The sequence below is a fragment of the Anguilla rostrata genome, chromosome 1 (genome assembly GCF_018555375.3).
Source record: "Anguilla rostrata isolate EN2019 chromosome 1, ASM1855537v3, whole genome shotgun sequence".
Taxonomy (NCBI): domain Eukaryota; kingdom Metazoa; phylum Chordata; class Actinopteri; order Anguilliformes; family Anguillidae; genus Anguilla; species Anguilla rostrata.
The window spans coordinates 15,717,629-15,860,889 of NC_057933.1; the positions used below are offsets into that span (position 1 = coordinate 15,717,629).

Genomic DNA, 143,261 nt, shown 5'->3' on the forward strand with positions numbered 1-143,261 from the left:
TCCAACAAGCACAAAATAAAACTGGCAGTTAAATTCTGAGACGGACGATAATTCACGCGCTAGTTTTTAATAAAATGGACGATGCCATATGTAGATCCTTTTATGCGCAGTGAATGTGGAATGATGCTCTCATTTACTAATGGAAGTGTGTTTCAATGTGATGGGTGTCTTCTGTAGATGAAGTCAGTGCCAGCTATCTCCCGGTGCTTGTCAATCATTGTATGACGTCATTGTCGTTGACGGTGTTTCCGGTGTCGGTGGGCGGGGCTCCATGATCCCGGTCTGGATGCACAGCGAGCAGGAGAGACAGGGCTGGACAGGACTTCAGCCATATTCCAGACTACTATAACCGGCCAGTGGGAGCTGGTTTAATTGGAGAAGCCACATACAAAGCCAAACAACAATCCTTCAATTCAATTTCAAATTAAGCTACCAATATATTTGGATAGTCATGGGAACACCATAGTTAGCATTCCAAACTACTGCGAATGGACGACGCATGAGGCTGAGCCTTGATCGACGGAAAAACACCCTGAGACAACCCATTTTTTAAAGTGGAAAGTGGAGATTTGTTTAGGATTAGAGCAAATGGGACCAGCTGGATCTCGAATCTGAGGGAAAGTAACATGGTGGCTTCGGGAACAACCCAAATAACGCACCAGGACCATAAAATAGCATTTTAACAAAATGTCGGGTTTGTAGCTGTTAGTTGAAGAAGTCCGGGAGTTCAGCTCTCCACCTCGACCAGATAAACCCTCTGTTTTTTGTTTGCGCGAGGAGGGGGAGGCAGGGTCACCCCGTCGGCTCGACAGGAATTTTTGGGGTGCTCGTTCTGGGGGAGGGAGTGGTAACTTGGATAGAAGAAAATGTCAGCGAAGGTGAGACTGAAGAAGTTGGAGCAGTTGCTCCTGGATGGCCACCAGAAGAATGAAAGTTCACTGAGCGTCGAAACGCTTCTGGATATTTTAATATGTTTATACAACGAATGCAGCAACTCGCCTCTAAGAAGGGAGAAAAATGTGTCAGAATTTCTGGAATGGGGTAAGTATGTCCCAGACTGTAGCTAGCAATTCATCACTTCGACCTACTAGCTAAGCTAGTTAGCTAGCTTGCTACATAGTTTCTTCCGCCCGTCGACATTGGCAGACCATTTCAAGCTGGCTAGTAGCATTTGTCGCCTTTATTCCCCGATGCTCATTGATTCGACTCTGATGTTGCGAGCTAGCCAGCCAAAAACCGCAACTAATATATAGTTAGCTGCTAACGTTGCAATAAAAATAGAGTTAAGCTAAATACCATAGCTTTCAAGGATAAGTGGATTCATCTTAAGTGTGAAAATTCCCAACGAATGGCATGGATCAGTTACAATAGGTAACACACATTGACGCCGTGTTAGTATGTATCAATTCATCTTACAACGACAATTAAATGTGGCAGTGTTTATGTGGTCATTGGTAGGTCTACCCCTTTCTTTTAGGTTAATTAATTTGGCTACCTTTTGTTTTTGGATGTATTTTGGTGCTGCCAATGCCAGCATGGGTTGTCACATTCTGACATGTCTGCCCTTGCTTCCCACCTTGGACTTTACAGAAACATTCTGAACCATGATTTAGATATTCTGAGAAATGTTCCAGGAAACATGAGGCACACCCTGTCCACTATCACGGTGCTCTTGCCTGTTCGTTGTAACGGCAATAAACTGGTCGTGCATACTGTTCAAAGCGATGTAAAACGTGGGGTTCAGGTTACAGGCAGTTTTCACTTCTGGAGATTATGTCGGTCATAGAAATTGCTCATATTCCTCGTACAACAATGAGATGGTTTGAGACAGGTAGTTGAACAGTTGCATGGCACAGAAAGAATAGTGAGGAAAAAAATAGCTTTGAGGCAATGGTCTGAGATTCTTCAGGTTTACATTTTCTGGGTCAAAAAAGATGGATGAAAGCAGTGGCTGCTTGTTAAAGCTAGTGTTGTCTTTCAACTTTAGAAACTTGAGAGAAATATTTTTGGTGAAACCCCCTTTCACTTTTCAAAAGGCTTTTTTTTTTTCCCGTCCACTTTTTTAAACATTGGCTTAGGACTTTGCCTGTCTACATAGGGCAGTTGACATGAGTACGATGTTGCCCATTTGTTAGTCCCATCCTGCCTTCATCCAATACCATCTTCCTCCCAGCCCTGATGGGGTGTCTGGCTGTGTCTGAGCAGGCCTCTGGACCCTAGTTGCACATTAACTAGAGGATTCGCTTCCTGTAGTGTTACTGACGTCAGTAACAAGATTACAACCTGGGTAGCTAACTATTGAATCACATCTGGTCCTTGCAGTGTTAGTGTCCTCCCAAGACCTGTCCATTCTCGTATGGCTGGGAATTGCTCTGAAAGGGCCAGTCTACGGGGTTGCTTAAGCTGTGTGTGGAGAGAATTGTTTTCCATGTTACTTAGGCCAGGGCTTCGGTCTACATCAAAATATGGTGTAAACATTCTGATATACACGCTTCAATGCAGTCTATGTAAGGTTTGTGTTCATTCTTACATTTCTCCAAACTGGAGGGTGTTGGATACCTGTTTGGGGGAGACTGAGGCAGGGCAAATTGCATCATGAGTTGAAAGCTTTCAGTGGATCTGATTGCTTTGCTCTGTGTCTCTCTAATCCCCTTTCTAGGTATACTACGTATGTTTATGGACAATTTGGACTGTGTGGTAAGGACAGGTGAGCATGATGGAACTGTGTGTTTCTCAGAGACTGCTTCTAGCCTGACCACTCCTAGATTTTTTCTAGCTGACGGCCACAGTAGAAGTCAAACCATGATTGATGTAATCTCTTTAATGTCCCTGGTGAAGATGAAAGTGGCCACACATATTTCCCCTGTGAAGTAGAGCATGAGAACATATGAAAAGTTAGGGAAGATTAGGCTGTGATATGTCCCTCCTCTCATTCTGCCATTTTGCTCCCTGGGTTGGAAATAGGCCTTGGATTCTCTCAGGATTGTCAGTAGATGTAGAGCTGTGGAATATAATTTACCATATGCCCCTACTCAGTCTACAGTGGACAACTGAAGAGAGTCATTTTTCTAAAGTACTCTTTGTACCTGTTTGAGCACATGGCTGAAGGAAGTGTGTTCAGGGCTGTACACTTTGGATAAAAGCATCTGCCGAATAAATGTCATGTAATGTAATTCTTACCGACTACCTTTTATGGTCAGTTTCTGCTAAGATGCTGTAAGATCACAATCATTTACCCTGCAGTTTTCCCCATCCTATTTATATTTCATCCATTCTGTGATACTAGTGTTGTTCCATGTCATTCATAATTCAGTCCCAGGGAAGAGCTTACTGAAGTCTGAAATGGGTGTGGGCAGTGCTGGAGGTAGAGTCAATTCTGTAACTAGAGCTTTGACTTTGGTTTTTTGAATCCAGTGTGTGAGTACTGGGGAGCTGTAGGCCTACTTGTAGTGGCTGATCTATACCATTTTTCAGTGGTAGTGAATGCTAGCTAGTCCTTCATCAAACTGTACCATTGTTGAGTACGGTGTATAGGCAGTGCTCCCCAGATGGAGTGATGTCATGAAAGCATGTTTCTGCCTGCTTTTAATTGGAAAATGAGGTGGTTTGCTTAATGGATAATAATTCTTTCATTTCATGCTGCCCTCCAAATACATTTGGCTTACTATTTAGCCAGACACTCATTTAACTAATGCATTAAAGTTTCAACAGTATTCAAAATCTTATCAGGTCTGTCACTGTCTTGTAGACTTTAGTCTATAGAAGCTTGCTACTTTTCTAAGGTGTGTTGTTTTATGCTCTATAAAATGTACTTTGAAAAGTATGCAAGCACACATGATTGCATCTAAAGAGCAAACAATCTAAAATGAAACTTTTTTGTGGTGGCAATATTTAGCCTAAATCCCAACCTATTTTAGACCACTACATAAAAAGCTCATATTGCTTCAGCTAAAGAAATCTATCACTTGCAATCCATATGATGTTTTAAATATTACCTTTCAACATCATTATGCAATGTATTATGTGCATGTATTTTTATTTGTTGTTAAATGCTGTTACAACCAAAGTTTCAATTTTGTGTTTTATTCAAACGAGCCAAAATGGCAAGCTTTTCTGGTCCCATGAATTTGTCTTTAGGCCAATTGGTGAAATTGTTGTAGCCAGCATTTCTTGTTTTGCAGTACTCAGCTGGTAAGATCCCTCCTGTCCTGGATGTTTCCAGGTCTGTGTTCTTTGAACTGTTTGTTTCTTCATTGTGGATCTGACCTTATCAGGTGCCACAGTTTTGTATGTCAAAAGGACATCGAGATCATACAGATCCCTGTCCATATAGGGACTGCTGGTTTTCCAGTAGTCCTATATGGACTGACCATAAAGTTAATAGTGGTGCTGTGGATGAAAGAAATTAGCATAAATGTGTTTCCCTGTTTATGGATAACGGGTAACTGTACCAGTGTAACAGTTCTGTAATAATGGCTGCTGATGTCAACCAGTAGTGACTGGACTGTGGTTCTTTAACAATCGAAGAATTGAAGGGAGAGATAAATTCAGACTGTGATCGCAGAAGAACATAAGTTACCCACTGAATTTGTACTCAGGAACGGTCCTTGTTATCTTTGCTAGTTTAACTCGGCCAAGATGAACATGGTTCATATACCAGCCTAGCTGTTGTGGAAATTTCAGTACAGGGAGACACCCCCTCCGTTGGCTTTGCCTCAAGAATTGAGATCAGGTTTCGAACTGAAAAAGAGTTAATATTACATGTCAGCATGGTATTTATTCCTGCGTTAATGTATGCAGCTGTTAGACACAGTAACAGGGCCTTTAGAAAAAAAAAATTTAATTCCTGAAAAAGCAATAAATTTATGGGCAGTGTCACGTAGCGTTAGGGTCTGTGTCTTCGTCCGCAGTTCCTCTGTCTGTTGGGCAGATGTTTTCTGCTTCCTGTTCTCTGAGGCAGGAGAGCCAGGGGAGTCCATTTCTGTTCCCTCAATGCCTCCGAGCAATGTGCTAAATATATGTTTTAATATTCATATGTACATCTGTCCGGCTGTTTCAGGTTCTTTACAAAGCTTAAAGTATTGGCCCCGTGTTATTACATCATTGCAGTATTTGCGATTCCAGATGTTGTTATCCGCATTGGTAATGTTATTGCCTTTATAACGACAGTAAACTCTCTAAATTGTTTTCAGAGCCTGATTGTGGTGGGCTTTTCTAGTGAGATCAACATTTATTACGTTTTTTTTCATACAAAGATTATTTTTGTAATGCTTTTTTACGGATGAACTGACCTTGTTTACCACTGTGGGTGACTGTGCTGGTGTGGCGTAGAGTATGTAATTCCTTTCACTGCTTACCTTTCAGAGTGCAATCTTAAACACTGTGCTTAATTTGGCAGGCAGTACAGCAAGAATCCATCACGGTCCCAGCAACAAAAATGCAGTTTGGCTTCAGACACACTCTACTCTGTAGCAGGGAGTAGATGGTTCAGTTCAATTTAACTGTCATGCATCAAAGAAGCCCCCCTCCCCCCCTTGAAATCTCAGCAAAATTCTTCCACGCACACAAAAAATGATACGCTCACTAGGAAATGCTAAGTTATGAAGTTGGAACGCCGATAGGGAAAATATATTCTGCTTGCGAAGATTACGTTTCTTGGCTCCCTGTTGACATTCAGCGAAAAGAGTGAATGGATTTGGCTGCCCCCTCGCTGCCTGTTCCTCAGATTTCACAACAGTCAAAGCTGATAGCCACTCCTTCCCAGCGTTCCTGCCTCGCGGAAAGGAAGTGCACTAATCAAAATGGGGCTTGCGGGCTCCTATCTCCTCGAATGTATCGTGTGTCCCTTTGCCCTGCGTGTAGTGCGCGAGGCTTCAGATTACTAAAATATTGTGTTTTCCCCGCGCTTCGGGTCTCTCGCACAGCCTGAATTGTTGTAGCTGAAGGTGCGGCTGACAGGCCTCTGAATCATTTCCACAATATGGCAGTGCATCACAGGCAAGGAGAGATGAAGAGCAGGATAGAGCTTGTCAGGAATGCCCATTAAGAAAGGGGGGGGGGGGTGGGGGTGGAAGCCATACAACAGAAGGGGAGTGTAAAAGCCGCTCTCTCTTTGCCCTGCTGGTTTTTCCCCCCCCGTCCGTCTTTTCCTTTTTGGGTGGACGTTGCTAAGTTTGAAATGGATAGGCCTGTGATCCAGGGCTATAGTTCCTGTGTTCCTTCGGGAACGGGAGTCACCTGACTGCACTGCGATAGCATGACCAAATAAAATTCCATTCATTCCAGCTAATTTCCTCCCTAAACACCGGACCTGTGTTGTTTCTCCACCCCCCCCCTGTTGCCGGAGTGTTGGGCCACAGGCGTGACACAGATTAGTGGCACAATGCGCTGGCCCAATCGCAAAGCGCTGTAAACCGGCCGGCTGACGCGGGGTCGCCTCGGTGGAGAAACGGCTGGCGCCCGCTTGGTTTGTCTCAGCGGTGCGTGCGTGTGTGTGCGTGCGCGCGTACGTGCGTGTGTGTGTGCGTGTGTGTGCGCGTGCGTGTGCGTGTGTGTGCGCGTGCGCGTGTGTGTGCGTGTGTGCGTGCGTGTGTGCGTGCGTGTGTGCGCGCGCGCGTGTGTGTGTGTGTGTGTGTGTGTGCGCGTGTGTGTGTGTGTGCGTGCGTGCGTGCGTGTGTGCGTGCGTGTGTGCGTGCGTGTGTGTGTGCGTGCGTGCGTGCGTGCGTGCGTGTGTGTATTATTAGGCCCGCGGGCCCGAGTGGGCCGGGCTGTTTCTCTCTGCTTGTGTCCCGGTTGCCAGGGTGCCCGGGCGAGGCCTCGTCTGTTCCCTCCCAAGGTCACCGGCAGCAGCGCGGTGTCGGGTCGCCCCTCTCCCTTCTCCGCCCGACCTTTGCTCAGCTGTTCGTCCCGCGCGCCGCGCGTCCAAGCGGGCCCCCCCGTGCGCGTGGCGGTCCGTAGCCGGAGAGAGGGGGCCGGTGCGGTTGCCGTGGCGGTGGCGGTCTCGTTTTTTGGCACGCCCTGTCGAGATTTTCGCTGCAGCCCCGCTCCCCTGACGCACACGCGCTCTCAGGAAGCAGCTGGCGCTGAGCGTGCGTGGAATCGCTGGCAGCGCTGGCGTCTGGCCTGGCGCAGATACCGCGGCCGCGCCGGCGCAGATACTTTGTTCCTTTATCATTCGCATCCGGCTTCCTTTAATCGCTCGAGTGTCTCTTTCAGTGGCGCACTCCTCAGAAGTAAAAACGAAGGGGGCTGCAGTCGATCATCGTTAACCTCTGTTGGAGACGGAAAGGATGAAAGTAGAAGATTCAGTGAAACGTAACAGGCCTTTTAAAGTCTTTTAAGAAGCCTTAAAATCGAGGGAAGGGAGAGAAAAAAATGAAATGGGCTCACTCAGATTTCCATCACAGCCCAGTTTCTGTTGGACTGCACAAAAAGCTTGTTTTACTATTCCTTATCACCAGACCTGGGTCAAATACGTATTTGTTTTGGATTCAAATACTTTTCTGTGCTCTGTTGGTCTTGTCTGGTGTAATTGAGCCTGGCAATACGACCAGAAGGTGGGGTTTGCACTTTTTTTTCATTGGTTCAAATACACCGGACAAGATCAGTAAAACAGGACAGTATTTGAAAACAAATACGTATTTGACCCAGGTCTGCTTATAACTGACGAGCAACTCCCGCAAAGACAGTGTGACTTTGTTAGCACGAGGGCTAGCCTGCAGATTCCGTTGAGCGAAATCCCTTGTGCACCCTGTGCCTCATTTGACTCCTTTGGGAGCCCCGCCCTCCCCTCCTGTCTGCAGCTCCCTGCTTGGTCACAGGTTCTCTTCCTGTGTTCCAGTGAGAGCAGGAAGTGGCAGCTGCATTTTAGACGCGCTCACAGGAAGGGACCAGTCACCACAGAGCTGCCCAGGCCAAAGCCGTGCCTGACAGACGGACGCATAATGAATCCCAGATAATGCACTGCACTGCATGCACCTCCTAAAGAAACCGCCATGACCTTATTTTTTGTGGTCCGGAGGAGGAGGGGGGAGAAACCCATGGCTGCTCAGTGTTTGTTTCAGGCCATGCGCATCCAGAATGAGATGATGAATGTCTGCCTTTGTCATGCCGCACGTCTTAATTTTGCGGTCGTCCCACGCCGGTCTCGAAAATTGCTGACTCGGCGCAGTGTAAACAGCACTTGATGTAATTGGCGCTTATTGCAGTTGCTTTGTTGATGACGTACGCAATTTAGGTGTACCCCTCCGCTACCGGCCCAGCTCCCAGCCTCTGGATCGAGATGAAGGGGGAGATAGCGCTCCGGTCGCCGCGACTGCTCGTCACGCCCTGAGAAAAACGCCCGTTTGGAATGGCTCTGTTTACACGACTGTAGTGTGTATTTACAGAGCGCTTTCCTCTAGATTATTACACTTGTCGTGGTGAATTTCCATAGCTGATGTTGAAAGGAAGCATCAAAGGATTTGGTTTCTGCTGACTTTAACTAGATGTACCAGCCATATTAATCACTGTTTTCAGCCCTGGTTTACTCTACAGGATATTTACATTTTGTTCCATTCCCTCAGCCTGTTTTCAGAAAGAGGAATGCTGCTGACCTGTACTGAGTCATCCTCAAATATGGCCGGCTCGTGTGAGGGAGATAAAGAGCGGCGTGCCCTCACCCCCACTTTCACTCTGCGTCAGGGAACCCGAGCGGTGCGACCGGGGTTCGAAAGCGCTGCGGTCACCGCAGAGGTTTCCTCCGTGCTTTTGATTATGAACTCTCGCTTCTGGCTCTGTGCACCAGGCCAGACCACAGAAAGGGAAGTGCTGATGTTCGGGGGCGGCTCTGTGGGTCCCGCCGCTCTCACAAAGGAGAAACAAAGAAAGGCTCGCGCGCGCTAACCGCCGGCTAAAGACCCGCGTGCCGTTAACTGGCTTTCAGGGTCGCTCGGGCCCGGCCGGCGGCGTGCTTCTGTGCGGCCGCGAGTGCTGGGGGGGGTCAGCGGTAACGGTGTAGGCGGTTGCCATGACGCGGCCATTGTAAAATGCCGGGAAGTGAAACCGTGGTGACCTTTCTGAATGCGGCTGGATTGTGCTTCTCACCGCGCTGGCGTTTCCTCTAACCTGCAGTCACCGGGCTCCCATCCACTTGGCTGTCTGTGTCCTGCCACTCGAGAGGAGGAGGAGGAGGAGGAGGAAGTGGCTTAATGAAGGTTTACAGGCAGTAACGTGGGTAGAACGCCCACAGTGCCCACGCCTCTGCCACTGTGCCGCAGTCTCTGAGGGGATTATGGGCTGAGGTGGCTGTACCTGCTGGAGCAATGCCTGGTTTACATTGTCTTTGTTAGCACGCCTCCCGGAGCCTCCGTCTCAGAAACGGATTACCTGCGGTTTCACCTTAATCAACAAGGCCCAGTACAGGGCTCTGCTCCCATTTTAGGACCTTTCAGGACCATTTTCTCTTTAGCATTGATGTGTGCTAAATGAAAAAATAATTTATAGAGCGCATCTGCTAAGTGGAATATGCTGTGCTCCTAAATTTTTTCGACTTACGAGCACATGTGCTCCTTGGAAAAAAATGTTAGTGGAGAGCGCTGCAGTAACTCTTGATACTGTCATTTGGTAGTAGGGAAAAAAATAGAAACTTAAAGAAAGCTTAAAATTGTTTTTTTTGTTTTTTTCTTAATTTTTTTCTAACATTCCTCACATGGAGTTGACTGTCTGAGACGGCGCCTCTTGGGAATTGTGCGGAATTACCCTTGTTTTGATGCCAGTTTCCTGAAATTCTGATCCCTTTTGGCGCTCGGGAGCCTCGCTGTCTCGTCGCATATCTGAAATGTGAACGCTCACATCCTCCTGCAGGGAACCTGCAGCCAGCCACTTCCTTGGAGCCGAGTGCCTGTCCAATCAGGGCCACCCGGCTTTAGCCCATGTGACGGGCTGCGCGAAACCTGATGGGCGGGCTGTGGAGAGGAGGAGCGCCCGACCGGGGAAGCACAAATGGAGCTCGGTGCAGAGGGGGGTGGGGTGGGGGTGGGGGTTACCGGTGCGCTGCGAGCCCAGCAGGAAGCTGCTAAATGACTGGCTGGGTGGGGGCTGGGGGATGCATATGGCAGCTGGTGCGGGATAATAGATTAACCCCGGGCGAGAGGATTGGGCCGCGGCCGCTTTTAAAACTCCAGCCAGCCAGCCGTCCCTTCTGCTTAAGTGTGCGGCGAGCCCCGTTCCCCGCACCCTCCGCGCAAACTCACGTCTCCATCAATGTTTAATAAGCCATTTGTGTCATCCAGACGCCACCGAGCGGGGAAAGGAGCCGGTTATTTACGACTGCGCGTCGTTCGCCGCGCGGACGCGAGTCCGGCCTCTCGCCGACGGGCGCTGACGGCCGCCGCCGACTCGCGGAGGTCAGGGTTCACGTATCAACGAGTTTGGAGCGCTTTAAAAAGGGTTTTTCGGTTGTGACGGGGTAAAACAGAAGAGTCTTGTTTCGGCTCTTTGCTTCCCCCCCCCCCCCCTCCTCCTGGATAAAAGGATCAAAGATAGGAAGTGTCGTATACCCATCGGTGTAATGGCTCCCAGTTACATCAGGGCCTTGGCTGCATTGAACAGCACTTCAGATTCAGAGCCCCTGTCAATCGCTGCAGGCAGCCTGGGAAGATAAACATTCATCTTTGCTTGTGTCGTGCCTTTGCCGTTTGCGCTGCAGTTGGTGCGCATCTGCTGCATTTTTGTTTTTGAAAGCCACCGTGGTGGCCCTCGCAGCCATGTCCCCCCCCCCCCCCCCCCCCCTCAGCCATGTCCCAGTCCCAGGGTGTGGTCGTCGTAAGGTGCAGTTGTTCTCTCCGTGACCACGGGACTTTTTCTCACTGGTGAGAACAGGCATGCTAGGAGGCTGTGGTCGGATGGGAGGCCTGCGGTAACTTTAGCTGGGCTAAAATCAAAGACCTTTACAGCTGGATTTGTCAGCAATGACTGGAATTCAGCGACAAGGAGTGTCCTTTCTCCCGTGGGATATAGCTACATTTGTGGGTACCGCGCGTCTATATAACTACGGCAGATTATGTTCCTCTCAAAAACAACTACAGGACTAATATATATATATATATGTATAAATCTGTGCGTAATAGTGAAAGTTACAATGCTAAAAGTGTTGTTCTGCCTAATGTGGATAAATGTGAATCATGAATACATACAGTACACAAGATAGTGATGTGGTCGTTGTGTGATTTCCTTGACGTTGCTGACTGTTTCGCAGAAATGGTAAGATTCTATGAAAAATAGTCTGGAACTGTGACATGCACCATCAGCCCACCCTTCCTGTTTAATAACTGGCGTTTAAACTCGACCTGCATGTCTGAAAGCCAGGGACTGAGGAGTTGTGTGCTGGCATTGAATGATCAGGAGTAAAATCATACTTTAAGGTAACAAAAACAAATCAAAGCAAAAGCCTGTATGCAAAAAAAAAAAAAGGCCTGGCTGCAGCTTACCGAGTCCTTTATACTCTAGGAATGAGTGCAGTGAGGTCTTCTTTACACCACATGTTTATGACCCTTTCCATTTGGTGAATGTATTGATGGATTCCACCGCCCCCTCCCTTACTGCCCCATCATCTATCAAAAGGCTCACCTATCATGACTGTTCTGAAGGTCAAGGTTTCCTCCGCAGAAAATTGGCTAATGCTGAATGCTGAAACGAGTAAAAGTTTCAGAAGTGTATCCAAGTCTTTTCAACGGAAAGGTCTCAAAGTTCCCACCTGTGCTGCTGAAGTCATGCATTTTAGGTGTGGAACAAAAACAACCCCAAAAGGAACAGTGTAACACTCAACCCTGGTTCAGAAGATAATATTGCTGTATCGGCAGGGTTTATCTCAACTGCAGCCAAAACATGCATGGCAGCGTGATGCTTTGAAGCCTAGCGCTATCCTTGATAAACTAGACTTACGATGAGAAATGGAGATCATAGTTAATATTTCCTAGGGATTGTCAATGGATTGGAACTTTTTAAGCACAGGTGTTGTTTTAAAACACTCTGAACTCCACTGGCCCGCATAAGTGCAGTTTCCCCACCCCCACCCCCACCCCCACCAGGCAATGGCTGTAAGATTCTTCAATTCTGCATCTACTCCTCTGCATGTTATGCACAGACCCTAGAATAATTTCCCCTACTGTTCTCCCACCATGGGTGGGCGCCAGGCAAGATATTATAGAGCCTCATCTTTCTGGAAGGCAGAAACTATCGTGATTTGGCAGTGTAACGTTTCAGTAACGATTTAGCTTTTTTCCCTCAAAACTATTTGTCATCAAAACGGGACAGGCTCTAGGACCATGCAGAGCCTCCACCCAAGGAAGCCTCGAGCCAGCAGCAGCTGCTGCCACCTCCATCTGCTCTGGTTACTGGGTATTTTAATTCAGCCTTGTGGCCACACACATGCAAAATAAAATAACTGCCATTCTGGGAGTAGCTGTTGGAAGTTTGATATGTCCTTTTTGATGTTGTTGCTGTTTTGCCTTTATACAGAAATTTTAATAGTTTAAATAGTTAATCAGTGATTTAGGCTATTTTATTGTAAAAAGCCATTAGTCTTACTGAGTATAAAGGTATTGGAGCCTCTTTACTGATATTTGTTCCTTAAACTACCATGTATTCAACCCACTTTCCTCTGACTCTCTTACCACCCAAACAATAATAAATTCAGTTTGCCTGACAGTTACTGTCAGCCATTATGAGGTAATCTAGATGGGTTTAAAGTCTGAGGTGTATCTAATTGAATAGCTTATTCATCATCAATGTTGACAAAGTGGGCAGTCAATAGGTGTAGTTTACTTTCTGTTGCAGCTGGATAACCTAGATGCTGAAGACGTAATTCATGTTAAACACCTTGCTGAAGGGCACCCATGGCATTGCCCAACTTAGAATATGGGCATTGGCCAATATTCTGGTTACACACCCAGTTCTATAACCACTAGACTCGCTCACAATACCATATACACGATTAGACCTGGCTCTACAATGTTCCTGTACTAAATGGAACAATAATTTATGAGCACAGCTACTAATTGGGATGCATTAGTTTGTGCCTAAAATATTCCATTTGGAAGCACATGTGCTCCTTGGAAAGAATGTTATCTTAGAGTCCTGTGGATTTAAACCAATTTGATGAAGTTGGTTGCGGGATCCATAGGGGGTTACAGACCTTCATGCAATGTAAAAACTCACTGTAACCTGTAACAGTTTCAATAAACTTTACATACTCATAACCTATGAATGTTTATCAGCTTGTATGGGAATTAGGCCTAATCAGTCAGGAAAAATGGCCAGCCTTCGATTCAGGTTTACCGTACCGGATATATGTTTTAGATGTATGAAGTTTGAAGCCTGCTTCATCTTTGAGTTTAGTCAACTAATAGGGTGGAAAAGCAAATATGACTCTCTGATGTGAACTATTTTTTTAGGTGGATTTGCTTTTACAAATGTTTTAGTGATGACATTGTTCACTGACCACAATAGCTGGCCAAACCGTGCATCATTCTCTGTTAGCATAATCTGATTACGTTAGCTGTTCATTCTCAAAATATTTTGTTTACATGTTAGCTTAAGGGCATCTTCGGTTTCTGCTAAATAGCCTAGCTATAACACTGCTGAATTGTAGCTAATGAATTAGCTAATGATATTCATTAGTTAGCTTGTTGGTGCTTTAGTGCAGACCCAGCTGGCTGGCATAATGTCTTTTATAAGTCTGCTTCCTGCTGGAAAGGAAGAAATGAATATATCATTTTTATCTATTGACATTTGTGAGCTGAGAAGTCAGTTTTACCTCTGAATTATGCCTACAGCATGTGGTATGTTGTCCATAGTGGTTTGTCATGTAAAGGTCTGTACTCATGAAGTTATGGCTGCATTTCTGCTCTCAAATGAGTGGAGCTCAGTTTCCCTGTCTGTGCTCACCTCCTCCTCCCCCCCTCATGCCCCAGCATTCCACTGCATGCTCAGCAGGAATCTCCATTCCCAGCCAATCAGCTGGATGTTCAGGGAATTCTAATGGTGCCTCTGTTTCTGTAACCTCCAGGTACTTGTTTTGGAATACCTGACTGTTTAAAAACAAAAATATTTAAGCAGTTGTATTATTAATCTTTCCCTCTTTGAAGCATGCGGCCTGTATTTGCATGAACGTGACATTTAGCATTTTTTCATGTGACAAGCTTATACTTGTGAAAACGCAGACTACAGGGGGGAAAACGTGCGTGAACACCTACCCTGTAACTAAGTGAGTGGTTGCCTCGGTAATCAGAGGTGTGTTGCTCAAGCCTACCTGAAACGCCTCAGCTGAGCGACACTAAGGAAGAGCCAGTCCAACAGTAAAAACACGCTTATTACCCTCAAAGTAGGACCTTTATCTTCTGTAAAAAGTTTAAGTCAAGTCGCTTTTATTTGTATAGCACATTTAAAAACAACAGGAGTTGCGCTAAAGTTTAGCGAGATGGTTATGTCAAAGAACTGCCACATTAGAAGCTGGAAGACCACTAAACTAAGTGTTGTTAAATAATTGTTTTTATCTGATTAGATCATAGGTAATGAGCTCTGAACTCTATTATTGGTATTGTGAAGCCAGCTAAAGACCTAGAGATACCAGAACACATAAGAGCAGTTGTGTTTTGGCCCTTAATGTTAGCCTAATCTTAGAAGCTCCTGAGTGTAACTGGAAAAGGAGAGCCTGGTAAATGTCTGCTGTAGCTTCAAACTGTCATTCATCATTCCTGGTCTTCACTGGTAATAAAGCTTTGGAAAAGCTCCTACTGATGATTGGATGTGGATCAGATAGCACTGGAGCGGTCAAGCTCTCCTGTGCCGTAATGAATGGTCTGTACGAAGTGTGAATCGCTCTGTAATGAAAGTTTGGTTCCACTGCAGAAAGCAGTAGCAGCGGCTAAGCAGCGGCGTTTAGCTGTGAGCTCTGTGCTTGTCCAGCTGTGGCCTGTAGCCGGCGGGATCCATTACAGACGGGGCGGGTGCTTTATATTGTCCTTTCTACTTCTCGCACTTTGAACTGATAGCCCAGACTGGCCTGAGAAGGGCTCATATCTTTGACTGCTAAATATTGTTCCGATTCAATGCAGCTCATAATGCCCTCTTCCTCTCCAGAATTCTGAACCATTGACCCAATGAAAGGGCAGAACAGTGGAGGCAGTGTTGGCGTAGTATAACTGGGAGCGCGGGCCTTAACCCCCTGCACACACAAGACAACAAGGGGCCCCTCTCATGTCTTCAGTAGTAGTTGTGATTCATCCGCTCGCAGTTATGAATGAGGTTTGGTTTGAGCCGTTTGTTTTTTAACAGGAAGCGTCATATTTATGGTCGCGGCCGGGGAACAACGAGCCCCATTCTCCCCTGGTCACCTTGGGCGCCGCGGCCGTCTGTCACGGGGCGTTCGCTTCGGGGAGCAGAGACACGGCCGCTTTCAGGGCCGCGCGTATTTTTATCGCCTGAATCAGGGGGCATTAATGCGGTTTGATTTTAATTTAATATTGCATGGGCTCAGAGAGGAGGGAGCTTTGTGTCAGCTGCGCTGTTGCCCTTCTGTATCTGGAAACTGCTGAGGTTAGGCTGTGCCATTAACCACAGTGTAACAAAAGGCACCTTCATTAATGTTGAAAAAAAAAAAAGTGATACGTTTTGCATTTGGTTGTTGGATCGGAGTACATGACATTACATTAATTTAACAGACTCTCTTATAGCAACTTACAATGCAAAGAGTTACATGTAAGTTGAGACTTAGAGTGAAGCTTTGCTCCCGTGCTATTGGGCACAGTCTTATCCTGTTGGCATAAAGCTTTACCCTGATTGGTTTAGCAGGACCTCAGCTGTGCAGGCTCACCGGTAGACCAGTTGTCCTGAGTTCCCTGTAGTGTTGGGCAAAGAGCAGGCGGGCACAGAGAGGGAGAATAAAGGAGGAGCCATTAGAGATGCGATGATGGCTCCTGCTATTTTGGGACCGTAACCCGAGCCCAAAAAGATCATCTGACGAGCGTATTGTATGAAAATGATTAGGGTAAAAATAGCGTGTCTGCCGCGGCTGTGTCTCGGCTGCCACTTGGATTGATGAAACGCGCGTCTGTCCACGCATCAGTCAGGTCGTTAGCCGGCGCTACCCCAGTGGCTTCCATTGTTGACGCTCCCACCCTAAGCGATAGCACAACAACGGCCCTCTATTCGTGCGTCATCCTTCTGGCCGGCGTTGAAAGGCTGAATCAAACGCTGATGACTGGATGTCCAGGTCTTTCACACAGACCACAGCGATCAGTGTGAAAATGAAATACGTTATTAAAAGCCAATGAGTTTTCACAGGAGGGAAAAGGGCACAATCCCCTTTTTTGCTCTGATTCATGCTGAATTGGGGATACTCTGGCACTTCTCTCAGCCGTGGCTCCTTACAGCCCTCTTGTGCTTTTGTGGGATTAGGTTTTGCGCAAAATGTAATTGTTAAAATGTGACAGAAAACAAGAACCGAATGAAATGTTTAGACCGCTTAGCTAAACATAACACGTTGACACTGAAACCTCTTGAGACAAAAAGCCTAAAAGCAAATTGGTTTCTGAGTGGCTCGATTGGTAAAGGTGTTTCGCACTACTGTGGCCTAGACTGCTGTGCTGGATTGCCTGTAAGATTGCTGTTTTGCTTGTATAGAGAGTATGTAAGATTGCTCATGCTTCTATATGGGTGTCGTAGTGATGGTACAAGCATAAATATAACGAATGGCTGGTTGATGGAAGAAATACTAGGGCAAAAGAGCCTTAAAAATGAATGTGTTTCATGGGAACCTTTTGTTATGGCATCAACTTAATTCACAAGAGGCGCTGGAGTGTTATTCAAATGCTGTGCTAGTCATTTTGTGTCTCTCTTCAGTGCTTATTGTGTAAACAATATTTGATAACAGTAGTGCTGTTAGAAAAAGTCGGTATGCTTGAGTTGGTGGATATCCGGGTCTGATTGGTTGTTCAGGCAGTAACGTTTATAAAACATTGGCCAGTGTTTGAATGTAATGTAAAATAGTCATAACGGGCGGGTCTCACTTTGGGGTGGCAAGTTCCTGTTTGAAGATGATGTAATACAAAAACAAAATTGGCTTGACTCCCTTTTTTGGGTTACCTTTGTAGTGCTAATGATTTGGCTTTGTTTGAGCGTGCCTGCCTGCTCTGTGCCCAGGTTCACACAGAATAAGGTTACACTGTTTTTGTTATTTTTAAGAACTAATCAAGAAATTCGCTCTAAATCCAAAAACACATAGAAAACCATTATAACAGCATTTGAAGGAGGGTAACATGGCTTCTTTTTTATCCTCAGTCTAGTGGCTGCATTTTAGACAACAGGTGTTGTTTATCCTGTGGAATGACTGTCAGGCCCAGGGAGAGGAGTTCATTGTAGAAGCCCAGTCTAGATTTGCTTGTGTTATTGGGTAATGAAAATTGCATATGTAAAGAAGATGCATTCATTATTCATTTTCATTTAGTTAGCACATGCTCTCATCCAGTGAAAATCGCATAAATATTGCATATCCATTTTTTTAGTGCTGGATATTTACTGACACAATTCAGGTCAAGTAGCTTACTCGGTGCTACAACAGCAAACAGGTTTTGAAGATCATATTTTCGGTTCCCTGAGCACTACTCTACATCACGCTTTATTTTGCAGTGTAAGGCAACAGGGGAACTCTGCTCAAAATGTTTTGAATTCCACTTCCTCTCGAAACCCCTGCTCTGATTCTAGCAGGACTTGGAACATTTTTGAAATGCCAGCAACAGCAGCAGTCCGCTTCTTGGTGTTATTGCGATTCTGAAATGGCGTTGACTTTATTGAAGTCGATGTAAGCCATATGGTTCAGGACACTCACCAAAGGTGAAGGCTGTCCTTTTTAATAGAAAATGTACTTTTTCGTTTCTCAGCCAGAACAGTATCAGTGAAGCTCTGCCTTTGTTCAGTTAAAATGTAGTGTAAAAGGGAGACCATGTGGCTGGGATTCTGTGTGCAAATCCCTCTGTGTGGTCACAGGCTCAATTCCCCCGCACTGCAGTGATCCCGTCTGCGTTTCAGCGTGTTATCCGTCTACAGTGACAGTGATGATGTGTAATTCCAGTGCAGTTTATTTGGTTTGAACAGATTATTTTGGAGAGTTTTTAAAAAGGCATATCTCACTTGGATATGAGCGGAGTTGGCAGTCTGATGGAAAACACCCTGCAAATGGTCTTGGGCGGGGTGCTGTGTCTCACACTTGTTTTCGGTCATGTCTGTCAAGTGCCGAAGTTCATACCCTTGGATAATTTAAAAATAAACAAAAAAGACATTACAAAAGAGATTGTGTAATAGCACATGCTTTTGCAATAAACAAAAGATTTTTTAAATAGAATTTTAGTTTTTTTTTTTTTAGTTTAGTTTGTTTATTTGACGATTCACTTTAAAAGGACAATTACATGGTTGCAAACACCACTGTAAATGTACAATTAAAAGAACATCAAGGATAACACAAAAAAGTCACAAGACTTATTTCCATTGTGGTCCTTGCTGCAGCTAGAAGTTTTAAAGTTATACCTGCCACAAAAAAGTGTCTCCGTAGATTAGGACACATGGGGTTCAGAAAAAATATATTGCCGTTAGACTATAATTTAACAGCATGCACAATGGTCGTGCTAGCCCATGGAATACTGTGTCTTTGGAATGTATACAGGGCATTTTACAGTAATTCACTTGTGTTCTGATAAAAATAATTTTTGCCATAATATGCCAACTGACAATAATACTAAGTAAATGTATGCCGTTCATAGCTTTATTATGACACTTGTAACAGAAGCAGAATTGAACAATGGGAATAGCAGGATGAAATAAAATACAAATAATGTCTTGCCGTTCTGGTAAACATTAATTTTTGCCACACAGACTAATAATCTTTAAAAACCCCAGGAGTGATATGTGTTTTAAATTACTCATTTTGAGCATGGTAGCTAGAGCATGACATCCCGTTTTCAACTTTTCATTCAAATTAAGCGCTTTCTCTTTCAAGCTCTCAATGCAACCTACAGCTGGGTAAATATTATTGTTCTGTTGTTGTCTATCAATAATCAACAGAAATGTTAGACACCAAAAGACAATTGGCTCAAAGAAACAGGAGTCATTATTTTATGGTTCAAGTCTGGGACATCGCCCATTGTAATCTTTAAAAAAAAAAAAAAAGAGAATCTCGGAATATCTGCGTTTACAGAATGTAGGTATTATTTTTGTAAATTGCTATTTTTTCCTGTGACCAGGTGAGTCTCTCCGAGATTGAGAATCTCGCAAGAGAGACCTGGCCAAGATAGCAGCTTTAAGATAAGCATAACAAGTTAAACACACTACAGATGTTGAGATCCAATCACACCCAGCACAAAAACATCTGAAATATACAAGTAAAATGCATATTTAATTGCATGCTAGAAGTACGTTTTAGCACGCTTTTTGAAAAGGTAGGCCTAATTCTGTGGAAATATTAATGCCCTTTAAATGCTGTATCTAATAAATTTCTCAGATGAAAGAAGCATTGAGTGGGTGGGCCTACATAGATCAGATGTTCATTTTATTTGCAGACTATTCACTGGAAAAGCATAGTAGCTGTCATGCTGCAGTACAAAGCATTTTCTTTTGTGTTTGTTCGTTCGTTCTGTTTGTTTTTGGTTTATTTTTGTGCCTAACAGGTTGTTCCTGTTAATGTCACCGGCAGACTCTCCGCGCTCATCAGAGAACGCAGTCTCATGTCGCCTGGGCCTCTGCCAGCGCATTTCCCATCTCTAATTCGCTGGGCTTCCTCCGCTGCCAAGCTCTCGCTGAACCTGCAGCGAGGACGTAAAGCCGGCGGAAAAGCCGCAGCTCGTTAAAGCAGCGGGCACGCTCCGCTGCGGCGCGCGGTCCGAGATGTAGGTCTTCGCTTTTGGGCCAACGGCTCAGGGATTTCGAGACTCTCGGTTGCGACACGCAGCGTTTTTCCGAGAAGGACGGAGCTGGTCCAGAACAGTCGTGTTTTTTCGCGGCTCGAAGGAACAGGGAGCTCAGGAGACCGGGCGCGAGCATTTGAAAGGGCGGCACTAACAAGTTTTCAGAGACGTTTAAACAATTGAAATCCCCTCCAGTGTAGCTGTGGCATTTTCTCTCGTCTGCACCAGCGGATTTACATCCACCGGGCTCTGTTGGTGTAGCCTATTTGGTGTTTTTATTTTTTCTTTAGCCGTAAAATAAATCGCTAGGAGAGCTCAAAAAGAAGAGCTACGGCTGGCGTATTTCCCCCAAATATTCATTGCAATATAAACCAGAAAAACACAGGATGACTTTCAACAATATTTGATATTGAAAATGAAGTTCACACCCCAGGAATCTTAATGTATTTGAGGACTGTGCTTCATTAACAGCTTTTTCATTTACTAGGCTACATTTCATTTTGAGGAAGTTGTTAAAAAACATATAGTTTTGTAATGTAATATTTTGAAAGTTTATGTCTTGCCGAAGGAACAAATTAAACTTAAAAGAGAACCAATTTTTGCTTGATAATTTGCTTGAGTGTTCAACAGAAATAAAGTTAAATTATTTGCTTTTATTTCAAAAGTTTATATCTCTTCGGAGACATGCATCATCTAAAAAATGAGCTGTTTTTTCATAATTAGGCTTAACTAGCCAAAAAAACTCATCTCACTGCAGTTAGTCTCTGTCTGATCATTGCTTGTTTTCTGTACTGCATACCAACTTGTTTTTGTTGCAATTAGATCTACCAGCTCATCTTCAAAATATAAATTGTAAGAAATCTATGAACTTCTGTCAGAGGGAATGTCTGAATTTGTATTAGTTTCCATAAATGGAAATCTGAGAGGAAGCTTGTCTCTTCCTGCTTAATGTAAAGTGACTTGCCCAGCTTTCTAAATCATCCCTAACTGGGGAGGGGGAGGGGAGGGGAGGGGGGGGGGGGGAAACTGCATCTCTTTCTGAGACACTTTCTGATCAACTGGAATCACAGCATTCATCTTCCAAACTGCTCAAGTGTACATTTTCACTGTCATCCAACAAGAATTTTTCTTCGCTATCACATTGCATGTTGGAAGGGATGAATTATGATTATGTAACAAAAAAAATCTTCCCTGGGGACATAGCGTGCCACTACAGCTTACAGCAGGCGATAGTGTACTAAATGTTTAGCCCGTACCATAATAGCTGGTACCATAAGTCAGGCTGATGGGCAGGGCTAGAGCTAAAAGAGCAAATTCAGACAAATTTTCTTGAGCCTCACTTTGAATCCCGGCTTTAAACTCTGGGACATTGGTTAAGTGGTTAGTCGGTGGTTTGATTTGCCCACAGCTTGGTTTTATCGACCTATCCAGATGACGTTAAGTGTGTAGAGGAGCACTGTTGGTGTGTTGTGGCTGTGGCAGGTGGTGAGCTGCTCTATGTGTGGCCCTGCACCCACCTCCCTCCCTCCCTCCCTCCCTCCCTCCCCATCCCCCGCTCCGTGACCACGGGCGCCTCTGGGAGCTCTGGCCCCCTGCTACATCCCAATCTGAGGTAGAAACAAGAGGTTCGTAATCCACAGGGTGACCCCTGACCCCTCGGCATCTCGGCCCATTGATACAGAGGCTTACTGATAACACCTCTTGCTCCCACGGGACTGCGCTGTGATTGTGGCTTTAACTGTGTAACGTGAACACACTTTTATCTGAAGGGGAAGCTCTTCCTTTAGCCTGCCTGGGCGTTCACTCCCCCTCTGTGCTTTCGCAGATTAAGTCATTCCCAAGCCTCCTGTCAGGACATCTGTAACCATGACACCTTGAATTTTCCAGGCAAAAAACTGGGGTTATTTTTAAAGGAGTCACTGTGTATTCTCTCAGTAATATGCCAGTATTACTCTTACCGGAGCTTTTGAAGCCCACTGTCCAGAGAACTTGGTGCCACGCAGTTTTTGTTTCCTGGTGCGAGGCACCACCTGACTCTCACAAGCTGCACTGCCTGCATTCTGCGCGCTTCCGTGCGATTGGTCAGCGCTGAGTGACGGACGCGAGGGCGGCGCATTGCGGGACGTGGCTGCGCTGGGCGGGACTTAGCTCCTCGGGGATAGCTGCGGTGTGGGCGGAGGCCCCCGCGAGGGGGTCGGCGCGGTGTTTGTGTTATTCGTGTGTGGTCCCTGCCTGACGATTCCCTGCTCTTCCTCGCTTTACAGCGCGGCCCCTCACGCCTCACTCCAGCCGGGCCCAGCGCCCGCCCGCCGCCCGCCCCTATGTTCACAGGGAGAACTCAGACAAGCATCTATGGCGAGTCAGAACGGGTGGCTGATGAAGCCTCTTGCTTTATGTGTGGGGCCGGTACAGGCAGTGTTTGCGGTGCACACCCCTGGCTCCTGGCCCAGGCCAGATTAAGCTCAGAGATAGTGCTGCTGAACACGGGGCGTTCAGGCACAGCCCGTTGGAAGAGCCTGAGCCCGTCAGCTGACGCACGGACGTTGCGTGGGGCCCGGGCGAGATGTTTTAGTAGCCAGCACCCGAGACGAGCTGTTTATTCGGAAGCGCCTCTCTTCCGTTTAGTTTTTCTCTTTTCGGCGGGGACGGGGCGGCAGGCGCGCTGTGCCTGCGTGCGAGCGCGGGGCCGGTGTTTAAAGTAAACCTGCCCTGTGATAAACGCCCCGCGTAGCGCAGGGCCCCGCGCAGTCTGCATGCCCTCATATGGTAAAGCACAGGGCTCTGCTCACGCACAGGCTGCCTGCTGAGCGTCTGCCAGCCCCCACCCACCGCGCCCCCCACGGGCCTCTCACCTGAGCCGGGGGGGCCGGGGGCCGGGGGCCGGGGGCCGGGTGGCGGGGTTTACAGGATATGTGGGTCTGGGACACGGGGATGAGGGCACAGTGTTTTTACAGTTCAGCTGAACCAAGCTGAGCGACTCCCTTTTTTTAACCTGTTTTGTCAGAGGGGGAAACTTATCATCTAGATTTTACTGTATAGTGGTGTACAGGTCTAATTTTGGGTCTCATAAAGGGAGCAAAATTATGGGAGTGTGACCTGAACACCTGTATGTAACTCATTTCTTTCTGACACGGCCTTATATAAACTAGTGCGGACCCTCGGTTTGATGAGATGGCAAAAGTTCAAATGTTGCTTGTAAGCGATTTTGTTGTACCATGACGCGTCCTTGATGTGTCGCCTGGCTTTTTCCCTTTCTCTGCACCAATAAGTCATCTGACCCAAAATAGATCTGCGCAGCATATGCGAGGTACTGCAGAGAAACAAGATATTCTGGTTTCATGCTACTGCATCCTGTCTGCGGACAGAGGTTAAGCCATTTCTCTCTCTCTCCCCCCTCACATTCTCTCTCTCTCTCTCTTTCCCCCCTCTCTCTCTCTCTCCTGCATACAGTGAAGCCGTTCACCACCACGGTGAAGGAGATGCGCCTGCACAGAGACGACTTTGAGATGCTCAAGGTGATCGGGCGGGGAGCGTTTGGAGAGGTAAGAGCTCGCTGAGAGGCAGCACTGTGTGGCCCGTGACCAGGTCAGCAGTCCTTCACAGCCTGACCGTTATATACCAAAAGTCAAGTTCAAGCCCCTGTCACCTTACACACAACCACAGGCGGCCCGCTTGAGTGGGGGCATTGCACCAGTCCCTCGGGCCTTATCAGTACTCCTGGGTGCTTCACATGGCAGAAATGAGCACTGGCAGCGCTGTCAGTCCCGGAGCCCCGCCCACTCCTCACATGGCCACGCCCAGTCAGCCTCCACAGTGTACCAGTCTCTCCTGGAATGCACACCTGACAGCCTTAGTGTGCGTGTTGGGTTTAATGCCGCCTTGTGCACATTCACCTCTGCGTTAATGAACAGTGTGTTGCCTCCCCCTGCAGAACGTCTATCGAAGTGTAAGGAATGCAGCTCGCAAGCCCGGCTTTCTAGAGTGGGATGAAAAGATATCCCTTCATCCATCTCTTCCTCAATCCCTCGTTTCTTTGCTTTCTCGTCATCCCACATTGTCAGTTCTCATTATAGTGCCCCATTCCTCAGCCACAACTCTCCTTTTCTTCTTCCGAGTGCCAACACTCTCCCTCTTTCTCTCTCTCTCTCTGTCACTCTCCCTCCCTCTCTCGGCCTGGTTTCAGTCCTGTTGCACTTCCTGTGATTTGTATGCAAGTGACAGGTCTCCCAGTTGGTAGGGTGTTGTTATATTTTTCTACATAACGGATTGCAAAAGTCCTCTCATGGCACATCTGAAGTGTCCACAGCAAAGGTTAAGCAATTGAATCTTTCAGAGTTGGCCCAGAAAGTGTTTGTACAAGCCTCTGCCTCGTAGCCTCTCTGGAAAAAGACACATTGTGCTTGGCAGTACTTTTCTTGAGCCGCGTTTCGTGTTTCATCTTGTTTTTAAAGTGGTGCTCTCGATGAGTGGCCCTGTCTATAAAAGTCTCCCACCTTGAGCAAAGACCAGGTCCTTCAGATTAGACCTTGCGGGCTTGAGTCCAGTCTATGCCTATAGCCGACTGTCTTGCAGTCCACAGCAGCAGGACAGAATTGACTTGGTCTCACCAGTGCTAGAGTGGGTTCTTCAGGGTTTCCACTACATTATCTCCTCTCAGCGACCGGCCCGGTGCCTGGGGTCTGTAGTAAGGTGCCTTTCATTCTTCCGGCGACAGCTCTGTTGTAGCATCATCTGCCTTCTTGAGAGGGCGCACCAGATCATTGTTGGAGCTGTGTGGCTGACAGCTGATTGGCTAAGAGAGGGCACAGGTTGGCTGGCTGTTGACTGGGGCTTACAGAATCAGAGGGGAGCAGGGTGCAGGCCTGAGGGATTACCATGGTAATACCACAGAGCTGTCTGTGGCCCCACTGCATGGGTATGCCAGATAAGCGCTAGGTGTTGATTTCAGTCTTCAAGTTTGTGGGTGCACAAGCACACCTGTGTAAATGACACTGACACTCTTAGGACTGGATGTGCTCTTTCCAGGTTCTTCTCGAAGCATTGAAGCTTCTCTGTTGATTTTGGTAGCTCCAGTTTTCTGGGTTTTGTTGTGCTTTCTGGTAGCTGATCTGTTGGGGGAACTCGAGGGGTGTATGTCGTCCTCATCACTGAGAGCCCTGTAGTGCTGCCCCTTGTGGGCACTACGGCAAAGCACTATAGTTATGGATTTGGGTGAGGGTGGCAGAGGGGAGACATACAGCACTTCTTCCAGGTGCAGGAAAGGGATATTGTACTTGAGAGGGAAATGACAGAATTGTATTTCCCTTCACAGATGATGTGGGTTCTCATACGCAAGGGAGAACCTTGCCCTGTCATATGTTTCTTTTAGACGGGTGAAAAAAACACCACTCTGTGACAACAGTGGGGAAAGTTATTTTTAAGTTCCACTCATTGTGTGGTTTGGCTGAGACTTTGCTGTGAAAAACAGAGCTGTGCAGTTTGTGCCCTTGACAGTGGAAGCTACTGTACACATCATTCAATCAGTTTGTTTATAATTCACTCTGCTTTATTTTCATATTTTATTCCAATTATGTGCATAAATAGATTTTTAGATAGAAATTCCTAACTTAAATGCCACTGGAGTATTTGAGCATGTGTGAAAAACACAATAAAAAATATAATATTTGATTTAGAAACATCTTAATCAGGCCTGTTCGCTCACTAAATGGAAGAAACCATTTTGTAGGTGAAAGGGGCCTGCACATTTTTATTTTTTATAGCCTTTTTATTTTTTATTCTTGGGGTTGGGTTTCCTCCTGGTCCCGCCCATCTGATTCGGGAGTAGGCTGTGTGCGCTGAGCCCGTCGGCTCCACCCCCTCTGAGTTCCTGTGGCTTTGGGTTACAGGATAAATATCCCAGATAAGCGCTCAGTCCAAATATCCTGTTTGTGACTGATGTTGTCTTCCTGCTGAAAGCATGCGGAGCAGGAAGGCGGGAGAGGAAGGGGGACAGAGGAGCGTTGTGTCTTATTGTTGCGTGGAGTCGGAAATGCCGCCAACCCTCGTGGACGAGGCGTGGCGCGTTTGGACCCCCTCCCGCTACACCGAGCACAGCAAAGCTGGACGCCGGTGTTGGTGTGTGCCACTTCAGAACACAGCAGAGCTGAACTCCGGTGTTGATTTGTGGCACTTCTGTACACAGCAGAGATGACCAGCTGTTGTGGCACTCTGAACAGCGGATAGAGCTGTATACTTGCACAGCGAGCTGAAGCCTTTGGTGTTGGCACTTCTGAACACAGCAGAGCTGAACACCAGTGTTGGTGTGTGGCACTTCTGTACACAGCAGAGCTGAACGCCAGCGTTAGTGTGTGGCACTTCTGAACACAGCAGAGCTGAACGCCAGTGTTGGTGTATGGCACTTCTGAACACAGCAGAGCTGAACGCCAGTGTTGGTGTGTGGCACTTTTGAACACAGCGAAGCTGAACGCCGGGTGTACTGAGCCAGTGCGATGCCCAGGCTCTCCTCACACAGCCCGGGTTAGGGGGTGCACGGGGGTCCTCTCTGAGCGGGGGAGGGGGCTGACTGATTTAGGGGTTCGGTTGGGGTCTCAGTTCCTTCCCCCCTCCCCCCCTCAGGCCCTGAGAGGCGGGCTTCCTTACGGCCCTCCTGTGGGCCGCGCCGGCTCTGCGGAGGGCCCGGTCCCAGGCCCAGGCCGCCGCTCCGCCGCTCCAGATCCACATCCTGACATTGTGCAGAGTCCAGCATGCCGCACTGCTTCCTCCTGCCCTTGCCCTTCCACACAGAAAAACACCCCGTGTAATTTATTACGCCCTTTCTTACCTACGCTGGCCGGTATCCGTTCCAGCGCGCCGTGAATCCGCTCTCCCAGCGCTCCGGCCGAACCGAGCGGGGGCTGCGGGTTCGAGTTTAACACAACGCCGCTCACTTCCCCCCCGGCGGTGTTTGTACGGAGTGGCCGATAGTGGCTTTCCTGACCCGGCTCGTTTTGTTGGCGGATGGGGAACTGCATTGTCCCGCGTGCTTTATTGCGCATGAAGCGCTGAGCCAGATTCTGCGCTGCGCCCTGTCATGCAGAGTTTACCAGCGCTCGTATTGGCCTCTGAATTTAAGCACTTTTCATGGATGTTCAACTGCTGTGTTGTTTTCGACTCAACCGTGCAAGAGATAAAAGCCTGTCATGTTTCGGTTGAAATTCCCCAGTTGCTCAATGCTTGTTTTTTATTATGCGTATTTGATGTCTGTTTTCTTGTCCTCTTCGTGCGCCGTTTTCAGATTTTATGAATTCGACAGTGTGCCTTTCTGACTGTTTACTCCAGATGTAACCCTGCCGCTTTACGTGCCCAGGCACTTCACTGCTAACGCTGCTCTCTCGCTTGCTGAACGCTAGCCTTCCTCTGAATGTTAAACAGCCCCATTTGAACACAGCGCACGGATGGCATTGGCTTGTATGGCTCTGGTGGATGTGCCCTTTGACCCCGTGTGCGCTGCTGGAACACGTGAGCGGTGTCTCCTGGCGCTTCGGGCCTCTGACGGACCCCTCTGACTGGCTCTGGGCTGAGAACCAGGACGGGCTGACCCCGTCTTGGTCTGTGTCTAAAAAAGGAAAGGAGGAAAAAGAGAGGGGGAAAAAAAAGTGATTCACAGCAGAAGCAGCGTTCAGCTTGTTTTTGTAATGAGGTCAGTTATCTGGTGTGGGGAGGTACTGCACTGATAGTTGATTTTACGCATGCTTGTGAGCGTGTTTCTTCATGCACGGATGAAGAGCCTGATTGCGTAACATCTTCAAGTCTGAAGCCTGATGCTGTGTTGCTGCTGACTCTGGCCCGTTTTTTCAGGTGAACTGACCCTAAACCCTAGTAGCAGTCCTTAACTAATAGGTGATATCACTCAACAAGTGTGCTGTGCTTCAGTGGTGTATGTTGTGGGCTGAAACCCTAATGCTAGTACTTTCATTGTTTTAACCTTCATAAAATAATGTTAAAGATTGAGTGTACATGAAGAAATGTTTAACTTTCTTGTGTCAACTATCATTTTAATATGCACATGACTGTTCTGCTTGGCTAGGAGTCAGAATGAGTATTATTAGACTTTTTATAGCTGTGTTATTGTGCTAAGGGCAAACAGGCCTACTTTGGCTGGCTTTGCCAGCACTCATGGCACGCCTGGTATGTTAATAGTTGACTAACAGACTGGTGACCGGTTTTCTGTAGAATCTCCTGCTGATTGAAACTGAACCTTAATGAGTAGGAATGCCACAAAGTAGAGTGTTAATGCAGTCTCCTGTTGAGCAGTAAGTCAGGCAATGGGGGGGTGCCTTAATGTCCAGTGACAGTAGAGACACTCTGGCCCTCCACAAACCCCAGCTAGACTCAAACAGATTAAGGAAAGTGCACTCAGAATCATTATTCAGCGGTGACATGAGCTGATAGCTGCTACCACTTAAAAGAAGAGGTGCCTGCTGGTGATGAGAGTCGGATGACATCACCTAAATGGACGTTGTTCTCAGAGCATTACAGCCAGCTGCTGGGATGCAGGTAACACGGGCATTTGGGAGAGCAGAGCCGGGGGAACTGGCCAATGGGGATAGGTGGCTGAGGACTGATCCTCTCACAGTACCAGGCCTCTGTCTGTCCTATCGAACCCGTGCTGTGTGGGATGGTTGTGTCCCTGGCTGGATGGACCCGGTGAGGAGTGGGCAGTTTGTGCGAGGCTGTGCTCTTCTGCTGAGGATTCCTCCCTGCACAGCTGGGCCCCTCAGCACTGCGTTTGAATGGGGTCCTTAACCCCGCACCGGCCGCCTCCAGCAATTTCAGAGTCGTAAAGATGACAAAAGCCACTTGGTCTCCAAGCCTCACGCAAAAGCAGTCTCGCGTGAGTTAGTGGAAACACCGCAGAGTCCCGGAGAACTCCTCCCTGTGCCTAATCGGTCTGCCTTGGTGGTGGCTGGTCAAGTCCCTGGCCTTTTGTGGTCATAAGGATTCTTTTCACATTTTTGGGTTCTGGGTTCACTGGCTTTCACTGTTGGTGATAACGTGGTAGCCATGTGTCCATTCTTTTGCTGTGAGTGCCGGGCAGTAAGGTTGTCTGTCATGTATTCTGTTTGTAGTGGAAGGGTTTGCCCATTTTCACGGTAATGGAAGCTGTGTGCAGTGATTGTGGATATGACGATGGAGAAATGGGACTGTAGTTCTGTGAGCTTGAGAGGCTAAGAGACCCCTGCCCTCGGTCCTTATGACGAGCTCAGAACAGGCAGAACTCAGACGGCCTCGTCTCTCTCTAGGTGTGTCAGTCTGAGCAAACTGAAATCAACCCTTCACGGGTGTGGGCCCTGTGCACGGGACGGGGGGGGGGGGGGCGGAGCTGTTGACTGTTGTGGGAGCTTTAGCCCCTCCTCCTCTGGCTCTGTCCTTAGACTGTGATCCCCCTCCTGTATTTCCATGAGTCACAGTGCAGTTTCTGTCATAATACTACTTCTCTTACACAATGAAGAGAGCTATTGCTCTGTCACTGAAAAGTTGTTTGTAAAAGTTATTGCTGTGGGCAATTTAGCAGTAAAAGTGTAATTTGCATGACATTGACCCTGGTGCTTTTAGTTCAGCAGAGATTTATTAGCTGTGTTAGCACATGATGAATACTACATCTCTCTGGATCCTCTTATTGGCCAGCCATTGTCAGTGGTCTTTAGAGAACCATTGAGAAAAAAAAACACACACGAACCAGAGGAAACGAGGCTGAAATAAGCTGGGATAAAAATAAAATGAAGCTCAAATCCTTTGCATCTTAATCTAAAGCCCTGAAATGGCAGGCCACTGATCATTTATGCATCATGTGACCTGAGCCTTTCGCTTCTTCCTCCCCTCCCCCTCCTCCCTTTCTTTCCTTTTTAGGTTGCCGTGGTGAAAATGAAAAACACAGAACGAGTGTATGCTATGAAGATCCTGAACAAATGGGAGATGCTGAAGAGAGCTGAAGTAAGGGAGTGAGATTACCCCCGTCCTGTAGCTGATAAGCAGAATAGGAACCCAACCAGGCAGAGGGAGAAATAATATTATAATATTTTCTTTCTCCCTCTGCCTGCCTGGGTTCCTAGGCCCACATTCGGCTGCTTGTAGAATGTTTTTTTTTACGCTGGTCATTATCGCGGTCATGTGGTTTAGCCCCAGGGTTTCAGAAAACATTATATTATATGGTTATGCTATGAATGTCTATTTAAATTTAACTAAGTACATGATTGATGCAGTTAAACACATTGTGAATATGAATCATATTTTCTGTTTTAGTATATGCTTATTTTCCATTCAGCCGAAGTGGTACATTTGCACATAAGTGCTTTATGGGGGTAATAAACAGCAAATATAAATCTCGGAATGGTACTTGCATTAAAGCAAAAACAGTCATATGAATGAAAGTCTTAAGATCAAATTTCAAATGTTTCTGAATATTTACCTTTATATTTTATATTGAACCTTTGTTTTAAGGTAAGATGTGATGTTCGTACATGAGTCTATGACTCTGTAGCTGTGCTGCTGTGCACTGGTAAAACCCCTTGCCAGAGACGGAAGTTCTTATTTTATTTTCCTCGACTCGACCTAGTTTCCCCGCAGTCAGGGCTGTCGGTGTGACAGGCGCTCGCAGGCATCCAGTGCTGCGCCACCGCAATGTCAGGAGACCTTTTGTCAACAGCGAGTTGATCATTAATCCCTCAATCCTCCAGCGTTGCCGTTGCACAACTCAGAGCCGCTCCAGCGTTAGTCATCCCGTCACTGTTTTTGATCTGCTCGCCTCTGTATATTGCAGCTGAATAATGCGATCCAGCTTTTCGTGTTATCAGTTAAGGGATGACGGTGATCGAGTGGTGGGCTATACTTCTATGTGTGTGTTGGTGGGTGCTCTAACACAGCTAATGCAGTGGTGGATTAAGCGTATAGGGGGTCTGGATGGAGAGTTAACTAAAGCCAGTTTTCGGGATGAGGCGAGGGCGGACGCGCAGAGCAGTGGATGTGGAACTGAGCTTATAAACAGAAGGGTGCAGATTAACTTTGAGCAAGGGTCTCCACGTATGAATTTACTGCTGAAAAATACACACTGCAGTATGTATGAATAAATACCACTCCATGTGAGCTGTTCTCAGGCATGGTATCTGGCAAGTGTACCGAAAGTGTCACAGTACTCTCAAAGAGGTTAACACTGGACCTTTTCTATGTGTGCGACTGGTTTGCATGATGTGGGGGTGGGAGTCACCCTCCCTGCCACCAGGGTTTGCGTCTTCGCTTGATCTGATCGGCGATAATGGGCTCCTCGGGCCTGCGGTGGCGGGTGACGTGGGTGACGGGTCAGGAAAGCGAGAGGCGGTGGAAACGCGGTTGAGGAGACCCGGCGGACGCGTAGCGACGGCGCTGTTCGAGAGCGCGCGCACACCCGTGTGTGCATGTGACGTGACCCGCTGCTGTTCCCCTCCAGACGGCCTGCTTTCGGGAGGAGAGGAACGTTCTGGTGAACGGGGACTGCCAGTGGATCACCACGCTGCACTACGCCTTCCAGGACGACAACTTCCTGGTAAGGGCCGGGGCGCAGTGACCGCTGCCCTTCCGTAATGTTCAGCTCTCATCCTTATTTTACAGTGCCCAGGTTGGACATCCCTCTGCTTAGTCATGTGACATCATTTGTCTTACTTAAGAAGAAAATCTGATACTGCATAACAATAAAAGTGTTTGGTCTGCTCAGTCCTATGAATTTATCATTTTAATTTCTGCAACCACGCATTGACTTGACCACAAAGCCAGAAAGACTATCCCTTGGCTTTTTTTTCCTCAGTCTTTATTGAGACTGATTATTGTACAGTTCTGAAAACTGGTCTTGCTGTTCACTGTCATGGCGGGCAGTCCCAGCTTGTTGTGACAGGGAGCCCTTCCTGATAAATGGCGAGGCTACGCTAATGCCTTTTCAGCTTCGTGTCTTCAGATTGAAGTTTTTGTTTCTAGCTTTCCCTCACACTAAAACACAGTCCAGCAATGTTTACTGTGTGCTGGCTCCACAGTAAATTACAATACTGTATCTGAGAGTTCAGCAGAATTAGACTATCCTACCCCCCCGCTTCCCCCCCTATTCTGTGGCGGGGGGATGGTGTGTGGAGATGACCTTGTGCCCTGTGTTTCTGGTCCACAAGGTGCCTGTGATGGGGGCTTATGTTCCTGGGTGGCGTTATTATTGGGGGTGTGTCCAGTTCCTATAGGGGAACACCGGCTAATAATAGAGCTTCCTCTGTTCTGTCACTGCGCTCCAGGGCAGCTCGGACCCATGACTGCTGTGTCCTGTCCAGCAATTAAGTATTAACACCACTGCCACAGTGACTGCAGCCTTCTCTCTGTCATGCTCAGATGCTTATGTGATGGATGGCTTTGGTCATGTCATTTGTGTCCCAAAAATCTCCCAAGTTGTCCTCCGCCAGGGCTGTCAGACTGTCCAGCTGAAACGCTTTTTGTCTACATTCGGTATCCAATTATAACCATGCTAGAAACCGCTAACTAGAAAAATAATTTAGGCACACCTCTAATTGGGGTGCATTAGTGTGCTCCTAAGTTTTTCAGCTTCTGAGCACATTTTCTCTTTGGAAAAAAATGTTCACTGGTGCTCCACTTTTGTTTGCCTTTAAGGGTATTGCCTCAACCAGCTGTAGTGTAAAAATATGATTACACTTTGATAATGAAGTCTTAATATCGTCACAGATGCAAATCATTTGAAAATGAATAGGTGCTTTGTTTAAATGTTTTTTAGACTGGAAATGTATTATTCTCTGTTTTCTTTTGCAGTACCTAGTTATGGACTACTATGTTGGAGGGGACCTGCTGACGTTGCTCAGCAAGTTTGAAGACAGGCTTCCGGAAGACATGGCAAAGTTCTATGTGGCAGAGATGGTTCTGGCCATCCATTCCATCCATCAACAACACTATGTGCACAGGTGAGGCGCTCTACAGAGGAGTCTGAGTTGTGGTTTGGGGGGGTGGGGTGTGTAGGCTAAATTAGGGTCTGGTGACGGATGTTGTCATGATAGCAGAGGGGTTGACGAGGTCACAGAGGCCTCTTCCTTGAAGCACTTACAGTGGAAGAGTTGTCCTTGGCATCTGTGTAAACCAGATGATCCTCACTTCCTCCTACCTGCGGAGAGCGGAAGGAAGCACATCCTGAAGCCGCAGGAAGAGCAGCCAGCTTACTGCCCCCCCCGCCATATTGTCGCACGCCGGCTCAGGGGCAGACTGAGCATGCTCAAAGACAACATGCAGTCACCCCCGAGGATAATGACACCCCTCCTCTCTAGCTGTTAGAGCTGGTTTGTGTGTAATGGCTGAATGTGGTGCAGCAGGTCCCTCTGCCTGGGTCCGGCTCCAGCTCCTGTAGCGTGGCGTGTTTGTTTCCGCCCTGTCGCTGTGCACTGTGCCAGCGGTACTGTACTGAAGGGAATGTGTGTGGCCTCCAGCCAGGACACCCTCCCCTACTGACCCCCCCCCTAACCGGGGTGTGTGAGGACGGGAGAGCACAACAATGGCGGGCTGTCCGAGCGCGGGCCCGGCCGGTGTGGAATCTGTCCCTCCCGGCGCGGGTCGTGGGCAGGGGGAGAGATGGCGGGGCCTGCTTTTTCTCCAACAAAAAATAAAAGGAGCGGCAGGCTAGCGATCGTGCAGCTAGTTAGTTCTGCGCGGTTCAGAGATGTTTTTTGAAAAGTAGGTCAGAGTTCCTCTTCATGATAACTGATAGGTGCTGCGGCATGCGTACAGTGATGGTATAACGCTGCTCAGTGACAACTCCCGAGGTTCACATTCCTGTGAAAATAACCAACCCTGGAACTGCGAGTTAAGGTTTATTTGTAATTTTGGTTTCTCTTAAAGAGTGTGTTCATTTGCTGATGGGCTGGTGTCTGTCTGCTTTCAGAGACATCAAGCCAGACAACGTTTTGCTGGACATGAACGGCCACATCCGCCTGGCTGACTTTGGGTCCTGTCTGAAGATGATGGACGATGGAACAGTAAGTATCTCCGGGGTTCCACTGTGAGAGGGCGGGAAGAGTTCACCTTTGACGACTGGCAAACTGGAGCCTTTAGCTCTGTTTACAAAAACCCAAGTAGACAAGAGTTTCAGATATGACACTATTCCATCGTGTATAAACCCCATACAAGTAAAAGCAGTTATTTCTTTCATTTCTGTGACAGTGAGAAAGTCCAGGCTCAGTTTGAGTCCGCTCCATTAGACCTGCACATCATTAATGTATAAGGCAGTTGTTGTTGTAAGCAGCTGTGAGTCAGCAGGGAGGACTGATAGTGTGGAATGGAGTGGGTGAAAGTCGCCTCCCTCTTTAGAATGTGTAGCTGGTCAGTTAGAGATACGGGCCGAGCCAGCAGGGCATTTACACTGAGCCCAGTACAGAGAGCTGATTTTCATGCTGAGGAGTTCATGATGGTCCACGTTCACATTTGGACCACAGATGGGCTCCAAATGCTAAAATAATTAAGTGTTACAACCAAACTATGTAGTAATGTCCAGCTGTGACACGTTAGAGGTCTGTGCTGTTCACAGCACCTGTACCGTGTCAGTTACAGTTGTACTCGTATTTGCTTTGAACCTTGAGAACATGACAACACAAAGCGGAGACTGGAGACTTCCTCCTGATGTGAAAGGGCAGGAGAGGCACAAGAGAGTCATGTGACCACGGCACATTGCAGGTCTTGACCCTTCGGGCCGATGCAGGGCTTTAAAGGGGGTATTGTTATGGGGTTTATGACTGTGTTACACCACGGCAGGAAGTAAAGATTATAACAAGGGCTGATGGGAAAAGCTGTGGTTTAGAGCTCTATTTCATGAGAGTTTCCCCACTCCGTGCCGGAGCTGCCTGAGTTTATTTGACATATGGGAGGGTGTGCTGTTCTTGATCTTTCTCTGCGAACTTTGGAAGGATTTTCTGGTGGCGAACGTCACCACAAACCCTGCAGCAGTCTTTATTTTTGTTCATCCAGTGGCTTGAATTTTAAAAGGATGTCTTGCCAAGGCAAAAAAAAAAAAAATTTAAACCGGTTAGCTAGAGAGGAGGATAAAGCTGTCCCCTTGATGAAGTGCGTGAATTTGTATTCAGGCCCTGATTTCGGGGCCGTTTTTACGAGGGCGAGAGGGGAGCGTGTCGGAGCTCGGGCATTGTCTCCTGGCTGACCCGGGCCTCGGCCGCCCACACTTGAGCGGTACTAGCTGTCAACCCCGACCTTTCCCTGATTTAGCACCCCGACCACACAAACAGCCCGTTCCTACCTGCTGGGACTTCCCAGGAGAGTGACGGAGCGGCCGTCTCCCAGGAGCTACACCCCGGACCTTGCAATGGGAGGAACTGCTGGAGTAAAATGCTCTGGGCGTGGATATAGTCATCCTACTGCGCTGCTCTATTTCCAAGGCTGCGTGTCAACATCGGTTGCGCTTTTTGGCGAAGGATTCGTAATTGAATTTGAGCATCGCAGTTTAAGAAGCACTGACCTCGTCATAGTCGGCGCCTGGAAATTGTCAGCGTAATGCTTTTAATTGAATTAAATTGACCGTATCATTTTCTTACTCATCGCAATAACAGTGTAGGATTCTGTGATCACGTCCTTTCTCAGCTTGTCCTGGCTGATGAACAGCACTCGAAGGCACATTTTTTATAGCATATGTTTGGAATCCCATTCATAATTTAATGACTGTAATCTGCATGGAAGGGAACAGCATTCTCTGTTGTACTAATATAATGTGGACATCAAAGGCTCTGCAGAACTGTCGGGGGGGGGGGGGGGTGGTTTAATGTTGTATGGTGCCCTACATTCAATAGAGCTGAGCTGCGCAGTCATTGTGTAGAAGGACTGCATTGCCTGCGCAGCTGGTGACAGAACCCTTCCCTGTCTGTGTCACGCTTGTTGTGCCTGTTGTGCACTCAGTAGCTTAGGGGGTTTTGTCAGTGTGGTCAGGGTATTGTTGAGGAAAAGTGCTGCGCTTGTAGCCAAAAGACAAGCCATTTTAGTGCTGTAATTATATTTGAATCAGGGCTCCTCAACCATGGTCAGTGTCAGCCATGGGACATGCAGATTTTCATTGTTACTGGGTCCTTCATTTATCAGTTAAAGGAGACCACAGTCAGCTTCACTTGGTTTCATGAGACTATTGTTTGTTGATTTTAAGGTGAAAACAAAAACCATCTGACCCTGTTGTTCTCCAGGACTAGGATTACGAACCTCCGCTTTAAAATATTACATCTACCGCATCTGGCCACATTTATGTCCTCTAAAAATACCCTGTTTATACTGAAACATTGTTTTTAAGCCAGATGACATCATTGCGAGTGACATATTTAAAGACCAGCCCGCAGGCTCTCAAATTAGCTGCCGCTGGTGTTCTGTAGTGGTCACAGTGGCGGACAGACCCACCGGCATCCTCGGCATCTGAGCCGCAGAAAAGGAATTTGTCACCGCTGGTCCAAAGTAATAAAAGACAATTAGACAGAGCACGCGCAAAGACTGCATCAACACCTGTGTGCCTTTCCCAAGATGGTGCGAACTGAGGGAGATAACTAAAGGGAATGAATGGCCGTGCGTCTTCATGAGGGATGAATGACTGCTCATTCTGTTTGCCTCAGTTTTATGGTTGGATGGGTAGAGACTTTTTTGAGCCTGTTTTTTTAATGGAGCAACTGTCCTATTCACTTAATGATGATTATGATGATGATGAAATTTGATATTTGTTGCTGGCTGGCTAGGCAGCTAGCTTGCTAGTTAGGTATCAGTTCACACGTGAATGGATATATGCATATTCCACCTATCCATATATCCCCTTCCATGCTAATTTTCTCAAGTAGCAGTAGAAATCATAAGATGTCCAGCTTTTTAATAATGTGCATAATATTGACCTTGGAGACAAATTGGCAACGCCAGCAGTTTCCATCTCGTGTAACATTGTGCAAAATGTCAAAACATAACATTGTCAGATAAAAAGTAGATTCAGTCTAACATGTTACCTGGATGGCAAGCAATTATTTTCTGTATTGCAAAACAAAAGATTTGGTACCAGTTAAATCCATGGACTGCTATCCATCATTTCAGACTTAAGGAAAATACAAGCTGTCAGGTGTCTGAGCTTGTGTAACAATCACTCTCTCCCCAAAGTGGGACCTTCTATCTCTGCATTTTCCCAAGATGTCAGTCACATCAAATTTAGATTTTCATTTGCTGCTGGGATGGAATCTTGATAAGGAAATCCTAGAGGATTTGTGTTTAATATTTCACCTGTTCTTAGACTCCTTGTCTAGACTGAATTGAAGTTGCCTGAGAGGTGTGTGTGTGTGTGGAAGAGCGGCTTTGCAGTTTCGTTCCTCCTCTCGCCGCGCGCAGGTGCAGTCTTCGGTCGCCGTGGGCACGCCGGACTACATCTCCCCGGAGATCCTGCAGGCCATGGAGGACGGCATGGGGAAGTACGGGCCCGAGTGCGACTGGTGGTCCCTGGGGGTGTGCATGTACGAGATGCTGTACGGGGAGACGCCCTTCTACGCCGAGTCGCTGGTGGAGACCTACGGCAAGATCATGAACCACGAAGTACGTCTTGTGGCGGCTGCCTTCCTCAGCCCGCTCGTGACGCAGGCCGCGCCGCTGGCCTGTTGTGTTTACTCTTCTTTCTGTAGTCTTTCTGATAAACTATACTCTCAGTAACCATACCAACCAGGACTGGTTTATTTTGTGGTTTAGCCTCTGTGCTTTTGGGATACCGTCCATATTTGCGTCCACTCTAAGCCTCTCGAGGATAGTTTGATGGAAACATAAATATTATTTTTGTTTGATTGTGCCAGCAAACCTTGTAGAAAGAACTGCCTCACCACCACTGAACTATAGCAGTGCGAGCTGGTTCTCGTAGAAGTTATTGGCCGATAACGGAGAATTTATCTAGCCTTTTTATTTGCGAAAATGGAATGTACTAAAGCGGAGAAACGCATCAAAGTGCTTTCACTGTTGTACCATACTTGTGCAGAATGGGCCCCGGAAGGTTCTCTTCTTTTTTACAGCCGGAGGGTTCGTTTGGAGCATGAGTAAAATCCGCTGGCAGCAGCAGTATTTTAGCGCAGGCTGGTTCTTAAAAAACGCAGAATAAAATGCGCTCCCCAGGTAGATTCCTCGGTCTCCTCGGAGACCCACAACCGTTTTAACTAGAGCCGGAGCAGAGGGAACACCTTTGAACATAGTTTGAAATGCGTGAGAAGGTAGTCAGGAAGACTGGGGCGGTTTCACACATCCCCCCCCCCCGCCTCTTCCAGGAGCGCTTCCAGTTCCCCTCGCACATCGCGGACGTCTCGGAGGACGCCAAGGACCTGATCCAGCGGCTGATCTGCGGCCGGGAGCGGCGGCTGGGCCAGAACGGCATCGAGGACTTCAGGAAGCACCCCTTCTTCAGCGGCATCGACTGGGACAACATCCGCAACACCGGCGCGCCCTACATCCCCGACGTCAGCTCCCCCTCCGACACCTCCAACTTCGACGTGGATGACGATGTCCTCAAAAACCCGGTGTGTGTCTCCATCCCGTCTTTCTGTTTTTACGTAACTATATGAATTCAGCGCTTTTTGGTATGGGAGCAAAAAGCCCTTCATATGTTTTAAAAAGGGACAAAACAAAAACAAAAAAATTATAAAAGCGTATATGCAGGGCACGAAACATGACAGAGACAGGCAAAGATAAAGCGGCCCTCTGTATGTGTGGGACTTGACAGCCAGCACCCAGTTAAAGTTGTTTTTCTTTTTCTTTTTCTGCCAGTCAAACGTACACTAAGCAAATTTAGCTCTTGTCAAATAGCTTAACTACAGGCACTTTGATTTCTGAAAGCCCAGCATTGCTACCCCAGGAGACTGACATTTGTTTAACAAATGATGCCCTCACCAGCCTAGCGCTGCTGACTCATTGAAGTGATTTCTGCATTCACTTATTCTGCTTTCAGTGTTCGATATAGATTGTCACCAGTTATATGGATATAAACAGGAGTGTTATGTCCCTGTGACGTGGGGCCTGTACAGTTCGCATGACTGACTCCAGCTGTGCTGTGCTCCAGGACATCGTGCCTCCAGTGTCCCACACCGGCTTCTCCGGGCAGCACCTGCCCTTCGTGGGCTTCACGTACACCACGGACAGCTGCTTCTCGGACCGCGGCAGCCTGCAGCAGGGGGCCGACGGCTCGGGGCCCGAGGGGGACGTGCCCCGGGACGCGGAGAACAGCCTGCAGGTGGAGGCCTTCGAGAGGAGGATCAAGAGGCTGGAGCAGGAGAAGCTGGAGCTCAGCCGCAAGCTGCAAGGTACCCCACCCCCTGGACCGCTTCCCACACCCCAATCGCGTGACTCACACCTCGGCCCCCTCGTCCCAACCACTAAACAGGGTCCACCACTGAAATATGCGCCCTAACCAAATGTGTCCCCAGGCTCCCTCCACACACGTACCCCTGTGGCCTCCAGCTCTGTGTAACATTCTGACTTCCCCCCCTTCCCAGAATCCACCCAGGCAGTGCAGTCTCTCCACGGGTCAGGCCGCGGGGTGGGCACAGCCAGCAGGGACAAGGAGATGAAGAAGCTCAACGAGGAGATCGAGCGGCTGAAGAAGAAGCTGGCAGGTGAGCCGTCGGGCCGCCGTCAGGAGACCCCCGCCGACCGTACAGCACACACAAGCCGATCTGGCCCGAGGGCTGACTCCGGCAGTCATGAGGGAGACGCACAGGCTCATTAAACCAGCTTCAGCGGCCTTAACGAGGCTCTGATTAACCTGCGCGTAGCTCATGGCCGCTCTTCGTCCTGCAGACTCCGACCGGCTGGAGCACCAGCTGGAGGAGGCGGTCACTCTTCGGCAGGACTTCGAAAGCTCCTCCTCGAAACTGAAGGCTCTCGACAAGCAGGTCAAAGCACTTAGGCAGGAGAAGGAAGACATCCACAAGGTATAACCTCTCCGCATCGTGCCCACACTGAAACTGTTTTTTTAAGGTAGTCTTTTCAGGTCAGAGTGTATTGGGAATCACTAGAAAGTATTGAAAATGATGAGTGCATGTTTGAAATATGGAATATGTGCATTGCGCCAAATACTTAACAGTCCTTCCAACTGACTTGGTTTGTGAGGACTACTGTTATAAGGCCAAATTCTCCCTGTGACTAGCTATAAAAATCCCAAACTCTCCCTGATGATGACTTGTTTACTCACTGTGGTATGCAATCGTGTTCACTCATTATAGTATGAATGCCTTATTGACAGCTGACCAAGTATCGAAATGCAGCCAGTCCTGGTTTGGCTTGTTTGCCCTCTTTTCTTATCAACTTATTTGGTCTCATTCTGTCTGGAGAAAAAAGAGCCCTTTATGAGAACTATGCGTCACCATTTCATTAGCTCTAAATGCAGAACGATTCACGACGTTGCATGGTAATAAGATTACTATAGCTGTTTGTCCTAAATGTCCACTTTAAGCCTTGGTTTACCTAAATGTGGATGCAGGGTTTTTGTGTTGTTATGGGTATGGTTCATTTGTGTGCATCCTCTGTGACTATTCGGTGATGTAGTGTTTATTGTGCCCATATGCAATTCCACATTCCTGCCTTAATATGCTAATATGCCTTCTTGTTTCTGAATGTCTCCAGCCGTACGTGCCTGAGTCAGTGTGTATGTGAGTCTGCTGACCTCTTAGTAAGACATTGTTTCCTCATTTGTCTGTATGGCCTCTGGGTCCTGCTCTATGTGCATATCTTTATGCCTCCCTGTTTGTGCCATTATGAAATGAGGCAGTACCACTGTAGTTTTGGTTGCTCTGCTCAAGGCAGTTTGGTTTTTTGAAACCCCACATGCCATAGCAGGAGGCTCACATTTGTGTAACAGATGGTGGCACTCGACAGGGAAGGCCTGGTGTTCTGCTTCCATGCGATCCCTCCATTCGCTTTTATCCGCGTTTCAAAGCCTGTGCGCTTCTGGGTCGGTGCCTGTGGGTTGTCAGACGCACTGGGAAGCGGGGAGCGGAGTCACTGTAACCCCAAGGCCTCTGCGGCCGGCCCGAGCGTGCTGGTGCCCTCCCCGCCCTCCTCGCCCCCCACCCCCATCCCCCTGTCCCATCCCCCTGTCCTGACGCTGGCTCTTCCCCCGCTTCAGCAACTGGTGGAGTCCCTGGAGAGGCTCAAGTCCCAGACCAAGGAGCTGAAGGACGCGCACCAGCAGCGCAAGCTGGCCATGCAGGAGTTCTCGGAGCTGAACGAGCGCATGGCCGAGCTGCGCTCCCACAAGCAGCGGCTCTCCCGCCAGCTCCGCGACAAGGAGGAGGAGATGGAGGTGGTCATGCAGAAAATCGACGCCATGCGTCAGGAAATCCGCAAGACTGAGAAGGCCCGCAAGGAGGTAGAGCTCCCGGGGAGGGGGGGAAGGATGGGGGGTGGGTGGGGGGTAAGGATGGGGTGGGGTGGGGTAGGAGGGGAGGGTGGGGGTAAGGATGGGGGAGGGGTGGGGTAAGGATGGGGGCTCCTGGCGTCGGGCCGGATTACGGCCTCAGAAATCCTGTTAGCTCCTGAAAGGGCCCGTCGCCCTGGTCCAGGAATCCTAAACATCCCCCGTTCGCACAGTCCGGGGGGTTTTTGTGCGGCGTTCCCCCCGAGGCGCATATCTCCCGCTCCCAGTGACACGGCGGAGACAAAAGCCAGGCGCGTGCTCCCTCTGCGGAATGCGCTGCCTTCGCTTGCTCTCACGCCGCTGAGGGAGGGGGAGCCCTGCCGGGAGACGGGGGCATCGGCGCTGAATGGGGTCTCCACGGGCAACGGGAGGAATGTGGCAGCACCTCCCCTCCCCTCCCCTCCTCGTCCCCTCCCGTCCCCTCCTCTTGAGCTGGGCCAAAGACCCCGACCTCCCCCCGGACCTCCACACCTAACCACGTCCAGATGGGCGACACTGACCTTCGCCGTCATACGCCAGACAGGAATGTGTTGCCTCTTAGTGCGAGTGCAAGAGGGTTAACCCCTGCTCTCCTTCTGCTAGTGACAGGAGACAACGTGCACTCATGCTCAGCCACATCACTTATACTCACTCACAACACATGCTCACACTCACACTCAACACACACTGACAACACGCTCTCAAGTGCTCACACACACTCACAACACACTCTCAAGTGCTCACACGCTCACACTCACAACACACTGACAACACGCTCTCAAGTGCTCACACTCACACTCACAACACATGCTCACACTCACCACACACTGACAACCGCTCTCAAGTGCTCACACACTCACACTCACAACACGCTCTCAAGTGCTCACACACTCACACTCACAACACGCGCTCAAGTGCTCACACGCACACACTCACAACACACTCTCAAGTGCTCACACGCACACACACACACTCACAACACGCGCTCAAGTGCTCACACGCTCACACACACTCACAACACGCTCTCAAGTGCTCACACGCTCACACTCACTCACAACACACTCTCAAGTGCTCACACGCTCACACACACTCACAACACACTCTCAAGTGCTCACACACTCACACTCACAACACATGCTCACACTCACCACACACTGACAACCCGCACTCAAGTGCTCACACACTCACACTCACAACACGCTCTCAAGTGCTCGCACGCTCACACTCACTCACAACATGCGCTCACTCTCCTAACACGCACAACATACACTCACAACACACATTCACACTATCCCGAAACACGCCGTCACACTCACTCACAACACACACGCACAGGCAGTCATGCACACGCCCACGCACACATACATGTACACACACATACACAACAAACACAGACAGACGCACTTACGCAGGGACACAAAGCAGAGGAAAATGATGCCTTTGTGTGGCTCTGTACACAGGGTTGCATAGTTAAGGGGCAGTTGTGTGGGAGCCGTCTTCATGAGAATGAGAAGAGATGTCCTCTAGCAGCCTCTCAGTAACATGCCTGACTTTGACTTCACTTGTACAGTCCAGCTTTTCTGACATAACCTCATGTTCAAATGGTCATAAAAGTTTCAGAAGAAGCCTGTCCTTGTGTTTGGGGGCATGTGGTGTAACAGGTGTGTTTACCCTCTGCAGTAGGTGGACAGAGACCCCTCTGTCCCGCATGCAGATGGAGGCATTGTTGCGCAGCGTAAGGGGTGTGTGCGGGTCGGAAGTGCTAACGCGCGACTGCTCTCTTGTCCATTGTAGCTGGAGGCTCAGCTGGAAGACGCCAAGGCAGAAGCGTCCAAGGAGCGCAAGCTGCGGGAGCACAGCGAGAGCTACTCCAAGCAGCTGGAGAGCGAGCTGGAGACCCTGAAGGTTAGAGACCCCTGCCCCTCCCAGCCAAAAAGGCCCTCATATTGCAGAAGGGGAGGGGGGCGGGGCGGGGGGGGTACACAAAGCCACAGCATTCCTGGCTCTTTCGTTCCTCTCTCTAGTCTTCTCCTCATATGCTCTCTGGAACGGTTTTCCAACTGGCAGCCAAAGCTAGTTTCTCCTGAAGCGGTCCGATTCGCGGGCCTGAGCCTCACTCACGCGGGGTCCCTGCAGGAAAGCGATCTGGTTGGAGAATATGGCATTTCCCTGGAGAACCGGCGCTGTGGTGAATCACCTACCCACAAGCACCGGCTTCCGTCTTACTACTTGTGGCGGTGAATGAAAGAAGCCAGTTCTGTGTGAGCTCAGCTTGGATGGTAGAATTAGCGAAGGGAGAGGATCTGCATTGAAATCCAGTGTAACTGAGCCTTGGATTTATGAAATATGTACTGATGGGGTCCCTAGGTGGGTTTTGTCTGTACTTTGCAATTATTCTGCTTGTTGTGTGGAGTAATTAAATCGAGCGATGTTCCATTAAAAACAAACCATAAAATATCTCTGTGTTCCATTATCGCTCCAGTAACTCCCCATGCGAAGAGTACGATCAATAAGGCAGCTATGGGAATGCAGCTATTTGGCTACGGTAGCACTGGATATGCACATTCCAGACGTTATAGCTGACACCACTTCATCAGGACAAGATGGTTAAACAAGGCCATGTGTCCTTGTTAACTGACCTAGTATCTGGTGTGCTTCTGTGTGTGTGTGTGTGTGTGCGCGTGTGCCCTGTGTGTGTGTGTGTGTGTGTGTGTGTTTCATCAGCAATATTTTGCGCCCTGCTGTGCAAATTCAGCGTGAAAACCGGGAATTGGATGAAAGCAGTCAGGTCACAGACTGGGTTCGTTTGCGAAAGGGATTCTCGGTTGTGATTTGACTGTGATGGAGCCCTGGCCTGCGGGTGGCTCCTGCTGCTCTTTGTTTCTGGCCTTGTTGCTGCGGCTGTTGCTCCTGGTGCAGGGCTACCTGAGCGAGAGGCGCAGTCAGGTGCACAGCAGCACATCGTTATTTATTAATGAGATATTTTCAGACTTGGCGCCTACTTGCAGTGGGATGAGTGGTGCATTTTGTGTGTGGAAAAGCCTGTGTGTAGGGTCAGTGCTGCGCTCTCCCAGGCGATGTGGGGCTGGCTGTTTGGAGTGAGGGGCCATGCTCCGTGCTGCCCTAGAGGGTTTGCTACGGCGCAGAGGGGCTCAGTCGCCTGCAGGGGGCAGTAGTGCGAGCGCGTGCAGCTCCTGCTGCGTGCGATAGCCCGGGAGCCCGCTGTGCGTGATAGCTGAGCGACCTGCTCTCTGGCTCAGAGCGCAGGGGGGGAGGGAGCAGGGCGCTGCAGGGGGGCAGGCTCCGGCACGCTCTGCAATGCAAACACGCCCAGCTCTCTGCACACCATCAGAGCCCACCAGCAGCAACATAAAACCAGGGCCCACCAGCAGCAACATAAAACCAGGGCATTCCAGCAGCTCAGCCTGCTCAGAGCACGAACAGGACACACCCATTTTCAAGGGCAACTGTCCTTTGCTTTTTCTGCCCTTTAAGTTCTATAAGGGCTCGCTGATATTCTTCACTATATTCACCAGGCACATCACAACTAATGTGCCAAATTTGGCTCTATAGCTAATATCACACTAAAGTACAAATCGCAACACTAATGCAGAATTCTTGACAATAAAACAAGGAATAAATTCATTTACGCTCCCCGCTGGCTAGTAGTGAGGCAGTGTTTCCGTGGTAATGTGAAATACTGACTCTGTCTCCCCCCGGTGCCCGCAGGTGAAGCAGGGCAGCGGGCGGGCGGCAGGTCTGAGCCCGGAGACCCAGCAGGAGCTCTCCAAGGTGAAGTCGGAGCTGGATAAGAAGGTGCTGTTCTACGAGGAGGAGCTGGTGCGCGTGGAGGCCTCCCACTCCACGGAGCTGAAGAACCTGCGCAAGGAGCTGCACGACTCGGAGGGCCAGCAGCTCTCCCTCCACAAGGAGCTGCTCATGCTCAAGGACAAGCTGGAGAAGTCCAAGAGAGAGCGGTGAGCGGCCCCGCCTCCCGACCAATCAGCAGCCCCTCCCGCCTTACGGCTCGCTACCTCACCGCGAGAAAGCAGGGCTAGCGCCCAGCGGTTCACGGCTTAGCGTCCGTAGATGAGACACTGAGAGAGGGGCACAAAGGGGGCATTGTGTCCCGGTGAGGTTATCGTCCTGTGACTCCGCGCGCGTCGTGTTTGTGCGCTGCGGTCCGCCGTGTGGTGAGGTCTCCCGATGCTGTGTCCCGCAGGCAAAGCGAGATGGACGAGGCGCTGGGCACCCTGAAGGACAAGTACGAGCGCGAGCGCGCCATGCTGACCGAGGAGAACCGCAAGCTGACCGGCGAGTCGGACAAGGTGAGCCCGCCAGTTTGAGTGGGCGGGAGGGGAGCCAGTGCGAGAGTGGGGAGGGGGGGGGGTGCGTAGGCAGTGCGTGAGCACGGAGGAGGCTCCGTACGCGAGGGGGGGGCGGTCGCTGGTCCTCACGCTCACCCGCGTCTCTCGTGCCGTCCAGCTCTGCACCTTCGTGGACAAGCTGACCGCACAGAACCGGCAGCTGGAGGACGAGCTGCAGGACCTGGCCGCCAAGAAGGAGAGCGTGGCGCACTGGGAGGCGCAGATCGCCGAGATCATCCAGTGGTGAGTGCGTGGGGGCGACGCCCCTGGGCGTGTCCCGCCGCTGAAGCCCCGCCTCCAAACCTCCTCTCCAAACAAATACAGCGGCAGGAAGCGGAAAGGCTGCGTTATCTCCCAGCTCTCTCTCTCTTTCTCTCTCTCTCCCTCTCAGATGTATATCTGCTGAAAAGGAAATATAATTTAATTAAACTACGTGCGTGTTCCGCTGGATTTGCGCTGTTAAACCGTTTTTAATTATGAGGACGCTTTGCATGCTAGCCATAGCGCACGCCACTCTGCTGTGCCCAGATTAACCTGCAGCTCCTGTTCTCACACAGCTTGGCCTGTGCTGGGCATGAGCCTGATGCTAAAAACAGATTGGACGGCGAATCGGCGGGGGGTCTCGCGTGATGACATCATGGGGGTGTTTGCGTGAAATTGACCTGCGGGTGGAACATAAATCTCATTTCCAACAGAATGTGGTCTGTGCTGCCCATCAAGTGTTGCTCGCCCATGTGGGTTTCTCTCTCTCTCTCCACAGCTTCTTAGTAGCACAAGTAACGGTATAGCTATGTTCGGCTACTTAAAATATGCCTGTCAATCAGTACCCTGGGGAGTAACCATTAATCTGACTGTTTATCAGGGATGTAAGACATGGAACTATAAAATGTTTTGTAAAAGGCCTGATAATGTTTCACCATGTCGGATTTATGCTTAGCCACTTGCGGGGGTTTTCTGCGGTTTGCTGACGTGCGTGGGGGAGATTCCACTCACTCTGCTTTCAGTCTTCCTGCATTAAAAAAAATATTGACTTAGTGTGGAGCTGACAGTTTAAATATTGCTTTCTGAAAGATTACATTACTGTTTGGACACTGTGATAGTAATCTATGATTATATATGCTGGTATAATAATTATATGTGCTAGGATGAAATGGTCAATGCAAAAATAGAATAACGGTATGTAATAATGTCTTACGTTTGGATTTTATAATGTTTTATGCATAGACGGCACTTAATGTTTCTACAGGATATTAGCACCTGAGAAAAATAGTCTTGGATCCTGTGCTAAACCGGTGATGCACATAGCACAAAGCTGGGTACTCTTGGTATAAGATCCATGTTAATGTAGTCCCCCCACAAATGGTGTGTCATGTACTAATAATAATAATAATAATAATAATTCCTTACAATTGTATATTGCTTTTATGAAAACTGAAAGTGCTTTTTTTCTGTGCTACCAATGTGTAGCTCCCACCTGGGTGATGCATGGAATGATTTTTCGCCAGAACAGTGACCGCACATCAGCTGAGAAAGAGAGAGAGAGAGCTTTCTTTTTTTTTTTACCTGCTACACTGGGGGATGAGTAGGTGGCAGGTTTTGAAGGACAGGGTGGGAATTTGGCCAGGACACTGGGGAATCCCCTCTTTGCTATAAGTGTCATGGGATCTTTAATGACCACCGTGAGTCCTGACCACAGTTTCAGATAGCGTCTCCTACAGCACAGTGCCCCTATCACTGCACTGGGGCATTGGGGAGTATTTGACCAGGGGAAAGATCGCCCCCTACTGGCCCACCAACACCTCTTCCAGCAGCAACTTTGTGTGTGATGTTTTTGATGTGTGTGATGCGTGATGTGTGTATAGTGTGTGATGTGTATGATGTGTGTAATGTGCTGGGTGTATAGTGTGTCGTGTGTAATGTGTGTGATGTGTATGATGTTTGTGATGTGTGTGTAATGTGTGTGATGTGTATGATGTTTGTGATGTGTGTGTAATGTGTGTGATGTGTATGATGTTTGTGATGTGTGTGTAATGTGTGCGTTGTGTGGCCCTGCAGGGTGAGCGATGAGAAGGACGCTCGCGGCTACCTGCAGGCCCTGGCCTCTAAGATGACCGAAGAGCTGGACTCCCTCCGCAGCTCCAGCCTGGGCTCCAGACCCATGGTGAGATAACCCCTCCCCCCTTTCTCCCCTCTTTCCATTAATCTGTCACTCCAGCAGGACGCCCAGCCGTGCGCAGTGCCCTCAGGACAGCTGCAGTCGTCATGGTGACTGAGAGGGACTGGAGGAGAGGCGGGAGCAGAGGGGAATAGATAAGGGGAGGCACAGACCTCATGACAGACGGTTTTGAAGTAGCTTTCTTTCTAACACTTCTGGGTCCCCATTGTAGTGACGTGGCAGTAATGGTGATTTATGTACAGTTAGAGGTGAAGCACAGTTTCTTTAAATTCAATTTTAATGTGTATCCATTGTCTGCAACAAAACGGAACTTTCGAATGTCAGGTAAAACAATAATGGTCAGATCAGAAAGGAGATAACAGACCTCCCACATTTTCCAGTCAGAGTAAAACAACTTATAGCAGCCCTAACTTATAGCTTGGTTGCACTGAATGTTTAACCTAAGGCCACTTCTAGTGTAGCTAATACTTGAGGTAGTTTTTATTTAAATGCCTTCCCCTGGTGAGGTCCACAATGGACTTGTACTGACATCTGCCCGATATCCTGCTCGGTTCCTTTTGTTTCACCCAGACTTGTGTGTGCGTTGCTTGTAAACATTTGTTAATCTCAATTGCCACCCCAGCAAGGCTCAGGACTAAGCATCCCCTTTCAGAGGTCCATGGTCCCCCATGGCGGGGACAGGCTGGTGAGTGCGCCCCAAACCTGCCTCCTCAAATCAGCACGGGAGGAAACCGCTGTTTCTCCATGGGCCGGGCGGTGTCTCATCGCGAGACACAAGCGTGCGCTGCTTGGCATTTCTCTGAATCCCTGTCCCAATCACTGGTGCTCAACTGATTACCTTTGCCAAGAAATTCCCATTTTTGTTGAAACTAAGGAAGCTGTTATCTCAAGGAATTATGACATTGTATTAAGGGGGTGGTGCTGCTTTTTAAGATTTTTTACCTTTTTAGTGAGTCATATCTCAACAGGATTTCCACGTGTAGTTCCTAATGTTTAATTGTGATATCGATCTTCTGATCATACATTGCCTAACTGTAAACTGGCCTTAATACTGGCAGGGTATCAAATTATAACTATGAAAATGGCAAAGATAACAGGGTATTATTTGAATGATTTTTTTCTGTTGGAGTCCTGATCACAGAAATGTATGTATGTATGTATGTGAAATAAGCAGGCTTGAATGCGCTTTCGATTGCAGCCTGCAGTGGTAGGTGGGGATCTGCTGTCTGCATGGCTACCGCAACATTGCTTAGTTTTCATTGGCAGCTCTGCATGTGAGATGAAGGTTCTGGCTGCCAGTTCAGTCTGAGGGGCGAATTGGTTTGTCTGTCATTGGACACTCCTGAGGCCTGCCATTCCCATTGGCCAGCAGCAGAATCGCATGTAGTGGTACCTGAAGTCCATGACGTCTGCTGCTCCCATGAAGAGAAGCTTCTGTGGGCTGTATGAATGCCCCAGAGTTGCAATCTCTGCTCCCTGATTTGCTCTACGAGGATGCCTGTTTATTTGTACATTCAATTGGCCAGTTCAGTGATTCTGACTTGCTGAAAAATCACTTCTGGGATTTCAAAGGTCTTGTTTGCACCGCACCAATATATGGAGTTCTACTTTCATGTCAATTTATCAAGGGACTAAACTTGAAAAACCCAGCCTGTTTTGTAAAGAATGGTTAAACAAGAAAAGTATGAGTGTATAATCCCTGTAGATACATTTTGTTAGAATTTATCTAAAAGGTTCTCAATATATTATTTTAAACTGGGTGCTTGTGAACGTTTTGTACTGTGAGTAATGTTTGTTACTGAAGTTGTAGAGTGTGTGAGAACGAGGCCATTGACTCCTTCCCCTCTGCTGGTGATTTTTCTTCTCTTGGGTCCTTTACCTGTACGTGGTGATAATCCAAGATTTCCTCCTCATCAGCTGTTGTATCCTGGTTGGGCATTTGTGCATGCGTGTTTGCAGCAGTAGCAGCCACTGGACTTATACCATACAAGCTTTCCAGTTTACCATTCATCATGGCCTCTACGACTGTGGATCTCTCTCACCTAACCCTCAGAGCTCATGGGAGAAAATAAGGGCTTTTTTCCTGTCGGCTTAAATGTTAAAGATGCTGTTGTGCTTCCAAAGGTGGTCGAGAAAAAGTGTGTCACACTTGGAGCGATTTTCAGCTCTATATTCTCCATCTCATAAGCCATCTGTGTAACACACTCACTGTACACACCCTCTGTGTGATATATGATCTATGTGTGTGCCCCATGCACCATATGCACTCTGTATGCTCCATAATTAATATTTATATTCTATATGCTCACTATGTGACCTATACATTCTATACACTCTCTGTAACATGTACACTCTATACGCTCCCTGTGATAACACATGCACACACTATATGCTTTCTACGTAGCATATACGCACTCTGTGCATCCCGTGTAACATACATACTCTATATTCTCCATATGGAACATACACACTCTATACGCTCTATATGTAACTTATGCTCTAAACACTCCCTGTGTAACATATACATTACCACTAATGGACTTTATTGGTTTCTTTGAGGAAGTGGTGGTGATGATGTAGCTCTGAGTGGGTGGGATACACTGCAGCCCTGTGACACGCCCTCTTTCCCCTGCTTTACCCAGGACCCCTTGTGGAAAGTGCGTCGCAGTCAGAAGCTGGACATGTCAGCCCGGCTGGAGCTGCAGTCTGCGCTGGATGCGGAGATCAGGGCGAAGCAGTTAGTGCAGGAAGAGCTGCGCAAGGTTAAGGCTGCCAACATCTCCTTTGAGAGGTCAGCACCGAGTACACATATGCACGTTTATGTGTGTGTATCTGTCTGTCTGTGTGTGTTTGTTCGTGCGTGTGTGTCAGTATGTGTACATGTGTGTGTACGTTCGTGTTTACACGTGCATCAGTGCGTGTGTGTGTGTATAAGAGAAAAGTTATTTATCAAAATTCTGGGGTAGAGTTTGACCCTTGACCCCTCCTTGGCCCCTTCCAGCAAGCTGAAGGACTCTGAAGCTAAGAACCGGGAGATGGCTGAAAAGATGGAGAGCATGAAGAAGGAACTGGAGGACAACCGGTCTCGGACAGACAAAGGTAGACAGGGGCTCTGCTCAAACCCTAACATAAGAGCTGCTGCTCTGGCCTTGAGCACATTGAGATTTGTATGACTCCAGAAGAGGCTTATCTAAAGCACATACGGTCTCATGGCTCAGTCTCCTTGTTAAGTAGGCAGTATACTTTGTACGAAGTAGAACTTTTTGAGCAAAAAAAAAAAAAAGCAATCAGAACAACTGACGAACAAAAAGACGCGGTGTCATGTGTTCCTATGGTGCAGCGTGCGACGGCCTCCAGGGAGAACCTTTCGAAAGGTTCTTTCTTGTTCTCTGACCTCCCCCTCTCAGCTATTGGTCCAAATATCACAGTTGGTTACGTCACGGTTGAGAGTTCAGAGGGCTGAATTCACATGCTAATGTACGGAGAGTCAACGCCAATCTCTCTTCTGTAGAGATGGGAATTCTGTGTGTTCCCGCATGTTTGATGAATGGTGCTACTCGTTTCAGCAAGTCATCAAAACGCCTAGCACACATTCGGAAGTAAGAGAAAGTGGACCCCCTCGTCTAAACTCGCATTTGCCGAATGTGCAGACAAAACTCTCCATTCTCCGTCGTACTCTTGATTTAGAGGGCGAACGTACCATCTTCTTCGCCTTTTTTTCTTCTTTTGCATGGCTAGATAAGCTAAAGCCAAAAACTAAAGCCATGTTCGCTGGTGGTTCTCAATCCTGAAGTTCTTACTGAGTATACTGCCAGCTTTAGACGCAGTGGATCTTGTTTGAATGAATGGCTGTGATTTTTTCAGGTGGTAGCGCTGTCATAACCGCTCTGTTTTCACATGTAGGTTTAAAGCTCCCGGACTTCCAGGACTCCATTTTTGAGTACTTCAACACTTCCCCGCTTGCCCACGACCTCACTTTCAGAGTAAGTCTGATTTCATCCCTATTTCTTTCCTCCCTTGCTTTCTCACACAGCCTAATTATTCCCACATTTGCATGTACTTCCTTCTGAGAGGCATGGCTAATTAGGATAATTGGGGTTACTCGATGCATCGCATCGTGTTTTGAGAACGGAGAGGTTCTTGCAGTACCGGCAGTTCCCCTGACGTGCATATTATGTGCGAGATCAAAGTGAATGTGCTCCAGAATCTATATCACCAGGCTTCTGTGCCCTTCCCCTTTCGGCCTTTAAGCTGGTATCTGCATATGCGCACTCGCTCCCAGGGGTTCTATCAGAGTTACTCTCAGATGCTGTCAAAAGCACAGTTTGGGAGCGGTGTCTGGTGAGCTCTCTTAGGTTAAGCATTCGTAACCACAGTTCAGAAGAACATCACATGCGCAGCTGGTTTTGTGTCTGAACTGCTAACCGTTTCCCTTTCTCATAAATAATATTTACTGGTTTGTAAGTTGTTTGCCTATAATGGGAAGGCAAGGCAAGGCTGGGCAATCGGTCTGCAGGCGGATTGCATGATGGGAAAACGGGATTGGTCCGCTCTGAGCCTTAGACGGGACTCATTTAGGTTGTTCTCATGTTCAAGGTTTTCCAGCCCCTGCGACGTTAAGTAGTTCTGCCCATAAGTTTGGAGCCATTTCTTTTTATAACCTCCTTTAATGAAGGCCTCCATGAATTTGATTTGCTCCCCGGAGGTTCACCTGGAACAGATAAGAGGTTGTGAGTGCTGCTTCGGTCCCTCTGGACTCTACTGCAGTGGCCTGTTATGAGCATCAGTCTGACTGCATCTTCTGTCCCTGACTTCCTTCTGCTCCAGTGTTCTGTTTTACTCGAGTTTAAAAAGTCACGCAAAGCAACATGATTTTATTTTTGTCCCTCGCATCTGTTACCAAAAAAGGACTCTGTCTCTTCTTCGTCTGCGTCCTCTCTGCTAGCGTTTTGGGATGAAGTAAGTTGGCTAAACGGAGCCCCTCCTCCTGCAGTTACCCCTCCCACCACATTCTGTAGTGTTATCCCTGACAGAATAATCTGTTGTCCGCTCCCCATACCCCCTCCTCCCGCCGGACTGGCGCAGTGATCTTTAGCCGCTATTGGGTAGAATAGTGAGTTGGGTGGTTTCGCTAGCGCCACTGGCTGTATTTGCTGTAAGTACCTCTGGCCATTAACCCCTAAGAATATCTTTACAATTCTGTATCAAGTTGCACTTTACTAACAGCTAACATGCATTAATTACTGCCCTGGCCCTTAGTGTTGACCAATTATGGTAGCGCTTACTTAATGACTAATACTCGTTGTATGATATAAGTATTTATCATGGCAAATAAAGCAAATTAATTTAGAATATTTGTTGACACAACCTTCTTAGTGAGGAAAATACCAGTGAAAGACTGGTTAGATGAATATTCTCAGGTTGGTGTGTAGCAGAACCATTTTTTTGCTCCAGATAGAAGGACTTCTTTTTTTGTCAAGTGTTCAAATTCTAACAAAGCATTGAAATGATATCTGAGAATATTCATGGTATTAATTCAGGTAAGTTGCACTGTCAGAAGTAGCATATTGCTTTCTGGGTGCACCCTCCATTAATTGTGCTCTACATGTTTTCAGAAGTACGACAGTCATAGTTATGGTGATACACGACATCCTCTTTTCTTAGAGGGCTGACTTCACAGGCTGAATATCTGGCACACTGATCTTTCTCACGCCCATCAGTGCTGTCCCTCCCCTTTGTGCTTGTGCTGTACTGCTCGCCGTGTTGTTATTTTTGATGCTGTATCAACAGAAGTGAGCTAACCGATGCTCCCTGTTGATAAAATGAGGCAATAGCAAGATCTACCACTGGCATCTTCAGGCCAGCTTTTGCTAGCATTAGCTGTCTGCCTCGGTCACGTCAGAAACGGCGGTCCGGTTTGTGTTGGCCGGTGCTCAGAACGCAGCAGTCTCCTCCGCCTCACAGCGTCCGTCTCTCCCCTCCAGCCCAGCTCCATCGGCGAGCTGGATTCCACAGCCCAGAAGGCCGACGTCCCCTCTTCCTCCTCGGTGGCCGCGGACCAGGACGTGAGTGTCAGTTGCGTCGTGCCGCACCGTGTGACATTACAGCTCCCTATCGAGTCCCCCTGTCCAAACGCTTCCTGCCCGCCGCTCTACCTCATCAGCGGTTGAGCTTTCTGAGCGTTGGCATGGCCCTGCAGCTGCGCTCATTGTATCGGGGTCTGTTCTCTCACACAGGAGCCAGTCAAGCCCCCGCCAGCTGCCCCTGTTGCCGCCTCCCCCGTGTATCAGTCATCGTTGCTGATGGCGCCAAAGGTACGCCTGCGTCCTCGTCACGGGCCGTCGCCATTGTGACATCATCAGCGTCCATCAGTAGCCTCTGTGTGGCCCCAGATGCGGGCGGGAACCGCTGTAGGCGGCAGTGGCATACGCCTGCTAACACAGTGCCGTGTCTTTTCTCCACGCTGCAGAGTCCCATGTGGCGCTGCCCTGTCTTTCACAGCGCTGCTCGGCCTGGGCAGTGATATCTATCTGCTCTTTATCTGTGAATTCCCGCACTTTGGTTTCCTCTGTTTTTTAACGGCCTTGTCTGTGCCTCCAGCCCAAGGCTCACCAGCTGAGCATAAAGACATTCTCCAGCCCCACCCAGTGCACCCACTGTACCTCCCTGATGGTGGGCCTCATCCGCCAGGGCTACGCCTGTGAAGGTGAGTCTGCTCCAGGGGCCTCGCTCAAAGCACTCGCCGATTTACATAGGATTCTCTCAGCTGGGAGATGCATGTAGATGCATGTGGATGAATCTGAGAAGTTCAGAAGGAACAGTCTGTGTCGTTAGCTCAGCACTAGGCTGGTTTTCAGGTTTCCCTCTTCATCAGTGCTGGTCATGGTAATTGTGGTTCCATATCTGGGACAATGGGAATAATTCACAAAGCTTTAGAAACAGAAAAAAGGATGACTAAATTAAATTTAAAATACTGATGGCAGTATTACTGAATGCAGCATTGTGTTAAAAGTAGTGATGTTAGCATTTTTTTGGGGGAACCCTGTGTGAACTGACTGCCTTTTCCTCTCAGTGTGCTCCTTCATCTGCCATGTGTCCTGTAAGGACAACGCGCCCCTGGTGTGCCCCATCCCCCCGGAGCAGGCCAAGAGGCCCCTGGGCATCGATGTGCAGAGGGGCATCGGGACGGCATACAAAGGATTTGTCAGGGTGAGCATCGACACCTCCGTGTTGTATGCATGTGTAGCTGTGCACTACGCTGAGGAATCCTCTGTGTTTTATCCTCATTGACATATATTTAATGAGGCTGCCTGCTTCCGCACCGCAATTCCCAGGAGGACTTGCTCTGTGATGTCATCAAAGGGTGTTCTGCTGCAGAGAGTTTTCCGCCATACAGGAAACCGTAGCCTGTAGACTGTACCCATCACGAAATTGAAAGAACGGATCTTGTTTCACATTGAGCTCAAGGGGAAGAATGCATTTGGTTTTTCTTTGTGGTCCTTTATATGCAGCACTTGGATGACAGTTTGTTTATTAGCTCACAAGTGTGCTTGTGTTTATGTTTAACTCTGGAAAAAGTGGCTATTTCTGGATTGTGTAAGTAAGCCATGTTAGTGCTCTGCTTGGTTGAACATACCTTGAATTTGTGACTTTGTCCCTTTAAAGCACTCTTTCCTTATTAGGTTTCATTGCAGATGTTTTCCAGTGTAATGCAATGTATTTGAGAACCGTGTTCCTCTTGTGTTTCAGATTCCAAAGCCCACGGGGGTGAAGAAGGGCTGGCAGCGGGCCTACGCAGTGGTGTGTGACTGCAAGCTCTTCCTGTACGATGTCCCCGAGGGGAAGTCCACTCAGCCGGGGGTCGTGGCCAGCCAGGTGCTGGACCTCAGGTGAGCCCCATGCGCTCTTTCTGCTAAAGCCTGTTGAAGTAGCTCATGGTTAATTGCAGTCATGATGTGAATACATAGGTCTTACACGTAGGTTCCCATGGAATGGTAGTCGTAGGTCAGAGAGCTCTTACACCGGCTGTGTTTCTGTGTTTTCTGCAGAGACGAGGAGTTTTCTGTGAGCTCGGTCCTGGCGTCAGACGTGATCCACGCCACTCGCAAAGACGTCCCCTGTATATTCAGAGTAAGTTGGCCCCTGAGGTCTGGTGATGATGATGTGGTAGCAATTCTGGCTTTTCAGCAGCAGCAGCGTTTCTGGCAGTTCAGTTTGTATCTGAATGGAGCCACACAATGGAGTAGCCAGTGTGAAGGAAATGGCCTTTTTCCCTTGTGTGGGCTCGGCTGTCCTGACTCTCTCCTCCCTGTGACGCGTCCCAGGTGACCTCATCCTTGCTGAGCTCGCCGGCGCGCACCGTGTCGCTGCTGGTGCTGGCCGAGAGCGAGGCGGAGAAGAGAAAGTGGGTGGGCATCCTGGAGGGCCTGCAGAACATCCTGACGAAGAACAAGCTGAGGAACCACGTGGTGCACGTTCTGCAGGAGGCCTACGACAGCAGCCTGCCCGCCATCAAGTCCACGCTGTCGGCCGCCATCGTGGGTAAGGGCTTCTCCGCGCGGCGGGGAGAGGTCTGTCCCTGTGCCAGCCAGAGAGTGCCCCGCTTCTGCCCTGGCACTTTGCCGTTCACTTCCCGCTATTGTTCTAGTGGTCATAGGCGTAGGTGTAAGAGCGCCCTGCCTTCACTAGAACAATGCCAAAACTCTGCCTTATATGCAGTGCACCCGTAAGATAGCCACACAACCAAATACGTAGCCCAAATGTCACTGACCTAAAATAAATTTCTGTGTGTGTGGAAGTGGAAATACGTTTGTTAAATAAACTACAAAAAAGTTTTAGGTGGTTTGTTCAGCTGGCTGGTTGCTGTGTGAGGAATATGTGCATAAAATATTACTCTACAGGTTTCACTGTGCTCCAGAGAGCCTGCAGCTCTGATGACACATACAGTGGCCTCAAAACTTTTCCTTACATACCCATGACAAACCATAAATGTAAAGCATTTTCCAGCCAAAGAATTGCATTCAGTATCTTGTGCGGAGATAAATTCAAATATGAAATGTATTGTGACCAGCAGTGAAAGGAAGAGTGACTGTGTTTTTACAAATACTTTTTTTCTCTTTTTTTTTTCCTTTGGCTTTATAAAACGACATTCATTTATACCCTGGTGATTAGTATTTTTGCCTTGGCTTTTATGGTTCCAGGAAGAAGGCTTCCTGTTGAGTCTTACGAGGTTTTGGCAACCAAGAAGTAATTCTTGCAGAATGTGTTCTGTATATGTGGTTTAATCTGTCACATATTTTAATTTAGTTTAAGTAACCTTCTCCTCATTTTGGAATGTAGCAGTTGTTCTTAGTCCGAGGGACTTACAACAATGCATTTCCTTTTTAAACAGAAAATATCAATGGATCAGAATTTTGAAAGGGCAACCTGGGAGAATGACGTGTTTATGACTCAGATAAGGAAGCTTGTTTTGCTTCAGTTTTGAGAGACACAAATTGTTTTCATGCACGTGAGCCTTCTGAGTGTGTAATAAAGTAGTGGCCCTTATTAGCCATATTTGGAGGGAAATCTGTTTAAATACCTTAAATACCGAAGGTCTGGAGCCCCTACCACATGTGGGAAAAATTTAGCAATCTAGGAAACATTCCCTGAGACCCAAATCTAGAAATTGTGTCCAACAAAAAGAATAATATAATTTTGTGCTGCTTAAGGAACCAATTCAAACTGTTGTTACTTTCTAACAATTGTAATTAGATTTAAGATTATATTTATGGATACTGTGCGTCGACCATATTTATCTTGGTCATTTGTACAGTTTCATGTTTGCCATTTAATCCATTGCATTATAGTCCTGTTATTTTTAAGCATAGCATAAATTCAGTTACAAACCACGGTTGTTTCTTTCAGGGCTGAGCCTGGGTCTCATTAAAGTAATGCAATCACTTTGAATAAAAAGTACAATTCAAATTCATTGCAGCGCTTGATGAGATTAGAAATTCACTGGCAGTCAGGCGAGGACCACAGACATCCAGCAGAAGCAGTTCTGTGATTATTACCCAGCAAGGCGAGGGAGCCGCTCGCTGTTATCAGAGTGCCACACTATACAGTAACCTGAGAAGCTGTAAACAGGCTACAGCTGCTTGACTTTCAGTACAGCTATTGCCATCACAGCTCAGTTAAATTATTCTGAACTCCGGTTTAAAGCACCTGGACGTCCATCTTAAGTTGCCTGCTGGTTTCATTGCCTACCATCCAAAAATAATATCCAGAATTAAAGTTCTGCTACATGCAAGGAGTAAATCAAATTAAACTTTTAAGATGAAGGGTAAAGCACTTAACCTTTTAATTTAAGTCTCAGGGAGCAGTAACCCATACTCCCATCTCCGCCCTTACAGTGTCACTGTGTGGCAGTGATGCAGCTCCACTCTTCCTCCTCAGTCAGTGTGGGAGGCTTGCTCTTTAGCGGTGCCGCGCTAATGTCTCTCTGCACTGTCCCCACAGACCGGGAGCGCATAGCCCTGGGCACCGAGGAAGGATTGTATGTGGTGGAAGTCACTAGAGATGGTGAGTGTCAAGTCTGTCAGTACATAGTACTTCAGTACAGTCAGATGGCATTTTTTAAGTTGTAAAGATAATGCTTTTTAGCCAAATGCTTCTTGACATTGAATTAATTCCCTGTGTGGGATGTATATGTGTTATATTTTATATATTTTCTCTCACTCGCAGTTAATGAGAAGGAAAGCCCAAGTAAAAGGGTAATGTGTGTGTGTGATGAGTGCTCTTGTGTGTCTGCAGTGATCGTGCGAGCGGCAGACTGTAAGAAGGTGCATCAGATTGAGCTCATCCCCAAAGAGAAGATCGTGGTGCTGCTGTGCGGCCGCAACCGCCACGTGCACCTCCACCCCTGGGGGGCGCTGGACGGGGCCGAGGGCAGCTTCGACATCAAGCTGCCGGACACTAAGGGCTGCCAGGCCCTGACCACGGGCAGCCTGCGCCCCGGCGGGCCCCCCTGCCTCCTGGCCGCCGTCAAGCGGCAGGTGCTGTGCTACGAGATCACCCGCACCAAGCCGCACCACAAGAGGCTGTGGGAGGTGCAGGCGCCGGGCGTGGCGCAGTGGCTGGGCATGGTGCGGGACCGGCTGTGCGTGGGCTACCCGTCCGGCTTCGCCCTGCTCAGCCTGCTGGGCGACTCGTCCCCCGTCAGCCTGGTCAGCCCCTCGGACCCCTCGCTGTCCTTCCTGAGCCAGCAGCCGCTGGACGCCCTGCACGCCATGGAGGTGGGGGCCGAGGAGCACCTGCTCTGCTTCAGCCAGCTGGGCGTGTACGTGGACCAGCAGGGCCGGCGCTCCCGCACCCAGGAGCTCATGTGGCCCGCCAGCCCCATCGCCTGCAGTACGCCACCCCCTTTCTCCCTACCTCTGCGCACGGGCGCGCCTCTTTTTCGGGCTCTGGGGATGGGGGAGCGTGCCGGGGTGGGGGGATGCGCTGCTGTTTAAATCGCTAACGCAGGGCTTGAGTTTGCTCAGCTTTGCAGCTCCAGCGTCAGGCTCGCAGTGCTTTACTGAATGCAGAGAAGGCAGAGATCTGAGGCAGACAGGATGTGCATGTGCTGAATTCGTTCACTTAATAAAGCTAGAGGTAGGTCTGGAAGCACAGAGAGGCAGGTTGGAGAGCACACTACAAATTTTATGTTAAATGGTGCTTCATTTGTGTGATGCCACACTTGTTTTTACTGAAATTGTTTCATATAGAAATTACTGCAATATTACATATACTCATAAGGCAGTATGAGAGAACATTAGCACTGAATATTTTAAATATCTGAAAGCAAAATGGTGGTGCTTTCTATCTTGTTTATGGGTATTGTTCATTCAGATATGTGATGTCTTTCTCAGAGTCAGCTAGTTTACAAATGCGTTCTCATAGGAACAGCAGGTCATTTAGTATAAGGATTAGGATTGTACCATTTGGTATTTTCTTTCTAAATTCAATTTTTTGGTAGCCAAGCATTTACTTCAATATCAAACTCACTCACTGTGATTTCCCTGTCCCCTTTCAGGCTCAAACCCTTCCTATCTGACCGTCTACAGTGACTACGGTATTGACGTCTTTGACGTCAACACCACCGAGTGGGTCCAGACCATTTCCCTTAGAAAGGTGGGCACGAAGCATCGAGCGCAGACTATCGACATATAAAACAGGCGTGTTTCCTGTGTGTGTGCGTTCCTAACCTGTCTCCGTTTACTCTCCCTCAGATCCGTCCTCTGAATGTGGAGGGCAGTCTTAACCTGCTCGGCTCAGAGCAGCCTCGCCTCATCTACTTCAGCAGCAGCTCCTCAGGTGCCTCCCCTGCTCTCTCTGCTCTCCTGGACACCGGCTGCTCTTCCCCTGACTGGCTGCTCACTGCGTCACATTATCCGCCCAGATGAGGCTGATGCTGCATTCAGAGACGCGTTTTATTCTGCTAAACCAGATCGCCTGCGGCGGCACACTCCTTTCACACACTGAAGCAGCACTGTGCATACAGCTTCATAAAGCAGAGGGGGTTATTCGCCATGCACTTAGTGTACCTATTGGATGAAAAGTTTTGTAGTGATCCTGTACCATTTAATTAGAAAACATCCCGGGGTGTACAGGGGATGATCCTCACTCTATTTCCTGTCCCGGGCACCAGGCGCTGCTCTCGTAGCAATCTGGTTGGGCTGATGTGCCCAGAAATGAATTGCCCCTCGGGGATAAATTACGTTTATTGAATTGAATTGAACTATTGTAAGATTCAAACATCTCAGTGATAGGAGTAATTTTCCCAGCAAGGGTTTACTGTAGGAAATTGCTGCTTGGTGTTTAAATGATGCGATGGCGTCCTGCGTGCCTGGTCGAGAAGATTTCAGGGCCTGACTGGAACACTGTTCTTTCTCTCTGCAGAGAGCTCTGACCTGGCAGTCCCCGAAACGTCTGACAACAGCAAGAAGCTGATGGTGAGGACCCGCAGCAAGAGGAAGTTCCTCTTCAAAGTGCCCGAGGAGGAGCGGCTCCAGCAGAGGAGGTGATCAGTAGTCACGCTGTTACCGACTTAAACTGACTTACACTCGCTTACACTCACTCTGTTACTGACTTACACATGGTATTCTCGCCCTGTTACTTAGTTACCCTGTCACCTACATACACTCACTCTGTTACTGACTTACACATGGTATTCTCGCCCTGTTACTTAGTTACCCTGTCACCTACATACACTCACTCTGTTACTGACTTACACATGGTATTCTCGCCCTGTTACTTAGTTACCCTGTCACCTACATACACTCACTCTGATACTGACTTACACATGTTATTCTCACCCTGTCACCTACTTAGACCAGCTTAATCTCACCCTGTTACTCAGATACTCTGTTACTGACTTACGCTAACGTACTCTCACCTGATTACTGACTTTGGCTCACCCCGTTGTAATTCAATGAAAGCACATTATGTGAGTCACTGGTGTAAAGTGTGTGTAATGGTGTAAATTAATTGAACACATTGCAAACTTTGGCCTAATTTCTGCTCTTGACAGGGAGATGCTGAGGGACCCGGAGCTGCGGTCCAAGATGATCTCCAACCCAATCAACTTCAACCACGTGGCGCACATGGGCCCAGGGGACGGCATGCAGGTCCTAATGGATCTGCCTCTGGTAATACCAGCTGGCCAGGGCTGGGGAAGGGAGTGTGTCTCTGCTCTGTAGGGTGGCTGTAGGCCTAGAGGCTTCTGGGAGTTACTACAGCAAGGACAGATGTTCTGAGCTCTGTAACTGGTGTTAGGTGCTAGGGAAGGCAGAACAGTTAGCGCTCTCTCAATGCATGCTTAGGCACTAGAGCAGCACTGCAGTCCAAGCTCCTTGATGTTACTTTTCCCTTTTCGGTTGTCCCTTTTCTCGTCTTTCCCCCCCCCTTTTTTCAGACTTAACTAGTACCTCTCACTTCACTTTCTCTTCTCTTTGTTGTATTTTCTCTCCTCTGGTGACGTAGCAGAGTGAAATTCCTTCCCCCTCATCCTCCCGACACCATGCTTTGATATCTCCTCCAACCAACTTTGAGCACGTCTATCACATGAGTCCTATTTCTGCAGAAATCTATCTCCAGAAAGAGCCTTCCTCTCTGCAGAGCCTGCCTCAGGTCTCCTCCTCCTCTTCCTCCTCTCCTTCCACCTCCTCCTTAGGAAGGGTAGGCTAGCACTCCCTCACTCCTCCCCTCCCTCCTTCTTGCCTGCCTCCTCTCTTTTTGTGACCACCTCTCTCATTTGTGCTGTTCCTTTTTCTCCTGTCTAGTAGTGTAACTATCAAAGGGGCTAGGCAGTTTGGTGTACATTTGTTAATGTGTGTTCACAGCAGTGAAGTGCAGGAAAATCCTAAACCTGTACCTTAGGGTATATTCAAGTTGAAAAGCAAAGAATATTTATTTCTGGTAGGAATGGGTGGGTTAGTATTTTAGTTAGGCGGGAGGTCAGCACAGCCCCCTTTACTTAAGTGCTATAAATTGCCGGCATCGTTACAGCAGTGATAGATACAGCTGTAACACCTGTACAAACAGAGATCCTGTAATGGTAGCTAGCAGATGAATGTTTCAGCTACTGGTTTCAATTATGAACTCCTTTTCTTTTCCGGCCCTGTGACAGTTGCAGTCCATATATCTCACTGGTCCTGTGGTACAGTTTATATTCTGCTAATACTATCTGGCTAAGTCATGCCACAGCATTTCATATCAAGTTTTTTTCCAAATAAAAAGCTGGCTTTGTGATCTTCACTCATCCAAAGAATGGTGAGAAATTATTTAAAACCTTATCTCAATACAGGTATGCCATGTTTCCTGTATTGGTCCATTTTTCAGCCATTTTCAGTTAGAAACTTGCTTTACATATGTTCATTGCTACTGCAACATATTTTGATGACTTGCTAGACAGAAATAGCCAAGCTGCTAAGCTTACCAGTATTTGTATTCTCATTGCAATGATGAAATGGAAAATGAAGATTGAGTAAATATCAAATTTTTTGTAGGCATAAGTACATTATTAGGGTGAGTGTAGATTTTTGTTCATGAACAACACAGTTGAATTCTGTCTAGAATTTTCTAAGTGAGAAATGGCAGTTCATTAAACATTTGAGCATATGACACGTTGCTAATCAAATTTGTACACAGTATTTGGCAAGCAAGGTGTTTAAAATGAACCCTTGTTTGTCAGCCTTGACTAAGAAGTGTAGTGATGTGAAACTTTGTGAACAAAGTGAGATCTGCATACCTTGGGTCTGCATTGGATTGGTGGATTAAATCACTGTAGAGCTTCATAGTGTGATGACTCAATGAACAGTGCATTGACAGGCTGTTCTTCACAGAGGTACGTATGCCTTTTGAAGTTTCCTAAGTTCAGGTGTTTCCAGTTCAGGTGCTAATTTAGGGTGCTTTAAATTGGAATACAGGGCAGATACAGATTCCATTCTTCTGATGGCAGATCAGGCTCAGGACAGAACTACTGGCTGCTGAATCACTAGTTGCCAGCAGGGGGAGCCTGTGCACCACTACACATCCGGCTTTCTTTGTATTTTGCTGAAGCTTGTGTGTATAATCTTATTTAATCTTATTGGCACATATTTAAGGAGCACATTGTAGATTTATCACCTGACAATATAATTTAATTTATTCTTAAATGTGGTATAATTTTGCACGGTCACGGTCTTTTACAAGAAGGTGATGACGCACACATTCTTGAACAGCATCCACTGTCTTTCATAGACTATCTGTCTTCCTCGTACCCTGGTTGGAACTGAGAATTTTGACGGAGGGAGGTGAATCTGTGAACCGTGGCTTATGGGTGCTTGGCAGTGTGCGCGTCTCTGTCGAGACTGTCTGAGGTGGTGTTTTTTCTGGCCTGTAACTCACGGCGTGTCTCTGCGTGTCGGTACAGAGCGTGCTGCCATCTTCCCAGGATGAGTCTGTGAAAGAGAGGCCACGCCCAGTCTCCAGTATCTCCCGGCAACAGAGAAGCAAGTCTTACATCACGCGCACTGCCTCAGGTGAGTGCTAAGTATGGATTTATTACGTTGCGTAATCAGTGGTGTAGTTGCAAAGAGTAGACACTGGCACTTAATTTTCATAATCAAACAAAAAGTCAGCTCTTAATACTGCCAAGTCCTCCCATATTATGTGTACATGCCACAAATAGAGGTAATTGAATTGCAATAGCAATGTGCAGAACAGGCAAATAATTTTTTTAAACAATGGAACAACATAAGCAAAATGTCTTTTAATTGTTACCTGTTCAGTTAAAAGGTCATGAAAAATGTTGGCCTCATTTCCTGTGCACATGATAAAAATAAATAAAAATATCAAGAGTGGCATCTAAGTTAATGTACTTGGTTTCTGGTGTTGTATATAACAATAGGTTGAAGTGATACCTTATGATTTCTAATATAGATTTTTCTAGTTAACCTGAAAGATTTTCACTTTAAAAGAAGAATGAATTATTTTGTAAAGTCCAAGGTTGCTGCTGGTGGTAATCCCTGTAGGCTCATTGCCTGCTGTATATTACAGTGAGTGAGCTGGGTGGATTCAGCCGTTTGTGTTCAGTGAGGGCAGTGGCACAGCTCTGGTGATAATGCTGCTGTGTGTGTGTGCGCGTGTGTGCACGCGTGTGTGTGTGTGTGTGTGTGTTTCTGCCCTGCAGGGGGCGGGGACTTCAGTGGCGCAGTATCATCCCGCCATATCTCTGATCCTGACCAGGACTTTGAGAGAGAGGTAACGCCCTCCTCCTCTCTGGGCATTGGGAAAGTCTGATAATGCTGCAGTTGTGCAACACTGAACAATGCAATGCGCTGGCCGCAAGGTGATCGCAGTGATGATGAGAAGGAGTTAGTGATGGTTCGCCTCTCGACTCCTGTCTGTTTCTCTTCCAGCCCGACTCTGACTCCACCAAACACTCGACCCCCTCCAACAGCTCCAACCCCAGCAGCCCCCCCAGCCCCAACTCGCCCCATCGCAGCCAGCTGACCCTGGACGGGCTGGACCACACCACCTTCGACGCCTGACCCCCCCGTCTCCACCCCAGAGAGCACAGCACGCACCCCCATCTACGCAACTTGAACTTCTATTGCTGCAAAGTGCCAAGCAGACTCCCTGATTTCCGTTGTCCTCCCCACCCCCTAGGTCCTTCCCACTAATTTAATTTTATGCTCTCTAACCTTGAGGAGTGTTGCTTCATGTTAAATCAGGGGTCGGTGCCGTCATTCGTAAATGCCAGTCCCCCCCTCTAACCAGGCCCATGGTGGAACTGTCAATGGGCAGCCATTTTCTATCCTTTGTGTCTGTAGTCTTCGCTCACTGAGTGATGGACAATGCAGTGAGGGAATCACAGACAGAATCCTAACCCTCCCAAGCTTTTAAAGGTTCTTGTTTTTATTTCTTGCTGTGAAAAAGCAGCTGCCAGGATGTGACCGTGAGTCTGCTAGTGTGATGGGACTGGGACCGGAGTTTGGGGTGTGGCCAAACCACGGACACCGTACTGACGCTGTGCTGTTAAGAGTGAGCCAGATTTAGACTTGGTCAGTGTGTGAAACGGTGCCCCTTTCAGGCAACCAAGAGGTGTTATAGCTACAGGGTAAAATCTTAAGTTTGTTGGAGCTCAGTGGATTTCTCAATATCCTTTTTCCCACAAGTGATTTCTTTCTTTTTTACATTGATACATAATGTATGCATAGAGCTGCAAGGAGCTGAATTAACCTTGGGATCATCGATTAAGGGATACAACAAAAAAAATAATGATAACAATGACGATGAAATGCCCTAATCATAGATACTATTTTGCGGCATATTTTCTTCTTAAATGTATAGCACACATATGCAAATGTTAACTTGTCACAGTGGGTATTGGTGTAGAGCTGCATTCGTAAAGAAAGTGACCTTTCCCAGGACAGTGAAGGTAGCTTTCTTCCTCTCCTGTGTTCTCCCAGTTGTGTGATGCTGGGACAGTTAGGGGTTGTTAAAGGAAGGATTTGTCAAACATGGCTTGGTTAGGGTCCGGCTACACCTTTTGGGCACTTTCAGCAATCGTTCTCAGTAAGGCTGTGTAACATTCATACTTTAGTCTCAGTCTTTGCAGTAACCTACTGTAGATGTAAGGCTGCCCGTTGCGTCAAGTGCTTAAACAGAACTAGTGTCACACGGCGCTACAGACAGGATTATTCATAGGGCTTATTACAGCTCACCACAAGCTGCTGCTGCTGCTTTTGTTTGTTATGTAGACATGCATGGAGGCCCCACTCACCATCACCCTCAATCTCTCTTCAGTTTTTAATGTATTAATTACATAGGAAAGTCGTAGCACAGACTAGCCGCTGTGCACTGTGCAGCCATTTGTCCACCTTTCCACCTGGTGGTACTGTTTTGTGTATATTTTTCTTTGTCATGTATTATAAATTCAATCCAGATGTTTGTGACTATATTTCAGTACAGACACATGTAATTTAAGGACTTGGCTGGCATATCCACTTTGTCACTCTAGTGTGCCTTCAGTGCCATTTTATATAACAGTACCACATCAGATCTATACTTCAGTATCTTAACTTTACAAGCTAATAGCTACATACTACAAATGGTGGTTGTTTTCTCCGAAACACTGTATCAAACTTGCACATTTTATTAGTTTAAGAAAATCTTTTGAGTTTGTGTCATCTTAATACCTGTCACAGTAATCTGTATTTTTATTTTTCCCCTCTCTCTGTTCAGCCTCTGAAGATGGGGCTTCATTTGTCAAAACACTACTGCTTTTTTAATCAAAAGGTGAAATCTTTGTAATTATTGAATTGTGAGCAAATGTTTGAACAGACAATAAAAAAGAGGGAGGTACTTGTTGCTGTGTTTTTAAACATCCTTATGTTGTGTAATTTTTGTTCTTAAAAAGCTCAGACAATACCCTCGGGTTGATTTGCCTAAGTGACTAAGTGGTTTCACAAAAAGCCGTAATGCCCAGCCTTGTTCTGGATTTAGTCATGCTGGGTTGGAATAACACCCTGTGCTCAGGAGAGGGAGAGCTGGTGGGAGTGCTGCATTTTCAAGTTACTGAGCTACTGTGCTAATGTATTTTACACCATTGGGAACAGCTATGGTGGAATGACAGCCATAGTACTATTTGAAGGCAGGCTACACAGACGTGAGGAATTTATTGAACCATGTGTAATGTAACATTAATTATTTGGGTTCAACTTAAATGCAGGAATTTTAGTCACCCTCTTATCAGTTCTTTCATTTTCCTTGTAAGCAAATAGGATTCTTCTGTTTTCCATAATTTCCCATTCCATTTCCATTGTAGTTCTTTCTACTACTGGACTGCCTTTGCCTAGCAACACTGATTCAAGAAACTACACTTTTTCCATATTCAGTTATTTTCCTAAAAGCAGTCACATAACCTGTATTCTAAATAAGTTATAACCAATCATTTTTCAACCGTGTGATTGTCTTAGTGTGTTGTAGTTTCAGCAATACATATTAATATAACCGAACTCAAACTGAAATATTGACTGTCCGAAGCCTAATAGTTTCAAGAAGATGTTTTATTTTTGGACTGGAAAGAGGGGGGGGGACACGTCTCTGTGTGAAGAGACCAGTTATTTTAATAATAAATTAAAAATACAGCCAGTTAATTTTATCCACACTTGAGTTGTCAATCACACATTGGTTGGAAAGGAAAAGTTTACAGTGAGCAGTGCACTAGTACAAGTTATTCTGTAAAGGGCTGTCTAACCTGGAGATAATTATCAAGTAATAACACTCAATATTTCTTTGTCTTTTTGGTTTCGGTGTACCACTGTTGATTGTTGATTTGGTAGTGGTGGTGAGTTGATAAACTGACTGAAATTTGATGAGGTGTGTGTGTGTGTCTCTGTCTGTCTGTCTGTATATACAGTGAGTTCTATAATGTTTGGGACAAAGGTTTTTCTTGATTTGGCGTCCTGGTAGGCCAAGGAACAGCTGTGCAGTTGATGACCAAAGAATTCTCACCACAAGTAAACCCCTCAAATACCAATCTGACAGATCAGAAACACACTTCAGGGGACAGGTGAGGATGTGTCAGTGACAACTGTCTGCAGAGGACTTCAGGAACAGAACTACAAAGAGGAGCTGAAGAGAAGCACTAATCCTAATTTAAGGCAACCAACCCCCACAACAAGCAAGCTGAAGATGGCTGCAGTACAGGCCAGGCAGAGCACCACAAGCGAATAGCCTAGATTTAGCACCTGGTGATCTGTGTGTCACAGACTTAAAGCAGTCATTGTATGCAAAGGGTATGTACCAAAATACTAAACATGAATAATTTAATTTACATAACATTAACATGTCCTAAACATTATGGTGTTTAGGACATGCTAATGGGGGGACAGTATTAAAAGTGCTTTAATTTCTACATGGTGAAACCACAGTGTATAAAACTTCAGTTAAATGCTGCGTGTGCACTTTTTCCACATACTGGTAAGTTTACCACAGGTGTTCTACATATCTGGCAAACTGCATAAAAGCAATTTGTTGATTTGTTATACAGGGGAAACTAAAGATAATGTGTACATAAGAAATAAATATATTACGTAAATACATAATAGCCTATTCCACTGTTGTGTGCGTTATAAGGTGTCCCTACACTATTTCGAAATTTCGATAAATAAAAATAATTTCTTGGAAATATAGTTTTATGTGCTTGACTTTATTTTTAAGTGAGAGGTTTTGGAAGCGATATGAGATTATTCCATAAGCATTAAGCATATTCTAATCGAAATTCTACTTGAAAATGGTTCGAGTTCAGAGGATTGCGGTGGGAAGAGCTGATCAGCCTTTGTTTTAAGGTTTATATATTTTTATAACAACATTCAATTCGGCGATTCGTGAACAAGCGAAACCGGTCACCTTACACACTGGCGGCATTATGTACAAGCACATGTAATGTGTGTCTCTGCGTAAATTGCCGAAAAGCTGTTCAAGTAGGGCTGCTGATTTGTTTGGCGCATTTGATCAGTTTTGCAGTCTAGCCGTGAGATGGACGAGGCCGCTGTGCAACCGCATATGTAATGCAATTTAGCAGTAAATTCAACTGACAACGCACCTCAGCTGTATGATGAGCGTTCTCGTGCAAAATGGCTGCCCTGCATCTCCCAGGTGGGTGCTGTCGCGTATGGGTGTTACTCATTTGTGGTGGTTGAGGAGTTTCCTCATCTAAGTGTGAGAACCGTTATATAAGGGGAAGGTATTATTATTATTATTATTATTATTATTATTATTATTATTATTATTATTATTATTATTATTATTTAACTTGAAGTCCCAGACAATCCCAAGATCATTTCAATTCCCGTTATAGGCTACCTTCAGTGAAATGTAACACTGGATTTCGACTGAACCCCAGATTCACCTGCATTATCAACCTCAGATATCGCTCCTCGGTTCCGAGGAACTGCCACACGATAATCTCACTGGAAGGCCTACAGGAGGACAGAGCCTTTCAGTCGCAGAGGCAGACTTTGCAGCCGGATGTACGGTTGAGCACTTCCACAGAAACAAGTAGGCTAAGAGAAGGGTAAACTGTTTCGGTGTTAAATTCGATTTAAAATGCTAAGGATGTTTTCTCGGCCGTTCGTGGATCAAACGGGCTGGAATTTCACGTCTCGTCTGTGTGCCACGGATAATTAATTCCGTCTGTGTGCCACTCCAGAACTAAGAAAACCACACGACTTGTCTTGGTTCATTCCTTACATACATTCCATAAAAACCTTTCAAGCTACGGTAAGCGTTGACAACGCAGAAAAATAAAGAAATTTCAGGCATTCCAATTCCATTACTTGACCGTGCTTAGAAAAGGCTTGGACACTCACTGGTAGGAATAAAGTAAGATAAATAATAAAGTGAGTGTACTTTTGTTATGCAATAAAAGAAATATATTTTTTAAAATAGTTCCAGCTGAGAGTGATAAGCATTTTCAAAAGTGTGAAATACCATGAGCTGTAAATGCAGTAACACACTTTATTCAATATAGTGCAATGTAAAAAAAATCTCACATTTCTTTTGCAGGTCCCTAACTATTTTTTAATTTATTTTATTTTATTTTTATTTTTTATTTAAAATTGAAATCAGCATGGTTGCCATGGCTATGAAAACGCTGCTCTTTTTGGTCAACAAATTTGAACAGAAACATGAACAGAAAACAGAAGCTGCAGTTTATCTATACTCAGCTGTTAAAGACCATGAAAATAACCCCAATGAAAATAAGAAAACAGCATATTTGCATGGGAAAAATGCTATTGAGATTTATCTAATTTGCAAAACGATTTCTACGTGTGCTCTATACTTTCGTTTGAGTATGAAAATATCTTCCTCACTCAGTTTCATAGTCTTCCACATTTGAAAGTATATCAGCCAGATCCAATGCAGAGTACTCTTATCTGTCATCTGTCCTTAAAAGTAATCTGCTTGAGTCTGCCTGCCCTTCTCGGTAGTTCTTTAATTTGACAACCTCAAAGAACTTTAAAACTCATAATTGGAACAGAGAAAGTATACATTGTGTTTAAATGAGTCACTTAAAATATTATTGAAATAAATGTATAAGAATGTCAAAATAAAATTCACTTAATGTTTTTCTTCTTTTTAAATTTATTTATTATATATTATATTGTAATTGCACTGATTACATCAGACAGGGGCAAGACAGAGAGACAGAACAAACAGTTGGAGCCAAAACTAAAGAGATTAATGAAACAAAATATATTTACACCATATATTTTCACACTTTTGACATAGCAGAGTATTATCAACATTAATGTTATGATTTTTTTGTTGTTAGTTTTATTTTTACGTAGTCCATATAATTGCAAGCATAAGCTACTGTGTCCCATTGTATTTGTTTTGGGCTTTAAAACCATCAAACAAGGCAACACCTTCAGCAATTAAATAACCACGCTGCTTTTTAAATAATTGTACAATGTATATTGTGATATAACATGTTAGTTTTCATATCATTGTGAGTTCTTAATAATAGAAGTTTAAGCTTAAATAATAAACATAAAAAATAATTGATAATTTGTTTTCCCCAAAGTGCCTATACAAAAAATAGAAATACAGAAAGTGCTTTCTTCATAGATAACTAATATTGACCTGCTTGCATATTCTACTGATAATTTGGCAGTGGATTTGTAAATTATTTATGTTCTCTGTTACTAATCAAACAAATGCATGTACATAGCTGTGTATGAATTAGTGATACAAGCAACTTTCATACTGTGTATTATAAAGCTCTCAAATCTAGTAGCAGGTATAAGTGCGTAACTGAACATAAAAAAGATCAAATAATTGAGAACATTATGCTATAAATGTAAGATGGCTGTACACTAACAACTTAGTTCACCTCACACTCATTTCTTTTCGGTGGAGGTATCAAACCCATGTTTTTCAATCTTATGAGTGCTGACAGTCACTGTAGATGTTTCTGCATCTTCAAAAAACTTCATTTTTTCAGAATGCATCGTGTCTCTGAGTTTTTTTATGGCAAAGGCTGTGTCTTCCAAGATGGGTTCCCCAGAGCTTGCGCCAACAATCTGCCTAACTCTCTGGGTTATGATGACGGCTTCTTTGTCGTCACCTGATTTCTCTTTCACCATGTGCTTCTCCACCAATATGTTCTCTTCAGAGGATTCACCAGGCCATTCTCCAGATCCCTCAACAGTCCAAGATGCAGATCCTACTTTTACTGTCATCTTCTGCAGGGACAAAGCTTGAACTGAGTGAGTTTCATATTTTGTGATTACCTTAGCATGTTCACTGCTTGGAGTCGCTTGTATGTTTGATGTTACGACATGTATGTCTCCTTCTGTCTCCTGTGTTTTCTCATCAGGAGATGTCAGAGTGGCCTCAGATGAGACAGGAATAGTGACCGTGTCAACCTGTTCAGGTAAGTGAGGTTCCAAAAGAATAAGCTCAGTCCGCGCTGTAGAGGTAATGATGTCAGTGGGCACTTTAACCTCACTGACACCCACAATAGCAGTAGGTTCTGAGATCTTCACTTTAACTTTTGTTGGGGACACAACCAAAGGGCCAGGTTGTTCACTTGTCACCGTGGAACTGATATCAGCAAAGGCATCTGATGATCTCACAGAGGTCAAACTAACATCCCCTTCCTCAATGTCACCTTCCATATTCTTGTCAGTGCCCTCGGTTGGTTGACTTGTACCTTTCTCTGGAACTTTGATGGTTTTAGAAGGCGAGGTAATTCCGAACTTGGGAAATTTAAACCAGCTGCCTTTGTCAGTATTTGCTTCTTTTTCATTCATATCTTCCTTTTCTTTTTCTTCTTGAGGCTCTAGTGACTTTTCCTTTTCTTCAACATTCATGTTGATGCTTTCAGTCTTATCACCTTGCTCTGAAGACTCAGTGAATCCTAGCCTGGGAAATCGAAACTTAAACTTTGACTGTTCTTTGGCCTCTGCTTCTTTGGTTATAGTGGGAGCCTGAACAGACACTTCAGCACCATGAGAGGTACTAAGCTGAGTCTGACTTGGATCTGTATGGCTTTGATATTTGATGGTAGAATCTTTTTCGGCACTTGTGTGAGTGCTCTGTTCTATTTCTCCAGAATGAGCAACATCTTCCCTTGGAGATACCAGAGTCTCTTCCACTTCCTCTAATGTGGGGACATGGAATTCTAGATCAAAGCCCCTGAATACATTTGACAAACTAAATTTGGATGATTTTGTTTGTCCCTCAGCATCTCCAGTCTTTTTATCTGTTTCAGTGATATTAGAGGTTCCATCATCAATTGATTCCTGTATTTCTTTTGTTGTTCCTTCAAAAGGGACTTCGGGAGTTTTAAGGCCAGTATCTATATCTGTGTCTTTTGTTTTTACCTTTGCTGAAGAAAATCCAAATTTAGGCATTTTGAAAGTTGGGAGTTTGAATTTACTTGGTGAGCCTCTGATATCTACTTCAGGCTTAGGAGGCTCAGGATCAGAAATGTCAACTTTGGCTTCAAGTGCTGTACCTGTGGCTTCCAACTCCGACACATCAGTTTTTCCTGCAGTTCGCACAGCAGACATTTCATCCTCTGGCTTGCTTTCAGATCCCTGTCCTTTAGGAAGTGACATATCAATGCTAGTCATCTTCAATTTTGGCAACTTTCCTGTACCTTCAGACTTTTCAATCTCAATGCTTAGGACATCAGTTTCTAAAACAGGAGCTCCAACATCCACCTCTGCTTTCACTAGTGGAGCCTTTATCTCAGGTACTGTGATGTCAGCACTTACTTCTTGGGCTTCAACTTTACTCTTTGGAGCTACAACACTAAATGTAGGGAACTTAAATGTGGGAAGTTTAAATTTTGTTGGAGAGCCAATAATGTCCATATTTTTATCTTTTAATTCAGTTTGAGTATCAGGAGCCTTAATATTGACCTCTGGCCCTTTCACCTCCACACTTCCTTCTGTTAGGGAGATGTCTCCCTTTGGGAGATTGACATCAATTTCAGGGGCCTTAATATCTGGTTTAGAAAATCCAAACTTTGGGAAAGATATCCTTGGCTTCTTCAATTTCAAGTCAACTTCTTTAGATTCCACCTCTGGTACATCTACTCTCCCTTCTATTGATGGTCCCTCTAATTCAACACTGGGCAACTGGGCTTCAACCGTCACCCCTGGTGATGAGATGTCAACTTCTGCCTTTGATTCACTAATATCCACTCCAGGTCCTTTTACTTTTTGAAATGAAATTCCTAATTTGGGGAGCTTAAATCTACTTCCTTGTCCCTCAGGTTCAGCTGCTTTTATGTCCGAAACATCAATGCCTTGAATCTCCATTTCAGTTTTACCTTTTGTTTTATCCAGATCTACACTTGACTTTTCCATGTCAAAACCAGTTGCTCCTATATCGACCTTTAATTGCCCTGATGAAGTCTCAAATTCAGGCACTGTGATGTCAGTTTTGGCATTAGATGGTTCTGCCAAGACCTTAGGACCTGAAACCCCAAATTTAGGGAACTTAATTGTGGGTAGTTTGAATTTTGTTGGTGAGCTAATAATGTCCTTGTTTTTATCTTTTATTTCTATTTGAGTTTCTGGAGCTTTAATGTCCACCTCGGGCCCTTTAACCACCAAACTTTCTTCTGGCAGACTGACCTCAGGCTCAGGAGCCTGGACTTCTGGTTTTGAAAATCCAAACTTGGAAAAAGATATATTTGCTTTCTTTACTTTTGTATCAACTCCTTTGGAATCCACCTCTGGTATATCTACTGTTCCTTCCACTGATGGTCCCTCAACTTCAACACCAGGTAATTTGGCTTCTGCTGGTACCTCTGGTAGTGAGATATCAACTTCTGGCTTTGATACACTAATATCCACTGCTGGCCCCTTTGTTTTAGGGAATGAAATTCCAAATTTTGGTAGCTTGAATTTACTTCCTTGTCCTTCTAGCTCAGTGTCTTTAGCTTTCATGTCAATGTCTACCTCAGGACCTTCAACAGCAACACTGTAGTCTTTGATGTTTGCTGCAGGTGTCTCTCCTGACATAGTTAGCTCTGGTTCTGGATGTTTGCCACCCACTGAAGTTACACCTGCACTGATGTGTGGAACATTAATTTCAGTGTCCGGTTTTGTTATAGCAATATCAACTGATGGTAAATGTACATCTCCTGAAATTTTAGAACCTGTAGTTTCATGTCTGGAAAATCCAAAAGAAGGCATTTTAATATGAGGCATTTTGAATTTTCCTCGTTCTTCTACTCCTGCCTCGATACCTGGAATTTCAGCTTGTCCATCAATATGCATTCCTTTAAGTTCTAATTTTGGCTCTATAAGAACAGTGTCTGTTTCTGGCACAGATATATTAGATTCTGGTTTAGGAATTTCCTGGTTAATTTCTATTCCTTTAGTTTTTGGTAGTGAAAAACTGATATCTGGCATCTTCACTTTTGGCAATTCAAATTTGCCTTCTGGCTCTTCAATGTCCATGCCTTGTCCATCATGCTTAACATTTACTTTGCCTGACAATGCAGGTTCTGTAGATTCAGCAGTTACCTCTGGAATTTCAGTTTTTACTTTTGAACCTGTCATGCCAAATTTGGGCATTTTAAAAGTGGGCAGTTTGAATTTGCTGGGAGATCCCCCAATGTGAGCATCAACATTAGCTTCCGTATCCTGTGTTTTAATGGCTACGTCTGATCCTTTAACATCTACTTTACACTCAGGTAGAGACATATCTACTTCTGGAAGGTTTATATCAATGTCGGGGGTCTTAATATAGTCTTTACCTTTTGGTAGGGAAACATCAATGTCTGGCATCTTTATTTTTGATGGTTCAAATTGACCTTTGGGTTTCTTCAGCTCTACACTTGACCCATCAATGTCAACACTGGGTGCTCCAATATCCACCTTTGCTTTCTCAGATGCCTCCATTTCAGGCAATTTTATGTCTGTTTTAATATCAGGGCTTTCTGTTGTGACCTTTGGAGCTGAAATCCCAAATTTAGGGAACTTAATTGTGGGCAGTTTGAATTTGGTGGGTGAGCCAACAATGTCCATGTTTTTATCTTTTATTTCAGTTGAAGTGTCTGCAGCTTTAATGTCTACTTCTGGTCCTTTTACCTCCATGCTTCCTTCTGCAAGGCAGATGTCTTGTTTTGGAAGACTGACGTCAATCTCGGGGGCCTTAATATCTGGTTTTGAGAATCCAAACTTTGGAAGAGATATCTTTGGTTTCTTCAGTTTCACATCAACTTCTTTAGAATCCAGCGCTGGCATATCTACGGTCGCTTCCACTGATGGTCCCTCAACTTCAACACCAGGTAATTTTGCTTCAGCTGTCACTTGTGGCAGTGAAATATCAACATCTGGCTTTGACACACTAACATCTACAGCAGGTCCCTTTGCTTTCTGAAATGTAATTCCAAATTTTGGCAGCTTGAATCTACTTCCTTGTCCTTCTAGCTCAATGCTTTTACCTTCCGTGCCAATGTCTACATCAGGAGCTTGTACATCCATACTGTAGTCTTTCATGTCTACTGCAGGTGGTTTTCCTGATACTGCTAGGTCTGCTTCTGGAAGTTTCACACCAGCTGTGGTTACATCTGCACTGATGTCTGAAACATTGATGTCAGCATCTGGTTTTGTTACAGCAATATCCACTGATGGTAAATTGAGATTTCCTGAAATTTTGGGAGCTGTAATTTCTGGTTTGGAAAATCCAAATGAAGGGAATTTAATATGAGGCATCTTGAATCTTCCTTGGTCACCTGCCCCTGCCTCAATATCTGGAATTTTAGCTTGTCCATCAAGCGATGATCCTTTAAGATCAACTTTAACTGTGTCTGGCCCAGATATTTCATATTCGGCTTTAGGAATTTCCTGGGACATATCTTGTCCTTTTAAAGTGGGAACTTTAACATCAATATTTGGAATCTTCATTTTTGGAAGCTCAAATTTGCCCTCTGTCTTTCCAGTCTCCATGACTGTTCCTTCATGGTCAATAATTGCTTTGCCTGATGGAGTTTCAGTATCAGGCACCGTAACATTAACACTCAGATCAGGAGCTTCTGCTTTAACCTTTGGAGCAGTAATTCCAAATTTAGGAAATTTGAATGTGGGAACTTTGAATTTGCTGGGAGATCCCTTGATGTCTGAATCTTTTTCACCTACATCTGGAGCCTTAATGTCCATCCCTGCCTCTTTGACTTCGATACTTCCTCCTGCAAGGGAGATGTCTCCCTTTGGAAGACTGATATCAATCTCAGGGGCCGTAGCATCTTGTTTTGAAAATCCAAACTTTGGAAATGACATCTTTGGTTTTATATCAACACCTTTAGAATCCACCTCTGGTATATCTACTGTCCCTTCCACTGATGGTCCCTCGACTTCAACACCAGGTAATTTTGCTTCAGCTGTCACCTGCGGCAGTGAGATATCAACATCTGGCTTTGACACAGTAATATCCATTGCAGGTCCCTTTGCTTTTGGAAGTGAAATTCCAAATTTTGGTAGCTTGAATTTACTTCCTTGTCCTTCTAGCTCAGTGCCTTTAACTTTCATGTCAATGTCTACCTCAGGAGCTTCTACATCCATACTGTAGCCTTTGATGTCTACTGCAGGTGGTTTTCCTGATACTGCTAGGTCTGCTTCTGGGAGTTTCACACCAACTGAGGTCACATCTGCACTGATATCTGGAACATTGATGTCAGCATCTGGTTTTGTTACAGCAATATCCACTGATGGTAAATTTACATTTCCTGAAATTTTGGGAGCTGTAATTTCAGGTTTGGAAATTCCAAATTTTGGAAGAGACATCTTTGGTTTTTTCAGTTTTATATCAACACCTTTAGAATCCACCTCTGGTATATCTACTGTCCCTTCCACTGATGGTCCCTCGACTTCAACACCAGGTAATTTTGCTTCAGCTGTCACCTGCGGCAGTGAGATATCAACATCTGGCTTTGACACAGTAATATCCATTGCAGGCCCCTTTGCTTTTGGAAGTGAAATTCCAAATTTTGGTAGCTTGAATTTACTTCCTTGTCCTTCTAGCTCAGTGCCTTTAACTTTCATGTCAATGTCTACCTCAGGAGCTTCTACATCCATACTGTAGCCTTTGATGTCTACTGCAGGTGGTTTTCCTGATACTGCTAGGTCTGCTTCTGGGAGTTTCACACCAACTGAGGTCACATCTGCACTGATATCTGGAACATTGATGTCAGCATCTGGTTTTGTTACAGCAATATCCACTGATGGTAAATTGAGATTTCCTGAAATTTTGGGAGCTGTAATTTCTGGTTTGGAAAATCCAAATGAAGGGAATTTAATATGAGGCATCTTGAATCTTCCTTGGTCACCTGCCCCTGCCTCAATATCTGGAATTTTAGCTTGTCCATCAAGCGATGATCCCTCGACTTCAACACCAGGTAATTTAGCTTCAGCTGTCACCTGCGGCAGTGAGATATCTACATCTGGCTTTGACACAGTAATATCCATTGCAGGTCCCTTTGCTTTTGGAAGTGAAATTCCAAATTTTGGTAGCTTGAATTTACTTCCTTGTCCTTCTAGCTCAGTGCCTTTAACTTTCATGTCAATGTCTACCTCAGGAGCTTCTACATCCATACTGTAGCCTTTGATGTCTACTGCAGGTGGTTTTCCTGATACTGCTAGGTCTGCTTCTGGGAGTTTCACACCAACTGAGGTCACATCTGCACTGATATCTGGAACATTGATGTCAGCATCTGGTTTTGTTACAGCAATATCCACTGATGGTAAATTGAGATTTCCTGAAATTTTGGGTGCAGTAATTTCTGGTTTGGAAAATCCAAATTTTGGAAGAGACATCTTTGGTTTTTTCAGCTTAATATCAACACCTTTAGAATCCACCTCTGGTATATCTACTGTTCCGTCCACTGATGGTCCCTCGACTTCAACACCAGGTAATTTTGCTTCAGCTGTCACCTGCGGCAGTGAGATATCTACATCTGGCTTTGACACAGTAATATCCATTGCAGGCCTTTCTTTTGGAAGTGAAATTCCAATTTGGTAGCTTGAATTACTTCCTTGTCCTTCTAGCTCAGGCCTTTAACTTTCATGTCATGTCTACTCAGGACTTCTAATCCATACTGTAGCCTTTGATGTCTACTGCAGGTGGTTTTCCTGATACTGCTAGTCTGCTTCTGGGAGTTTCACACAACTGAGGTCACATCTCACTGATATCTGGAACATTGATGTCACATCTGTTTTGTTACAGCATATCCACTGATGGTAATTAATTCCTGAAATTTGGGGCTGTAATTTCTGGTTTGGAATCCAAATTTGAAAGAATCTTGTTTTCTTTATCCCTAATACTCTGGAATTACTGTCCTCAGTGTCCCTCGACTCAACACCAGGTATTTGCTTCGCTGCACCTGGGCAGTGAGATATCAATCTGGCTTGACACAGTAATATCCATTGCAGCCCTTTGCTTTGGAAGTGAAATTCCAATTTGGTAGCTGATTTACTCTTGTCCTTCAGCTCAGCCTTAACTTCAGTCATGTCTACTCAGACTTCTACATCCTCTGTACCTTTGTGTCACTGCAGGTGTTTTCCTGATACTGCTAGGTCGCTTCTGGGAGTTTCACCCAACTGAGTCACATCTGCACTGTTCTGGAACATGATGTCACATCTGGTTGTTACAGCAATATCCACTGATGTAAATTGATTTCCTGAAATTTTGGGAGCTGTATTCGGTTTGGAAAATCCAAATGAAGGAATTTGTTTTTGTTTCCACTTTGAATTTTAGCTTTGTCCCTTCAATGATGATCCCTCGACTTCAACACCAGGTAATTTAGCTTCAGCTGTCACCTGCGGCAGTGAGATATCAACATCTGGCTTTGACACAGTAATATCCATTGCAGGTCCCTTTGCTTTTGGAAGTGAAATTCCAAATTTTGGTAGCTTGAATTTACTTCCTTGTCCTTCTAGCTCAGTGCCTTTAACTTTCATGTCAATGTCTACCTCAGGAGCTTCTACATCCATACTGTAGCCTTTGATGTCTACTGCAGGTGGTTTTCCTGATACTGCTAGGTCTGCTTCTGGGAGTTTCACACCAACTGAGGTCACATCTGCACTGATATCTGGAACATTGATGTCAGCATCTGGTTTTGTTACAGCAATATCCACTGATGGTAAATTGAGATTTCCTGAAATTTTGGGAGCTGTAATTTCTGGTTTGGAAAATCCAAATTTTGGAAGAGACATCTTTGGTTTTTTCAGTTTTATATCAACATCTTTAGAATCCCCCTCTGGTATGTCTACTGTCCCTTCCACTGATGGTCCCTCGACTTCAACACCAGGTAATTTTACTTCAGCTGTCACCCGAGGCAGTGAGATATCAACATCTGGCTTTGACACAGTAATATCCATTGCAGGTCCCTTTACTTTTGGAAGTGAAATTCCAAATTTTGGTAGCTTGAATTTACTTCCTTGTCCTTCTAGCTCAGAGCCTTTAACTTTCATGTCAATGTCTAACTCAGGACCTTCTACATCCATACTGTAGCCTTTGATGTCTACTGCAGGTGGTTTTCCTGATACTGCTAGGTCTGCTTCTGGGAGTTTCACACCAACTGAGGTCACATCTGCACTGATATCTGGAACATTGAATTCCCTATCTGGTTTTGTTACAGCAACATCTACTGTTGGTAAATGTACATCTCCAGAAATGTTATCACCTTTAACTTCAGGTTTGGAAAATCCAAATGAAGGTAATTTAACGTGAGGCATTTTGAATTTCCCATGCTTTGCCATTTCAATATCTGGAATTTCTGCTTGTCTATCAAGAGATTGTCCTTCAACTGTTGATTCCTTCACAACAGCATCTGTTTGTGGTACAGAGAGTTCAACCTCTGCTTTAGGAATTTCCTTGTATAGTTGGCGTTCCTTTCTTTCCCCAGCTTTTATTTCAAGAGAGGGAGGTTTGATATGAACTTCTGGTGTTTTAACGTCCATTATTGGCTTTGAAATAAAAGGTTTTGTTTCTGTCTGAGTTGATTTGAGGATAATTTTTGGAGGTGCAACATTAATGTCTGGCATCTTTAATTCTGGAAGTTCAATTTTATCTTTTGATTTGTCAATTTCAATGGTTTGTTCCTTTATATAAATTCCAGGGACTTTTACACCTACTTTTCCTGATTGAGTCTCAAGCTCTTTCATATCAGGTTTGGAGGTTTCCAATGGAGGAATGTCCATGTGAGGCAAGGTATCTTTAGTTTCTTTTAAAGAAATGTCCAGTTTGTCCTTAAGATAAGGACCTTTCACAACAACTTGTGGTTCTTTAATGTCTTGTTTTGTTACAGAAACAACTGCCTCTGCTCGTGATGTTCCAATCTTTGGAACTGGTATTTTGGCGTCATCCATTGTCAGGTCAACTCCTTTAATTGGAATATCAGCTCTCTGTAGTTTTCCTTCCACCGATGACTTTTCCACTTGCACAATGGGTGACTCAACTTTGACTGATGCCTCTGAGTGTGGGAAATCATTATCTGGCTTTGATATATTAATATCCACTCTGGGTCCTTTCACATTTGAAAGTGAAATTCCAGATTTGGATTTACTTTCCTGCCCTGCCAAGTCAATTATTTTACTTGCAACATTTATATCTATAGCGGGTTCTTCTACAGCTACATTGGGACCTTTGATGTCAAATGAAGCCATTTTTCCAGAAACTGTTTGCTCAAGTTCTGGTAGTTTCATGTGCAATGATGGTTCTTTATCGCTGATGATTGGACCTTTTATATCAAGGTCTGGCTTTTCAAACATAGGTGTTTTAACAGGTGATAGACTCGTATCTCTTGATAGATTTTCAGTTTCAATTTCACAGGCTTTTGCAAGTTTGACCTCATCCTTTCCTTTTGATAGAGAAATTTGAACCCCTGCATCTGGGAATCTAATATCTGGTTTTGCAATTCCAAATGTAGGCATTGACACTTTGGTTTTCTTTGATTTCTTTTCAGATTCTTTTTGGTCAGTGGTAGCTGCTCCCAATTCAACTTCAAGTTTCATTTCTTTATTCTGAGACATCTCTGTTGATGGTGATTTAAAATCTGCATTAATGTCTGTTCTGGCTGAAATTTTTATTTCAGTATCTGATATGCATTTCATTTCTCCAGTTTCTCTTTCTTCTGTTAGTTTCACATCAGATTTGAGGTTTGGAAATGAAGCATCATACTGTGGCACTGGAGGTATTTTGAACTTGCCTTTTTTGCTTTCATCAGGAAAGATCTGATCTTTCTTGTGTTGTTTAGGACTTTTCGACATTTCTGTATTCACATCTCTCTTTGTAATTTGTTCATGCACATCGAAATCTGAGTCCATTTTTGGCAACTTGAATGTTGGACGATCAATCTGCATAGCCTGAATCTCCACAGATGTAGCAGAAGCATCTTGCTTTCCTATTCCAGGCGACTGTATGTCTATAGTCTGGATATTTCCTGCAGTTAATATAGATTCCATACCTGGTATCTCAATGTCTTCTCGTTTTGGCAGTTTTTTTTCAGGCTTCTCCATTTTATCCATCTTAAAATGACTTGATGAAATTTCTAGCATCCCATCATCCAATGCTCCCATTGGTAACTTTTGCTGAATCTTAGAGCCAACTTTGGTTTTTGAAGAGCTCACTTGTTTCATGGTAATAGGTTCATGTGCATCTGGATCTGGGGAGTCAATCTTTGGTACCTTATGAGTAGGTATAGACCTCTTGATTATTTCCCCATTGATGTCATTTATTCCAATCCCTGTTGAGTGATCTGAAGCTTTTATTTTCAGGCCCTGACCTTTTACGTCCATTTCTGGGGTTTTAGGTTGAAAGACATCTGCTGTTAAATCCAGCTTCACTTTTTCAGCAGTCACATCACTCTTTGTAATTTGTTGATGCACATCAAGACTAGAAATGTCCACTTTTGGCAGCTTGAATGTTTGAAGATCAGTCTTGGAGGTTGTGTCTTTAATTCCATGAACTTTCATGTCTCCTTGAAATTTTTTAGCATGTATCCCTACAACTGGGACTGACGCATCTATTTTTCCAGTTTCAGGCAATTTAAATCCTATGGTCTGAAGATTTCCTGATAATGCTGTGGCTTCCATGCCTGGTATTTCAATATCTTCTCGTTTAAGGAGCTCAATTTTAATGTCAACCTGCTTAGTAGTAGACGGTTGTGTACTATGAAGTTCTGTCTTGTGCATCCTGTGCTCAACTTTGGGGTCTTTGACGTCCACTTGGGATTTTGATGCTTTCACCTCTGTCATTACAATTGGGTCATGAACTTTAAAGTCAGGGACTTCTATCTTTGGCATTTTGAACTTTGGAACTGTCTTTGTTCCAGTTTTCTCTGTCTCATCAATATTTGTCTCTTTTGGAGATTTTGAAGCTTGTATTTCAAACTGTGGACTTTGGATGTCTAGTACAGTTTCCATCTTAATACTAGCATCCTTTCTATTTGCTGTTATTTCCTGACCTTTAACACCGGGGAAGGAAGTTTTCATTTTGGGACTTTTAGGCTTGCTAATATCAGAATCACTGTCAACTGAACTTCCTTGCCCAAGATACTTCTTTGTCATGCCTATGTCAGCCATTGGACCTCTGGGTCGGATTCCATATCTTTCTGAGTCCCGAATAAGAATACTCCTGTCTTTCTTAGGTTTTTCTGACTTTACCATTGGAGATTTCTTAAGAAGACCCACATCTGACATATCGAGTGACATATCAACTTTAGGCAAGCATATGTCAGCATCACCCATCCAGGCTGTAGTTGAAATGACTTTCTCTGCTGAGCTTTCTTTGTCTACTTGTGGGATGGATTTGTTAGGATCAATACTTTCAGCATTGATATCAATGGCAATCGGGTATCCCTTCAACTCTGGGTGTGATATTACATTAGGGCCTACAGTGTTGCTCGATAGATCCTGAGCTCTGGCTCCCATGTCTGGGGTCTTTAGACTGTCAGAGGAAGTCTTTAGAATCAAGGTCTGAGGAGATTTTAAGAGGCCTTCAGGACTCAAGTCTTCCTTTTCTTTACCCTGTATATTCACCTTCAATTCAGACCTCTCTTTCTTCTTCTTTTTCTTAACATCTGGGGATTTCTTTGTTGAGGAACTTCCTCGATCAGCAAGAAAGTCTGAAATGTCTGTTGTTTTCAGTGTCTTGTCTAAGCTGATAAGATCAACCCTGTGCTGACTGGTTTGAGCAACAGAGCCTGAAACATCTGCAAAATGACATTCATTTTTAATCTTAGTGGTTTCTTTCTTCTCTTGCTGATCTATCACATATATTTGAGCTGTTTCCCCTAATAGACTTCCTTGTGGCGGTGGAGAATGTGCATCTAATACATGTACTGCTTGTTGTGGTTGCACATTTTCCAAACTTCTTGAAACAGGTATGGAATCGGTCTCCTCCTCAACAGATTTACTCTTTACACCCTTCATTTTCATTTTTGACAACTTTACCTTCTGTTTCTTTGTTTTTTTGTCCTTGCCAAGCTCTTGAGACTTCATGGGTGACTCGGTGTCACTGGTTGGTGGACTCATTTCTAACTTCCTCTGCTCCTCTGCCTCTGATGTACTGTGAGACCTCTTGAAATGTGCTTTTCGCCCCCTGGTAAAGGATGGGAATTTTGGCCATGAGATTCGGGCATCCTGCCGTCTCTGTGTTTTAGTTCGTCCTCTTTCCAGTTGGCTGATTCCTTCTTCCCCCTGAGGTATAGCAAATGTGAAAAGTTAATGATTAATTGTAGAGAATGTTCAGTAACTATGCAACAGACACATGAGAGAACCAGAATGAGCATAAAGAAAGTGTGGCAATTACAGGGGCGATTTCCTGTCTTTCAGCTGTGGAGCTTTCAAGGTCGGATGCTGTCAGGGGTTTGCGTTTCAGACAGAACTCCATTTTGTAAGGCTGGGCATGCTCCAGGATCTGAAGGGCATCTTCATAGGAGACATTGTCAAAGTATACTGTCGCACTGAGTATTTGGTCACCTGTAGGGGGAGATTAGCATAATCACCAATTTTAATCTAGCATATTTTCCATTCTAATGAAAGGCAAAATGAAGGAGGACATATTAACTAAGAACCTAAACAATATATTTGAGAAAAGATTAAATAACACTCAGAATCTGTATACCCTCTTGCGCGCTGAGATGTTTTGCGGCTGGTGACTCTGCCTTCACTTCTTTAATGAAGATTCCCTCCTTTCCCCCTCCACTCACAACCAGGCCCTTGGCACATACTTCCTTAGGTGTTTTTACTATCACACCTGACTCAGGACACTGAAATGAATCAAACCAAGGAAATAATAAAAAGTAGTCAAACATAAACTGTTTAGCATCATGCCATAGTGCTGCATTGTGGCATATAGTATTCATTGGACGAGTTCTTTATGCATAACTGCTGTGGCATACAGTATTCATTGGAAGAGTTCTTTATTCATAACAGTATAAGTATGGAATGTCTCTCACCTCTTCCTGACTCATTTTTGAGCGCTTTTCAAAGAAAGACCCAAACCCAACTTTCTTTCCTTTTTTGTTGCCACTGCCCTTCTGGTACGGGTCATATAGCTCCTCTTCTCCCTGAAAATGTGCAATAAACACGCCATTTAATGTTTCACAGAATGTGCCAGTTTTTGCACAGAAGGTGCAATATTTTTGGAATGAAGTAAAATATACCTCTTTGTCAAGGTCTGTGTATTTCTCCGTCGCTGGGTATTCATTTACTGGAGAGGATCCCTGAGGACGCGGTCTTTCTCCTTCAAGAAATTCTGGTGCGTCTTCACAGACCTGAGGCACAAAGGATTTTAAAGGTTTGTGTTTTTATTTCTGGGAAATAAATTGATTTGATTACCTTCATTTTATGAGATCATTATATCATGTATAATATACCCTTGATAGTAAGATACCTTCAAGAACATATTAGATCTTTTTAAATAGAAATAAAACTTTGATGCCATGACATATATTCTGCAATGGTCATTTATTTTTTTATTTTCTGCCACTTTGGAATGCTCACTTACTGGCCCATCCCTTTAACTGCAGTATTCTGTGTCCTCTAGGTTCACACTGCCTGCCATCACGTCATGTTTTACTAGGGCAGACAGCCTGCAGACACTTAACTGACCAAAGCAGCAGTGGCTCCTGTTTGATGAGAGGGGAACAGCCCTGCTCACTTTAACTCTCCTTCCCTGGATGACACTGCAGCCAAGTATGCAGCTGCAGTCAGCAATGGCACAGCTGGGGTGTATTATCACTACACTGAAAACCAGCATTGTTGAAGGACATATCACTTACAGCTCAGCTTAGCAATATGTTTTTAAACTTCAGACTTTTTTCTTTTTACAGTGGATTCATAAACAGTTCATTATATAAATTCTGTTCCGTAAGCCATTGTGTAATCACTGCATTTTCAATATTGCATATATGACGTATATATATATGTAAAAGCTCTTTACATGTACAGATTAATCACTCAGCCTGTCCTGTTATTCTGAGTGGAGTTATATTATTTTTGCAGAGCACTTTAAAAAAGAGGTCACACTTGAAGACGATTAGTTGATAAATGTAATGATATTAAGGTAAAGAATGAAGGGCTACAGTGTCACTGTGTTTAACACTTTGATTGATACTCACTGAGTCATCCTCTGGCTCCGGTCCTTTCAGCCTTCTCCCAGCCCCTGTTCAGAAATAGCAGTTGAAAACAATGTGAGTGGATTTGGAAACCTGACTAGAATCTTTTCCTGCTTTCAGCCTTACAGTCACTTCATATCAACCGGATTTACCAGCAGTAGTCATTGTGTAAACAGTGTAACAGTCATTGTGTAAACTGTGAGCTTAAAATCTATAAAGCTGTCAGCGGGACTTGGATTTACAATTAAGTCAGAAAGGCCTGTTTTTTTCCAAACCCAGTGCCTGGCCATATTTGTGGCCTCTCCTAGGTCTCTTATTGTCTTCAGTTGGGGTGGGACCCAGCTAGAAACTATAGTGGGAGGTACAATGGGCCGATATGGCTTCTGAATATTTGGTTAGCATAGCAGGCCTCCTGCTCTGCCACAGGCAGTTGCCTTGTAAACACCATGATAGCCCCACCCACCATAGGCGCTCCCACTGACGCTACGTTTTGGCAGTTATAGTTGATTTCTCTTCTGTCTGGTCACTTTTTTTTTAACACATCTCAAGAACAAATGACAATGTCAGAGTTCCCATTTGAATGCGATAATTTTGAGCCGCTCTGGCTCATGATAGGAGAGGCGTGGCGCGTTGCCCTCTGCGGCAGCGGTGCTGTAGTCACTAGAGCCTGGGATGAGATTAATGGATGCGCTTCCAGGAAAGAAGCCCTGTGGGACTTGGGCCATCTACCGGTTTCTGCAGCTGCCGTCAAGCGATCCACCCTATCGATCCAGAGGGCTGACTTACAGTTGTCCTGGCCAGCCAGTAAAATTTTTTGTGAAAAGGAACGTATTTTAAAAAATCATTATGCTGCTAAATAATGACAGCTTGAAAACACATATCCACCATGTTAAATGCTTTTTTTAATAAAATCCATAAATTGTTCTTTTAAATTGGGACCACAAGCTGATTCTGCTTGCTGTAGTACAGTCTATAGACACTCCCCATGAAATAGTGTTACACAGTCCTGGGTTTATTAAGAATTCATTTAGGGGTGGGTGCATTTGTCAGAGAGCTGAGTGTCCTGCTGATCTTTATCCATCGAGGGGATCTCCCATCCAACTTGATCACCCACAGATTAATGTACAAGTAAATGGTGCATTACAAGACCTAAGGGATTTGTGGTTTAAGCTGCAAAGTGTGAAAAGATAATTGATTTTACGATCTTAGGGAACTTAGTAATTTCAATAATGTGAGGAAAATTGCTTCAAAGAAGGATAAACAAGATCCAGGCTAGAATACTGCACCATATACAGGTTTGGTTTACCTGTGTTCTCAACTATCAAATGAGCTTCCTCCCAATCCCTCCCTGTAGCTAAGTTTTGTTTCGGCAGAAATTATGATGTAGCATAATGCATGTGAAATGAATGGAAATGCCGACCACCTGACAACAATTGACTCACCTAAGCCAAAGCAAAATAAGAAAGCTAAAAGCACTGTCTTAATTAGTAGTATATTTTTATTATTTTTTTAAATGGCACTACATACACTTGCACAAGCCTATCTCCTCTCTGCCACTGCAGTTAGGCCATGCATATTCAAGCGTGCATGAAACTTGTTTCCATTTCATTAACAGTTCTTTAAAAACAGCAGAGCATAGCATAACTTAGAAATTAGAAACACTTCCAGTAATCTCTCTCGTTCCCACACACACACACAATTTCTAAGACCACACATCAGTACTAGTATATCAAAGAGTTAAACTATATCGCCATATTAATAAAGTGTTTTATTGGAGCAGAGACAAAAAATAGCCAAAACATTATGGGTGGAAATGCCCTGAGTTGATGACTGTGCAGTTATTTGTTGATGTCCTTACAGTCACAGGCCAACTACATTCCATTTTCTAAGCACAGAGATATGGATTAATGCAAGACGTGGTGTTCCATCCTGATGGATATTGCTTGCATCTTTTATATGAAAGGGGGGGGTTGCCAGAGAAACCGTGTGAGCCAGATCCAAATATCTCACTGGTCAGAAGTTCCAACTCCTACGGGCCTTTAGCAAGAAACATTACAAAAATGGAAGATGAGAACATTATAGTTTTCCTTTCTTATCGAAAGCGGTGGTTGTCCTGGAAACTGGCACGCACACATTTACACAGTCCCTCTTGGAGAGTATAAGTATAATAATTGCTGTATATAATGCTTTTTTAGTGGATAGAGTGTGTTTGCCTGACTGGATTGCCTCTATTACAAGAAAAGGGTGCATTTTTCCTCAGCCCAACAGAAGAAAAAAGAAACTGAACAGAAAACAGGTCCATTTAATGTTCTTCCGGAACCACTGTAAGCTTACTTATGGCAGCTCTGTGATGGAATCGTTTTTACATTTGTGGATCTTAGTGCTGAAATCAGGGGTCAACCCTAAATGATCTCTGACATTCAGCATCACATATCAAATCAAATGTGACAAAACTGCTGTTTCAAGAACAACATAATCACATCATTTTGAGCCAGCTATTAAGTGTTTTAATAGGACGTATATAAGCGTTAGCTGCCTCTTCACTACATTAATCTTAACACCAATATCATTGGAGTACAGTATAAATCTGCGGAACACAGTACATATATCCTGTTATGAGTCCGCTCCTTGATTTCTGTTTGCAATCTGTTATTAGTGATCAGGGAGATCTGTCGGTCTCCTATCAACAGTCAGACTGCACAGACTGTTAAAAATGACACCAAGATCTTCAGCTGTATTGATTTTGTCTTTCATTTTTATGATGTCTATCCAAACCCTAACTCCCCCAGCCCTTTTATGCTTATTTGAGGAGTGGAAGCTGTCTGAAAGGAACTGATTGTTGTAGGAAAAAGTATGCTCAGCCATCATGCAGATATGTAAATTGGGGCAAATTGGAACAGCATGCAAAAACATGTCAGTAAACAGTGCCACGGTCACTACTGACAGGGAGTCGGGCATCATGGGAACAGTGTAGGATTCTGGGTAAGCCATTCGGTCACCACTGCTGCCGTGTCTTCAGTCAAGCACATTGCTATAGTAATTTCCCAGTCTGTGCTGATCTGTGAGAGCTCATGCAGCTATCCCTAAAATTGAGTGTCCAGAGATGTGGCTTGTCCTCATAGCAGTTACACTACTTCTTCAGCGTAACTCATTCTTGGACTGGATACTTAATTAAAATAAAAAAGAATATATTGTTTGCTTTCACCAGTAAGGCTCACATGAGGGTGTGAGGATTAACCTAAATGTATTACACAATTACACAAGCTTGTTACCCAAAGGTACAAAGATTAAATTCCCCCTTCTTGTTTTGGACCTACAGTAGACATCAGACCAGAGGTGATGTCTTGACCAACATTATTACTAACAGTATTGTACCCCTATAATCTATGACAGCCATAGCTTCAATGAAAAAAGAAATCAGTAATCCAAATCCATACACCATCTAACTTATGTGTCCATTAGCACTATTTTTTCACTAAACTTGGCATGTGATACCTGTTGTCAACACACAGAGCACTCCACCCTTCTTGTGGGAATGAAGTCACTGATACTAATCTCTTGCACACACCAATATTATACACCCACACAGAGGCACGTGGTACTGTGCCATCGCCAGTTTATCACATTTTTTAATCACTATTGCTCTATCACAGCAACAATGCAGAGCAGAATTATGAAAAGGAAATTAAGAGCAAAGAGTGTTATACCTAAAAACATTGTAATTGACATGGTAGCCTGTAAAACTACCCTTACAAATTAATTAATATTCTTCATATTTGAAACTTTGTTTTAAAACCAGTTACCTAAGAAGAATTTGGTGAACACATATCCAATGCAGAAACTTTTTTCTGGCCATATGTAGCAAAACTATAAAATATAGAAAAATAAATATTCCAAGGTAATATGGCTGCCCAGAGCACAGCTGTTGATGCAAGATTTTCACTGGAATCAAAAACGTTATTGACAAACTGCAATACATGGTTATAAAACCGAAATGCTAATCAAAGGAAAAACACAAAGCTGAGTCTTGTGCTATGCCATGCTACGCTTTCTAATTGTTCCGACTTTTAGTTCCCCATAATATAGTTCAGAGGACTGACATCTGTGTAATGCTTTGCTTGCACACTTGCAAAGAGGCCTAATGTATTATCGATCAACCTTGAGAAACAAACAGGGCTGGGTGCGTGCAATACTGTGACAGGTGTGAGAAACTGCTGTAGGACATCACTGTGTACCACTGCACGCACACACGCAGACATTCACCATAAATCTCTCCCGATTAACTGACTGACTCAGCACAACCAGGCTAAATATCCTTCTGGGATGTAGTTTAAACAGTGGTCACCAGGGGTCAGTGTCTAGGAAGTAGAGGACTCACTACTCACAATTTCCACACTCACAATCTCACCTAGCAAACATAGATTTACTGATATGATCAGAGCTGAATTTTTACAGAAACCCATTTGAAGCTGTTGCCTCAGGTGCATTGTTTTCACATGTAAATTAATTCTACTTCAAGAAATCATTAACAGACATTCCGCTGTTCACCGAAATGAAACTTTATAAGTCAAACATAAGGCGAGGCAAAAGATGTATAAATACAGTATAAATAATGATCTTCAACCAAATGCAATTATTTCTCTGCCATTTCTAAAAAAAACTTCAAAAGGAACTTCAAGCTATACACAACATATGTGAATTGAATTATGATTGGCTCTTATTTTGTATCACAAATATATGATTGTTCAGTTCAGAGCCAAATTAGTTTTTCAGATCGAACCGGCAGGCACTGCTGTAGTTTGACAGGTGAACACACTTCAAAAGGAAAAGTCATGACAACATGGCCATCAGTTAAAGTTTGCAGCATTTTGCAATACACTCTTTCAGGCAGCACAATAATATCACATTTTCATCAAACTTGAGCAAATTAAAATATGAAGTGAGACACATGAAGAACTATGTAAATGTAGCTAGTTTCAGGAAAGTCTGGCTTTGATAAGACAAAATATAACAAATCAAACAGTGTGCATCACTTGAAGGATTAATGCCGATCAAAAATTTTAATTGGACAAAGCCTTACTCACTCCAGATAGACAGCTCACCTGATACCGGCTCTCTTGTTTTTTAGGTATCCCTGTGCCTTTCTCCTTCAAACTCTTTCCATTCGACTCCTAGATTTGACAAGTGACAAACACGCTGCAAAAGTAGGACTAGGAGGGACAGCCTTTGTTGGAGCAGTAGGACTGGATCCTGCTCTGGGCTACAGTTCTGGCTGCTGGCCCTCTTTTTGTACCCGACAAACACAGAGCAGAGGAAGGATCTCAGATGCCAAGTGAATGCGAGTTGCTGAAGTTGTTGAGAGGTGTCTACCCTTTGCCCCTCCCTCTGTGATCCAGGCATGTGAGTCACTGTGGGAAAGCTTGTGTGTGTCTGTGCATGTTTGTGTGTGTCTGTGTGTGTTTGTATGTGCGTGTGCTTCAGAGCAGGATCTCCACCATAGACACATACACCATTGCATTTGTTTGTGTGTGTGTGTGTGTGTGTGTGTGTGCACGCACGTGCGTATGTATCTGTGTGTGCTTCAGAGTAGGATCTCCACCACAGGCTCATACACCATTGTGTTTGTGTGTGTGTGTGTGCGCGTGTGTGTGTGTCAAGCTTACACATCTACAGGGTGGAGACAGAAGTGAAGAAAAAAGTTTTACTGAATGAAGATAACGTATCGACTGTCAGAGGAAATGTCAACAATGCTCCCTCTTCACAATATGGGCACTCAAAATGCTGGTACTTGGGAATAAACATGGTGACCTGCAGTGTGACCAGACCTATGGGACACAGCGTGATGAAACTGTTTTTCTGAAGAAAAAACTAAAATCTGAGAAATAAATGGCGGTAATGGCTATAATAAATCAGGAAGTAGGCTCAAGTTTTTAGTTATTTAAGATCAACCAGAATCTATTCAACAGTGATATATATTAACTGTACTTTATTTGTCAGGCACATTTATTTTTCAGCCTTACTGGACACAGCTTCTGTCATTTTATGATTGGAATCTTTGCCTTCTTTCAGAAAATGCAATAAACAACAAATGCATCAATCTATTCTCAGTGCTATGACATGATGATCCTCAGCAGAGTAATAATGAAGATATAAAAATGTGTGCCACCGGAGTATAGATTGTGATGCCCAGAGACTAGTCAGAGGGAGAAAGCCCACACACTTTGGTTGAAGAACCAATCAACATACTCAAGAAGGACCAGTGGCCAGGAAAGTGTCGGCTGGATTACACAGGATTTGCTGCAGTATGTTGAGTACAGCCAATCAAGACAACACTTGAAAGCCAATATTAGCTGAACCTCAACCAACTGATCCATCTAGTCAGTTTGTACATAGGTAGGAAAGGGACAGGTATTCATTTACATGTACTACATTATATTAGGAGAGTTCCAGGTGGCTTGATATGTCAGATCAGTAAAGATACATGTACTCTTCCCCAAAGTGGATGTATCAGCATTTTTGGTAGCTAGCTAAAGGAACAGTAGACTGGCCTGTTGGCAACATAACTGAAGTTCATTCCAACAAATGTTCCCAAAGTGTCCATGCTGAGATGCAGCTTGGATCTGTCTGAAGGGAATTTGATTTTTAAAAAGACTCAGGGTCTGACACAATTTCTTGTCTTCTCACAGTCTCCCTTCCCATTAGATTTCACTAGTAAAATAGCGTGGAATATTGACTAGGGGTGTGATGATACAAATGAATCATAATACGATACTATAGTGATACTGTGAACAAGGATATGATGCAATATGATTTTTCTTACAATTAGCTGCGATGTGAATGTGACCATTAGATTTGGCAGATTTCCCCCACCCCACCGACCACTCAAAAGATCATTGAAATAACAAACAGTATACCTTTAAAAGTTAACAAGCTTGTTTATTAACTTCAGTGCCTCAATCTGCCTGAACAAGTTTGCCATGTAAACTAACGACTCATCGTATTGCAAATCAATTCATACATGTCACATCGATGCAGTTGTATCATGATGTTTGCATCGCGGTGCATTGACTACTACTGCCATAGGAAGATTAGATATAGTGGGATATGCCTGCTCAGTTGTACAATGTGCACATTCTGTAGTTTTTTTTTCCTAAAAACAAGCACATGATTCTTACTTTGAACATGTAATGAAACATGTTTGACAAAGATTGTCAAAGGTTGATATAGTGTTCATATATCATTGCCTGATGCAGCATTTAAGCGTGACACAAATCTCAGGTCAGAAAAATGCTTCTCCTTGTTACTCCTTATTCAAATATTTGCAATGGGGGTGCTACTCAAAGGTGATAAGAGCTCTTTTTATTTAAATGACCAATTTATTAGTAGAGGCACAGCAAAAATAAATAAAAATCTTACATATTAAACATACGGTTGTACTGTCTATGTTGTGCTTTATCTTGTTGTTAATTAATCCAGCATGCATATTGTAATAGCCATTTATGTAGATTGAGAGATTCATTTTGTTTTGTCATTAACATTAAAAAAGAAGTTATAATTGATCCTACTTCCCAGAGCAAACAATGATGTGTCTCTGTGTTTGTAAATGATGGAGCACGTGAACAGGAAAGCACTGGAAGCTTGATCCTCTGTAGCTATTCGTGAGCCATCAGACAGACTGTCTCCAACACCAGTATTGAATTTACAGATACACATTACCTTACAACCCCAAGAGACAGACCTATCAATCAGGGAGGGGTCGCCTTGCATTCAGTATGCTCTTACAACCGGTAACCAATAAAATATCCGTCACACCAGTAACCAATCAAATATCCTTCACACAGGTAACCAATAAAATATCCTTCACAAACTGTGTTCAGAAGAAAAATCTTTTCCCTCCCAGTAACCCAACACTCTACTTTTGGAGAAACATCTGCATGAGTCATATTTGGTTCTGCACCAATGTGGTTCTGCGTCAAGGGGTGTGGTCAGTTTTAAGAATGTGAGCTGTGGCACTGTGCAAGGATGTCTTATGAATGAGAGAAAGAGACCAATAACAGGTCAATTATGCTCCAAGTATTTCTGGTATGCATTCCTGTACCAAACATATGAAAGTCCAGCACAATTTTGTAAACACAGGTCAGTGAACATCTGTATTTTTATTAATTTTTGTTTATTCAAATTTTTTGTACACAAGTCCATAAGTCTACAATAAAGATATAGTGTTCTTCTACCTAACACACTGATTCTGGATGTAACTAAATTACTCACTACTGGTAACCAGGAGTTTACAAAGAGCAGCCAGTGATTTCATTACAGCCTGCATTCATTGGCTGAGCACCTTTGAAGATCCCGAAGAGTAGTAATTAGCTGAAGTTATAAAGTTATCTGAATTTTTGGCAAATGCAGGAAACTGAGACTTTCATTTTAACTTAAGACATAAGCCCCCTTTCATAGATGTTTGTTTGTATCCAAAATATAACTGGATTTGAGTCACAAAGCAAAATTGGATTTTCCTCCACTTATCCCAGAAAACATGGGACTGTGAACCCACATGCTTTCAATAAACCCAGACACTTCAGTGATGTTGTGCAAATGACCAGGAGGTCCTACATCAGATCAGAAATTCTTTACTGAACCGCCCTCAGAATTCCCCTCACAGGCTCTGCACAGAAGACACCGAGTACAGTTCCCTCTCAGCTACACCCAGCCTCGAATAAATATGTACCTTGAGTGGTGTCTAACCTGCCCTTGAATAGATATTAAAAATCAGAATGGGAGTAAAGCAACTCCACCCTTGTTAAACATCCGGGTGTTACTCAGGAGAATGTCAACGGTCGCTCCTTGACTCTGGACTCTGGAGGGGGGGACGGGGCACACAGCAGTACTCTAGGGACAAAATGTCTAATGCGAGGTTGGAAGTTTGTACACATTCTAAACGTGTAATAATTTTAAGACGTTACAGTGGGCACAGAGCTTTATCAATTTGGACTGCTACTTCTGGCCAGTGGATATTTGTGTGAGTGGATGGGTCTTTGTTGTCATCTACACATACATATTTATAAGAGCATGTGTGTTGTTACATGTACATGCAGGACCTTCAGTGTATAAGTAGTGTACCTGATGTCTGTGTGTGCATACTTGCTTATGAGTAAATGTAGGTTGTCTAGTTGTTTATGTGAGTTGAAGCTGTGGCCTGCCCACCAAAGCCTGATTTATATGTCTTAAACTCATGAATATCCTGCAAATAAAAATGAAATATGATGTCACCAAAAGTTCAATACTTAAAGAAATGCACTGTCTAGACTTTGTGGATGCATAAATTCCAAGTGCAGTATCCAACATTCCACTAGGTGACCATACTTGTTGTGATTTATTCCAAAGAGAATTGCTTGCACGGACTACAAGTAACACAGCATGTAAATGACCTATGCAGGGCACAATGCCATGCACAATGTCGTCATGCTGCACAGGCTGCTCAAGTATGCATGAAGAACTGTCTTCCCCTCAACTCTGAATGAATGAATGAATCACTGCATTTATATAGCACTTTTCCGAATGTTCAAAGTGCTTTACAGTGATGAGTGGAAACTCACCTCACCCACCACTAATGTGTAGCACCCACCTCGGTGATGCACGGCAGCCATTTTGCACCACAACACTCACCACACATTAGCTAAGGTGGAGAGGGAGAGAATATTTTTTTATCCAATTAAATCAGTGGATGATTAGGTGGCAAGTTTAAGAGAGCCAGGTTGGGAATTTAGCCAGGACACCAGGGAACCCCCTACTCTTTGTGACAAGTGTCATGGGGTCTTTAACTTTAACTCTGTCCTGTATTACATCATTGAAAAAACACAGATGCACGAGGATAATATTATCCATGGGGCCAGAGGGTCAGAGACTGCCTAAGAAATGTCTAAAAACATCACTCAGAGCTCACACACATATCAACAAAATGCAAAAACAAAACTAAACTCCGACAATCAATCAATCCGTAATCAATGACTAAAGGAAATTTTGTTCTGCGAATATACAAATGGCCCCAGCACAGCTACTGACAACCACGGCAATGCAGAGATCTCACTGACCACCAATGGGCAATGCAGAACCCAATCTACACCCCCACCCCAAAGAAGAAATTCACAGCACAACCCAGCCCCGCCCCATTTCTGAGATTAATCCAAGACTGCACCTCTAATCGGACTATCCTGCCAAATGTCTCACTACGTCTTTCAGATTTCACATCAAAATCTTGGACCAAAGCTCCAAACTTAGAAATAGAGAAACCGTATCTTACAAATAACTTACAACCTTCATTTTTTCAAAGATTGTTTTAGGTTTCCCAGGCATTTTGTAACCTTAAGTTTGATCTTACGATACATGCTCAAAGATTTTACCTGAAGAGGAAATAATGTAAATATATATGCATTTAGAAGATATGCTCTTAATTACATGGCTTGGAAAAGCTCTTAGAACCATCCCCTGGCTAAAAGAATTGGTCCATTTATCCAAGGTTTTGCCACTGCTGCTAAGTATGGAGACTCGTGTCCACGCAGCAACCATTAAACAGGATCCCTGTGTTTTTACTGAGCTCAATAAGTAAACAAACCTCAGTAATCTTTGCGGCAGTTAATGTAGTTAAACCCGAAAATGAACAGAATTTTTTTTAAACACAAAAGTTAAAATTCCTTAAAAGAAACATCAAACAAGCAAATTTCCCCTTCATTCTTTACTGGTTTGATGGCAAAAAGAGACAAAAGTAGTCTTTTTCTTGCATTATGCCATAGTTAGATTGTTTTGTTAAGCCATAAATTTGATTTACATGCCTTTCATGCTCTTGCACAACAACAAACAGAAGGCACTTCATGCGGACAGCGAAAATTACGCAATGGTTCTGCTGAAAAAAACACCAGGACAACCAGATTATCATTTAAAAATAGAGTAAATTCATAACCTACTGCATGCATCATTGTTTAAAATCTCAAACACCTATTGTTCTCCAACAATGAATACCACAAGAAATAAATCAATGGTTAATTGTTATTAAAACAGTAATTCTATGGTACTCTGATATTTCATTTCAAATAATTCTCACAGAACTTCTGTAAAGGACAGTAAGCAATGTGAATTAAATACAGAATGTAACAACTTTTTTCCTTCCTGATTTGTGGTGAGCAGAAAAAAATTAATGGTTGAATTTAAACAGACTGATTTTAAAGTGACTTAAAAGATCATATGAAACATGAAATTCTTTATCAGTACATGAAATCGCATCTGTGTGTTCTGTGGAGGAAATCATGTTAACTTTATGCCTATTCAAAAAAAAATGAAAAAACTCATAACATAAGGACATTTTGATAAATGTTGAACAGGTGTGCTGGTTAGTTTCTTATACTAGTTTATTCTGTCCCTCGTGTATCTGACAATGATTACCAAGGGAGTTATGAGTACACACCCCTCTCACTCATAACACTGATAATCACATCTATGTCCCTGGGCAATTTCCTGCTTATCTCCAGCCTGCCTGATGCATGACAAAAGCTATTCACTGGCATCTCAATTGCCCATTACAAAAAAGAAATCTCTTAAGCAGCCTGTAAAAATGCCTATAATTAAGACGACAGAACGGAGTATAAATTGCAGCAAACGCAACAGAACTTTTTTTTCCCCCTCTGACTACGCCCTTCTCCTCAGCCAGTCCCTCCCTGCACGCGGCAAACAGCAGCAGACACACCCAGCGCGCTGCAGGAAACCGGCGCGGACCGGCGCAGCGAGCGAGCGAGCGAGCGGCGCTCTGCAGTCACACAGCACTGCGCTTCAGCATCCCTGCTCCAGCACAGTCTGGACCACTGCAAGCGCAGGAAATAAAAAGGAGCGAAAAACAAAATAAAAAGAGGCAAAAAAAAAAGGGAAGAGGGAAGTGAAATAGACGCCCACCCGTGCCTGGCGAGCCGTGCCAGTTGGGGAAGGGGAGGTGAAAACAGTCGCACATGGCGAGGTCCGGTCGCTGTCCCGGGGACGGATGGCGGTTCCTCGCAGGGCAGACGAGCTCTGGCGGCTTCCCCGTAGAGGCTGCCGCGGTCCCAGCCTCTCTCAGTCAGTCCCGGCAGAAGGGAGTCGCACGCGGAGGCAGAGGGCGAGAGAGAGTGAGGGCGAGTGGAGTCAGAGAGGAGGAGAGAGAGAGAGAGAGATGTCTGCATCCGCACTCACAGCAGTCCACACTGGAGTGAGGTAGCTCTCCTCTTTCCAGTAAACACAGACTCCCGCATGCTAACCCAATTAGAGGGGGGCTGCCCATACAGATCTGCTCAGCCCCTATCGATCGAAGCGATGGGCAAGGACACTCAGGACAACTGGTCCAGGGTTTCATCCAGGAAAATTAAGGAAGAATCTTCACAGGCAATGTAATTGAATCAACCACTTTAATAGAGCACACAAGGGTAGGCTATGTCAGGCTATTTAGCAATTGGAAAACAGATGCACAGAAAAACTGAACACATAGCAATGGGATGAAATTCCTGTCTGGTCCTGAGACTAACACTATTGTTGATGACCTGAGTACACGAAAAATGCAGACCCAAAGCTTTTATATCATGCCACAATTTTGCGACTCTGTGCACTTTCTCCCCAAAATAAATTAACTTCAAAAAGCCAAGGCACTTTTTTTAGTTAGATGTAGGCCTACATTTGGGCATAGTTTCTGTCCTTGGGGATTGAGATGATCCCTCGTAAAATCATTTACGCCTCAGCCTAAAAATAAACGCATGAGCTCATAGCCCAAAGAATCTGCAGTACTAAACTTACTGCAACCCGCTGCTGTGTATCTGCAGGGAATATTGTGCTTTGTCACCACAAAATATGATGGCCCATACAGATACATGACATGATATAGAACACAGTTAACATGCAGCACTAATAGCCTGTGAGCACTATCTCCTGTTCAGCTACACATGGAAATGAACATGCCTTTGGTCACGTTTACCTCTGTGTACCTCCCTGAGGTCCCTGCATGGTCTCTGCTGAATCACTTGACTTTCCTTTATAATATTCAATTGGGCTGAAGCTGGCCAAGTGAAAGCAGTTGTGTTTAATTGCAGCTTTGTTTAGAAATACAGTTTGCTTGCATAAATTAACAACACAGACATTTGTGGAAATATTTTTTGTAGTCTTAACTACCTTACTCGGAGAAAAATATCCTTTCAGAAAGAGCAAAGAAATGTATTTTGATAACTGCCACCAGTCTCATTCCAAAGACTCATTTATGCAGACCATGTAACATTGCAACTAGCTGCATCAGGTGAAGGTGCTGACTCAGCTGTTCTCTCTGTATGCTGCAGCTGGGTGTGCCATGTACACTTGGTGCAGCTCAATGGTGCACTTAAATGTAACTAAACACCTTCATCCTAAAAGGAACGCACTTTATTAGAACCGAACTTGATTAATTGAGCTCAAATGACAATTACAAGTGATTTCATCAGCTGGCTTTAACCAGATCTAATTCTAATCTTGTAGCAATAAAAGTAGCAATGATGCAGCTGTTGTGTAATCATTTTGTTTCCTTTGCCTCCCATATTTCATATTTTCATTACAACTTCCATTTGAACAAGTACACAAGGGCAGCCTAAGGGACTCTCTCATATTACAGGTAGGAATTCAGAATCAGGGATTTGAATCATTCTGAAGCAATGCAGTACATTGTGCACATTTAAATGTTAATAACATTCAGGAAGTATACATTACATCTAAGTCCTTTCACTGAGTCTGAGAAAAAGGAATTTATAAAAAATTAATCGAAGCGTATTTTTTTTTTAATCAAATGATTTAACCTTGTTTCATTTTCTCCCAATGCACAATGCTCAACTGCATTTGCAGTCCTGACCCTTCACTAAAATATAGTTTATAAACATCAGGCCCGCATGTACATCATCCACAGCACATGCAGCCAGCAGGCACTTCATTACACTCTGCAGTCCATTAGCTGAGCTGTGCAATCATTTTATTGGAGGACTGACCTCGGATTACAGGCATCCAATCGACCAGATTAATCACTAATACATGACTAACATCCTCCTGACTGGAACCCTCTCTCCATGGGAGATGTTATGATGAAGTATACCTCATCCTGTGGAGTTCCCAGCCATAAGTGGATTTTATTCCAGACTGTGGGGCGTATCAGGGAATGCCAGCTTTACAACAGGCCACCTTGCATGCCCCTATCCTTTCAATTTTTCAAAGCAGCCAATGACAAATGTATCTACCATAAATGATCTCTGTTAGGTCAAACTCCTCTTAAAATTCTTCCAACGCTTTTCTTTTTTTTCTTCACAAAATTCATACAGCATCTAAGGACTTGAAGAAGCAAGTACATAACTGTAGCCCTGTGCTGTGTGTACTGCTGCTACATACTTTGCATTGTAAAATCGTAAAAGCTGCTATCTACCCCAAATAACCAGGTCATTGCTAAGTCATGTGTTGAATCCTTGTTTGGTTCAGGGATGCCAGACCATTGATCAGGATTCTCCAAGTAGGATCTTGGCAGGACAGATTCTTTCATGACCTGCTCATTTCAAATCTCCCTATTACACTGACCAGTCAGAGATCAAAGACCCCAACTCCAGGAATCATCATTTTAATTTACTTAAAAGCTTCACAGTGAACATAGCACAACATTAATGTCTAAGAACTCAAAGATCTGGTGATCAATACAATGGTGGGGGAGGGGAGGTGTCAGGTGATCTGGTAAAACCTCTCTAATTTAGAAAATGCTATATATTGACAGAGACTGAAGGCCAGGGCCAAGTCCCATCGGGATCCAATAACAGCACTTGGATAGTGTATTATAAATGACACTATTGGCACTTTAATATCATTAAATATTTTCCTCTGATGTATGTTTTATACATCCTTGTACCTGGCTTACTCGTCACTAAACACAAGGCTAAAAACCTTGCACAGTCCTGATTTACATGCAATACGACATATACGCATATGCAGTGTCAATACGTTTACACTTTCCCTTGTTCTGATCACAGCGAGGAAGGTAATTTTATCTTCATTACAAATACGTTTTTACCTATCCAGATGAGAACGTTAACCTAAAATACAAGTGCAGATTTAAAACGCAAAGTTTTTGTTACACTATATTTTAAAAGTAGTTCTAAATTAATCTAAAACAGTTACGTCATTCACAAGAGCCACCCCTTTCCTTTCCACAACACATTTCAGTTAAGAGCCTAACCACAATGTTTTATACTGCTAACTTGCTCCACAGAATTTATGGTAATGCATTCAATTTCCTTGCGTAACAGGGTCAGAAATCTTCCCAACATAACATTTAGCACCTGATTTTTTTTCTTCTTCGTTTTTTTTTTCCACACTGTTATTGAGGTATTGCTGTTTCCCCCCCCTTTTCTCACCAGTTAGGAATGCCCTTTCCCGCACTAGCTGCAATGCTCATCACAACCCACAACCGTCGATTCAGGAGAGCGCAGCCGAACATGCTCTCTTATGAAGGGTGTGACGTCACCCACTGCCTTTATTTAATCCGACTGGTCGCAGGCTGAGTAGGCTACATAGTTTTAATCTCTTTTACCAATTAAATCAAGTTGTGATTTTTTAAAGGGGATTGTGACAATTTCTGCATATTTATTGTCTCTCTCTCTATATATATATTTATAATATATATTATATTAAACCAACCCTGTTTTCTAGAGCGTTTATCGATATTGCATTGGCTACGGGCAATGGGCCAAGTAGGCAAAAAAAAAAAATCTAAGCCAACCACTGTGCGCAGATGCCAAAAAACTTGAATATGTGACCAACCCACTTCTTGAACTTCTCTTCTCATTGCCAAACAAGCTGTGATCTGGTGCTGAGGAACAGCACTTGAGTTTTATCAGATCCTGGTGCGATACCACAGTAAATTTCTCTGATTTCATGGTTGCCAAAGTGCAGTGTGTAACTAAGTGCTACTGTGATACTGTGGATGAAGAGTCGAGTTTAAAGAGTGCAGTTCCATAAAATTGCAAATAACGGACAGTGGGACAGCATATATGGAGAATTAAAGCCTTCAGACAAACTAAACAAAGATATCTGGTTCAAGGACGGCCACAGAACATGGAACATAGCATAAAATGCAGACACACTGATTTTCCTTTACCACCGAATCAGAATCACAGCAAGTCATGGGACTTGGTGTCATGCGTCAGTTTTGAGTTTATTTTTCTCTCTTGCCTTTCCATCTGATTGCATTTCACTCCACCCATAAAGCTACACTAATGTCTACATCCCATCCTCCATAATTTGTATGGAATGTCTGAGTTGCTGTCAAGCCCCATGTATTAATCTTTGTGTATACACATACAGAAAGACCCATCTTGCCAGAGCAGTTTTTGGTTAACGTGTAAGGACTTTGCCCAAAAATGAAAGAGAGGTCATGTGACCCAGATCACCCACATTCCCAATTTATCGCTGGAGTAAATGGGGGCTGACCATCTTGGAATGCCCCATACTGACACTTTGTAACCCCTGTCCCGTGACTGTGGTGGAACTGCAGAGAAAAGCAAACAAAGAAAAAAACTAGGAATCAGTTGACTGTACTGTTCTAGAAGGTCTCTGCAGCCAAGGTTCATAAACTGCAAATACTTCAAATGCTTGGTCTATTTAGGCAATTATGGATATGGAATTATAGAAAACAGGTGAATAACTGTTCATGCTGCTTAATTGTTATTGATATCACTCCAAGTGCTGAAGGAAGGCTTCTGTATAAACCACGTTACTTTTACAACAGCATGAGTGAAGACAAGAGAACCCAGTGAACACAAGGCCAAATATAGACGGAATCTAGACGCCTAGAGGGGTGGAAATCTTGGTTGAGAGATGTTTTGATATAAACAGACTAGGTTAGCTCAATTTAGTTCCAATTTAGTTTAGGTTTCTCAGGATATACCCTGGCTATGTCCTAGAAAACATTTACTTTTCAACCAAATATAGCCGGGTTTTCACCGAACCACCTGACTTCGGCAAGAAGTGGCAAATTCAAGAAAAAGCAATAAAAGATTTTGAGAATTTAAAAAATGCAGAGGCTAACATGAAGAATTCCTCTGAATCTAAGTTTTATTTTCCAAAACTTTTAATTGTTTCTCTAATCAGTGCCACCGTATTGATTTCCCACACTCTTATTTTTTTTGAATTCTTGTTTTAATGGACCTGCTACTAGCTTACTATATTTATGATCCAGTGAATTACAAGTACCAAAGCCTCCTTTCCTCTCATTCTGTCTCAGAGAACAATGCGCACCCTGGCAGTGTGGGATAATGGCTGGAAATAATGGACTTAGTGGCATAAAGCCACCACCTTATCTTCTACTGTGAAAACCCTGCCACTTGGACAACAGGTGTCAATGGACTAGTGTGAAAAATATCATACTGATCTTCTGTCCTGCAGGCCAGGGCTATACTGTAGCTGAGAGATGGGACACCTCAAAAGGAGACTGGATGAACATTATGGTGGATCTTGAGCTTTTCCACAATTTCATTAATTTTCTCCAGTGTCGATATCTCCAATGGTTGAAAGGCTGTGCAGATGATTTGAATCTATGGCTTAGTCCTTTGTTTTCAAAAAAAGGAGGTCCAGTGAAAAAACAAGTTTTTCCTTCAGTGCAGCTAAATGTAAAGCAGTTAGAGATTCTGATAAGACCCAGTGCAAGAAAAAAAAGTGTTTTGAAGAATTTACGTGAGAACGGTACAGTCATAATAAGATATACTCAGTTCTTAATTACCAGGCTCATAATTAATTCTGAGAAAATCAGATTGCAGAGGTTTGCATTATCCAGTAGTATAGAGCAGCTCTTGTTCCTGACTGAATGGGAAAATGTACTCTAACTCTGGTCTAAATGAGTAGGACCTTCAGACAGTCCTCACCCCAGTTCAGTGCTTGCACAGACCTTAACTGGGGGAAAAACCTCACAGTGGCTGTGGTAACATCTCACAAACCAGCATACAGTCCATGTAAAGCAAAATATTATGATGTGAATGTGTGTTTTTATTTAGATTTTTTAAAATAGGCCAATTTTACAGCTTGATGTTTTCTATTTCTTGATTTAAGCTTTGGGTTTACCTGCATTCTATTAAATACAGTTTTGCAAGAAAACATCTTGCATAAGTGACAATGCAAGCATGGGCAAATCTCCAAACACATTTTACTCTTCTGTTACTTGAAATGAATCTATGTCAATTACATGCAGTGCCCAGCAAAGGAAGAACTACACACAAAGTTTTTTGAAAATTCAGGTTAAAAACAAAAGCCCAGAGATTTGAGAATGTTTTCACTATTGTTTTCATTGACCCAAGGTCTTGGCACGGAAACTCTGAAGGAGATGTTCTGTTGTCAGATACTTCCTCTTTGCTTCCTGTCGGAATTATAGCTTTTTTAGAGACTAGTGATAAGGTCAGTTCAAGCTAAGGATAAATACTGGTCACAGTCAAAAACCATGTGCAAACAGCTACATTACACTGAACATAGTAACATGGAATACTGAATAGGGACACGCATGGAGGCAAGTCAGAATAATGTCTTTGAAGTTACTCTTTTACATTGCTTGAGTAATTCCATAAAATGTTTACATCAAATGTGTAGGGGAAAAACTGACTGAGCAACCACTGTTCATATATTTCATAAAACAAAACATCCAAATATTCTGAATGGATACTCAAGTTAGTTTGCAAGTAAATGCTTTGAGGAGTGTTTTGTGAACATTGAGGAGTCGGCTCCTTATTTTTCCCTCACTGATGTCACAGGAAACAAGGCCACCCTTGGGAAACAAAGGGGTGACACAGGAGTTTCCTGGAGTGAAAGTGAACAGATGGCGGTTGGGGGGCAGGGCTGGTGGGAGTGGAGGAGGGAACATACAAAAGAAGTAAACATCATCTACCAAGGGAATTAAACTGATTGAGTTTTCTTGTGAAATCACACTGAATATGCTCAGGCAGACAGGGGCCTAAAGATCACACAGTCTATGTAACTTCAACAGCAGTGTCCAGAGTGCTTTATCTTAGATTAGACTACATCCTGAAAGCATCATTTCATTTAGATTAGATATAGCTTTTTAATCTTAAACAAATGCCACCCACTCACAGTTCTATGGCATCATACCTTTGACACCTATGGGATTCACTTTTATACTTTTTTGTCTTAATGTCAAGATGACAACCTCCTTTGCACTTCTAGCCTCTGGTATTGACATACACCACTGTTTACTTTAACTCTCAATCTGAGGCAAAATGTCAGTTTGTGATGTAAAGATTACAGTTAGACTGATGCAGCTGTGCTTTCACCTCCCATGTTTCCATCAGGTGCCCTTTAAGACAGAAAGTGCTGGTCATGAGAATAGGCAGTATCCACTAAGACACGTCGATGGGGGCAGTTTTTCTTCATGCATTATTGATGCTACATTACAATTCTGCTGAACCCAAAATACAGGGAGTCCCATGGATTAATAACTGTTAACGATAGCATTTATGTAACTTATTTCCTGGCACAGTGAACGACATGAAAATGTACTACAAAATACACATGCAGCTTTCAGTTATAGGCTAATCTTGTCTAATGTTAATGTTTCCAGAAAATAACAATTGTGGTAACATACATATAATATGGCAAACAACAAATAGCCACCATATTGCAGTATGTAGTGGGTATATGAAAAAAATTTCTCACCTAATTATATGTTTGCTTTTGTTTACGCTACATTAATTGGAGGAACCCTGTTTTCTGCATAGTTCTAGTTCAAGCGTCAGAAGAATGTGTATGTGTGTGTGTGTTTCTGTGAGTGTGTGCATGCGCACTGTTTTCAGAAGACTAGCTAGAAACATTTTGGAATTTGGAATTAAATGTTAATGCAACATATAATTGTACATTACTCTACTGTACAAACATATCTTATAATGAGGGAAATGTATAATAAGGATGATGACTATTGGGGGAACATGCTCCCACTCTATTTCTTTATTTGGGGGTAGAATCAATGTGGTACCAATGATATTTGTAGCAAGTCAAACAAAATGAGTATGAGCAATACTTGTCAAATTTCGCTGAATATCTACAGAGCACCGGAACTCGCATGAAATTAATGAGTGAAACATTTCTTATGGGGTCAAAAATGACATGTCTGTGTCCTGTTAAACTGAATAATGAATTGAAATTTGGTTTAAGAAATCTTAGAATATGAATATTTTGGTGTGAATGTCAACGTATCCAACCAAAATCTGTATCCTATTGTAATATAGGCAATAGGTAAACACAGATCATTGGGGAAAGCAGTTATAATTAATCAAGGGCGCCCTCTACTGTTTGAAATTAATGTCTACAGAAGGTTTATCAAACTGAAAACAATTAGCCACATTAATTCTGGTTAAGAAAGACATTGTCAGACTAGCTGAAAATAGTCTACATTTAGAATGAAAGGAAGAACACGTCACATACATTGACACAACTTTCACAACATCTGAAGTCACAGGGGAAATATACTTGGCTTGGGAGGAGTATTGTTTAAAGAGAACTTAAAAAAAAAAAATTTAAGAACAGCCTCAAACATGGTGTCAATCAAAGCACGAATAATCCGTTAGATTCAAATTAAGATTTATTAACAACATGTCAATAAAGCTGTGAGCTTTATTTGAAAACAACAGACATATGATAAAAGGGTTTCATTATTCGGTGTCTTACTCATTTTGCTTCTGGGAGCAATATAAGCGATATACAACGAATTACAGAGTAAAAATCAAATACGTGGGTGTGACACAGTTTGTCAGTAGATACAGTAATGACCCAGGATGACCCCAAATAACCGTCAAGGAATGCAGGAAGTGATACGTTAATATACATTTATCACTGCACTGTGGTCAAAAAGAATTAAGGTTTGGTGTTTTGCACAGGCTGTTATTACAAGTGTGGGAACAGGAAGAAGTTGGAAGAAATTCATACATTAATTAATTTATACATGCGTTCTGAATACGTGTAAATATCCTGTAGGCTATGTCTAGGTCATCACCTGCCTTTAAGGAATTCTCGCTTCAAAGACTTACCCTAAGTGATTTCCGGGTTCGAAGCTAAAGCACGGCATTACCGAATTAGCTTACTGTGAAGGATTCAGGCAGCTTAAATGGCAATAGTTTGTACATGGCCTTCCAGAACTGCGTTGGTGTAGGTTGTCATACATAAAAGTAGCATAGACGACTGAGCAACCACAAAGCCGTGCCACTCCTGATGGATAAAATAATCGAGGTGAGCTATCGGGATATGGTGTGTTATGCTATAGATGTTACGGTATCGTTGCCGGTTATACTTTTCGGGCGATGATAAAGCCATAAAGACGTTGTTCTTATATTTAACATTAGCTAATGTAGTTTAAGTGAATCAACAGGTTCTTTACTGGTACTTACTGGTTGTGGTCTTGTGGACGTTGGCTGAGCCTACTATTTTTTTTAACGTATGGATTAGAAAATGCACCTGTCGCTGCCAAGGGCACAACAAGAAGTCTAATGCGCTGATGTTTGGGAAAAAGTATACGGAAATAATATTTCGTGTTCTGGAGGATAAAGGAATTTTTTTTTTAATTCAGTTTTCAGAATGAAAAGTAGGCTACTATATTTGCGACCAGTGTTTCTGCGCTGTTTCCGAGGAGTTAAGCGGTTTAGCTTGTAATTACTGCTTCTTCGGAAATGAGTGAGCAAAGATTCCTCAGTCATGGACTATCCTGTTACAGTAGCCTATATTGGCTATGGTTGAACACTTCTAATCATATTCCCGTACTGTTAAATACTTGAGTATAGCCATTTGTTGACGTGTTCATTCGGTGCAGGTATGCCATGGTATAGCTCCGAAATGGACATCTTTATCATTAAACGTCTGTAATTTAAACGCCTGAAGCATTTTGTGCATAGCCTATAGGCTTATCATCTGAACAGCATTCACACATTCTGTTTATATTGGTGGACATAGCTATTAAGCATTGATTTCAGTACATTCAAAACATTGCATTTTCGATTGTAACGTTTTGAAGGTCATGAAACTTTAACAAATTCCTTTCGTTCGAAGTCATAGTAGGCAGGCCTCGTTACAGAGATTTATTTGGCTGCCTGCATGGGAAGATGTAAATTGCTGGACAATCGGTGTGCTATCTTGTTGCTATCACCCTACTGATTTTACTCGTTCGGCTGGTTCTTTATTTCCATTAGCCTACTCCCATAGCGTATTTTAAGAATGGAAGTTAAATAGCACTGGCAAAAACGTAAGTAGAATTTACAAACATAACATACACGTGTAAATAATGAGGCTTTTCCTACGTTTTGCAGGAGTGGTGAGTTCAGAAATATGCTTGTAGCCTACTTTGACAAAGTAACGCCGTGGTCAAGCAGGAGGACGGACCTGCAGTAAAACGGATGGAAACAAGTGAAACTGGATTAATCCCAAGGCTATGGAATGCATGTTTCTGGCAAGACACGGAGTCTCTCAGTTCACCACTTCAGATAGCACTTGCTTGCAGCCCGATTTAAGGTTATTTTCTCAACTGTAGCCTACATAGACAGATCACCATCACACTGAAATGAACGAACCGGCAATTTTAGATAGCTGTGATGGAAACATGTCTACCAACTCAGTTTATGATTCCTCTGATTTTGAGGATTCCTTAGATTTTGAGGATTCACCTGCCCAGGCTGTTTACGCACCAGTCAACGCAAAGTCGGACAACTCATTTGGTGAATGGACGCATTTCGTTGAAGAGGACAGGTGGAACCAACATCACCAACGCTCATCTTCTTCTGACCTTATTGACCCATTGACCGAATCACATTTGGAAACCTCTGAACATTCAACGTGTGCCAAAGAAAAGGTTTGAATATGTCCTATGCTGAAGAAAATTCAACTATAGATATGACCTCCGGGTGCACCTATATATATATATATATATATAGTTATTATTATTGTTGTTGCTCCCATTTATGAAAATGAAAATATTTGAATTCACCTAAATATGATGTACATTAACTGGGTGTTGTAAAATATTTTTTGAAATTTGGCATGCCCTTTTCTCACTTTAAGCATGTGCCCCTCAAAATGTCTCTGCACAGCCCTGACTAGTTGTGTCACTCTTTCAGATATTGATGAGTGAAGCCAAAGAATAAGGTTGCAACAGCACAAGAGAAAGCATGTGGGCTTGCTCAGTGTTGCTCTCTGCTAATAATTAGCCATAGGATCACTTTAGAAGGCAGGGCTGCCTTGTCTTGGCTTGCTGGATAGAGTCAGCATCTGCAGTCATCATGCCACCTTCCTGTATGACTTCCTGTGGCTATGCTGGTAAACGGGCAAATTGTAGATTGAAAAGATGCAACTGCCAGCATGCGCATATCAGATTTCTCCAGTTCTCCAGAAAACCTCAGGGATAAAAATACTTTTGATGAACAGGGGGGCAAATTGGTTTGAATTTAGTCATTTTCTGTGGGGCAAGCAGGCCATTGATCCTCTTTGCGACACTTAAGCTGTAGCATTCAGGGCCTACAGAAAAAAAAGCACTGATTACAAAGACATGTTTTCTCACCTGTTTTGATGACTTGAAATTTTCTACAGATTGTTGAATCCCCAAGTCCTTGGCAAATTTTTCACAATTCTTTTCCAATGGTGAACACATCAGAAGATGCACCCACCGATGAGGCGGAACCTCTGCTCCAGCTGTTGCAAAAATCACCGGAAACCTCTCCATTGAGCTCACCTGCGTTGTGGTACAAAATATTTGAACTTTACACTTACTTGATCCTGTAAATTATATTTTTCTAAACATGAATAAGCTTTTACAAAGCCATCAGCTTCACCACGTGTCCTCGCTTCATCCTCTGTGCAGTGACGCTGCCTCTCTGTGGAGCTGCCTATCGAGGGAGCCCAGTGGGCTGAGGAGGTCGGGGGCCAGTCTCTGCCCCCACACTCTCAGAGGCCTGCGCTCTGCCCTCAAAATCTGGGAAAATGTCAGCTCATACCCGGTGAGTGTGGAGAGAAACAAACGGTGCACACCATCCTTTCACAAGCCTTCACTAATATCCTGGCCTATGTGGATGAGCTAAGAAACATGTTTGATTTGATTCCCCGAAATTACTGACTAACAATGCTTGCTAGTGATTCAGTCATGTTACGTTTTATACTGACTGTCCTATGGTCATTGTGATGATTTCTGCATTTTCATGCTCCCCACAGAAATGCTCCTAAATAACTTTTGTAGTGTTTTGTTCATATACTGCACCCCCACAAATAAAGAACCGAAGTGTATGTGAAACATGTGTTTGTCCACTGGGTGGTGCTGTAGGACATTTCTGCAGTCATAGGCAACACGCCTACAGTAGAAAGAAAAATAAGTGAAACCTGTCTAGACACAAGACCTGACAATACTATATCTGAGAGCAGATGCATTCATTACCAGATTACTTCCACCCAGTTTCCAATAACCAAACAGAAGGTTATACATTGCTTTACAAAGAGGAACCAACACATTTTATGACAAGTTATGACAGTTTCATTGTACTGCCAGTAAGAGCATATTAAAGGAAAAAATACGAGATACACTTTCTTAATTCCAATGCTGAAGTGGCTAATTTGGTAAATCTGAATGAATGCTCTCAGGTGACCTGTGAAAATCAGGTACCTCTTGAAACGATGAAGTGTAAGATTGAACACAATTCTTATGCATAAAATACACAAATGAAGTCAATCGATTGATTGTAACACACTGGATATATATATATTTTTTGTGTGTGGACATGGTGCCGATGTCGGGTTCGTGTATAGAAATGCAGGCCGATTGGAAATCCACAGACAGTCTCAGGAGGCTGTAAGAGCACCTGCAGCTGTATGTTTGATCTGTGTGAGAGGATGACCCTGACTGCGCTCTCCTCCAGCACATTAGTGGCCGATATGCTTCCTGTGAGTTTACACCAGGTCTGATGGGCTTCCTGCGATGGATCCTATCGACGTATAATCAGAATCACTCGATTCGAAGCGGGATTACCTCTCGGACCTGCGTGTTTAGCTTGTTTAGCGTCTGAAACGTACGCGACGCACAGCCCCTGTAGTGCTGCCTGTCTCTCAGACAGCCGTCCTGCTACAGACAAGCGTGAAAGCAGCCCATGAAATATTTAGACGCGGTTGACAAGTATTTCTACATATCAACCCTTGAAAACCTTTTGGCATCTGGGGAAAGGAGGGGTCATTTAACAGCACCAATAATAAAGCCTAAGAGCCATGTCTTCACAACAACAGTTTATGAATCCAGCTGAAATTAAAGTTTGATTCCATGTAAAAATTCTAGCCGGAAATTAGCATTTGCTCTCTTATGAAACATGAGCACAAATAATGTTCCCTCTTACCTTTTCATCGATCTTATTGTATAATGTACTTGTAAGCTTATGTCTGGTTGTCAAACTTGCCAAATGGAAATAAGGGTTATGTGATATGAAGTTAGAATTTAGAATCTGTTTATAACCTTTCATCTGATATGTATGAAAGTACATATAATAACTGGGTAAAGAGTTTCTGAAATAGATTATACACTCCTAAAGTGACTGTAATTTTTCTAGCACATCTAACATATTTCCAACCCCTAGAATTTCTAGTAATGCAATGGTAAAAGATAATGACTTGCAATGAAACATTTTTTTTCCACCGCAAAGCCAACGATTTCTTTGAAGCATATTATTTGAGAGCCTTCAGAGAACCTTGTTGAAATGACTCAGACGTCTCACACAGGAAGTACTATACAAGAAAAAAAAAAAAGAAATTTCCGGACTTTCCAACGAGCTGAGCAGTTCCTTCTATATAGTGTTGCGATATTAACTACACGTGCCTACCTACACAGTGCCTTGTTTGTATTGTGTATTGTACATTGTGTAGTAGGTTGTGGTTGCTGTCGTCAGAATTGGGCCGGAGGCAATGTAAGGAAGACACTCCTTCATTTCCATTCCGCATGCAAACCGCATCGTTGTCTTGCATCTCCTGTACTCCGCCCTCCTCCTCATTTATTAATCCCTCACTTTTCAGCGGAACGTGCCTCCTGCTGAGACGAGCCCCGTGGAGACCAGTGGGGTGCCACCGAGTCCTCCTGCCGGCCCGTTGATCCAGACCAAGGTGGGGGGGAAGAGACCGTGCTCCGCTCCGAGTGCAGGTCTTGTGAGAGAGAGGGAGGGAGGGAGGGAGGGAGGGAGAGGGAGAGGGGACACGCCCTTATGCTTCCACAGTCATTCTGCGTTGTGCTTTTCCTTCTTTCCTAATGAGCAGAGAGGGGTGTGTGATAATTTATGTGTGCGAGTGAACACCGCAGGTGGGTGACAGCAGTGAGATTTTTAAGCCCCTAACGAAGGGCCTGTACATTATTAATAACACTGTGTGGTGCCTGGGGGGGGGCTCCACTTTGAGCGAGATGATCTTAGCTCGTCTGAGGTCGATGGGAGTTTACCCATTTAACTGTTTTACCTCAAGAAGCTGTGACTTTCCGGCTGCCTCCCTCTCCATTCCTCCATGCGCTCCTGTGTCATTCCCACAGCTACTGGCACCTCCCCACCATCGAGACTCCCCAAGCTTCCTCTACCAGATCTCCCACCAATGGGTCTCCAAGCACAACCTACGTCTGCAAGATCACAGCCACAAAAAAGGCTTCTTCTTCTGAGTCCTGCTCCAAAGCAGTCAGGGACCAGGACAAGGGAATTCCATTCCTATAAATGGAAAACTATTTAAGGCAACTAATGTAAGCCTGATAGTAGACATGCTGCTATTATCAATTCCTGTACCATTTGTCCTAGGATTAGTTTGGTACGATGATTTTAATAGCGGAATTTTGATACTATAAGGAGTTTGTGTATTCGTACTAAGTACTGTAATTCTGGAACCCACAGAGTTGGTTTTACTGTCACTCAAGTCCAGACAAAAGTGCCTTTGTGCAAGAGCGTCAGCCTTTCCAGATGTAGGCTGTCTCTCTCTAATTTACAGAAATAGTCGGTGAGCTGTAAGGAGTCTCTCCACCCAGATTTATCTGTGCTATTACTTTATAGCTGCTTAGCATACTCACGTATGTATTATTTCCTTTAAAGTTGACATTTGGAGTTTGCAGAACAAAAACAAGCAATTTGAGGGTGAGTACAACCTAAGAATGTTCTATTAGTTTCAAGGAGCCAGGGACAAAACATAAGCTGTTATAAAATAAAATCTGTTACAAACTTATTTATTTATTATTCCTTATTTGTCGTGCCTTGTTAAATTCTCAAATGCACATATTGCATTAAAGGAACAAAGCTTTGTTTAATTGGCTTATTAAACTGTTTTTTTAGGAGTTAAACCATCTTGAACAGGTTATAAAGTTAATCAGACCACCAAACCTTCTCTTCAGATGCCATAGGAAAGGCTGTGCCGTGTTGTTTCCAAACAGGGCTCTAATGTCTAACTCCTTTTGGAAAAGGGGGAAAACTCCTCACCGAGATGATGCAATTCACGGTAAAGCTGGAAATATGTAAGAACTTCTTCCCACTTTCTACCAGCAGGGGGCGATCTAAGGCCTTCCATTCATTTCTTCAACGAGTGAACTGTTTTCCACTTCGCTCTTTGTCTCAGGATTGCATGCAAGGCTCTTCATTTGTTTCACCAAATGATGCACTTTAGTACCTTCCTATGAATTTCTGGTTTTAGAACAGAAAGCCAAGTCACCCTTGTAGAATAGATTTTATCTCAAGAGATTTCCTAGTTATAAAAGGGTAAATAAACTAAAAATTGTAATAATTACAAATCTGCAAGGTAGAAAACCAAAAAGAACAGTAATTCCCCAAACAAAACAACATAGTTGATATATTGTGTTTAGGAGTAGTACAAATGCTTTCCATAAACAGAAGATACTGAGTGGTGATAAAACCAGACAGGATCAAAAGTATGAACTGCAGCAATATATGAGGGCTTGGAGAAGATTTTTATTTTCCATTTATATTTTTTATTTAGACCTGCTACAAAGGTATTGCATAGAATATAATGGTAACAAAAATATGAAATTATGTACACAACACATACACACAGGTTCAGATAGGAACTTAAACCAGTGAAAAATCCCCTTTGAAAAAATAAAAAAAAGACATCTGAATTATCATGCAATGCAGTTTTATGGTCCAAGTCATTCATGTTGCCCATTTAATATATAGCTAGATGCTTAAATATAATATAGCATTTACCAAGCAACACAGAGTTGAGTGTGGCTAGTAAAGGACAGTGTTTGCTGCAAACCGATAGGATAAAGGCATAGTAAACTAAGCTCTGGACTTGCCACTAACATGAAAATGTGTTCATATTGCACTTAGGACATGAAAGTGAAACTTTAGCAGTCATCTTTACAGCATTTTGAGTAAGTCGCAAGATCTCAAGTAATTTATGATTGTACAAACCAAAGGCTCGCAAGATGTGCTTTCTGACCTTACTGTACTCAAGGTTCAATTTTAGTGGCCCCACTTGAATGGTCTCAGTGCTTTCCAGGTATACACCATAGTCTTTTAAAGATAACTGCTGCTGAACGTAAAAGCTAAACACTTTCTTGTAGTAATACTGCTCTTGGTATGAAAACTTAACAAGCACCAGATATTGTTAACTTACTGACATCTTTAAGGACAATCTCTTCGAAAGCAAACTATGAAAAAAGAAACAAGCAAGAGTTTTTAAAAAATACAAACACGGAGAATGGTATGTAAAGGAGCTGCAGCAAGAAATCACAAACAGAGAGAAATTAAAGGTTGCAGAGGCAAAAGGGTGGACCTGGGCCTCAAACTAGTACTGCATCTACTAGTAGTAGTGGGTTACATGACCCGAAGGGTTCTTGCTAGAGGAACTGGGCCTGTCCATTTGATTAGAAACCAGATGTAAGGTCCACTGTGCTTCACTGGGTACTTCATTTTAATATTTTAATTCTGGGGGGAAAAAATGCATTAAAATAATAAATAATATGCTGCTTCAGCCATGTTACCAACGGCAGGTAATAAAGAGTGGTTTGTCAAGTTACTGTTGAGTGAAAAAACAAAATGTTTGAAGAGCTGCCTGACAATGGCCTGATACAGACATTTATTTTCCTCTTCAAAGACAGTAGTGCTACATACGTTTGAAATGAGTATGAACAAAAACTCACTGAATTTGACTGCAAAATAAATATTTACAAACAGATTTACCTTTCAATTATATATTTTCACATGTGAAGAGGTGCGGCAGGAGTGAGAACTGCTGGCACCAGTAATCTGTACAGCCTGACAAAACCTACTAATCAGATTTCATTAAATTAATGCAATATATTATTTCAAATAACTGCCATGATAATATTTAAATAAAATCAAACATAAAATACAAGATGTATAAATACAAATATACACACAACAAAAAGCTTATAAAGCTTAATAAAATCCTTAAGTGATTTTACATACAAGACAAAGCCACATTAGTCAAAAAATATCCGTAATGTGATCTTAACACATTGTAGATATGAAATGGTTTCATATTTGTGTTTACAGTATGTTTCCTTAAATAATACAGTATCTACAGTGAAAAAACGATCTCAGGAAAAAAGAAGAAAAAGAAAAGTGGGTCCGATTCACATGCCAGCACGCAGAAGTATAATTCCTGCTCGTATCATAATAAAATGAATGGCTGGGTCTGCTTGTTTGTGGTCAGCCAGGGTGGAAAGTGGAAACATCAGAGCATTCAGTGTTTGAAGAGGCACCAGTAGCTTTATGGTGTCTAACTAGCGCAGGACACTCCCTTTTCCTCTCGTCTTTCAGTTCCGTTAAGCCACAATATTCACACATCAGAGAAAAACATACTGCACTTAACTTGAAATGCACATGATTAGTTCCATTGTACAGTAAATAGTAACCTAGATAGATAGACAACGTTTCGAGTAATATAATGATAAAGATTGAATTGCTTCTTTTGCAGAATCTATATTGCATTATATTAAGTGTAAGTAGTCTCCTAAAATTGAAGACAGGTAAGGTAAGGCAAAGCAAGGGTCTAACTGTGGATAGAATCTTAATCTCGTTGCTAAAATGTGTTTTTCCAATCTAACAAAGGGGGGCTCACACTCCGCCCACACCTCACCTGATTGGCTGGTGGCAGGCTATGAATAGTAATGATGGGTCTTCCACAGGAGGGGGAGGGGGAGGGGGAGGGGGGGCTTCAGTGCACACAGCAGCTTAAGCGGAACGCTCATTTCCACAGGCAAGTACCTCCATGTGCCCACAGCCTTAGTGCAAATGGCTCGCCAAATTACAGGACATGAGCATCACTCCTTGGTAGTGTGGGAGTAAAGGATGGACGGGAGGAAGACTGAAATTTACAGTTTGGTGCTGTTTTCCACCATAGGGATTAAATGAAAACAACATGGTTTTTCAATGTTTTTGCAACAGATTTCAGGCAAACTGTATAGGTGGGCAGACCCATTTGAGCCAGAACCAAGCACTTGAGGATGCCGCTAATACGTAACTCAAATATCTTTCTGCTTTTTAATCGTCATGTGCTAAAGATGATGTAGGTAATTGAGTGGTGAACAGATACATCATAAAATTTCCCGGGACAATGACTTCTCTGAGACCAAAAACAAGAGGGGCAAAAAATCAGCTAAGGAGTATAAAGAAACAGGCTTATACGACTGCTGTGTACACACTGCTGTTTGTATTTGGAAGTACCATTCGAATGAGTCGTCTCTCTGCTCTGTACAGAGCCGTGTTGAGTGGCAGAGGGATGTTGCTAATAGAGACCAGAGGACTTGTATCAGTCTTCTACATTAAAATCCCAAAACACTACTATGCTGTGTGTATCCTGTCTGAAAGCAAACGGAACTATAAATAATCTTACAGCACTATAAATAATCGCCAGTTTCTATGTATTATTTAAAACAGTACAAACACTAAAAGTACATTAAACTGCTAGGACTAGATATCAAAGAATTTGTGTAAAGCCCAAAAGCTGAGAAACAGTGTGCTTAATGCAGATCAACAAGAGGTAGAGTTAGCATTATATATTTAATGTTGCTATCATGACGGACTTCATGATGGAATCAAATCCATTAAAGGACATTATAATGGTTTAGAAATACATATTAAAAATTAATTTACAAAAATAAGCAACTTTCAGTTGAAAAAGCTGAAGGCATTGCCTTATTACACAAGTTGATTTTTTCCAATTCATTTTCAATCGAGCAGCTGCATGTAAGGCTATAATTTTGTTGTCAAATGCAATCGAAAGTTCAGTAAAATAGCTGATAATGATAATACTTTGTGTTTCTCGCTGTAGTCTTTACATTTTAAAATGTAAGAAACATTGCATCAGCTCTCACCACACTTGTGTTTCATTCTACAGTAGGTGTGCATCAGGCAAGTCTCTGTATTTGTCTTTTTATATAAATATATTGTGTTAGATTTGTATAAAAATAAATAGCACATTTTTAAAAACAATTTTGCTGTTCTCACCCCAAATACATTTATGAAAATAGAAACAATAGAGAAAAAGGAGGTTTTCAGGACCACACTAAGATTCACAATGTCATTCAGGTCCTTCACAACCACAAATGGATTCCCAAATAATGAGATCCAGGCCATTCATGACCCCACAAGGATCTCCATGATGCGATCCAGGTCATTCATGACCCCACAAGGATCCCCAAATAATGCGATTCAGGTCACTCATGACCCCACAAGGATCCCCAAATAATGCGATCCAGGTTACTCATGACCCCACAAGGATCTCCATGATGCGATCCAGGTCATTCATGACCCCACAAGGATCTCCATGATGTGATCCAGTTCGTTCAGGTCTGTGAGACACAGCTGCAGGGTGCTGGCTGTGGTACAGCTAGGGAATGACTTGAGGCCATCGTCAGCTGCAGGGGTGGCACCGTTGGCCCTCAGTGGGGGGTACGCCAGGACAGAGGAGAAGTCAGAGCAGTCGTACATGGAGGTGTCGATGTCCTCAAAGATGTCATCAAAGGCCAGATCTGTCAGATAGCTGGTTGAGTTTGTGATCTCAAAGGAGCTGAACAGCAAGTCTGGTGTCCTGCTCTCCTCTGGTTGGGTGGAGAAGGTGGAGGAGGAGGAGGTGGAGGAGGAGGATGACGAAGAGGCGGAGGAGGAAGAGGAGACGCTCTGCCCCTCTCTCTCGGTGCAGCCCGGGCAGGCTGGTGGCCCTCTCTCCCCCTGCGTGCCACCCTCCTCTCTCAGCAGGGAGGGTGGTGGGCACAGGCTGGTGTCAGAGTCTGCAGCAAGGCAGTCTGAGGGCACGGGCGGCAGGCTGGGGGTGTGCAGCGGCGTGGCGGCGTGAGGGGGCGAGGGGGCGGGCGCGGCGGGCGGCTCCCAGCCCTCCCGCCGCATCTCCTCCTGGATCTGGCGCAGGGTGTTGGCCAGCAGCACCGCGCGGTGGAGGCTGGGCTCGGCCCGAGTGTGGCAGCTCTGCAGCTTGTCCAGGCACAGGTTCAGGACCAGCTGCCGCTGCTGCATGTAGGGCAGGTCCAGCGCCGGGTCCTTCGCCCCCATCGCCTCCTCGCAGTCGCTCAGCTTGCGCTTCACTCCGCGCCCCAACATGTATCTGAGGGGGAAGGAAATGACGTTAACACTACCATTATAGACAGTCATTACAGAATCAAATAAAGCCATTCAGTTTTAATTTGAGTCTTAACCAGGTGAGGCCATGGCTGGGCAGTAGCATGTAGAATTGTGCAGTGCTGCAGGTTACTGTGCCTCTGTTTTATGGAGCTGCAGTTTCTTGTTGCGCAGACCGTTGTGCCTGAAAGACGGATTGCGTGCTGCTGCTCCAGGTACGGGGATTCTGCACACATTTGAGTCTGTGCGAATTGCTCTTCTCAAGTAATGCCGTGCAACTGAGGTTCAGAAAGGCTTAGAACATCATTCTGCCTGCAGTCAGGCAACTGTGCAAAGCACAACTTTGCTCTATAACCTGGTCATACATGTAGCCTTCCTGTCATAAAATGCACAGTGTTTGTTTGGCAACAGACTACAATCATGATTCCATAAATCCATGCTTCATCTCGTGCAGAATGGGCACAGGCTTTTTATCATTTTTTTATCATTTCTAATTAAAAAACCCATGATATCAGCATGTCTGTGCATTTTTTTATTAAGACTCTCAATGAACAGTTACGGGATTTTTTTGTATTTACTTCAGAATTAACTGCTAGCTAACTGGCAAAAATTTATAAAGGCATTCAAAAACGTTGTGCTTTTTTTTTTTCAACAGTAGCATGCGATTTAACCACCACAGACTGCTTCAGACTCAGACAAACATCCCCATATAAATTCCGCTCCACTGCTAGTATTATAATAAGCAGTGTAAGGGCCTTAACGGGTGAAAATACAGGCCTGAGTGGTTGCTGTAATATTGTGATCACTCGTCCTCTATTCCCATCTATTCTTGCTCCCGTCAGCAGTATACACAGGAGTGCTGCAGCACTTTCTGCACACACACACACTCACACACACCTAAGCGCGCGCGCACACACACACACACACACACACACATAGTCTCAGAGGGCTCCTCTCCTGCAGGAAACACAAGGCTCCAAGAGGAACGCACTGGTCACCATGGTGATTCATATCAATCTACCCTCCGTGTCAGCTCTGGAACCTGTTTCTAAGTAAGCAGGCTCCCTGCCAGAAGGCTGGGCCAGGCATAGTAGTCCTCCCCACAGTCTGCTACCTCTCCAGATTAGACTTTAACCCAAGGCTGCTGCACAAAGTGAGCAAGGCTGGATGTGTAAGGAAAAAATTTGAACTGGCATACATACTGAATAAATTTGTTTACGCAAAGTGAATGTTATTGTTAATTAATTGTTATCAAGCAATTCACCTCCCCAACCTTCCCCAAGGGTTAAGTTAGTAAATATCACAATTGTTTATAAATTCTTCACAGAACAGCAATATTGCAATGCCACAACATATTTTAGTGTAATTTCTTCAACCAAAAGCAGGGTGGTTTAATCAACAGATGCCTACACTGTGTACACAAAAAAGTGTAAACAAAACAATTGAATAATGCAAGATATGTATAAGTTAATTAGTTATTGTTACTGTACTGTATTTTCCTCTAAACATGGTATCGTCTTAACACGTCTACATGAGCCCATACCATGATGGTATGGCCAGCAGCCACGCCACTTTGTACCCTGCTCTAGCTGAACCTAAGCAGATGTGGGCTTGGATAGTATTTGGATGAGAGATCTCCTGGGAGAAATTATGTTGCTGCTGGAAGTGGCATTGGTGGTCCTTCTGGTCGCATAAATCCTGGTGCAGTGATGGGGACACTGTGCTGTAGGAGAAGCTGTCTTTTGGATGCGATGTTAAACCAAGGTCAGTCATTAAAGATCCCATGACACTTATTGCAAAGAGTAGAGGGTTCCCTGGTATCCTGGCTAAATTCCCAACCTGGCTCTCTCAATCTAACACCTAATGTTCCCACAATTTAATTGGCTAAAATAAAGTTCCACCCTCTCTACCTAAGCTGATGTGTGTTGAGCGTTCTGGTGCAAAATGGCTGCTGTGCATCATCCAGGTGGGTGCTATGCATTGGTGGTGGTTGAGGAAAGTTTCCCTCTCATTATTTTACTATTAGTAGTACTATTTTTATTTTATTATTAGTTCTACTTAAGAAAAAAATCCTGTCAACAGTCAAAAGTAAAATAATATTAGGGATGCTTAAAATTAAACTGGTATATTTCTTATGAGGTAAGCAATACATCACCCACTTCTACTGGCACCTTGGTCTTGAGGACCATTCATATATATTGATAGAGTAGAAAATGAGGAATATAGCCCAGATTAGTATTCACTCTAATTACGCTTAATTACTTGTTCAATTAATACCTTGTTCTAGATCCATCACAATTACAGGACTAATTACCCCATAAATTAAATTGCATATAAAATTGTATCACTTGGGGGCACAATTTAACTACATATCTTCTATCAGTTCTCTTCAGAATGAAACCATTTCTAATGAATAAAAATATACATTAATAATCCATTTTAAAGCACCCCTATTTTCAAAATGTTATCTACGTTTCTCTGACATTTCAAGAACAAGGCATATACTGTAGACCAATACAAAGTTTTAAATCAACTGAAAGTATTATCAATATGTAGTAAAAGACACACCAATACCCCTTTTACAGTTTTTGGGACACATTAAGGACTAAATGACTAGAATCTGCTCAGAAATGTACCAGGTGTATTGTGCCAGATAGTAATGACCAAATCTCATCAAGAGCTATTTCTATATATATAGTCTTCATCTACTGCCAACAAAATCCCTTTGAATATTGACCGAATCAGAAAGCAGGATGGTGCAACCTCATCAGAGCATTTGAACTTCGTAAAAACAGGTAAAAGAAGATACAGGCAGGGTTTTCACAATTTAGTTTCACAATTCAAACTAATCCATGTTAATTGTATGCTAAGCAATACTCTGCTAAACCATATGTTTGGTGAGTCCTGTAGAAACTCTTGTGTACAAGTGTACAGGTATGCACCCTCTATTATCATCTTGTAGGCCTCTTTCCCGTTCTTTGATGTATTTTCTCCCCAATTTATTTCCTGTTTGGAGTGGGCACCATGCTGGAGGCTCTGATGCAGAGGGTCCCCCAGGAACTCTCGCTGAGCTAAGCCCACCCTTCCACAGCCAGACCAAGTGTTCAGCTACTACTACCAGTCTTAAGGCCGCTAGGCTATGAAAAACTATGTTGCAAACTAGATTTGGTGCAAGGCACATTCAACAAAATATTTTTTTATATTCTGCAGAAAAATACCATTCACTTAATTTATTTATTTAATTATTGAATTTTGTCTCAGGGGTGTTTCTGACAAGTGCCATTGTTTACATGCTGTTATACACACCTGGAATTTTTTTGATACCATTAGTTTTCTGTACATCACATATTTGTGCAACATGTTGTTATATACACAGATTAATTCAACTGTGCATAAATGTAGGCTACTATTCATCCTCTAGTACATAAAATATGTATAATAAAAATTTATGTACTATCCTTGAACACACCAAGATATGTTTACATCACTACCAATGCCAGTTGCAGTAATCAGTGCCATCTTCTTTGGTATGTGGGTATTTGCACACAGCCTCTGAAAAACTGCCAGTTTTCATGTGTTTCTGACATAATGCCTGGTTGCTACAGTGAAAGTGGTAGAAAAATTATTTTTAAAAATACAAAAGCATTAATAGTACAAATAAAATATGACTCCAGGACTTTCAAAGCTTGAGTTCCTAACAATTCTGTAAGGACAGTCATAGTTAGAGAAAGCAAAGCCCAGCCTACCACTGTCTTGGGTAAATGGCTTGTTTTGCACTCACAGTAAACACCACATGTAACAACCTTTTCTTCCTGAGTTTTTAACTTGATTTACTTACAGGTTTCTTTTCTGAATCAAGATTGGTCTTTTACAAAATTCTGGCAGGTCAGCAAAATGTGAATAAAGAAATAAATCACAATGACCGGTGTGAGACAGCCTTGCGGATTAGTGCGGTATGGATTCAGCATCATATAAAACCCAGATTCAGTTCAGATCACACTTAGTGGGTATTAAGCTTGGTAGGGTTTTGACATTTTATTCTATATGATTGATAGTTGCATTGGTTATGAACAACGCAGCTTAACAAAATGTTTTTTCTAACATACAGAAAACAAAATTCCATTTGTGCTATACAAATATATAATAGGCCATGCCCCCCCAAAAAACCCATCTCAAGCTGCAGTCTATCATACATATTGGCACAGCTTTTCAGCGCATTATTATATGTTGTGTAGAGCAATGGTCAGTTCCATTTCAATTCAGTCAATTCACTCTTTTTAAAAGTGCATTTCAACTGAAAAAAAGGCAATTTTCCAACCCTGGTGAAGTGACCAGCACAATAAACTGCATGCCACGGCAACAATTTGGGGTTGGGGATCATCCAAGTAATTCTGAAAATGTGAGACAAGTATTGAAGGTTTCTCATGGTTAGCAGTGGTTTACACTGTGCTACTCTCCTGCCCAGTATCTTTCTTATTGTAGAGTCATAAACACTGACCTTAGTTGAGGTTAGAGACACCTGCGGTTCTTTGGATTTTCTTCTAGGATCTTTTGTGACTTCCTGGATGAGTTCTTGCTGGGCCCTTGGAGAAATTTTGGCAGGCCAGCCACTCCTGGGACGATTCACCACTGTTCCAAGCATTCTCCATTTGGAAATAATGGCTCTCTGTGGTGTCCGAGAGCCTTAGAAATGGCTTTGTAACCCTTTCCCAGCTGATATATTTAAACAACTTTTTCTTCATCTCTTCGAAAATTCCATTTGATTGTGGCATAGTGTGCTTGTAAAAACTTTTGATGACTACTTCACTCTGATTGTAAGGTTCAATATGAGTAAAGTTTAGATTCAACAGGGCTGGCTGCAATTAAGCTTGGCTGCGTCCAATCAGTTGATGCTAATTACCAATTAAATTTGTGGAACTGGTTGATTGGGTAATTAATGGGGCAACTACAATTTCACGTGTTTAATATGGGTGTTTGATAACTTTTTTAATTAGATAAATGAACAAATAATTTTAAAAATGTGTTTGCTCAGTTTCGCTTTGTCTAATATTACACTGTCTAAAGATCTGAAACCATTCAGTATGACAAATAGGCTATGCAGAAAAGAGGTAAGCAAGAAGGGGGCAAATACTTTTTTCACAGCACTGTAAATCTAAATTACAGTAGCATGTGCGTTGCCTCATCTCCCACATTTGCAATTTTTCACATAGTGCATCATGCCCTGCATGTGGTGGCTTTCCAGGGTGTATTCCTGCCACTCGCCCAATGCATGCTGGGAAAGGCCCCAGCACCCCCCACGATCCCTGCCCAGGATAAGCAGGTATAAATGGATGGATGGATGGACATCCAGTAATAGTTTTCAGTTTCAGCCATTTCTATATTCGGTATATAGCTTACAATTAACCATACTAAACATTAACATCTCTAACATAAACTATTTAATTTTAGAGACACTGTCTGTCTTTTGGAAACAAAAGCCTTGAACACTTTCTCAATTAATGTGATCTAATTGTGATCTAATTGGCCAAAATATTAATGTTCTGAAATATTCTTATTTGTCCTTTTATCACATTCATTCTCCTTCCAGGTTTTCTTGTCACCAATAATTTTAATAGTAGAATTATTATTCTACAGAATGAATCCAAGGTGTTATTCGTCCTGTGACCTTCGTGATAATTTGTATAAACCCCCACAGAATGCCCCTCTCACCTGTGCATTAATTTGTTTCTTTTTAGTGTTATTTCTGTTCTGTTTCTTGTTTTTAAAGTGCAAATAAAAAAAAGAACTAATGAGGCAACATTCCCCCTCTCCTCCTTGCCCCTCTTCGCAATGAGCTCAGGTGTTAAATCTCCATGCAGAAACACACAAACACATGCAGGAGGAAGATCCTGTCATCCATCCCACTCAGCAAGTCCACCCTTCTGCCATCGTCCAGTTTTCTGTGCAATACAACAGCAGACAGAGGTGAGTGGAAAAAAACCCTCAGCCAACGAGAGAGAGAGAGGGAGGGAAAAAGAGGCAGAGAGTACAGTCAAAGTGCCTAGAGAGGATTTCAGCGTTACGTAAAGGAGTACAGAACGTCTGTGGCAGCAGTGTAGCTGCCGCTGGGCTCGGGCTGCTGGAAGCCGGGGAAAGAGAAGAAAGAGAGATGCAGACAGTGATACAGAGAGCAAGAAACAAAGTGGAGATTCTACACTGGAGGGCTACGCTAGGGAGGACAAGGCCTGCTTCTCACTGTGTGGTCCTCAGATATCTGTATAATATTCATATGTGGAGGTGTATATATGGGCCAATGTGCTTCTAAAAGGTCAACAGAACATCGCTGATGCCATCCACTGCCACTCCCCGAAGTTAAGTAACAAGTTCATCAGAAATGAACCGGCACATATTTTGTGGACCCTTGGTATAATGGTCCAAAAGTTCCCCGGTGTTTCACTGACAACAGTGACAGCGCCGCCTAAGTCATTTGTCCCGAAAACATGTCCAAGTAAGAAAGCCCCATCCACCTGAAAGTAACACGGCCCAAAGCTTTTCTTCTGCACTGCTCCCCCCACCCCAGCCGCCCACAGTAAGTGCGCGCGGCTCGCACTCCAGGCCGTAAACAGGAAGCCTGGCTGTGGCGGCTCCTTCTTTCTCTCCTCCTTGCTGCGGGCGTTTTTCTATGTCCACGGTTCATTCATCACACTGCTACATGCAACCAGACATCCCCTGCCTGAATACTAAGTGCTGTTCCGGATCCCAGTTACAGAAATGGCAGCGGCAGGAGAAAATACCAGGGATTTATTGGTTTGTTTTTGCCGCTGCATGAGGAGGTGCATTGTCTGTGTGGAAATATGTGAAAATGGCATTTATTAAGAGCGTCAATTAAAAGCCGAACAAAAACTGTATTTTCGAGGAGGCAAGTAAAATTCTAATTTTCACAAATTCAATAAGCAGACTAATTTTTATTGGGCCTTTTATTCACAAAAAATATCTTGCTATTCGCATAAATTAAAAGTTTAAAATAAATGTGCAGTCTGTGGGAGAATAAACTTAAAGTAGCTGAGCCACATAACTCCAACAACATGTGTGTGATGAATCAAACAAATTGATCTACACATAAATCCATAAATATATTTCATAACATATGTGTTAATGAGTCGTTATTTTAATGTACAAAGTAACACTTAGGCCTAAGTAAAATGAAATCATCCATTTATGCAGGTATGTCTGGAAAAAGGTAGGCTACTGTTTTGAATGATTGCTCAAAAATCAGCCAGAACTCCAAGCCTTGGCAAATACACTACAGATATTTTAACCCATCTGCCAAAGTTATTGGAAAAGTAAGGTACGAAATTCTCTAGTGTTTTAGCCCAATAGTCTAAACCACAACAACCGTTAAACATGTAATATCAGAAAGGATAGTACAAGGTGAACTGTATCAGAATTACTAATACAAAGCCAAACACCTTTCAGACAAAGGCATGAAAATATAGGCCCTGCCCCAACTGAAGTGAAGAAGATTAGGGGAGGTGAGGGGTCTTTTTTTGGGTATTTTTTACCTCCATCGTGGAGGTGCACTTAAAAAGAGAGGGGAAGGAATTAATAACAGATGCATTTTGGACAGACTCCTTTATCATCATTCTTGTACCTTTACAACTAATGTTAATAACAGACTCGCTATGTAACTATGGAAACAGCAGAGTGATGCCATTACCCTTCTTACCTTAATATTAGCTCCTACATAGCAATCGAGCCACATAATCTGGCTTGACACATTCTCAAATCAACTTTTGCACTCGGAACTAATGTCACCAAAGAGAGAAACAACTGATTAGCCGAACTGATATTTAGTCCAGCTAGTGGTCATGTTATATCAATAGCTGAACTGAAAACATTTAGGAGCTTCTTTTCAACATTCAGTGACAGCAGGACAGATCAATAACTCAAAATGTTATTAGCTAGCTAGGCACTAGCTACATTGCAAAAACAAAGGAGACTTGGGGTATCAAGCCAGTTATAAATGCATGCACGTTCAGTGGAAGCAAGGTGTAAGGAGGCAGTCAGGAACAGGTGATAGTTTCCTATTTTTAATTTGGAAAAGCTTAAATATAATTTCTCACTTTTTTTTTGGGGGGGGGGGGGGTACTATTTTGGAAGTACTCAAAGAATACCATGGTGATGCTACTATTATTAGCCATATAACTGACTGCATTATAATTCCAGAAAAATTCAGACATGTCTAAATGATTACCCCTACAATCACTACAATTAAGTGTACTAAGAACTATCCCTTCACCCACAATAATGAACAAATATGTACGTACCGCTTGTCAGTTCCAATATTTGTGCTTTGCAGTCACATTCTATTAAACGTATACACAGTTCACAAGTTATTTATTTCAAAACAACAACAAGCAGTTCTAAATTTCACTACAAGTAATCTGACTAACAAAATGATTCGTGGTAGAAAGTGCTCCAGTCTACTATCAGAATCTCCTGTGATTGTGGTTTGATGAGCTAGTGTTAATAAACTTCCTAGACAAAACTAAATTATTCCTGCTAAGGGTGTGAAATCGTTCTCATACTTGTAGTATGTATGTGTAATTCTGACAAACCTCCAACACTCCTGTTAACATCTCGCCAAATAATTATTAAGAATAGCTAAAAATGCAACACGGAATAATACCTCCTGTCAGATTACATTGCCTTCACTAGCGCAACAGAACACTGATTTGTAAGCAGGCTACATATATTTGTATTTATTCTTGCATGTACACTTAATATGCTACAATAACAGATTCTTCAGACTTTTAGTGGCGTAAACAATACACGCTCTACTACATAACTGAGTATGTGCTTACGAAAACATAGCTTGCATCTGAGAAGTTTCACAACGTTGAATGTTTTACAGTTAAAACTACCTAGATAAACAAGGCAGCTAGTTCGCCAACGCAAAGAAACACAACCACAACCTTACCTTTTGGATGTAATAATGTCACTTCATTCGAACTCTTCACCATAAAGTTGCTGCGCATGGTTAATATCGCAGAATACACCGACTCGTCTGCTTCCCTCTCTTCGGATCCAATATCCTTTTGTTTAACATATGAGTAATGAACAACTGAGACGCGAAAACTAAATATCTAATTTAAATATTCGGGAGCGATAGACAGCAGCTGTCTACGTCCCCTATTCCTTTTCCCTTGACAGCTGACAAACAAGTAAACTGCACAGGCGAGCTGGCTGGCTGACGTATACTTCTAAGCCGTACAGCTTTCTATCGGGGAGGAGCGGGGGGCAGGGGGACAGAGAAGGGGGAAAACAGTGAAAGGCGGAGCGCCAGCGAGTCTACCCGCACGCAGCAGCCGCCCCTCCCACGTTCAAGAGAAAACAGGGGACGGCCACGAAAGCTCACGGGGCAGCGAATGTGCAAGTGCATTTGAGTAAAGACTTCCCCTATACCAGGCTTGGCTATATTGCTTAATTGATTTCAACTGTGATCCCTCTATCTCATGCGGGCCTGTTATTCCATGCATTCATAACCAATTGTCCAGCAGCTTGAAACTCGATCGTAAAAACCGGTTAGCTACCTCGTTTTCATATATTTTACATCGCGCGACTGTAGGCAAACTATGGTGTTTGATCAGTGCTAGAAAATCTGACCACTCAGTTTAAACCACACAGAACTGTATGTTTTAAACTCATTTCACTTGGGTCAGTTACTGTTGTACCATTCCAACAGCTTTGGCCAGCAGCCTACTTGCACTTCAAGTTAAGAGTCAAACGAACGCATATAGCCGCTGTATTTTATGTCCTCCATATATTATATGCCTTTAGTTTATTTGGCAGCAATGTCACATATTTTATTAATCTAGTACGTCTAATATATTTCCCAAAATGTGTACACGACAGTTAAACGTGTACCGTTTCATTAATAAGGCGAATTCCCATTTGTAGTAAAGAAAGTTGGACAAAATAACCAGTTACTGGCTTGTAGTTTCTCTTCATAATGTTACATGTATTCGTTTTTTATTTTTTTTATTTAAAAAAAAAAAAAAAAAACCTGTTTCCCTGATTGTGGGTGTTGTGTACCCTAAATCATTATAAAATTCATAAACAACAGAACAAAGGTTCAATGTGGGTCGGCACTATACTGCTGTAAATTATAGGTTTTAAAACAGTTATTTCGGTTAAGACAGCCATTTGTAATTTTGCTTGCTATCCTCTTGGATGCTGGTTTCATGCAGCAGACTTTAGGGAAAGAGTCGTGAAGTCTGCAGCCTGTCTCTGATAGCAACAGCAATCTATAAATGGAACAGGAGTGCTGAAACAAACGCCACAAAATTAGTCTCGTTCTAATTCTTATTCCGAAATTTAAACGATCTGGACAGTGGAACAGCAGGACCGAACTAAAACCCATGCTAGGTGACAAAATAATTTCTAATAATTTATGTTTCAAGCAAACTCTGCCACTCTAGGTATAATAACAAGTAGGCAATATTTGGCAGTTAGTGGAAACACACACACACACACACACACACATATATATATATATATATATATATATATATAACAGGGCAGCAACAATTATAGGTATATGCATTTTTGACGTCCTGGTATGTTTCTGCGTGTTCGGCATGTAAGAGCAGTGCTATAAAGGATGCTCACGAACACAATAAAAGCCAAGCCTTCAAAGACACAGCACACTCTGAATGTCACAGTGCTCCATCTCCAAGCTGTAAGGCACTGAGCCATCCAACCACAGTGACAGGGCTTCAAGCTGGCCCCTTTTTTAATGCGTTTCTCTGGCCCCTTTACCATGGCAACCAAGGAAGATGAGAAGTTGTAGCTTGAGATGCATCAAGATTGACTGAACACGACATAAAGTCCCTTGTTAGGAGAAAAGAACATCCACATGCCTGCTATTACAAACATTTAATCTCATAAGTGGACAGTTCACTTTTTGCAGTAATTTATTGCATCATTAAGTATATGTTTTCAATTGGCCCAGACAATAATTTGAGGGATATTTTAGAAACTCACATAAGTTTTTGATGACTTTCTGACTTCAGAATGGTGGGAACAAAGGCATATGGAGGTTAGTGGTCTAAAGCAAGAGAAGACACTTAAAGTAACCCCAAAGCAGCTTGTATGACATTATGTTTTCCAGAGGCTATATACATGGACAAATAAATGTATCGTGCTTATTCACAATTATAAACATAAAAATTCGTTTTTAAATCATACCAGTACTTCTGTTCTTTTCAGTTCTCAAGCAGCGCAAGCTTTTCTCTCCCAAGGTCCTGTGTAGCTGGTTGATATAGGAAGCCATGCCACAATATCCTTGAGTGCAGGTTGTACGGCCACAGGAAATAGTCCCAACTGAAGGTACGACAAACATCATTTTTGGGAGATGAATCATTTAATATACTCCGGATGCCCGCCACTGTAAAGCCGGCAGGTGATCAGAAACTTCTGTATCCACAATAACCTTAATCACAGACAAAAAATGTATAGGCTAGTCCAGACTAAATCATGCACTACAACTGATAGAATTTTTTTTTAAAGCTTGAGAGAATTAATTATCTTTTAAGGGACTACAAATATTTCCATGCTATTCCTTTCACTGCTTGTCTGATTACTCTTTGAGTTTGCCCTTGAACAACACCAAACAAAAGCCAGCTTAAAACATCCTCATGGATGATGTACACAATATGATGTAGCCTACACATTTTTAATACAGATCTTAATTTCCATACCTAAAAACCATTACATTTTTACACAATTTTTTATTTATTTTACAATCCCCACTCAGCTGTCCTCAATATTTTCTTATTTATGCTTAGTTGGGTGTTCCAACCATGCCCTTCAGAGACAGTCATTGTAAATGGATGTAACTGAACATCCATCCATCCATTATCTGTACCCACTTATTCCTGGTCAGGATCATGGGAGGTGCCAGAGCCTATCCCAGCATGCATTGGGTGAGAGGCAAGAAAACACCAAGTTCACCAGTCCATTACAAAGCACACACACCATTCACTCGCACACCCGGAGGGAACCAACGCAGACAAGACAAAAACATCCAAACTCCATACAGAAAGGCCCTGGCCGAGATTTGAACCAAGGACCTGCTCCCATAACTGAACAAATGGATCAATTAACATAAACCATACAAACATATTCTGCTTTGGGGTGTAATTCTATCCAAAACATTTTCCACTTTTATACAAAGAATGTTGCTTGAGAAGGCTCTATGTTATTGCATGTCAAAAATGAGACCACAATTATACATGTGCAATAGGCTATTTAAGGCAGGTAACACTCAAAGCTGAGTACTAGGACTATACGATCAATCGTATTAAAATTGTGATCTCAATTCATTCTCCATGCGATCTCCCTCCTCAAATATCAAACAAATTCCTTAACTATCGCATTAGTTTTCAGAATACTGCCTTCATTTCACTCAAGTAAATCCCCACTGAGACAACTGCAATCCTGTGTATTTAGTTAGAACGTAGAAACCCTTGTCGTTTCTACAAACACTTAAAGAGTATATCCTGTAAGTTTTAACAAGGCTCAGAATTTCCTGAATTAGTGGTGGAATTGTTTGAAAATCTACAAAAAAGCAAGCTTACAAATGGCAAGGCAATGTTGCTAAATAAATTCAATGTATGGGTAAATTCTGGCTTTGGGAAAATGAATAATTAATTTTCAAGTAGTTACCTAGATGTCCAGCTAGCTATTGATTTAATCTTTGTTCAGGATGACAAATACAAAAATATTGTGTCCAACAAAGCTTGTGGCCATTTACACATCCAATCCTTGAAACTTGTGAAGTTAGGAAAATATGTTAATCACTCAGTTTAATCAAACATTACCAGCTCACAACTATAAGCTTGCCTGAAAGAAAATATTTTGGAAAGTCATTTTAATTTTATTTAGTTTGCCACTAATCTCTACTAACAAAAATTTAAAGTGACATACTAATACTACAGTCAAAATTCAGGAGGATGGTTATACATTCTAAAACACTCAAAAGTCCCAAGTTATTTCAATAAATAGGCAGGAGGTGCATTTAACATATTTTTAATATTTTAAAACTCACACATGGCTGATACACTGTCTCAACCAAGTATTCAGTAAATATGGAATGATTCAAGTGATCAACTTGTGCAAAACAGCTGAACTAGTGGCAACTTCCTAATGTTAAATAAATACAGACCCTGGAGTTATCACAAATAATCCATAATCCACTTCCTTCTCTCTGTGCACTTTGTACTGAAGCAAGTCAGAGGGTGGATGATGGTGGGGGTCTTTCATTTCAAGCAGGTCCATCCCACACGTCACTCTCTCCACTCTGCTTAAGAAGTCTTCACTCCTGTGGCATCAAGTAAATCGTTAATTCTAAGTGTACAAGGATGTGTGCAAAACTGAACAACCCATAGGAAGCATTGGTAGCTAAGGAGATAAAGGAACGCTTTTTTTTTTTTTTTAGCTTTTCAGCTATGACTGTTTGTTTGTGATGTCTTGATTTTGTACCAGCACTCATGTCATAGTAATACCAGCAAATCATCAGTGCACAATTGCCAACCTGTAGCCACACCTCTTAGGTAGTAAAACGGAGAGTGCAATGGTGTGGATGAACCCCTTTCACAGTTATGTGAAGGTGGCTCTGATGAGTTTAGAAATGCTGCTGAAAGGTAGATTATGCTCCAGTATGAAATTTATTTTCTAGTTGCAACACTATTGTATCTACCCTTAGGCTAAATTTAGCGTTACCACAGAGGGCTTTCACACATATTTACAACCTTAAATGTGCATCTATTTGCACTTAAAATACAGATACTGAGGTTGAAACCACTGTGAATGGTAGGGTGAATGTTAGCCCTCTACTGGAGGTGAATCTGCAAATCAACTATGTATTAAACTGACCAGAAAGTACCATCCACTACCCCTTGCTTTCTCCAATCAATTGCACAGTGAAATGAGTTACTGATGCCATACTGGAATGTTTTGTCTCAGTAAAAATTGGCAAGTGCTATTTTTTTTTCAAATACTGGGATTTAAAAAAATATAGTTTAAAGATGAAAAAGAAAGGCACATTATATTTGCTATCATGTGCTACTGAACATCAAATCATCAAAGGTAGAACAAAAATTCTTGCACAAGAGAGATCAGTGAACAGAAGCTAGAGACAAAGGCTATGGGCATTAAATTAGACATCTCCTTTGCATTCCTGACTTATCCTGACTCTGGTGGAACCCCCCAGCCCAGTGACAACAGGCCTTGTCCCATCTTCCTCCTCGGCTCACAGACTTCGCCCTATGCTTTGCCAAAACACTTCACGTGCGCCCTCTCTCTGTGCAGCCCAATTTATTTACACTTTCTGTACATTAATCAAGTCCTCACCGCTTTTACCTTCCGAATTGACAGCTCGTCTTCACAGTTTTTGTGGAAATGCTGAACATTCAGTTTGGGAATGAGGGAGTGAAAATGGTTTCATAACAGTGTCTAAGCCCAGGAACAGACCAAAAGGCTAGAACAGCACTACTCAACTCCACATCCGGCAGGCTGCACTGCCTGCAGGTATTCGTTCAATTCCATGCAATACGCCACCTAATTTTACCTTGTTACCTAGGAAGTAAGTTCATTAGTGAAATCAGGTGGTGTAGTGCATGCTTGAAGTGAATTCCTGCAGACACTGAGGCCCGCAGGACCTGCAGTTGAGTAGCTCTGAAGAACACTGCTTTTCTGAATTACAAATACTTCAGGAAAATCAATATCTACTTAAGTGTATACAAATTTTTACAGCCACTGATCATTTGCAACCAAATACATTTAACAAAAACCATTCCTTGATTAAAGTAGGCAGTTGCTATTGCAAATCACCAAGGCCAGAGATGATTTGGTTGCATGCAGAAAACACCACTCCTGCTTGCGATTACAAAAAAGGAGTGCAGTACACGGTTTCCTGATTGGAAGCTGGGCAGTGGAAGAACAAGCTCTCCACCAGGCGGAAATGGCCCTAGAGAGGGTCTGCCGGCCTGCTTCTTAACGGCATGTTGTGTGTGCGTGTGCGCGCGTGCGCGCATGTGTGTGGAGAGGGAGGCGGGGGAAAGAAAGAGCGGAGGGGAAGCAGGAGACCAGGGGGAGGGAGGAGAGGAGATTTCATTGATGAGTGGGCTTGGTTCTGAGTAATAGGCCAGCTGGGTGGACATCTTTATAAGGACTGCTCTGTGACTATCAGGCGGCAGTGTGTTTCATGTGAACCACGCACACTGGACGAAGTGAATACAGCCCCCAAAATGTGTGACTCACCCCTATGAGACTGACATTAGTCACTTATTAGGCAAAAGAGCTTGGTGTGGTGCAGAGGGCTGAGACCAAGCACAACACCTCTATCCATCTAACAACCTCACATTATGACCAACAGTGAGTAATCTTTCAGATTACAGGGCCCTCCGAAATAAAATTGTAAAAAATGTTGTAGAAAATAATATTATAGAAATTCTATTACATTTATTCCATTATTTATAATATATATAATTTTATATTTTATACAAACACAAGTGCATATTTGCCCTGTGGTAGATTGGCAGCCTGTCCAGAATGTATTCCCGCCTCTCACCTAATGCACGCTGGGATTGACTCCAGCACCCCCAGCACCCCCTAAAAATCAAAATAAATAATATGCATACACTTACTATTAGGGAGTTATTACTGTGAACAATAGACATTTGTGACCATCGACTAGTAGCTGTTTGGAACAGACTCATGGTTTTTTTTTTTTTTCCGTTTCTTGTAGGACACCGTTAATAAAGACATGCCACTATTTGAATCGTGCAGATTACGAGATTATAAAACGTCTTAAAAGTAAAAAAAAAAAAAAAGCATTGCATGGGCCATACCTGCCATCCCCAATATTACTGCTCTCCTTCTTTAATTTTGGCCATTTTCCACAGCTTCTAAAACAAGACCAGGTCAAACCCTTGTATATGGCTGGACCATAGACATACGTATATGTCTATGGCCTGGACCGGCCGACCAATGGTATATCTTCATAACTCGGCCGACCAATGGTGTTATTTCATCACTCAGTCACAGACATCCGTGTTTGTAGAGCTCGCCCCGCTGTTGCGCTCCAGCCAACAATATAATCAAGCTGTGCAACATTTAAAAATACTATAGCATGTCAACGGTGGTAATCAAACAGAAATTTACATGCGAGTGCCGCTTGTAAACATCGCTGCAAATTTTTGTCTGTGCTTAATTAGTGGCAATTAATTTATCAATTCAGGTTACTGAGGTAGTGCAGATGAGAATTTACCCCCTCCCACCCGACCAAAGGGATCACAGAGCTTCTACACCCTAGCTCCCCAGTGGTGGAACGAACTCCCTGTCCCTCTTCGAACCTCCCCCTCACTACCCATCTTCCGCCGTGGCCTGAAGACTCATCCCTTCAGACTATACCTGGACTAACTACCACCACGCTGTATATTTCACTCTAAATCCCGCCCCCCCTCCCCCTTTTTTTCATGACACTTGTTACATGTTGCCCCATCCCAGCACTTTTTGGTTATTTGTATTTGTCCTAATACTGTAGCTTATTCTTCTGCCTAGTTGGCTTTGCAGAGGTTAGGTCTGAATGGTGTTCACTGTGTGAACTAAACTGTGTTCTTGGCTAGAAATAGCTGTACAAAATAAGTATTGTATCTTATTGAACCTGTGTTTAGTAGTTGTCAATGACCATGAAATGCACTTTTGTACGTCGCTTTGTATAAAAGCCTCTGCCAAATAAATGTAATACGAAGGAGATCATTGTTTGAGAAGGGGCTTGACAAAGAGGCTATCACGACATCTAGCTGGCGGAGGACTGAAGTACAATGCACGAAAACAGGGGGAGACAAACTAATAGCCCTACTTGTCTGCTTCTTGTTTGTACCTCCTTTTGTTAAGCGTGTTAAGGCAAGTAATAATGGCGTGTTAGTATGGCCATTTTTACCGAGTCGAAAGTTAAAAAACAACAGTGATAAGACGTGTTTTAAAGATGTTTTGGCATTTATGGCTTTCCATACTCCTCCATCTTTGCACTGTCCACCAGTTAGATATAATAGTTAATAGCCTTCAAATTCAAGTCGAGTAAACAGGATGGAATTTGCCTTCGCAGCAACAGCCAGAATAAAACAACAGGCTAATGCTAACCGCAAAACACATTAAGCAAATTTTTTTATAGTGCAACTGGGCTGAGATTTTCTTCTGTTATTCAACATGCAGCAGTAAACCCGGATTTACATATCCATTAAATTTACGTAGATGAACGGTTGTACGTAGACACAGAGATTATCCCTTTACCAAACCCAATTGTATGAAAAGTCGGTTCAAATACATTCCTTTATCTTTAATTGCGCCGTCTCCACATAACTTTCGGATCATAACTTTTGTTAAAGTATGTGCATTTACGACATATGTCAACTGTCTCTAAAATAAATTCTAAAATCAAAAGCCTCAACCTCAAATTCGCTCAGCACAGTGACTTTTCCTTAATGGATAAATAAATTGAGTCTGTCATGCTCTGAAACATGATAAAAATAAAACGTTAGCAGTTTAACTAATAGTTGAGGTTTCAAACAAACCAGTTCCTCTAACCAACAGTTGAGGTGTCAAATAAGTCAATTGCTTCAACCCACAGTGTGTGTTGAGTCTTTAAAAAAATATATTATCAGGTAATAGTGTGTCTGACATTCCTGGTAGCACTACATTGTATTTCGCTCTGGCTAAGCTCATCTGCTCAATGCCTGCAGTCTCTCATAATAGCATACAATTTGCGTACGAAAACAACTGGTTATAAGCGCAAGTGAAGCAGTCATTCGTTTCCATCAGAAGTGATATGGGCTTTTATTGAAGTGATAAAAATGACAAGTCGGTGTTTTAAATATTTTGTACCTTTTATTAAAAAATATTTACAAAATGCTACAATGTATATAAAATGCATATATCTACTCCAATTAAGGTATTAAATGCCAATGTTCTAGATTTTAATTCTGGGTTTGACTAGCAGTTTAAACTGCAATGACATCATTCAAGAGTATGGTTATTGTGACTTTGATAATACTGGCTGTTCATTAAAAAAAAAAAAAAGTTTGCCTGAGTAATCTTTTAGCCATAATGATGGTCAATAATTGGGAGTATCTCGTAAGATTTTTAAAAACAAGAAAATGCTCACATTACTCAATGATTAAAAAACATTAAATGAACCTTTGTTTGATTTTTATATACTTGAATACTGGTTAAGACATTGTGTAACACTAACTGCATAGAAAATGGAGGACCGCACATTCCTTCAACGAGGAATGATAGGTATACATGTCTAATTAGAGAAGGCCTTAAATTAACTGAAAAGCTGATTCTACGTTGAGTTGAATAAAACTCCACACTGACTTAATTCCAGTCAATAAATAAAATAAAATAAATAAAAAAAGTAATAACTTATCTGGGTCAGACCCATAATTCTTCATTTGTAACAATACAAATATAAGAACATATGGCTTCTTAAAGCATAAAGCAGGTGCTAACCAAACTTAATTCAGATGTTTCTGTTTGACTCATGAGTGTCCTGCTTGAAGGAGAAGAGATCGCGAATATTACCAAAGCACTGACAGAATAAGGTGCCTTCCATCATTTGCTTTGAAAATCCAAATACTTTTAACCCTTTTCAACTCATACCTGACACCAAACCATAAGACACTGGCAGGATCTCCACACAATGGAACAGTCTTTCTTTAACTCTCATGTTGACAATCAAATGAAGCAAAAAGTACTGTAACAGTTCCCAAGTTGTGTGTGTTGTAAAAATATATATTTATATGTACATGTATATATATTTTAATCTTTTTTCTTTCTTTTTTTTAAGAAAATATTTGTTGCTTTAGAAGGTCTGGTATATGACTTGTTCTGTTCATGATGTATGTAGTGTAATGACATTCCAAAGTAAAAGTGACAATAAATTAAAAAAACATAACCAATAGTTTTAAAAAAGCGCACATAGAAAAATGGAAACATACAGAAAGTATGTAAATGAAATTATAATGGCCAGCCTGTTGAATCTCAACCCACTGCACAAATATCCTTTTTAAGAGAGGGTTCTCGATTTAACACACCTTCCATGTTAAGTGAGTGTATACACAAAGAGATACATGTGGACACATGTTAAAGTCTATGTGAAGGTCCTGTTTATGAGCCCACAATGATCTCCATGATGTGGTCCAGTTCATTAAGATCAGGCCGACAGCTGGAGTTGGAGCTGATGGACGATGGCCCGTGTGAGGACAGACTTTCCAGAAGGTCGTAAGGTCCCATTTTGGGTGTGCTCTGCATACCCGTCAGCATGGTGTCCAAGTCATAATAAGAGGCGTCAACATCTGAGAAGAGCTCCTCTAGAGCAGGGTCTGGACTGGGGACAGGATTCTTGATCTCAAATGTGCCAAAGACCTGCTCTGTGGTCTTAGAGTCCTCTTCCAGCCTCTCTTCCTCCTCCCCTGATCTCAGACCGCAGTCCTCGTCGTCGTCGTCCTCTTCCTCCTCGCTGGTCTCCTTCAGGTCCTCTTCCTCCCAGCAGGGACCGATGCCTAAGCTGCCGGGCATGTACGTGGAAGGTGTCTCGGGGGAGACGGAACACAAGGTGTCATCCACGACTACCTCTTCCGGGTGGCATCCCTCGTAACCGATGACCGAGAAGGGCTTGGGCTCCTCGTCCTGGTCGCGCGCCGACGGCCGGCACAAGATCTCTGTGGCGACCAGGCGGTCGGCCGGGTTCTGGGCGGCGTTGAGGGCCTCGGTCATGATCTGCCAGCTGCCGTCCTGCGTCATCTCCTCCTGGATCTGCCGGACGGTGTTGGCGATGAGCACCGAGCGGCACAGGTTGGGCTCCACCAGCATGTGGCACAGCTGCAGCTTGATCAGAGACATGTCCAGCAGGGACTGACGCTGCAGGTTGTAGGAAGACGCCATCTTGACGCTCGCCGGGTGCTCGTCTGTCGCTTCGTCGCCAGCGTCGGAAAATTTGCGTTTCGTGCCCTTTGGAAACATGTTCGTTCTATATGGAGGGAGAAACCGAAGAAGAGAGCTGGTTAGTACGTATACAAGCCTGAAAAGGGATATAAACATTCAACATAAACACATTGAAAAGAACATTAAATAACTAAATGTACATTACTACAAATCACTTCATTGATTTATAATGCAAAGCCAAGATGACTGAAAAAAAAAAAAAAAAAACTTCTACTTTCCCAAATTATCCACATTTCCATCATGTAAAATTGAGCTGTGTTACAGAACACATACCCTATATTACTAAATGTTGTAAAGGCTACACTAGATCTACGAAGAATGCTTCTAAACGGCTACCAGCAAAAAAAAAAAAATATTTAAAAAATAAAACCTACATCTACATACGTTAATGCCAGTTTACAAAAAGACAAAACTCTGAAGCCGTATACTGTATAAGCATACACATTTTCTTGAAGTTGTAGTGCTCTACCTTTCCTGTTGAGAGGCACAGGATTTAACATAGCAGCTTCCTCCAGAGCGCAGCGCTTCAGTACCTTTGCACTAGCGACAAACAGCTTTTGTTCTGCACTCTTTCTGCACATTTTAGGCCAGTCAGAAGTAAGGTTCCTGGTGGGCGGAACAACCAAACTTTAAACAGCCCCCCTGATCGGCTGAAAAGTACAGCATGTTACTACTAACAACCTTTCTTGTCAAGTCTTCCTCAAACACTTAGCCAATACCATGTCAACTAACTTACTCTTTTGCCCCACACTCATTGAATTGTTTAAATCATGCACAGATGCCATGGTAGAATTACTACTCTTTTCTCTCTTTTTGTTTGCTAATTTACTGGTAGTCATTGAAAACTGAACGTCACACATACAAGCCAATACGACAAAAAAATGGATTGCAGGCAAACAGGTATACAAATTAAGTAAAATATCTTATTTAATTGCTGATCAACTTTTCTTTTTTTTCTTGATATGCAGGACTGCAGACCATTTCTGCCCTTGCAAGGAAAAATATGATCAAAGAAATGAAATGCGTCTGGGCACCAAAAAAAGTTAATAGAATACATCACATTAACTCTAAATGGAGGCATTTCATTGACCCTAGAGGTAATTTACCAAATTAAAGACAGAAGTAACAAAAGGTCCAGCACAGTCGCAAATCAAGCCAAATTTATGATGTCTGAGAAATTGCTATAATTTATTTAACTTTAATTTAAATAAAAATGATTTACTTTACACACAACTAAAAAGCTACTTAAATACAATAAATGTATCAATTAATGTGCATTTGACATCAATAATCTATTGCTACTGTATATAGATGGGTTGAACGTTTCAAAAGGAAAGGGTTTTTTTTTTTTTTTTTTTAAACTGAACTAAGCCCCAATAGCATGTCATTATCAAGTTACCAGCTACACAACTGTATATAGAGCCAAAAATCACTCTTTATCAGAGATAAGTGCGATCAAGAAAAACAGTATTTTGGGCAGAACATAGGTTTCAGAGTCATTTTAAAACGGTGCTTTTGACACTCTCTCTGATATTTAATCCTATGTTGAGAAAATTGGTCTTATAAAGAAAATGCGTAACAGACCCCATACACAAGCAAGGTCACCTATGCCTTTTATCAACATTCAGTTAACACAGTATTTAAATCAAATGGCAAACAGAGACAAACTGTACAGTACTGTACATACATCTAGAATTGAAACGAGTGTTGGACACTTGCCTCCAGTCACGGGGCCAGCCAACCAGGGCTGCTGGAGCCTAAAAGTAACAAACATGCAGCTAAAGCAGAGAAAACACATGACAGTAACCAGCACGTCAGTGAACATTACATCCAATGTTACTCTACTGTGTCCGTGGAAATGACATAAGGTCATGTGTGTTTGGTTAACCATTACTACTCACCCACGTGTATCAACCACTAGGGAAATGAAAGGGATTTCAAAAAGGGGGGGGGGGGGGAGATATGAGAAGCAAAAAACAAAAAAAAAACAATCTGAATACAAATAGGCACTGGATTTCTTGCCTTAAAAAATCAGTACTCTTCCATTTTGTTTTAAAAAAAATCATTAATTGCAGGCGAACAAAGACAGAGATCGATGGAGTTTTTGGGTTTCAGGGTGTAAATCAACTTTTCTTAAAGCCCTGATCATACAAGAGGCCTGAATTACACCCCCACAATCTGGGGACACTGGACACAACACAGCAGGGCACAGATAGGTCTCAGTGAAGGCATGGGAATTTGTCCTACCTGACACAAGTCCGACATCCCAGCACTGAAGTGACATCACAATACAAGCTGATACACTGTATCAGCTGTGGCTGGACTAAAAGCTACAACCGCCATAAAGATTGAATGCATTAGGCGTGTGCAACAGTGTGCACTCCGTACCTTACCCTGCCTGCAGAAATTTTCAAAGACAAAATTTACTGCAATGTTTTAAAAACACATTTAGGACTTTTAACTGAAATCAAAAGCAAGTTAGATGCAACAATTAAACATTAAAAGGTTGATTCAGTAAGCATTTCTCTCCTATATTTCCCCAAGACAACCCTGAACCTACATACAAAGCACACAGTCACACTCACTTCTGTCATTTTTCTGAAATGGAAGAGAACAGTCAAATTTAGCAAATATGAATCCATTCCTGTGCCAAACGGTGTACAGGCATCTTGTTGCAAACAGATTTTCTGGAGGCCATCACTAGTACAGATAGTTGAAATGTTGATCAATACAACACCTGCAAAGCCCCAATAGATTAACAACTATTAGGGGGGAGGAAGGGATCATTCAACTGCTCAATATTCACACAGTCCTTTCTTCTCAGGTATTGACTTTGTGCAGTCGACTGTTAAAATGTGTACACTGTGAGTACATATCTAGGGGAATATAAAGCATTGTGAGAATGTTAAGGAATAATCAATTGTTTAATAATTTGGTTCTGCAAATTTTCAGCTGCCCAAGTGGTGCACCACCTTTGAAAAAAAGACAAGCCATACCAATATGTATTCTATTTTAATGGCCTGAAGTCTGAAAATGAGAACAAAATGAAAAATAGGAATTTATTATGAAGTAAGAGGGAATTATGTAGACAGAATTGGTTAATGTCCAAACTAGGACACAGCCACTGCAAACCTGGAAAATGACCATAGTCATAGAAAAAACATTACTAAAAAATATTATAACACCCATAAATGCCACAATGAACAACCTGGCAGCAAAAGGATAATTACATGTAAATTAAATAGACAAACAACCGCTCATGTTCAACATTATGTTGATGAGACTGTAGTTAAATAGGGGGCATTCAAAAGTGAGCATTTGGGAATAAACTACACATAAATGGACAGTAATAAATATCTGTTAAAGTCAAATAAATATATTTACAGTTACTGCAAAGTGGGGTTATATAACAAACTTCATTCTAACGAATAAGTAAATGGTTGGTACAGGAATTTCGAGAGTGGCCAACCTTCAAACAGCTTATAGCCAGCAAATATGCCGACACCCCAATATGGACGACGGATTTTCCAACAATTTATATAAGAAATCTCGGTTTCGGATAGGTCGCGAAACCGTTCACTGTTGGCGGCCTAGATCAGCTGAGGATCTGTACCCGTGGCAAAAATCCATAATATTTCCTGCTGGGAGATTCGTCAGCCCTGGCAACAACTCCACACTGCGCTCCTTTCGCCCTCTACAGGCCAGAAGGATCGTTACACCTGAAATATATCATGTCACTCAAACACAGGTGAAGAAATGGTTCCTGGGTCGACCATTCGGACATTTCGAAAATCCCACCCAGTATAACCCTCCAAGCCAGTTAAGGTGGCACGTGAAATATGCCACATGTAAAATTTAATTGATCCGCCTCCTTCCATCTCAAAATAAATGTAGCTCCACCCAAGCGACTACCCACTTCCCCTCCCCCACCATATTGACGTTGTTGGTATTCCCCTACCGGTTTAGTTTTTGACTGATCAAAATACCATCAATATACAAACGACAGCTCGAACTTCTACTCAAACGATGTAACGAGGACAAAGAAAACCGGGGACCATCACTGGCGATTGGACCCAGTTGTACTTCCCCAACCTTTGCCACCACCGCGTGCTTTGTCTTCTACGCCAAAGCCAAGGCACGCAAAATGAGCTAGCGAGCGGAGGCGACAACAAGGAGGGAAGCCATTTTGAATTTTGCTAACTCCTTCTCGTCCAGTTAGCTCTAAAACCTTAAATATAACGCCACCGACCGGAAGTTCAGTGAACCCATTGCTTACAGTCAGAGACAACACATCTATACATTTATTTATTTCGGACCACATACCAATCCTCATTGATCATGTTTTACCAGTGGTAAAAGAACCGCTGAGCACTTCCGCATAAAATTCGTGAGCGCTAGCTTACTTAGCATAGCACCCTCTGACTCATCCCCAAGTTTCTTCAGTATGTCGAGCTAAATACCGTTCACTCATTAAAAGAAGTGAAAAACAAAAAAAATCA

General features: G+C 43.6%; 6 protein-coding genes across 20 annotated transcripts in view; 2 read left to right on the forward strand and 4 right to left on the reverse strand.

Annotated features, from left to right (window-relative positions):
• The first annotated feature begins 249 nt into the window (after positions 1-249).
• On the forward strand, positions 250-66,799 carry cdc42bpb (CDC42 binding protein kinase beta (DMPK-like)). 5 transcript variants are annotated; one of them, XM_064325034.1, is made up of 38 exons: positions 250-1,041; positions 23,385-23,476; positions 29,823-29,906; positions 31,396-31,491; positions 32,745-32,893; positions 33,862-33,955; positions 37,326-37,526; positions 38,240-38,488; positions 39,028-39,268; positions 39,461-39,580; positions 39,765-39,898; positions 41,092-41,334; positions 43,156-43,266; positions 45,091-45,338; positions 45,584-45,689; positions 45,847-45,971; positions 47,784-47,889; positions 50,547-50,695; positions 50,906-51,003; positions 51,808-51,887; positions 52,813-52,863; positions 53,889-53,969; positions 54,141-54,218; positions 54,505-54,610; positions 54,977-55,113; positions 55,654-55,793; positions 55,953-56,034; positions 56,229-56,445; positions 58,405-58,467; positions 58,699-59,295; positions 59,963-60,060; positions 60,159-60,243; positions 60,829-60,949; positions 61,460-61,577; positions 61,912-62,106; positions 63,842-63,950; positions 64,601-64,671; positions 64,830-66,799. In XM_064325034.1, the coding sequence occupies exons 1-38, from the start codon at positions 867-869 to the stop codon at positions 64,959-64,961; spliced, it is 5,382 nt and encodes a 1,793-aa protein (XP_064181104.1). In that variant the 5' UTR covers positions 250-866; the 3' UTR covers positions 64,962-66,799. The 5 variants fall into 5 exon arrangements, with proteins under 5 accessions (XP_064181104.1, XP_064181069.1, XP_064181087.1 ...); XM_064324999.1 differs by lacking the exon at positions 52,813-52,863 and adding an exon at positions 48,527-48,589 and having other exon boundaries at positions 251-1,041; XM_064325017.1 differs by lacking the exons at positions 52,813-52,863; positions 61,912-62,106 and adding an exon at positions 48,527-48,589 and having other exon boundaries at positions 251-1,041.
• Positions 66,800-70,651: 3,852 nt separating this feature from the next.
• On the reverse strand, positions 70,652-78,427 carry LOC135249415 (neuroblast differentiation-associated protein AHNAK). Its single transcript, XM_064325048.1, has one exon. The coding sequence runs from the start codon at positions 78,423-78,425 to the stop codon at positions 71,322-71,324; it is 7,104 nt and encodes a 2,367-aa protein (XP_064181118.1). The 5' UTR covers positions 78,426-78,427; the 3' UTR covers positions 70,652-71,321.
• A 769-nt stretch (positions 78,428-79,196) lies between these two features.
• Positions 79,197-99,813, reverse strand: LOC135241641 (protein AHNAK2-like). The gene is made up of 7 exons (XM_064312192.1): positions 98,003-99,813; positions 86,069-86,112; positions 85,112-85,222; positions 84,905-85,015; positions 84,571-84,715; positions 84,256-84,425; positions 79,197-84,143 (listed from the first exon to the last, which is right to left on the reverse strand). The coding sequence occupies exons 1-7, from the start codon at positions 98,055-98,057 to the stop codon at positions 79,197-79,199; spliced, it is 5,583 nt and encodes a 1,860-aa protein (XP_064168262.1). The 5' UTR covers positions 98,058-99,813.
• A 7,129-nt stretch (positions 99,814-106,942) lies between these two features.
• si:dkey-229e3.2 (uncharacterized) lies at positions 106,943-113,320 on the forward strand. 4 transcript variants are annotated; one of them, XR_010328671.1, is made up of 7 exons: positions 106,950-107,347; positions 108,418-108,956; positions 109,691-109,842; positions 109,962-110,097; positions 112,145-112,231; positions 112,647-112,847; positions 113,191-113,320. XR_010328671.1 is itself a non-coding variant. In XM_064325072.1 (6 exons), the coding sequence occupies exons 2-6, from the start codon at positions 108,669-108,671 to the stop codon at positions 112,767-112,769; spliced, it is 786 nt and encodes a 261-aa protein (XP_064181142.1). In that variant the 5' UTR covers positions 106,951-107,347; positions 108,418-108,668; the 3' UTR covers positions 112,770-113,320. The 4 variants fall into 4 exon arrangements, 2 of the variants coding, with proteins under 2 accessions (XP_064181142.1, XP_064181156.1); XR_010328672.1 differs by having other exon boundaries at positions 106,943-107,347; positions 109,755-109,842; positions 112,647-113,320; XM_064325072.1 differs by having other exon boundaries at positions 106,951-107,347; positions 112,647-113,320.
• A 4,556-nt stretch (positions 113,321-117,876) lies between these two features.
• si:dkey-177p2.6 (uncharacterized protein LOC568712 homolog) lies at positions 117,877-128,098 on the reverse strand. The gene is made up of 2 exons (XM_064325061.1): positions 127,670-128,098; positions 117,877-118,696 (listed from the first exon to the last, which is right to left on the reverse strand). Exon 2 carries the CDS (start codon positions 118,690-118,692, stop codon positions 117,883-117,885), a length of 810 nt encoding a protein of 269 aa, XP_064181131.1. The 5' UTR covers positions 118,693-118,696; positions 127,670-128,098; the 3' UTR covers positions 117,877-117,882.
• Positions 128,099-136,621: 8,523 nt separating this feature from the next.
• Positions 136,622-143,261, reverse strand: part of cdca4 (cell division cycle associated 4) — a 6,816-nt gene continuing 176 nt past the window's right edge. The window contains exons 2-4 of one of the 8 annotated variants that reach the window (XM_064325109.1): positions 140,482-140,519; positions 139,296-139,368; positions 136,622-138,787 (exon numbers count right to left, since the gene is read on the reverse strand). In XM_064325109.1, the coding sequence (XP_064181179.1) occupies positions 137,926-138,787; positions 139,296-139,368; positions 140,482-140,519 (973 nt within the window). In that variant the 3' untranslated portion in view covers positions 136,622-137,925. Of the gene's footprint in view, positions 138,788-139,231; positions 139,369-140,449 lie in introns of all 8 variants that reach the window. The other 7 variants (XM_064325102.1, XM_064325115.1, XM_064325117.1 and 4 more) reach the window with 7 other exon arrangements.

Coding starts and splice junctions, on each gene's coding strand:
- cdc42bpb (XM_064324999.1), top strand. CDS start 867: ATGTCAGCGAAGGTGAGACTGAAGAAGTTGGAGCAGTTGCTCCTGGAT. Junction 51,004..51,807: donor CCGGTCTCGGACAGACAAAG/GTAGACAGGGGC, acceptor TTTCACATGTAG/GTTTAAAGCTCCCGGACTTC. Junction 58,468..58,698: donor GGTGGAAGTCACTAGAGATG/GTGAGTGTCAAG, acceptor GTGTGTCTGCAG/TGATCGTGCGAGCGGCAGAC.
- si:dkey-177p2.6 (XM_064325061.1), bottom strand. CDS start 118,692: ATGTTGGGGCGCGGAGTGAAGCGCAAGCTGAGCGACTGCGAGGAGGCG.
- LOC135249415 (XM_064325048.1), bottom strand. CDS start 78,425: ATGGATATTACTGTGTCAAAGCCAGATGTAGATATCTCACTGCCGCAG.
- si:dkey-229e3.2 (XM_064325072.1), top strand. CDS start 108,669: ATGAACGAACCGGCAATTTTAGATAGCTGTGATGGAAACATGTCTACC. Junction 109,843..109,961: donor TTGAGCTCACCTGCGTTGTG/GTACAAAATATT, acceptor TCCTCTGTGCAG/TGACGCTGCCTCTCTGTGGA. Junction 110,098..112,144: donor AAAATGTCAGCTCATACCCG/GTGAGTGTGGAG, acceptor CTCACTTTTCAG/CGGAACGTGCCTCCTGCTGA.
- LOC135241641 (XM_064312192.1), bottom strand. CDS start 98,057: ATGTGCGACTGTTTTCACCTCCCCTTCCCCAACTGGCACGGCTCGCCA. Junction 85,223..86,068: donor CGGAGCCAGAGGATGACTCA/GTGAGTATCAAT, acceptor TTTGTGCCTCAG/GTCTGTGAAGACGCACCAGA. Junction 84,426..84,570: donor ACATCTCAGCGCGCAAGAGG/GTATACAGATTC, acceptor CTCCCCCTACAG/GTGACCAAATACTCAGTGCG.